The sequence below is a fragment of the Artemia sp. Qi Xiang Cuo genome, chromosome 7, assembly GCF_049724085.1.
Source record: "Artemia sp. Qi Xiang Cuo chromosome 7, ASM4972408v1, whole genome shotgun sequence".
In the NCBI taxonomy this organism is placed as follows: Eukaryota; Metazoa; Arthropoda; class Branchiopoda; order Anostraca; family Artemiidae; genus Artemia; species Artemia sp. Qi Xiang Cuo.
Genome location: NC_142800.1, coordinates 62030508 through 62161393, shown reverse-complemented (window position 1 = coordinate 62161393; position 130886 = coordinate 62030508). Strand labels below are relative to the sequence as shown.

The 130886-nt window shown below is 35.5% G+C and overlaps 2 protein-coding genes, 1 non-coding gene and 1 pseudogene across 5 annotated transcripts; 3 read left to right on the top strand and 1 right to left on the bottom strand.

The window, feature by feature from the left end:
- Positions 1-1565: 1565 nt before the first annotated feature.
- On the top strand, positions 1566-1753 carry LOC148950544 (U2 spliceosomal RNA). Its single transcript, XR_016142017.1, has one exon. It is a non-coding gene; the product is annotated as a U2 spliceosomal RNA (small nuclear RNA).
- A 1240-nt stretch (positions 1754-2993) lies between these two features.
- On the top strand, positions 2994-3110 carry LOC148950543 (U5 spliceosomal RNA; annotated as a pseudogene).
- Positions 3111-31457: 28347 nt separating this feature from the next.
- LOC148950542 (uncharacterized) lies at positions 31458-47002 on the top strand. 3 transcript variants are annotated; one of them, XM_089092469.1, is made up of 4 exons: positions 31458-31630; positions 42943-43074; positions 44120-44369; positions 46818-47002. In XM_089092469.1, the coding sequence occupies exons 1-4, from the start codon at positions 31478-31480 to the stop codon at positions 46910-46912; spliced, it is 630 nt and encodes a 209-aa protein (XP_088948595.1). In that variant the 5' UTR covers positions 31458-31477; the 3' UTR covers positions 46913-47002. The 3 variants fall into 3 exon arrangements, with proteins under 3 accessions (XP_088948595.1, XP_088948594.1, XP_088948596.1); XM_089092468.1 differs by lacking the exon at positions 31458-31630 and adding an exon at positions 32914-33081; XM_089092470.1 differs by lacking the exon at positions 31458-31630 and adding an exon at positions 39956-40123.
- A 1749-nt stretch (positions 47003-48751) lies between these two features.
- Positions 48752-125334, bottom strand: LOC148950541 (uncharacterized). Its single transcript, XM_089091896.1, has 4 exons — positions 125272-125334; positions 110555-110672; positions 79079-79197; positions 48752-49257 (listed from the first exon to the last, which is right to left on the bottom strand). Exons 1-4 carry the CDS (start codon positions 125332-125334, stop codon positions 48949-48951), a joined length of 609 nt encoding a protein of 202 aa, XP_088948022.1. The 3' UTR covers positions 48752-48948.
- Positions 125335-130886: the final 5552 nt, after the last annotated feature.

The window sequence follows — 130886 nt, the reverse complement described above, 5'->3', positions numbered from 1 at the left end:
GGGTGACTTTGAGAAAAAAATGAGCGTGGAGGGGGCCTAGTTGCCCTTTATTTTTTTGGTCACTTAAAAAGGGCATTAGAACTTTTAATTTTCGTTCCAAGGAGCCCTCATACGATATTGTAGGACCACTGGGTCAATACGATTACCCCTGGGAAAAAAAAACAAATAAACACGCATCTGTCATCTTTCTTCTGGCAAAAAATACAAAATTTCACATTTTTGAAGATAGGAGCTTGAAACCTCTACAGTAGGGTTCTCTGATACGCTGAATCTGATGGTGTGATTTCATTAAGGTTCTATGACTTTTAGGGGTTCTTTCTACCTTTTTTCGAAAATCAGCCAAATTTTCTCAGGCGCTTAACTTTTGATGGTTAATATTAAACTTGATGAAACTTATATATTTGAAATCAGAATTAAAATCTGATTCTTTTTATGTATCTATTGGTACCAAAATTCCGTTTTTTAGAGTTTTGGTTACCATTGAGCCGGGTCGCTCCTTACTTACAGTTCGTTACCACGAACTGTTTGATTACCCGCTTTGCAGGTCTCCATCCTAAATTGCTATAGAGCCTATAGCGGTGTTTAGCATTAAGTAAAACAGTACCGAATTTACTATGATTTATTTTCGAAAAGCTAAATGTGGTCTCAGCCGACTAGGACGTTTTTATCAGAAAGAAAGCATGACATTACTATCTAAATAAATAATCTTAAACTTTGATATGTTAATATGAAAATGTTTCGCAACATTTGGATTTATAAAATCATACGGTGATTGTGCATTATGTTTTACACACCGCTATATACTGTAACGGGTATTTGCAATTGAGAAATGGATTGTAAGGCATGGTTTCTCAATGCGTTTACAATATCTAAGCTATCGTTTTTGGGGGGTTTAGGGAGGGAGGTACCTAGATTATGTTAGGTTACGTATTTAATTTATGCTAAGCTTTACCTCCCCCTCCCCCTAATGGGAAAATATATAGCCCAAATTAGTTTCTAAACTATTATATTTACATCCTATTTTATTTTAATTCACTAGCATTAACCGAACTTGATTTCTTTCGTGTGTAAGATATAATGCACAAGTACCAATCCTACTTATTTGGCTTTTGAGCTGCCTTGATCATGAAGCAGGCGCTCCAGGGGTGCAATTTGCTATGAGGCAGGGGGGCTGTCCCCTAGAGACCCAAGCTTGGCCCCTTTTTAGACCTCAGTTTGTCCCCCAAGCTGAAATTTAGTTTCTGCAAAATATCTTGTCAAACTTAGATAAGCCTGCATAATGCAAGGATCCAGATAAACAGGTAAGTTTTTTTAATATATCTGTCTGATTTCGGCATTTTAATTGACAATTTCGTCCAAGTCTTGATTGGAAAATTTTCCGTTTTCCATTATAATTTTGAGATAGACTTTGATATTACGGGAAATATTTTATGCTGTTTATAAAAATCTAAGAACAAAGTGATAAGTTAATTGAATGTTATTTGAGCATTGAAACCGAAATTAAATCTGTGATAAACTTTGTTACTTGTATAAAGTCTTCCATAATCCATGTCAAAAAATCGATTCTCGGGTCTCGGCCTTTTGGCTAAGATCAAAGTGTAGTATCTGTTCTTATCAGCTTAATATCTGATGCGGTCCCTACATGGGGCCCAGAATATTTAACTGATTTTTGGAAACCGGGGAATGTTGGGGCTTGCTGTCCCTTCACGCGTTGGCCCAGAATTGTAATACCTCCGGGATCGGCGCACCCTTTTCGAGGGAAAATCAAAGTCCATGAACTTAATCAATTATATGTATAATGCGCTTTTCATATTTTCTAGAAGCCACACCTGTAGTTTCCTCGCCCTTGAATATATTGAATATATATTTTTTTGCATCTGAAAAAAAACGAAAAACTGTTTATAATTTACCAAATTTAGTGGTGAAAAGCCAATGACCACTCGCCATAATTAAATTGAAGTCCCCAACCTGGATTGATGTCCCCATGCATCTTTTTCGAAAATAGTACGTAATTAATAATAGCTGAAATTTAAATTGATCCGAGATTCGAATAGAATTGTTGAATAGAAATAGAATTGTTTTTGGCTTCAGACGGCTTGGCTCTGTGGTGAGTTGTTAGTAGTAGATGTAATGAATAAAGCCCCCTTTTGGTTGTTAACGAGAAAATAATTGGCATAATCAGTAGAACGGCCCCTGGTTCTCAGAAATTAGCGTTCGCGCGGACCCCTGTCCACACACTGAAAACTTTCGTCGTTTGCGCCCTTTTATATGTCGTATATTTATTATTTGATAGAAAATAGTATACTATACAATTTGATGTTGTTAAGAAAATACTGAAACATGTAAAATAGATCATTCGGTCCTTTTGAAAAAATATTTTTTCTTCATAAACTTGCATGTTTCATATTTTACGGAAGAATTTTGCCTAAAATTCCAAGCATATGAGAGAGTTGAGCGTATACTGTCTAGATTCCTGATGCATTTTGTTTTCTGAAAACACCCTGTAATCATTAAATAAGTATTTTAAAATTGAACTAGAAATCGAATCAAATAGCAGAAATTTATATTAACTCACAAAGGCTAGTCTTAAAAAGTTAAATGCCCTTGGTCCACACACATTTCATCAAGTCAATTGTGTGGGTAACATATAAAACTGAAAATTCCTTCGTTACCGCGAAGCTTTATGGAAAATTTAAATGTAGGGGCCTTTGTCTACAGCAGCTGATCGACCAATCAGTTACATTGCAATTATTTTTGAGCTTGATTACTGAATATTTTTTTTATTTTATGCAGATGTACGTTTAGTACCATGTCATTAGAGTTGCCCATGAATTGCTGCTGATTGAATATGTTTCCTCATCATAGGATTTTTTTTGCCCGTATTTACTTGATTGAAAATTGAATTCTTTATCGCTTTCGAACCTTGTTAAGAAACCGATAAGGATTTACTAGGATTTATTCTTATATACTCAAGTCAACTCTAGGAATTATCATGGCTGTAGCCTCTCCTCATATCGAGTTAATCTTTCGGCTTTTACTAAAGATCACCGTGCGGAGGAGCAGTTGATGAGTCTTAACAAATATTTGAATGCCGAAAGGCAGACTAGTCTATATTCTTGTAGTATGTTCTAATATTCCAAGATTATGATTTGTTCCAGAGACTGGATGATTTTTCGAAGTTCAGACACAAACTGCATAAGTGACTCGTGTCGCTCGATTCACGTCAGCTCGCACATTCCCTTGAGCTTAGCTTTCAGAACCTTATTCAAGAAGTAATTTCTCATTGTCGATGCATTAAAAATGCAACAACTTCCCTTATAATGCCTATGGCATTTCTGATGCTCGAAACAGCTGAGCTTCTTGACAAGGAAAGGTTGAAGGAGGGGGGGGGGTTAAAGCAGAGACAACGAGACGTGTTTTTAGCTTTTTCTTGAATTTCAACTACAACACCACAGTGATTTGATACCATCATTGCAAACTAATCCGTCCTAATTCCAACACACTGAAGTAGGTTTAAGCCCATTTCTTCCATGAGGCTTATAACTAGCTGGCAAATTGCTTTTATGTTGACAGTCAGGTCTTTGTCTGCAGAAGGAATTTCAAAGGTGGCATAATTTCAAAGGTTGGAAAAAATAATAATAATAAAAGGAGAGTTGAGAAAAATTAAAGGGTTTACGGGTTTAAGGTTTTTACATTTGTATGATTTTTGTTTTTTCATTTTGTGGTAAGGATCTAGGTAGAAGATTAGAAAAAGGAGTTTTTAATTTTGGTATAAAAAATAAAAGAAAGATGGAATATATATTTATGGAATAAGATTAGATTTTAAGTTAAATATTCTAACTTTTAATAAAGTGTTTGATTTTAGAGTTTGATTAGAATTTTAAGATTATAATAGTTAGCTTCAGGATTTGTTCAGTATTTTTAAGTTTATATATTAGGTAAGATTTAAATTTAATTGAATAGTTAGGATGTATGGGGTTTATGATTGAATATAGTTTTATGGAAAATAGAAATAATATAGGAGTTTGTATGATGTAAAAAAAAAAAAGTTTAGATTTGAAGTATTTGGGACTTAGATTGTCGGGTTTAGATTTGAGGTCTTATATTTGAAGTTAGATTTGAATTAATGGGGTTTATCTTATGAAAAAAAAGTTTGAGTAAATTTTTAGGGAATGTAGAAATAGTGTAGGATTTTATGAATTTTTAGATTATAGATTTTAGATTTGGTAATTTTTTTAATGACTGTTTGGAATTTATTTTTAATTAGTGGAATTTATTTTATATGTTGACGGGGATACGATTCACCTGGATTGTGAAATATTTGATTTTTGGGATTTTTTTTCAGATTATTGCAGCTACGTAACAACGCAAAGCCCAGCGAGAGTAGTGTGTTGAAATGTGATGTATAAAAAAATAATGGTGTTATATTTCTAATTTTTTCTTTTATTTATGTAAATATAGTGAAAAGTGTTTTAAAGTGTTATAAAGAAAAGTGGATGTATTTTAAACTACAAAAACGTATATGCATTGTAAATATGTATTTTAATGTTATATGTTATAGGCCTAATGAATGGGAGCAGCCCCTTGCCGCCGTGGGTAGCTAGAATGAGAATTTTGAAATTGTTGTATGGTAAATTAATGGATGGAGAATCGTATGAATGAAAAAAAAAGATTTTAGGAAAAGGGTAGATAAAATAGACTAGGAGTGAAAAAAATATGTATGTGAGGAATTATAAAAGTTGAAAGCTATGGAACGTCGAGTAAGAGGTAAGATAGATAGGTAGTAAAGTGAAGGAATAATAGAGAAATAGGGAAAAATTAGACTACAAATAAGCAAGGAGTCTTAGATAAAGAAAAAGAAGAAAGAGACAGGATTGATTTTTTTTTTCTTTCAGGAGTACGAAAAGGAAACAATAACCGGTTTGATTCTATCCATTACGTGAAGTATCACAAAAAAAAGAAAAAAAAGAAAAAAAAAGACAAATGCAATGCAAAGCGTGGTTTTCATTGCGTTTACGATATTTAAACTGTTGTTTTTTGGGTTTTGGAGGGGGGAAAGGTACGTAGGTTAAGTCACGTATTTAATATATGCTATGCTTTACCAACCACCAGCCCCCCCACCCCTAATGTGCAAATATATAGCCCAAATTTGTATATGAACTATTAAATATTCATCCTATTTTATTTTATTTCTTAGACATTAACCAAACTTGACTTTTTAGAAGTGACCATATAATGCACCAGTACCCAAAGTAGTAACTACTCTTTATGAACATAAGTGGTTCAAGCCCACGCGATACATCCATAATCAAAGCGATTATATACTGGGTGCGGGATAAGTAACACCCTATCTTTATGTTGAAAAATTAAATAAAAAAACAAGTTTTTATAACTGAAAGTAAGGAACGACGTTAAAACTTAAAACGAACAGAAATTATTCCGTATATGAAAGGGACTGTCCCCTCCTCAACGCCTCGCTCTTTAAGCTAAAGTTTTTTGTTGTTTAAAAAAATAGAGTTGTGAGAAAGTCAAACTTTAGCGTAAAGAGCGAGGCGTTGAGGAGGGGACAGTCCCTTTTATATACGGAATAATTTCTGTTCGTTTTAAGTTTTAACGTCGTTCCTTACTTTCAGTTGAAAAAAAACTTGTTTTTTTTATTTAATTTTTGAACGTTTTTGAATTAATGCAGGTTTTGATTTTGGCTCACCGTACATGAATAATTAAGAAAAAAATGAATATTAATTTTACTTTTATTTGGTTAAATGGCTTTCTCGAAACCTGTTTAATTTTATTTACGAACGTTTTTATTAGTAATAAATATACGTAACTTAAGAATTAACTTACGTAACGAACCTCTATATTCTTATATTTTTAATACGTATATTAGAGGGTTCGCCCCCTAGTAAATACCTTGCTCTTTAAGCTAAAGTTCGAATTTTGTTCCAATTCTTTAAAAATGGCCCCTTAATCACAAATGCCGTTAATTAGAATAAATAGCTCTTATGAAAGAACTAAAACATCTTTGGCTTAAAGAGCGAGGTATTGACTAGGAGATGAACCCAATCATATGCGTAATGTTTTCTGTCGTTTTAAGTTTTGATGTTGCTCCTTACTTTCAGTTAAAAAACTTGTTTTTTCATATATATATAATTTCGGATCTTTTTTTAAATAATGCTGGGGAATCCGGCGCCCCCTTCATAGCAATGTCCCTTCTCTCATGAAAACTTCCTTCATGGTAAGATCCTCCCACATAACCCCAACCCACTCCCCCCCACTACCAGAAAAAATTCACTCTGAAAACGTCTGTATACTTCCCAATAACCAAGACTATATGTTAACATTGGGTAAAGTTCATAACTTTCAGCTCTCCCCCTGGGGACGTTGGGGCATTAAGTCACCCTAAAATACATAGTTATCATATTTTCGACCGTGCTGAACAAAATGGCTGTCTCAAAATTTTGATCGGGTGACTTTGGGGAAAAAATGAGCGTGGGAGGGGGCCTAGTTTCCCTTCATTTTTTCGGTCACTTAAAAAGGGCACTAGAACTTTTAAGTTCCGTTCAAATGAGCCCTCCCACGATATTCTCTGACCACTGGGTCGATACGATCACCCCTGGGGGAAAAAACAAACAAACAAACAAACAAATAAACACGCATCCGTGATCTTTCTTCTGGCAAAAAATGCAAAATTCCACATTTTTGTAAATAAGAGCTAGAAACCTCCGCAGTAGGGTTTTCTGATACATTAAATACGATAGTGCGACGTTCATATAGGTTCTATAAATTTTACGGGGTGTTTTCCCCTTTTTTCGAAAATCAGCAAAATTTTCTCAGGCGTGTAACTTTTGATAGGTAGGACTAAACTTGATGAAACTTATATATTTGAAATCAGCATTAAAATCTGATTCTTTTGATGTATCTATTGGTATAAAAATTCCCGTTACCACGAACTGTTTGATAAAATTGGAGAATTTCAACTATATATTTTTTACGACTGCATTCAGCAGGCTAATAGATTTATGTGATGAATTCACACAATCAATAAATTCAATTCAATTTATTTATAACCTGTCAAGACAAAAAAGGGCGCAAGTCCCCTAAATGACAGAGTAGATAAGAGAAACAAAAGAAAAAAGACAAGAAAACTTATACACTGAACAAAAATAAGTAGTTTTTACAATCATAATAATCATAGAAATAATCACAAATCATATATAATAATCACAAGATAAGAAATAAATCAACATACATAGAGAAAAGCTCATAAAAACAAAGAGGACCAATCATGATTTAGTTTAATGGCGGAAGATTTAAAATCTTTTACTCTTTTATCAATAATTGTCGAAGGGATAATGAGCTTGAATTTTTGGGACCAAAAAGAGTTACTAGTCCAAGGGGGCATATGTAAAAGGAATTTAGCAAATTTAAAATAATTCCGATGAACAAGTTTTTTTTTTTGAAGCAGGAAAAAATTTCCAAATAGGAGACAGAGTAAGAAGATGAGGCACAGTTAGACTATTATAAAGTTTAGAAAGATGGAAACGACTAAGGTGTGTAACGTTAGAGACAAGTGACGTATAAGCTAACCTTGTCTTTTTTTCAAGATTTTGAATGGCAAGCTTAATACGCTAGTTTCCTTAATTGAATTTCAAATGGGCATTCCCAGGTAAATAAGACTTTTAGAGAGGGGGATACAAGTTTCAGTAAGTTGGAGGGATTTATCAGAGTATCCTTTGAGGTTGAAACCGACAGCTACAGTTTTATCCACATTAAAACTTAAACCAATCTGCTGATATTCTAGTTTTAACTTCGGAAAAGTACTCTCACAACCAGAGAAAGTACGACTCAGATTTAGGATACCACCAGCATACATAAGTAAAGAGACATCTAAACCCCCGTAAATACAGGTGGGCTCAATAGAACTTTGGGCTGGAATGACTGAATTATTAAAAAGCGCGGGGGAAGCGAGACCTCCTTGTCTAACGCCCTTTAGCACACTAAAAAGATCTGAACCGCGCTTCATTTTGGCACGAAGATGTTTATACATAAAAGTACTTAAAAGTACTTGTACATAAAAGTTTATACATAAAAAGTGCTTGTATGATAAACGCCCTACCGCTCAAGTTGTTCATTCATTGACGCATTATAGAAGCCGTTTTTTTTTCGTTGGCTTCTTTCAGCTTAGCGTGAGACAAAACAAAGAGAAAAGACAGAAAAGACGGAAAATATATAGTTTAGGCTATATATTTGCACATTAGGGGTGGGCTTGTGGTGGTAAAGTATTTGGACAGTGTGAAGTTAGAAAACAATTCTTACTGCCTATTATGCAGAATAGTTGTACCTAACACATTAGACATACATACCCGCTATACTTTACCCAGGGGCGAATATCCAGCATTTTATTGGGAGGGGGGGCAAGAGGGCTCCATATCTGGATAGTCAAAGGGCATGGGATATATAATAATTTTTTTTTCTTTACATTATTGAGGGGGCAACTGCCCCCCTGCCAGCCCCAAACGACGCCCCTGACTTTACCCCACGACCATGAGAAAATTTGCCTTATTTTCGAGATTCAGCGTATCAGGGAACCCTGCTGTAAAAGTTTCAAGCTCCTTTCTGCAAAAATGTGGAATTTTGTATTTTTTTGCCAGAAGAAAGATCACGGATGCGTTTTTATTTTTTTATTATTTTTTTTTTTTTTTTTGTTCTGGTTTTTTTCCAGGGACTTGACTTGACTTGACTTTATTTGACAAAAACATATACATAAATTTTGTACAAAGGAGAAGAGAGGAATCTCGTAATGTCTCCTTTATCAAACAATAGGGAAAAAAAATTACACATCCCGCTATCAGGTGATCGTATCGATCCTGTAGTCCTAGAATATCGCGAGAGGGTTCATTCGAACAGATATTAAAAGCTCTAGTGCCCTTTTCAAGTGACCAAAAAAATTGGAGGGCAACTTTGCCCCCTCCTACGCTCATTTTTCTCCCGAAGTCACCCAATCAAAGTCTTGAGATTGCCATTTTGTTCAGCATAGTCAAAAAGATAATAAATATATCTTTGAGGATAACTTAATGCCCCCCAGTTCCCGGGGGATGGGTTGCAAGTTATGAACTTTGCCCATTGTTTACATATAGTATTGGTTAATGGGAAGTATACTGACGATTTCCGGAGGGATTTTTATGGTGGGGGGGGGTCTTAGGAGGGGTTTATGGGGTAGGATCTTTCCATGGAGGATGTTTCCTTGGGAGAAGGGATATTTCTATGAAGGGGGCACCGGATTTCCCAGCATTATTTAAAAAACGATTAGAAATTAAATAAAAAAACAAGTTTTTTACAACTGAAAGTAAGGAGCAACATTAAAACTTAAAACGAACAGAATATATGAGGGGGTTCACCCCATAGTCAATACCTCGCTCTTTACGCTAAAGTGTTTTTAGTACTTTCAAAAGAGTTATCTTTTCTAATTAACCGGCCTTTGTGATCAGGGGTTTGTGATTTGGACAAAATTTGAACTTTAGTGTAAAGAATGAAGTATTAACTAGGGGGGGGGGGGCCGAACTCCCTAATATACGTAATAAAAACATACGAATATAGAAGTTCGTTACCTAAGTTAATTTGTAAGTTACGTCAGAACAAAATTTCGAGAAAGCCATTTAGCCACAAAAGCGTAAAAATTGAAATGCAAATTTCGTTTTAATTATTCATATAGGGTGAGTCAAAATCAAAGCTGCATTAATTCAAAAACGTTCAAAAATTAAATAAAAAACTAGTTTTTTTAACTGAAAGTAAGGAGCGACATTAAAACTTAAAACGAACAGAAATTATTCCGTATATGAAAGGGACTGTCCCCTCCTCAACGCCTCGCTATTTACGCTAAAGTTTTACTCTGTCTCACAACTTTTTTTTTTTAAACAATAAAAAACTTTAGCGTAAAGAGCGAGGCATTGAGGAGGGGACCGCCCCTTTCATATACAGAATAATTTCTGTTTTTTTTTTTAAGCTTTAATCCTGCTTCTTACTTTAAGTTAAAAAAAAACTTGTTTTTTATTGAATATTTCATTAGGATTGAGTGTCAGAGAAACTTATTTAAACTAAGGTGCTCAAAATGTTCGCCTTCAAGTTTCTTTCAATTTCAAACTCTATCGGCAATTATTTTATATACTTTTAACGTATTCAATTTTTACTACCTAATTTGCAGATTGTACCTAATTGTACCTAACATATTTGGTATGCGGACCTGCTACACTTTACCCCCCCCCCCCCTCCACTCCCTAATTTGCAAATATATAGCCCAAATTTGTTTTTAAAGTATTATACTTTTATCTTACTTTGGTATATTTCATTAGGATTGAGTGTCAGAGAAACATATTAGAAGAATTTTAGGTAGGGTTTATCATACAAGTATCCAATAAAATGATAACTGGGGTCAATACTACTACTAATACTAACAACTCACCGCAGCACCAAGCCAATTGAGGTCAACACAGCTAAGCACGTTCCTCCTCCATCCTAATCTATTCAAAGCCCCCCTCTTTACACCCTCCAAGGAAGTTCCCATTTCCTGTAAATCTTCCTTTATGACATCCTCCCACCCCAGACGAGGACGACCTGCTTTACGTTTAGCCCTGGACGGTTGGCCAACAAGGACAATCTTTGGCAATCTGTCATTCTTCATCCGCAGAACGTTCCCTAGCCATCTCAACCTCATTATAGCCCTAGAAAGCGGGATTGAACCACATTTTTCATACAACCTACTGTTTGAAACACGGTTATTCAGCCGGGTACCCAGAACAATCCATAGACAATTTCTCTGGAAAACATTTAGTAAATCTTCATCAACTTTTCGGAGCGCCCATGCTCCAGAGCCATATTTGACTATATATTGGAAGGTACATATTTGTCATCACTGTAATATTCTAATTTCTGTAATATCCTTCCAATATTCTAATAATTGGGGTCAATAATGGCTAACAAATATGAAATCAAACTAAATTAAAGGAGGAAGAAGAAATAAAAGCTACAGAAACCTCGGAACTTAGTAAACTAATTATTTAAACTAAGGTACTCAAACTGTTCGCCTTCAAGTTTCATACAATTTCAAACTCTAGGCAATTCTTTTATATACTTTTGACGTATTTAAAGTGTGAGTTCATGAAATTGTATGAGCTTGCATTCAGTTATTTTATTCGTAAAGTTATTCGTATAGGGTGTCATGCTTGATACTAAAGACCTGATCTTTCAATACATATCACAAAAATATTCGGTGGATGAGGTCCTGTGAGCATGGCGACCATTCAATAGGTCTTCTTCATTTTATCTTCAAAATTTAAAGAGGAACTTCTCAAATAAATGCTTTAATTTTATTCCACTTAAGCAAATGACCTTACTTATACCGCACCCTATACCTTTGTCCTCAAGAGGTGCATATCCGGATCCCATGGGAAGGCTTGCTAATAGCCCACAAGAGTGCACGAGAAAGATCGGGAGCTTCGGGTCGGGGTTCAATTAGATCACAAACATTACCTACGAGCCTTAGGAATTTCTCAGCAAGGGCTGACAGATGAAGTTTGAAACTACAGTTGGTAGAGGAGGAGGCATTTTCCACGTCAGGCAGCTTAGTGCTGCAAGTATTTGATAGTAGTTAGACTTATAGGTATTCTCGGCTTTCTTGGTTTTTATGTCTTCTAGGTAGTTATAACCTAAGTTTTACTTCTTTTTTTGTTTTTCAGTTTTTCAGGACAAAGGGAGTAAGATGCCAGTAGTAAGCTTGTATAAGATTTGACGGGTGCTTGCGTAATTTGTCTTATCTCTAGCATGTACATGAATATACAGTGTGGTTTCACGTGCGCATTGCAAAAAAGCTGGCAAACCTTTACCTATAAAGTGGTCAAACACGTTTTGAGAGTATAGTCAAGATTGTATAACACAACCAGACTGGTTTTTTTTGCTATTGATATCAATTGCACAAGAATATACACTTCAGTTTCACATGCACATTTTAAAAAAGCTGGCAAACCTATATAGTGGTCAAACATGTTTTGAGAGTATAGTCGAGATTATATAACACAACCAGAGTGGTTTTTTTGCTATTGATATCAATTTCACAAGAATATGCATGTTCCTTCCACGTGCACATTGCAAAAAGTGAGCAGTAAGAACAGGAAGCCCCTACTGGTTCCTGAAGTGTAGCTTGTTAGACAAGTTTACTTCAACTCCACGTTTTCATGGATGCTACAATCAGAATTGTTTGATTGACATTTGCAAAAAGGGATAAGCGACTCGCGAATTGGACTGTACGAACGATAATATTTGAATAATAGGGAAAAAAAGAGAGCTAGATAACATTTGCAAACTGGATCGTATGACGATGGAGAAAAAGGGTTAAAGTGATTAGCAGTTAAGGTAACCTCAATGGAGTTTGAACAGTGTTGTCAGTTTCAAATAGAGTCTAACTTTAGAGTATACTAGAAAGTTGATACTAAGAGAGATGTAGATGGTAAGAAAAGAATTTTAATAATGGATAGCTTTACTTGTTCGATGTGTTCTGTATAATACACAAGTGGTGTTTGAACAGTATTGTCAGTTTAAAATAGAGTCTAACGCTATAGTATACTAAAAAGTTGATACTAAGAGAGATGTAGATGGCAAGAAAATAATTTTAATAATGAAATTCAGAACAAACCTTAGAAATCCTTGCAAATCAAGTAGTAAGGTGTATGAGAGTACAAACCATCAAGGATCATAAGCACCAATGACCCTAACCAGCAGACACCAACCCTCCAAAGGTCCCCTATCCCCAAACTCGAAGGGCGACCCCCTCCCCTCCAACTTTTTGGCCCCCTCCCCCCATTTTTTCTGATTTTTTTTTTCGATTTTTTTTTTAATTATTTTTTCATTATTTCCTTTTTTTAACATGATATATTTTTTCAACTTTCTATATTTTTGGGGGGATTGGTCGATGGCAGAAGGATCTCTTAGAGTACTTATAGTGTGATAGTGGAGGGGAGAGTTGCTAACGGAAAACCCGTGTGGATGACTTGAAATAAAAAATTTTAACAAGAAATCTCTGAAAAAATATTTTCGGGGGGATTGGTTGATGGCAGAAGGAGCTCTTAGAGTAGTTATAGTGTGATAGTGGGGGGCGAGTTGCTAGCGAAAAACCCGTGTGGATGACTTGAAATAAAATTTTTTAAACAACAAATCTCTGAAAAAATATTTTTTGGGGGATGGGGGGCAGAAGGATCTCTTAGAGTAGTTATAGTGTGATAGTGGGGGGGCAAGTTGCTAGCGAAAAACCCGTGTGGATGACTTGAAATAAATATTTTTAACAAGAAATCTCTGAAAAAATATTTTTGGGCGGATGGGTTGACGGCACAAGGATATCTTAGAGTAGTTATAGCGTGATAGTGGAGGGAGAGTTGCTAGCGAAAAACCCGTGTGGATGACTTGAAATAAATTTTTTTAACAAGAAATCTCTGAAATTTTTTTTTTTTGGGGGGGGGGTGTGTTGATGACAGAAGGATCTCTAAGAGTAGTTACAGTGTGATAGTGGGGGGGGGCGAATTGCTAGCCTAAAATCTGGGCTAATAAGGGTGTTTGACCGTAAACTCTAGTTTTTTGTAAGAAAATTATGGAAAATAAATTCTCTGGTTCAAATGTGAAGCTTAAGTCTATTTTTGGATCGAAAAATATAACAATTTCCGTAAAATTTAAGATAATAAGGGTTATTGACCGTAAACTCTAGTTTCCTGTAGGAAAATTATGGAAAATACAATTCTCTGGTTCAAATGTGAAACTTAAGTCTATTTTTGGATTGAAAAATAAAACTATTTCCGTAAAATCTGAGCTAATAAGGGTTTTTGACCGTAAACTCTAGTTTTTTGTAAGAAAATTATAGAAAATACAATTCGTTGGCTCATAGGTGAAAGTTAAGTCCAGTTATGGATCGAAAAATAAACTACTTCTGTAAAATCTGAGCTAATAAGGGTTTTTGACCGTAAACTCTAGTTTTTTGTAAGAAATTTATGGAAAATACAATTCTCTGGTTCTGTGAAACTTAAGTCTATTTTGGATCGAAAAATATAACTATTTCTGTAAAATTTGCGCTAATAAGGGTTTTTGACCGTAAACTATAGTTTCATGTAAGAAAACTATGGAAAATACCATTATTTCGTTCAAATGTGAAACTTAGGTCCTTTTTGGATCGAAAAATAAAAATATTTCCGTAAAATCTAAGCTAATAAGAGTTTTGACCGTAAACTGCAGTTTCCTGTAAGAAAATTATGGAAAATACAATTCTCTAGTTCAAATGTGAAACTTAGGTCCATTTTGGATCGAAAAATAAAACTATTTCCGTAAAATCTTAGCTAATATTGGTTTTTGACCGTAAACTCTAGTTTTTTGTAAGAAAATTATGGAAATTACAATTCTGTGGTACAAATGTGAAACTTAAGTTCATTTTTGGATCGAAAAATAAGATTATTTCCGTAAAATCTGAGCTAATAAGAGTTTTTGACCGTAAACTCTACTTTCTTGTAAGAAAATTATGGAAAATACAATTCTCTAGTTCAAATATGAAACTTAAGTCCAGTTTTGGATACTCAAAATGACGAGGACTGATGGTTCTAATTCAATATTTTATCATAAAAACAAACTTTTTTTTAAACTTCGAAATTATTTATCTTTATTTATTTATTAATTTTTTGTACGGATCTTAAAATGACAAAATATGCTTACGGCTCTAACAATTGTACTCTATGATTGCTCAGAGACACGATGTGGCTTTCCCACTGGTATTCTATGTCCGGTTATCGACACTACCTAGTCTATTGCATGTATTAAATCAGTATTTTTTACGCAGTGGAACGATAAACACATAAGTCATATCTTAAAAAAAAGTGAAGATGGAGCATTTTAGTAATGTGTGTTCACATGACAATTTTATTGTAGCATTGAATGCCGACAAGGAGATGTATTTAAACCATGAAACAAGTACAAGTGGTATCACTATTGGAAATATCTGCATGCATTGTCATGACAGTAAGGAATTCAATTTCTTTGGAATACCGAAAAACTTTAACTCTTATGTTTGTGTTTATGCGATATTAATATCTTCAGAGATGATTGCACTCAAAGAGAATGCCAACATAAAAATAATCGTTGATGATAGAGGACAACTCCATGCTACTGTTGCAGGTAACACATTACCTACTGATGCAGCCAATCGTCATTTTTCGGGTATTAGCATTCAACGCAAGGTCAATAAAAGAAAGGCCTACTCTTCTACTAATATCGTAAAACATATCTTGTCTACGTGCCGAAACGGTTACCTGTGTAAAAATAATGTGATAATAGACAGTGAAATTGCCAGAAAAATAAAAAGGGCATTGTCAGAAAATATCACTATGGAATATAAAGATGAATCGATGAAAAACAAAGCACCAGCAAACGTTACTGGCATTGATCAAACAGTCAATGAACCAAATAATACCAAAGACGAAAAGCATATTGAGCCTATTGATGAGACACCAGTAAAAATTGTGTATGACTCTAAATGGAATAATGATTCTTCTACTGATTATTTTGCTGATATAGAATTTACTCACTCTGATACTTAGATTTTGTCAATTTTATCCGAGATATCCGATAAAGGATGTTGTTAAAGCATTTATTCATTCTGAAATTTAGATTTTGTCAATTTTAATTGAAGTATCTGACAAAGGATGTTGATAAAAAAATTATTCACTCTGACTCTTAGATTCTGTCACTTTTATCAGATGTATCTGGCATACGATGTTGATAAATAAAATTTATTCACTCTAACAGTTAGATTTTGTCAACGTTTTCCTATGTATCCGAGAAACGGATGTTGATATAGAATTTAATCACTCTTATACCTAGATTTTGTGAAAATGCTGTATTGTCTGTCTAGAAAGCAACTTCAATCGATAATGAACATTAATAAAGAATTTGTTCAATTTTTTTCATAATTTCCTAAATTAAATTTCTGTATTGTGTATCCAAAAGGTGAATTCAATAAAGAGTTTGTTATTTACTTACTTACTTGCTTACAATTTTTTCATAATGACATAATGACATATTCAACAACTGATGTTGATATAGAATTTATTCATTCTAATACCTAGATTTTGTCAATGTTATCCCATGTACCTGAGAAATGGATGTTGATATAGAATTTAATCAATCTGATACTTAGATTTTGTCAATTTTATCAGATATTTTATCCCATGTATCCGAGAAAAGGATGTTGATATAGAATTTACTCACTCTGATACTTAGATTTGGTCAATTTTATCCGACGTATACGATAAAGGATGTTGTTAAAGCATTTATTCATTCTGAAATTTAGATTTTGTCAATTTTATTTGATGTATCTGACAAAGGATGTAGATAAAAAAAAATATTCACTCTGACACTTAGATTCTGTCAATTTTATCTGATGTATCTGACAAAAGATGTTAATAATTAAAATTTATTCACTCTAACACTTAGGTTTTGTCAACTTTTTCCTATGTATCCGAGAAATGGATGTTGATGTAGAATTTAATCACTCTTATACTTAGATTTAGTGAAATTGCTGTAATGTCTGTCTAGGAAGCGACTTCAATCGATAATGAATGTTAATACAGAAATTGTTCAATTTTTTTTTCATACTTTCCTGAATTAAAGTTCTGCATTGTGTATCCAAGAGGTAAATTCAAGAAAGAGTTTGTTACTTACTTACTTACAATTTTTTCATAATGACATAATGACATATCCAACAACGAATGTTGATAAAGAATTTATTCATTCTGATACCTAGATTTTGTCAATGTTATCCCATGTATCTGACAATAGATGTATGCAAATTCCTTTTCTTACATCTCCGATGTTTTAATAGACATTCTAAACGTTTGATATGCTAGCTCACTCTAAAAATAATGAACACATAACAATGTACTGCATAATATATTTTTAATGAAATAATGCTTTGTAGAATATTAATACAAAAATATATTATGATACATTATTAATATCAATGATTAACTTTGGGCATTTTGAATCTGTTCCATAAAATAGTTCACCATGTTCTCTCTTGATATTGTAGCTATTGTCTTCTCTTAGTTAGTAGAATAATCATTATTCCATTTAGAGTCATACACAATTTTTACTGGTGTCTCATCAATAGGCTCAATATGCTTTTCGTCTTTGGTAGTATTTGGTTCATTGACTGTTTGATCAATGGCAGTAACGTTTGCTTGTGCTTTGTTTTTCATCGATTCATCTTAAATTTCCAAAGTGATATTTTCTGACAATGCCCTTTTTATTTTTCTGGCAATTTCACTGTCTATTATCACATTATTTTTACACAGGTAACAGTTTCGGCACGTACCCAAGATATGGTTTATGATATAAGTAGAAGAGTAGGCCTTTCTTTTATTGACCTTCCGTTGAATGCTAATACCCGAAAGCTGACAATTGGTTGTATCAGTAGGTAATGTGTTACCTGCAACAGTAGCATGGAGTTTTCCTCTATCATCAACAATTATTTTTATGTTAGCATTCTTTTTGAGTGCAATCATCTCTGGAGATCTCAATTTTACATATCCACAAGGTTATGGGTTGAATTATTTCGGTATACAAAAGAATTTTAAGTTCCTGCTACCAAGACACTGCATGCACTCATTTCAAACAGTGATAAGACTTATTATCGTTTCGTAGTTTAAATATTTCTTCTTGTTGACAATCAATGCTACAATAACATTGTCAGGTGAACACACTTTGTTAAAATGCTCCATCTTCACTTTTTTTAAAGATATGACTTATGTGTTTATCGTTCCACTGCGTAAAAAATATTGACTTAATACATGCAATAACAAGGTAGTGTCAATAACCGGACAAAGAATACCAGTGGGAAAGCCACATCGTGTCTCTGAGCAATCATAGAGTACAATTGTTAGAGCCGTAAGCATATTTTGTCATTTTAAAATACGTTGATAAATAAAGTTGAACGAAGTTTTTAAAAAAAAGTTTGTTTTTATGAAGATAATATTGAATTAGAACCATCAGTCCTCATCATTATGAGTATCCAAAACTGGACTTAAGTTTTACATTTGAACTAGAGAATTGTATTTTACATAATTTTCTTACAAGAAAGTAGTTTACGGTCAAAAACCCTTATTAGCTCAGATTTTACGGAAATAGTTTTATTTTTCGATCCAAAAAATGGACTTAAGTTTCACATTTGAACCAGAGAATTGTATTTTCCATAATTTTCTTACAACAAACTAGAGTTTACGGTCAAAAACCTTTATTAGCTCAGGTTTTACGGAAATAGTTTGATTTTCGATTTATAACTAAAATCCTCTATCACATTTTAACTTTGTTAATGCAATGCCCTAAATTATCTTACAAAAAACTTTCGTTTACGACCAATAACCCTTATTAGTTCTAATTTTATAGTTTCGGTTAATTTTTCATTCCATACATGAGCTTTGGTACCTCCTTAGAGCCAGCGATTTATATTTTCCATAATTTTCTTACAAAAAACTAGAGTTCACGGCCAAAAACCATTATTAGCTCAGATTTTGCAGAAATAGTCTATTTTTCGATCCATAACTGGACTTAAGTTTCACCTATGAGTCAACGAATTGTATTTTCCATTATGTTCTTACAAAAAACTAGAGTTTACGGTCAAAAACCCTAATGAACTCAGATTTTATAGAAATAGTTTATTTTTCGATCCATAACTGGACTTAAGTTTCACCTATGAGCCAACGAATTGCATTTTCCATTATTTTCTTACAAAAAACTAGAGTTTACGTTCAAAAACCCTTATTAGCTTAGATTTTACGGAAATATTTTTTTATTTCGATCCAAAATGGACCTAAGTTTCATATTAGAACCAGAGAATTGTATTTTCCACAATTTTCTTACAAAAAGCTAGAGTTTACGGTCAAAAACCCTTATTAACTCAGATTTTACGGAAATAGTTTTATTTTTCGATCTGAAAATGGACTAAAGTTTCACATTTGAACCAGAGAATTGTATTTTACATAATTTTCTTACAAAAAAATAGAGTTTACGGCCAAAACCCCTTATTAGCTCAGATTTTACGGAAATAGTTTTATTTTTCGATCCAAAAATAGAATTAAGTTTCACATTTGAACCAGAGAATTATATTTTCCATAATTTCTTACAAAAAACTAGATTTTACGGCCATAAACCCTTATTAGCTCAGATTTTACAGATTTAGTTTATTTTTCGATCCATAACTGGACTTAAGTTTCACCCATGAGCCAACGAATTGTATTTTCCATCATTTTCTTACAAAAAACTAGAGTTTACGGTCAAAAACCCTTATTAAGTTAGATTTTACGGAAATATTTTTATTTTTCGATCCAAAATGGACCTAAGTTACACCATTGAACGGGTGATTTGTATTTTCCATATTTTTCTTACATTAAACTAGAGTTTACGGTCAAAACCCTTATTAGCTCAGATTTTATAGGAATTGTTTTATTTTTCAATCCAAAAATGGACTTAACTTTCAAATTTGAACCAGAGAATTGTATTTTCCATAATTGCCTTACAACAAAACTAGAGTTTACGGTCAAAAACCCTTATTAGCTCGGATTTTACCGAAATAGTTTTATTTTTCGATTCAAAAATATAATTAAGTTTCACATTTGAACCAGATAATGGTATTTTCCATAATTTTCTTACAAAAAACTAGATTTTACTGTCAAAAACCCTTATTAGCTTCGATTTTACAGAAATAGTTCCATAACTAGACTGAAGTTTCATCCATGAGCCAAGGAATTGTATTTTCCATAATGTCCTTACAAAAAACTAGTTTTTACGGTCAAAAACCCTTTATTGGTCATATTTGACGGAAATAGTTTTATTTTTCGATCCAAAATAGACTTAAGTTTCATATTTGAACTGGTGAATTGTATTTTCAATAATTTTCTTACAGGAAACTAGAGTTTACGGTCAAAACCCTTATTAGCTTAGATTTTACGGAAATATTATTATTTTTCGATCCAAAATTGACCTAAGTTTCACATTTGAACGGGAGAATTGTATTTTCCATAATTTTCTTACAGGAAACAAGAGTTTACGGTCAAAAACCCTTATTAGCTCAGATTTTACGTAAATAGTTTTATTTTTGGATCCAAAACTGGACTTAAGTTTCACCGAACCAGCGAATTGTATTTTCCATAATTTTCTTACAAAAAACTAGAATTGACGGCCAAAAACCCTTATTAGCTCAGATTTTACAGAAATAGTTTATTTTTCGATCCATAACTAGACTTAAGTTTCACCTATGAGCCAACGAATTGTATTTTCTATTATTTTCTAACAAAAAACTAGAGTTTAAGGTCAAAAACCCCTAATAGCTTAGATTTTTACAGAAATAGTTTTATTTTTCGAACCAAAAGTAGACTTAAGTTTCACATTTGAACCAGAGCATTGTAATTTACATAATTTTCTTACAAAAAACTAGAGTTTACGGTCAAACACCCTTATTAGCTCAGATTTTAGGCTAGCAATTCGCCCCCCCACTATCACACTGTAACTACTCTAAGAGATCCTTCTACCATCAACCCGACCCCCCCCCCCCAAAAAAAAAAAATTTTTCAGAGATCTCTTGTTAAAATTTTTTATTTCAAGTCATCCACACGGGTTTTTCGCTAGCAACTCTCCCTCCACTATCACACTATAACTACTCTAAGAGATCCTTGTGCCGTCAACCCATCCGCCCAAAAATACATTTTCAGAGATTTCTTGTTAAAATTTTTTATTTCAAGTCATCCACACGGGTTTTTCGCTAGCAACTTGCCCCCCCCCCACTATCACACTATAACTACTCTAAGAGATCCTTCTGCCCCCCCATCCCCCAAAAAATATTTTTTCAGAGATTTATTGTTAAAAATTTTTTATTTCAAGTCATCCACACGGGTTTTTCGCTAGCAACTCGCCCCCCACTATCACACTAAAACTACTCTAAGAGTTCCTTCTGCCATCAACCAATCCCCCCGAAAATATTTTTTCAGAGATCTCTTGTTAAAATTTTTTATTTCAAGTCATCCACACGGGTTTTTCGTTAGCAACTCTCCCCTCCACTATCACACTATCAGTACTCTAAGAGATCCTTCTGCCATCGACCAATCCCCCCTAAAATATAAAAAGTTGAAAAAATATATTATTTTAAAAAAAGAAAATAATGAAAAAAAAAATTAAAAAAAAATCGAAAAAAAAAAATAAAAAAAATGGGGGGAGGGGGCCAAAAAGTTGGAGGGGGGGGGGGGGGTTGCCCTTCGAGTTTGGGGATAGGGGACCTTTGGGGGGTTGGTGTCTGCTGGTTAGGGTCATTGGTGCTTATGATTCTTGATGGTTCGTACTCACATACACCTTACTACTTGATTTGCAAAGATTTCTAAGGTTTGTTCTGAATTTCATTATTAAAATTATTTTCTTGCCATCTATATCTCCCTTAGTATCAACTTTTTAGTATACTATAACGTTAGACTCTATTTTAAACTGACAACACTGTTCAAACGCCACTTGTGTATTATACAGTACACATCAAACAAGTAAAGCTATCAATTATTAAAATTCTTTTCTTACCATCTACATCTCTCTTAGTATCAACTTTCTAGTATAATATAAAGTTAGACTCTATTTTAAACTGACAACACTGTTCAGACGCCATTGAGGTTACCTTAACTGCTAATCCCTTTAACCCTTTTTCTCCATCGTCAAAAAATCCAACTCGCAAATATTATTTAGCTCTGTTTTTCTCCTATTATTCAAATAAGATCGTTCTTATAGTCCAATAAGCGAATCCCTTATCCCTTTTTGCAAATGTCAATCAAACAATTATGATTGTAGCATCCATGATAACGTGGAGTTGAAGCAAACTTGTCTAACAAGCTAGACTTCAGGAACCAGTGGGGAATACCCGCTCGTACTGCTCGCTTTTTGCAATGTACACGTGGAAGGAAACATGCTTATTCTTGCGAAATTGATAGTAATAGCAAAAAACCAGTCTGATTGTCTTATACAACCTTGACTATACTCTCAAAGCTTTTTTTAAATGTGCATGTGAAACCGAAGTGTATATTCTTGTGCAATTGATATCAATAGCAAAAAAACCAGTCTGGTTGGGTTATACAATCTCGACTATACTCTGAAAACGTGTTTGACCACTTTATAGGTAAAGGTTTGCCAGCTTTTTTGCAATGTGGACGTGAAACCACACTGTATATTCATGTACATTCTAGAGATTACGCAAGAGATTACGCATTCTAGAGATTAAGACAAAATTACGCAAGCACCCGTCAAATCTTATACAAGCTTACTACTGATGCCATCGGTCCTTCTTGGCTTTCTTCTCTATTTCTTGATCCCTTTTAATCAAACAGTTCGTGGTAACGAACCGTAAGTAAGGAGCGACCCGGCTCAATAGTAACCGAAATTCTAAAAACGGAATTTTGATACTAATATGTATATCAAAAGAATTGGCTTTTTATGCTGATTTCAAATATATAAATTGCATTAAGTTTAATCTTGCCGATCAAAGGTTATGAGCCTGAGAAAAGTTTCCTGATTTTCGAAAAAAGAGGGAAATACCCCCTAAAAGTCAAGTGAGTTTAATGAAAATCATACCAACAGATTCAGCGATCAGCATGTCAGAAGAAAGATCATGGATGCGTGTTTATTTGCTTGTTTGTTTGTTTTCCCCAGGGGTGATCGTATCGGCCCAGTGGTCCTATAATATCAGGAGAGGGCTCATTCGAACGAAAATTAAAAGTTTTAGTGTCCTTTTTAAGTGGCCAAAATAATTGGAGAGCAACTAGGACCCATCCCCGCCCCTTTTTTCCCCAAAACCGTCCGATCCAAATTTTGAGTTAGCCATTTTGTTCATCATAGTTGAAAGGCCCAATAACTATGGCTATAATATGAGCCCCCCCCCCATAGCCCCAGAGTAAAGGTCTTTAAGTTAGAAAATTTGCCCATTGTTTACACATAGTATTTGTTATTGGGGTGTAGGCATATGTTTTCGGGTGGGGGGGGGCACATTTTCTTGCTGGGTTCTTCCTGACAGGGTACTTTTTTAGGGGGAGGGAAGCTCAAAGGGACTGGACTTGCCAGGGGAAATTACACAATGAGAGAACTTGACATGAATCTTATTGAAGGATCTTTTTATATGTTTTATTTTTTTTTTTCCGCGTCAATTTTACGTACAGAGTGATTAAGAGTAATTGTCCGGGGTTTATTGTCACCGGGATTGAATTGTCTAGGGGATATTTCCGTGGGCAGGGGGTTTCTCCGTGGAGGTGGGACCAGATCTTCTGGTATTATTTAAAAAAAAATCAGAAACTAAATAAAAAAACAAGTTTTTCAACTGAAAGTAAAGAGCAACATTAAAACTTAAAATGAACAGAAATTCTTACGTATATAAAGGGGGTTGCCCCCTCCTCATACCTCGCTCTTTACGCTAAATTTTGAATTTTGCCCTAATTCTTTAAGAATGACTCGTGAAACATAAGGGGCATTTAATTAGAACAACAAGATGCTTTTTTAAAAGTACTAAAAAATTCAAAAAAATATCATAGAGATTTACTATCAAATATCATTGTTCAAAAATCTATAGCAGACAATGAATGGTTGCACACTTTGACCAGAAGAAAATTATCATTTCTATGACTGATAAGATTCTTTATTGACATCCCAAGTCTTAAATTTACTAAACGGAGACATTAACAAGAAAAATATCGCTTTTTATACCACCAATTTGACAGAAACTGATCTCTTAAACAAACAAATCTAGGGAAAAAATTCATATTAAATAAAAACTCAATTCCATCATTTACTAGAAAAGCTACTGTGAAAAGCCCAGCAAGCTGCAGCCGGGATTTATTTTCAGGATGTTTCAACTCATTTTGGGAAGTCAAACTTAGCAAGAGGTATTTTAAATAGTCGCTGTGCGATCGTTTATTGCCCCTACTTCAGCTGTCATCATTGAGATCCCGCAAAACCACCTTTATTATCATTTCTGGGTCTTTTGTATTTGATTTGTTATTGAAGAAGAACTTTTTTTTTAGACTCGGCTAACATCTACTGCTCGCCGATCAAACTGGTTTGCAAAACATTCCGACTAGTCTAAAGGCTCCTTGCTGGTAGCAGGATAAACTATAAAACCCTCTGATTTTTTTTTTATCCTAGCAATTATTTCGTAAAATGACAGATGCTTAGGGATTTGATAGTACATCAGTCACACTATAGGAAAATAGGCTCTGCGAAGTAGAGACCCTATTTCTTACTTTTGGTTTAAATCTCTTGTCGTGTTTAGGACTTGCATAAACCTCCAAAGATCCCCCGATCTTGGTCTCTTCCTTAAAGGTCTTTTCGTTTTATGTTGTTTTTTTTTTTTTTTTTTTTTTTTTTTTTTTTTTTATCCAGGGGCTCTTATATCAGCTAGGGACCATGAAGTTTTTAACAACCATGAAAACCAATTAGTTCCATTATCACACCAACATGATAGGTCAATTTGGTAGTAGTAAGGGTGGACGCGGACAGCTTGCAAAATACTCCAGATTCTAAGCAGTGAATAAGCTTCCGTGCGGAGGGCCCTGAAACTGCAACACATGATTGCCACACTTAGTAAAAAAAATTTAATTTAGTAAAAACAGATCTGAGTTAGTAAATTTAGTAAATCGAGGTAAAATTTAGCATATTTTTGAAACATTTTTAAATTTAGTAAGTCTTTTAGTAAATTTACCAGAAATATGAAAAAAAATGTTAAATTATTTTTGTGCCAAGTTTAATTCTGTGCAAAAAATTTTTAACATATTTCTCTGTCTGAATTGATATGTTTTTATTCTATGGCTTCAGTTTCAACCCTTCCCACCTTAACACAATTTAAATAAACCTTAAATAATTTTAATACACCTTAAATACAGTTTTGGTACACCTTAAATACAATAATAGGTATGTTCGGTGCTCAAGGGTGCATGGTCAGTTTTTGCTCAAAAGTGGTGAAAAACAGGACAAAAAAGGATGTACAGCACCCACTGAGGTGGTAATTCTTCACAGGGGAGGACAAACTGACCCATGAAGGTTTTTTTCTAATGTATGGACAGAAACCACAAACAATTGAGTCCTCCGAAATCTTTTGATTGGTTTTTCCTAATGGTTGTTTCCTCCCAACGTAGGTAAAACACACACTAGGCCTGTTGTTGTGCTTTGCGTGGAAATATAATTCAAACATAGAGAATCATGCTAGCTTATAGTCCATGTGCCAATAGACAAAAGGATGCTTATTTTCAGGTGGTCTCTTGTCATGATACATGTGTCCTATGCAATCTGAAAGCAGTTTTCAGTCATATTGAACCTGTTGATTGCAAACTAATAGACATTGAAAAACATTCCTGCTATTTCACTACTTTCTGATGATAGTTTCCAAAAAAAGTTTGAAAATCAACCAAAATTATGTTAACTAGTAGCTGAAGCCGGACTTCGCCTCTCTGCATGGATGGCTTAGGAAGAGGTCTCGGTTAGGAAGAGTGAAACTTTGATTCCGTTAAGGAATGTATGCTTTCCTAACTCTACAGTTGCTAAAAAATTGCAAATTTCTCCAACTAAAATCACGGGGGTCATAAAGAATTTTCTGGGAGACTATGAGCTGGAGGAGCTAACGACAAGCTTAGGAAAACAAAATTCTCTCCGATCGTTAACGAATCGACCGACCACTCAAGACAAAAATGTTTAGTAGTGAATGTGAAGTACAACAGGCACAATATTGTCTGGGGAGAGTTCCTTCCTCTGTTAGAGGTTACAGATGCGACTGGCAGTGGGCTGAAAGAGTTGACAGTGTCCTTCCTCAATGACCATGACATTCTTCTTGAGAATATTATCGGTATTGCCTATGAAAATTTTGCAGTCAATACTGAAGACAGAAGAGGTCTTGGTGCACTACTCAAAGAACAGGTGCCTCACCTGTTTACCTTAGGCTGTTCTAGGCGCTCCTTGGCACTGTGCTCTTCTCTCACTTTAAGACTCTTACCAGATAGTGCAGAAGACTTTATTAGAAACCCAGTCAACTATATTGGTTTTAGTCCAAAACGGGTTAAGGAGCATGAACAGTTTCAAGAGTTTACAAATGTTGTCAAACACTGGATGCTGTCCATCAGTGCAACACATTGGGTGTCTCATGTAGCAGCGGTTTACAGGATTTTAGAAAAGTGGGGTGCCTTGATTCTGTTCCTGGGTGATCAATCTAACAACGCTGACACTGACAGGGCTATTCGGGAGAAGGCAAGGCCGATTTACCGTTAGATGAGCGATCCCTTCTGCAAAGCATATCTGTTTTTTCTGTCTTTCACGCTGACGAAGATCACTGTGCTAAATCTGAAGTTTCATAGCAGAGAAGTTTGTGTTTGCAGTATTCTAAGTAGCACCGTAGCTACATTTAGCTCGTTATTGAAGTGCTTTGTGAAGCCCAGTGTGATAAAGGGCTGCACAGGAGGAAGTTTTGAAACTCTCCCTGGAGGATCAGACACTCCAGAGTTTAATTCTTCCTCTGAGTAAATTAAACCTCGGGACAAACAACCGGGTGTCATGTGCTATTGTCGAAAACTGACGCCAACAATTCTAGCAGTCATGCAAATTTTCTGCTGAAGCTTGCAGAATTACAAAAAACTTCAGGTCATATTTTGTAGAGCTCTGTAGGCAGGTCGCCAAGAGGTTCGACAGCGAAGAGAAAGCGCTCAAGAGCCTCGAGTGCATCGATCCTGCCGTTGCTTTGAGCGGTTAAGTCAGAACACTAGTACCACTCATGGTTTGACTTCCAAATTTTTTGGAGAATGCTGATAGGGAAAAAGAGACATCCTTGATGTGCAGTGGTTAGAATTGGAGTCTAGGAAAGACTTTGTGAAAAATAGACTTAGTGACGTAATTGAACCTGATATGTTCTGAAAAATTTGCGTTCGGGGAAAGATGGAAGAGGGAATCTATATTTGATGATCCTTATAAATTTATGTTGCAGCTCTGCTGTCTCCCCCATTTGTCTGCTGAATCAGAACCACATTTTTCAGTTTTATCAAACCTAAAGACAAAGCTTCGGAATAGGCTAAAGATGGAAACTCTGCTGCGATGATGCACACAAAACAAATGGTGTGCAGAGAAAATGAAAATGGGGGAGTAGTGACTTGATCGATACCGCCACAGTTAGTATTAAGAATCTCAAAGTGGAGACCAAGAGAATCTTCTTTAACTGTTAGGAGGAGGTTATAAATTTTGTGAACATTGAGGAACAGTTCAGGTTGTTTTTTATCCTCTGATCGTTTCTTGGAGCACTTACAAAGTTAACAACCTTGTTGAAATACTGAATGCCAATAAAAGTTTGTCCAGGCATGCTACTGGATGTAAGGTTGTTGACCACTTTTCCATTCGAGGGTGGTTTGGATACCAGAAAATAGTTGCCACATTTGCTGCTTTGCCCCTGCTTGCATTGCGTGTCTGGATGCGCGTATGTTATATCACCGGGGAGGTTGGAATTTTGTTCGTCTTCATGGAAGCTAGTGGATGGGACATGTCTTTCGTTTTTTTTTCTTATCCTGTATTTGAAGATTTTCATATGTTTGCTAAAGTTGATTTGTGATTTGATTTGTAGTAAAGTTGATTTGTTATGTGAGAAGATAATAATTTTAATAAATAAAGTTCCTGTAAGGATGGTAATCTCTAGGTAGTAAAGGGACATGTCTTTCGTTTTTTTTTATCCTTTATTCAAAAGTTTTCATATGTTTACTGGAGTTGATTTGTTATAAAGTTGATTTGTGATTTGAGAAGATAATCATTTTAATAAATGAAGTTCCTGTAAGGATGATAATGTCTAGGTAGTAAAATAAATAGTTTTATGTCGATAGTTCATCATCAAAAAGAAGTGATCGGCTTAAAACAATACTAGAATCATCTGAAGTTTTCTCTTGACGGCAGTTTCTTGTTTCTCGGGCGTAAATAACTACCAAAAGCAGTAAACTGTAGTCTACTCAGACAGTAAATTACTGTGTAATATATGGAGCTGCACAAAGCAACAGAAGGATAGATGCATTCGAGGTTCTTGAGTGCTTCATCGGTGCCAGGACAGCATCCTGTAAGGAGATGGCAGGAAAAAGCCATCAAGTACAGACAGGGCTTACTAGGCAGGGTGTCGCTTGCAATATGTTTCTGGTAGAATCCTTTCTCTCAGTAAGATACTGTAGGAGTGGTGAGACAACTTTTGCCCTTTTGAATCCACTTCTTCCAGGCATAAAAGGACAACTGTTGTCTGACTCGGTCAAGTCGGCAAGTTGTGATTTGAACCAAGAGTACAGTAGTTCGCGGAGTGGTAAAAATTCGCAGCAGGTTGTTGTTTCTCTTTCTCCAACTGTCATGACCGACCCCCAGGGCACGAAAATAGTCTAGTAACACCGTTAGAGACCCTTGAAGGTGGATATGGCTTCTGTACTACGCAAGCCTACTCCTGCCCTCAGCCAATCAGAAGTAGCTTCACGCTTTTTAGGGAAAAGAAATATTTCCCTTCTCATAACTCAAACGAATCGATGTTTTCAGCCTAAACAGTAACATCTGTAGTTTTAATAATAAAAAAAATGAATAAAATTTGAGTGACAAGCGACAGCGGTAGATTTATTTGAAGGAAAACGAAAGAAAAGAGGAGAATACAGAGAAAAGAGGAAAAAAAAAAAAAAAGTGAAAATCTTATTGATTATCCTCATATAATAAAATCAATGCCTGATGATGCGCGTGCGGCGTAGCCGCACCCGCAAAAATTGTTTTTGGAGCATTTAATAAAAACACTTATGATTTAGTAATTTTTTTCCTGTCAGATTTTGTTAATTCTTCCAGGCCAGTGTGGGAAATCTGCTGCAACAGACACATATTAGTACTGGAATGAGATTTCACCCACTTAAAGCAGATTAGTAGTGATTATGATTAGGTTTCCACTAAGTATTTCCTAATAGATGTGGTTTGAAAATATTCCTATTACCATTAAGATGTTCCACCTACTAAGGACCCAAAACCATGAACCTAGGTCTCTTTAAACTATTTTTGTATCAAACAGTTCGTGGTAATGAACTGTAAGTAAAGTGTGATTCCGCCCAATAGTAACCGAATCTCTAAAAAGCGGAATTTTGATAAAATTAGATACATAAATGTAATTGGCTGCTGATTCTAGATATATAAAATTCATTAAATTTATTGTTACCCATCAAAAGCTACGAGGCTGAAAAAATCTGCCTGATTTTTTTAAAAAGGTGGGAAACACCCCCAAAAAGTTACAGGATCTTAATGAAAATCATACCATCATATTCAGCGTATCAGAGAACTCTACTGTAGTGGTTTCAAACTCCCATCTGAAAAACCAGGGAATTTGAAATTTTTGCCAGAAGAAAGATCACGGATGAGTGTTTATTTTTATTATTTTTTTGTTTTTTTTTGTCTTCTTATGGGTGATCGTATCGAATCAATGGTCCTAGAAGATTGAGATAGGGCTCAGTTGGACGGAAATTAAAAATTCTAGTGGCCTTTTAAGTGATCAAAAAATTGGAGGGCAAATAGTCACCCTCACACGCCCTCCCCTCCCCCACAAAGTCGTCAGATTCAAATTTTGAGATAGCCATCTTGTTTAGCATAGCTGAAAGACCCAATAAATATGGCTTTGGAAATGAAATGACCCCGCACAGCCTCCGCAGAAAGGGCTGCAAGTTATGAAACTCGCCCATTGTTTACACATAGCCTAATAGCCTATTTGTTATTGGGGAGTATACAGACATTTTTCAGGGGGAGGGGGGGCTCTATTGGGTGTTTTTTAGGGGGAGAACTTATTGGTGGGGGGAGAGAGTTACCGGGGGTGAGCTTTCCGGGGAAAAGTTTAATGCGGGGAAATTTCTTAGTATTCAAATACGAAATTCGTTTTATTTATCCTACTTTCTTTTTCGTGACTTAATTTTACATGTGGAGATGTTCTGGAGCAATTATCCAGGGAAAAATTTTAGTGGGGTTAGAATTGTCTTGACAATTTTTGTGTGGATAGGGGGCGGGGGTTCCACGGAAGAAATTCTACACGAGGGAATTATCACCAGGAATTCTCCACGAGGAAACTTCCGCGGGAGAAAACTTCCATTTGTGGTGGCGGATTTGCGAGGTAAATGTTCCACATAGGGAGATTTCTGACAGACTTGAAAAAAAAAGATCAGAATTAATATAAATAACCGGTCTTCAAAAAAAAGTATGCTAAATTGAATTTTCCAGGCGGAATTGTTTAGAAAAAAATTTTATGGGGGGAATTTGTAGCGAGGATGGAATTGCCTCGGGGTATTTTCTGGGGGGGGGGGAGGATTTTCCGCAGGAGGAACTTTCCATGGAGGAATTTTTGCGGGGTAAGCAGAAATTTTCCTTCCAGAGGGAGCTAGATTTCCCGGTAATAATTGAAAAACGATAACAAATTATAGTTTTTTTCAAATGACAAAGTTAAACAAAGTTGAAGTTTCAAAGAAACATAAATTATTGCTTATATGAAAGGGGCTGCCTCATACTCAGCATTGTGCTCTTTACACTAAGGTTTCACTTTATGTCCCAATTCTTTAAGAGTGACTCCTGCAACACAAGGGTCGTTTAATAACGTATGTAAAAAATATATTTTGGGTAGGTAGGGGACTTGATTGGTAAGATTCCATTATCAACGAAAAACTGTCCTCTTTTACATTCCAAAGACCGATCTCCGCTAAAACTATCAAACAAACTCTAAGAGGGTCTGAAAATCTTCTTAGCATATCTTCGACCACCCTAGCCGGCATAGCCTGTGACTACAGTCCTATCGAACACCGTGAGTCTCCATCTGAGGGGCAGACCTTAATCTATGTAGAAAGACAGCCTCAAAAATGTTTGGCCATGGCTGATATCACTATGACAAGAGGACAGTGCGTCGTTCCGATTGGAAGAGTGACCAGAGTTCTTTTCATCATCGGCAAACTAACAAGAGCCACAAATTCCATAAGTGCATCTTTAACATGATAAAAGGTTTGAGAATCAGACAACCATTTTGACAATGAGAGAGTAACCCTATTGGGTGTGTATGTGCCTGGTTTCAATGAAACAAGTGATAATCTTGAATTCAAAGAAGCTAATTGTATTTCTAATACTCAATAAAAAAAAGAACTAGGAATTACATAGCGTTGGTTACGCTTGCATCTAAGAAAATTCCAGAAACTAAATGCTAAATGGTTCAACGCAACTTTTATTAGATGATTACCAATAAAAGTATATTACTCAGTTAAAGTACGAGTATTGCACCATAAAAAAATTGAATTTTTTTTATTGCCCCGCTTTATCTCCGGCCTTTCACTATAAAGCAGAAAAATAAATATCTTTAAGGCAGTCCTAATTAAAAAAGGTAGTGAATGCAATGAACAACTATTTAGTTTTATTGCTCGTGCTTCCATCCGTGCTTGGACATGGTTTTATGTTAATGCCACCACAACGGTCTTCAATGTGGAGAGTTGGTTTCGCTACTCCAGCACATTACAATGATATGGAACTTTTTTGTGGGGGATTCCATGTACGTTTAAAAGTTTGATTGACCTCACTGTCAAGCGAAAATTTATCCATTATTATTAATAAGTTTAGATTATAACTGATCATTTATTTATTAATTACGAACAAGTAATATCTAGATTTCCTTAAAATGTTTATGAAACATTGGATCTTTAGAAGAAAATTCTTTTTTTTTAGAAGAAAAATGTTGTATCAGCAAAAATGATGATATACCAATATTATTGAGGAATGTAATTCCTTTCAAAAAGGTTATAAGTCCTCTTAAAGGAAACGGCCTTCTGAAGACAACCTCTACTGGGAGCTCATTTCGTGTGTCACCGGAAGTTGAAGCACTTCTGAAGCGAAAAAGGCTGTTTCGCACCGTAATGATTGGTCGGTGGCGTATCTAGAATTTCTGGAAGGGAGAATGGGCTAGGAAACGGAGGACAATAAAAAAGGGGGAGGAAAAAGAAAGAATTGGTTAGGAAACGGGGTTGAATTATAAAAAAAAAAATCTAGATTTGAAAATCTACCATGTACGAAATGTGTCTTTGTGTCATTGATGTGACATTCTTTTTTTGGATACTGGATCAATTCAAATAATTTTGACTACAAATCGCAAGTAAGTCAACTACAACTGCACCATTTAAGAGATGCCCTCTCCTATACTCTTTCTGGATGTCCCACTGCTTGCATTTCAATTTCACAGGCCCTCGAGTGAGCATGAAGCAATATGAGACTTTGAATTCTCACAAAGACAGAACAAGCATGCTTAATTATCGGCCTAATGCAGAAAGTGTACAATTGTAGAAAATATAAATTTTGGCAATGCCTGACAGCGTCTAGTCTTGAAAAAGATAAACTAACCCTACTCAGACGACTAAACTCTGCAAAACTGGTAGAAGACGAATTAAAAGGACGTACTAAGAATGTCTTAATCCTGAGACCTTTTTACACGTTTAGAAAAATTTCACTTTAATTGCGTCTTTTTTTTTAATTTACGAGCCAAATACCAGGCTCATATGTTCCTTAAAACTAATTATCTCCTCAAGCACTTCAAGAGTACTCTCGATGCATTAGACTAAGCTGTTTTGTAATCTTCATAATGCCCGGCTTCTAAGAAAATTCCCAGAAACAGTAGAATGGTTTATCATGGATTTTAATTAACGCAAACAAATAAATACGTGGTTTAAAGGTAAATCTTGACTAGGATTTAATAAAATTATTTTTCAATAAGCCCTCTTTATCTCATTTCTTTCACTATAAAAAAGAAGAAAACAAAGATTACCAAAACAGTTATAACTAAGCGATACACGAAATATAATGAATACTTTTGCATTATTATTACTGGTAGCACCATCTGTACTCGGGCATGGTTATATGTTAATGCCACCCCATCGATCTTCAATGTGGAGGGCTGGTTTTACAACGCCAGCGAATTACAATGACATGGCTCAATTTTGCGGAGGATTCTATGTAAGTTTCAACATTATGAAATTATTTTCGTGTATACTATAAAGAATAAAGATGGGCGTGTATAAAATACTAAATAAGGAATCGCAATATCCTTTTGTAAACGATAAAATAATTTTATTGGCATTTTTAAAAGTGTCCAGTTAGTCTAGTACTTTATTTTATTTAAGTGTGCTATCACCGCGGTGGAACGTAACGGCACACCGTTAGGAGGAAAAATGTAGCGTCAACAATCAGACAGCAGCCATTTTTGCTCAGACTCTATAATCCGTGTCTTCTGTTGTTTAAAATTGTGTTGTAAATGACGCCAGAGGGTGGGAGACTCCAAACAATAATCTTTACAAACAGGCAGATATATATGCAAAATATTTTCAGGGGGTAAGGTAAATTTAGGGAAGGCTTACAAAATTGTCTAGATTTCGGAGGGGCCAGGGGCGAAGATACCTAAGGACAATTAAATTCAAGAATAGGCCAAATATAAAGCAATAACCTTTCTTTAATTAAGGACAGCAACGCTAACTTTTCTGTCGAAACAATCGTTAAAAATAAAACTGTTGGCATCATAGACTACAATGGTCAGTAATTTTGTTTCCTTTGCATGTCTTTACAACCTATTTGGTTCATTTGAGGATATTGAATCTAAATGAAAAAGAAAAAAAAAGTTCAGTTGTGCTTAGTTTGTTAGTTACTGATGAATTGGAATAAACGCCCATTATTTCTACTAGAACATTTATAGTGTTTTAAATGTAAGGGATGAAATATTACAAACTTGATCAAAGAGTTATTCGAAGTTTGCAATTAAATGTACAGAATACAGAGATTTTGCTGTTATACTTTTTCTGATGTTTCCTTAGTATTTTTTCTTAACGAATTAACCAACAAATTCGCGTGTGCAGCTCGTACTCTGATTGAAGCATATGTCTCTATTGTGATTTTTCTTAAAGAGCGTCAATTTGGTAGGTGCTGTAAAATACTGGTTTCAGACATTGGTGCCAATTCACCAATATAAAGAGGGAAGAAATTCTAAAACTGTGGCTTGACAAATCTATAAAAGGCAACCCCCCCCCCCCCTTTAAATTGACATCCTTGCTTCCAGATCCTTTTGAAGGTTGTCACAAGTTATAAACACATGGTCATTGGCCGCTCCTAATCTTATGGAGAAATTTCGTCTCGGGGGGATCTATATCAGCCCTAGGGAGTTACAGTCCATAGAGCTGATATAATTATATTAGTAAGATAATATATTTAAGCGCGTAAAAAAAGAAGAAAAAAAGTGAAATAAAGATATAATATAAACAAAGGAAAAGGATATATCTGAAATACTTGCATAAATAATTTTTGTAAATTAGAAGGTGTGATTTAAACAATACAAAAGCCCTCTTGAAGATTGTAGGAAAAAACGCCTGTTTACACGCAGTGGCGTAGCAAGGTCTTGTGACACCGGGGTGGAATTTCAACTTGTCACTCCCCCCAACAAACATTTAAACATTGTTGAGTCATATTTGTTTATGGTGTTTCGGTTTCAGCGGTAGTTTTTGTCCACGTTTTACTTTGAGTTTTATGCATCAGAAATAACAAATTAATATAACTATAATAGAAAAACAGTGAAATAGAAGAAAAGAAGGATGAACTTTTTTTTAAAATACATCGTCAGCCATTTTCAGAGCAAAAACAATCACAGTAAAAAACCGATTCTCAACTGGATCTGTAAATAATAATCTTCTCTTGGTATAAAAAAAAGCTTTATGGTCATTTTTTTTTTTTTTGCTTTACCGTTTCACATTTTACTTCACCTACTCCTTTTCTTTGGCTTTTATATCAGACTGTCATTGCGAAAAATGGGGATATTTCTGATTTGCCTTTTGTCGCGTGTGAAAAAATGATAAAATGACGTTTTTCAGTTGATATGTAAACATTTTAACGTAAATAACTTACATAAATTTAAGCAAAATACAACATTTTTATATTTATTAACATTATTATTACAATATCAAACAAGACCATTTTGATTCGTAGCTTACATTAAGTAAGGCTAAAATGGGCAGGGGCTTTTATTATAAACGTTTAAAGAGTTTAAAGAAGAAATACAAGAATATATATATATATATATATATATATATATATATATATATATATATATATATATATATATATATATATATATATATATATATATATATATATATATATATATATATATATATATATATATATATATATATATATATATATATATATATATATATATATATATATATATATATATATATATATATATATATATATATATATATATATATATATATATATATATATATATATATATATATATATATATATATATATATATATTATCTGCACGAATTTAACAAAATGTACTGTATTTAAAACCCATGTTTTCATTCAGAACCTCTTCTTTTTAACTTTGTTTTCTGCAAACTTAGAAATAGCCTCATCAAAATCTATATTTTTTGCTTCACTGTTTTCAATAGATAGCATGGCTAAGCTTGATAGTCGAGCATGGCTCATAGTAGATATGAAATAACATTTAATAAGCTTGAGTTTAGAAAAACTCCTCTTGCAAGAAGCAAAAGAGACACATAATGTCAGGTAAAACCTTAACGCTAAAGTTAGATTAGGAATAGAGTATGGAAGCTCATTTTCAACTATAAACTGCAGTAGTCTCAAAGAAGTCTACTTCAGAGCCACTTTTTCAGGAACGTTTGCCACTTGTAAAAACCTCCTCAGACATGGGATTTCATTTGGCATGTCTCCTTAAGATATTTCTTCGTCATTCTCAACTAAACACCCCACTAAGTTTAGCACTTCAGTTTCTGAACTCTTTAGCAAGCTCCTGGTCTCCAAGATAGCAAACAGAAGTGATATTCCTTCCATGCCTTGGCAACGCGGGTTGATTTCTTGTTGAAGCGTCTCAATGCACTCTAACATCGATATTTTTAATTCTTCTCTGAAAGTTAGAGGCTCGTCTGCAGCTTTTTCTCCGGGCATCAGTTTCTTTCTTTTAATATTTCTTCATTTGGCTAGGGAAATGCCCATCTCATCACCAATAGCTTTTGCAAATTCCATTGCCTTTTCCACAAGACCATCTCTATTATCATTCAAAAAGGCCTTTAAACTCCTCATTTTGATGAGGCACTTTTCGAAACTTATTTCAACAATTTGCAGGTTTTTTTTGGTGTTGTTGACTTCTTCAAGGTTACTATTCCATAAGCAGAAAAAAAAACACAAAAATAAGAAATCCCACATTGAATTCAACAAAGTTTGAGCTGCTCCTCTAGTGTCGAGAGTTTCTTAAGAGTCATAAATTTTTTCAATGATATCGACAATCTTCTTAAAGCATTTAAACGCTGGCTTAACAACTTTATAGTGAGCACTCAACCTGGATTCTACAATTCGTTTGACTGTAACTTCAACATTTGCAAAGAGGACATTCCGTCTGTGTTTTGAGCATGAGAAGAAAACATACAACCTTTCCAAAGTACCAAAAAACGTCAGACAGGAAGGAACTGTAGCAAGAGTGCACTCCACAAAGATTTAGTGAATGGTTGGCACAAGGTACAAACAATGCTTTAGGATTAAGCTCCCGAATCCTAGCTTGTACTCCTGAATGTACTCCAGCCATTGTTGGAGCGTTGTCGTAGCCCTGCCCTCGGCAAATTGCTGTATCCAGACCATCTTGTTCAGTTGCATTTAAAATATCTTGTGTAATTTCCCCGGCTCCTCAATGTGCACGTAACGGATTAACTTCACTCATTTGATCAATGTGCGAGGCATCAGGTGTGCTGTCAAACATTATACTAAAATATTTATATATATATATATATATATATATATATATATATATATATATATATATATATATATATATATATATATATATATATATATATAAATGTATATATATATATATGTATATATATATATATATATAAATGGTATCTTCAGACAAAATCGTCCAACAAATTTGAAAACTGCCAAGTAGCATTGCTGCTTTGCTACCCCACTTTTTGCACGGTGGGCCCTAATCAGTCATAAGCCCTTTTAGACCAATTTTTGTCACCCCTACAGGGCTGGCACCCGGGGCAGTACGCTTTTAAAATCTGTTTGAATTGAAGATATAAAACTACTCGATTCTGATTCACTCACAGGTCTTCAGGTTCAGTTCTTTAGCCTACCTCGGTGGAATGTAGTTTTAAACACTTTATGTATAACCATTACTTTCTTTGATATTAAATAATTTTTATCTCAACCAAGAATAATGCTGTCTTAAATTTTAACTCGATAAAACATAGAGCAAATGCAAAACCTTGGTATTGACCCCTTCCTACGCTACTATTTACACGCTTTTAAAATCTGTTTGAATTGAAGATATAAAACTACTCCACTCTGATTCACTCACAGCTCTTCAGGTTCAGTTCTTTAGCCTACCTCGGTGAAACGTAGTCTTAAATACTTTATGTACAACCATTACTTTCTTGGATGTTAAATAATTTTTCACGCAACCAAGAATAATGCTGTGTTAAATTTTAACTCGATGGAACATAGAGCAAATGCAAAACCTTGGTGTTGATTTGATTAAAACGTTAAATATCAATTGGCCCTTGCATGATATTAAAAATATAATGTTATATATAAAGTCTTAAAGGATATTCCAAGATCTTGGTCAAATTAATTCTTTTTTTCTAAAAAATCTGATATTCTTGAAATACAAAATAAACTTAGTTTCTGTTTTCCAATTACGGGTAAAATAATTTTTCGCTCAAACTCCTACAGGGCTTCTTACTTTCACTAAGGTCGTTATCTTAAATCTGTTTAGGCCTTATCAGTTCTTCCATTATCCGTATATAGGTCAATTAGATTTAAAGCAATTATCTCGGTTTAACTCAATAATCAAAGATTTATTATCTTGTGTGACAATATGCTTCTTACGTGGACAGATTCAAAGGAGACGCTTCACCTAATGACAGGAAGAAAAAGTTGCTATTATATTTAGTTTTATTCATAAAACACGTGAAATTTAATTCATATTACCCCAAATTTAACGAAAGGAGAAACAGAATACTTTAAACGTACGAAAAAGCAATTCCTAAAAAAATAGATGGTGCTAAGGTAGAGTAGATAAATGTTTTGATATTTGTAAATACTTAATAAATATGGTTCTCTTTAGGTGGAGTAGCTAAACTTTGAAACACCAAATCGTGATTCTTTATTGAAGATGATGAGCATTGGTATCTTTATTAATATATATATTACTATTCTGGGTCGAGTATTCCCCTAGAAAGTGGAATTGAACCAAATTTTTCGTGCAGCTTACTCTTTGAGATACGGTCAGTCAGTCGGGTACCTAAAACAATCTGTGGAAAATTTCTTTGGAAAATACCTAGCAACTCCTTCTCTTCCGTTTTTCGAAGTGCCCACACTTCACAACCATACATGACCACAGTCATTACTGTATCTTCCAATATTTTATTCTTTGTTTGTAGATTTATCTTCCTTTTCTTCCAGACTTTTTTCGACCATGAAAAAACACTCTGGGCCTTTGCTTTTCTACTTTTTACATTTTCACTGCACCTACTGTCTTTATTAATAATACTACTTAGGTAAGTGAAGCTGTCCACTTGATCGAAATCTCGTTACCCCATATCACCTCTTCAACTTCACTTATTCCTAGTCTTAGCGACTTAGTCTTCTTGACATTAATTTTCAAGCCAATTCTTGCACCCTCAGCTCCCAAAACCTCTAAAAGTTCATTTATTTTTCTAACATTTTCATCTAGGATGCTTAAATTATCAGCATAATCTAAGTCTAGGAAAATTTTACTTCCCCAATTGATTTCGTGTTCTCCTATTGCCTTTGCTGTGCTCCTCAGGACAAATTCCATCAAAATGGTACATTTAAATGAGGATGCAAACGGCATGGTCAAGTTTCACCCCAGGTAATTCAAAAAGTCTTATTCTAAAAGGCAACGATTTGCCATGAGACTGAAAAAAGAAAACAATCTTAGGTTTAGACTATAACAGATAGGCTTTATCGCGGCTATTAAGTAATACAGTTAGGTTTTCCTTTTCACCAGTGGCGTAATTTCGTCAAAATCCTGGGGGGAGGGAGGGCAAAGTTGGAACCAATTTTCCCATACCAAGTGAAAGTGACAGTGAGAACTGAAAAATGAGCCATATAGTACCACAAAGGTAAGGATATATACTAAAAAAAAACTGACCCGTTTTTTGGATGCTTGAATTATGCAGACTTATCTTAGTTTTGACAAGATTTCTGAAGAAACTAAATTTCAGTTGGGGGAAGGGGGGACTGGGATCTAGGGGGTCAAACCGAGGTCTGGGAAGGGCGATTGCTCCTCCCATTCACTTAATGTTGGCACAAGCTGCTCAGGGAATGACCACGATAAGCAACTGCAGGGCTGACTCTAAGAGAAAGGGTACAATTGGACAGGTTTTAATTATGGAGGAAGGGTAAAAGTGGACCCTATCCCAATTGCGAGGTCTTACACCAAATATTTTTTTTTTAGTTGCCCTTCAGACCGATCTTAGAGGAAGGCATCCACCAATACCTTTTGTATGGAGAAATATATTCCCATACATCTGAACAATACGGGGTTAATTGTATTTACTACATAGAATGGACATAAAAATACAGAATTATGATTTTTATAGCCATATGTGGAGTTCACCAGCATTTTTCTCACAAAAGGCAAACAGTTCACTCTTATCTTTGTTTGCGACAAGTGTCAAGTCAGATTATGAGTCTTAACTATGCAAAAACAATTTAATACTATTTTCACTATCAAGAAATGATAAAAAAGAATGCATAAATAAAGTACCAAAGAGTGAATTAATCAGTTATCCTGTGTCAAACAATGTTGAAAATACTTTATATTGCTGCCATTGTACCAGCAGTATTTGGCCACGGTTTCATGTTAGAGCCACCACAGAGGTCTTCAATGTGGAGGTACGGCTTTGACACTCCAGAGAACTATAACGATAGGGAGCTATTTTGTGGAGGATTTTGTGTAAGATTCCGTGCTATATTTTGTTACCTACGCTAAGGAACCGATTGCAAGAAGTAACTTAAAATTATAAGTGTAAAGGTTCATCTGCAATATTAAGCCGAAACCTTGTGTGGTATTTTTGGCTGAACTAAACTACATGCTTGTATGCTAAGTTAAAACTTCTATAAATCCAACTCTAAACTTAAAAATGAATAGAGCAAACAAAACTTACCGAATTTATACGAAATTGATTACATAAGACAATTATCTAACGAAGAAATACAGATTTTTGCCCTGCCTTTTGAATTTCCTTAACTGATATGTCATTTTTTTCCTTTGATAATCTTTCCCTACTTTTATGCATGAAGCTCTTTCTGATTAATTTATTATGGTTGCACGATTACTCACAAAAAAAATATATGTTTTAAATATACTTTAGTCTAGATCACACTTTTAATGTTCTGCTGGAGCAAGGCAAATGCATGGTTTTAGAAGTTCGAGCTTTTTTTCTTAATATCTTCCTACAAAATTTTCATCTAACCCTACTCATAATCAAAGATTTTATTAGAGAGTGAAAGCCAAATTTTTGTCAATTTTCCTTTAAATCATTTTGTACTGATGTTTTTGACTTCTCAGTTTTTGACGAATTAATTTGACCACTATTGACCAAAAAATCAGTTTTTGTCTACTCGCGTCTACAAGTAGATCAAATCGTACAAGGACCTACAATCATTGGATAAATATCCATTTTCAAAATTTCTTAGGAAATTGCTTAGTTTACTTAATTTGATTTCAATTTTATACCACACCAACAATAGGTACTTGAGCACTTAATGATGCTCAAAACCTGAAAAACAAAACAAGATCCAGTGTCTCCGTTTTATCCTGGCCCCCTCAGACAAAAAATTATTGTTTTCTTTTTTGCCTTTCCTTAAGAGAAATTAGAGTGTTGTCTCTCTTAACGTATTTAAGTATCAAGTATTATATTCCAGACGTACGCGTATTAAGGTAGTTACTTAGTTTTACGCATATGACTTGATTTCTCACTAAAATCAGGTCTTCCGTACCCGGAGCCGAGGCTTATGGAAACTAAAATCGGGGTAACAGTCTACTAATTTCGGAACCCGAAAAATCTAAGGCCGTGATCCAAGAATAAAATAAAATTCTAATTCAGATAACCTTGGAATCCAATAAACTGGATATTGGTTCTGATTTTATTTTTGGTAGGTGGGGGGGGGGGAGGGGTTCGAGGACTAAGGCGAAATATTTGCCTCCATATTCCTCGGTTAGGACAACCGCAGATACTTTGTAGCACACATAAATGTTTTATTCTTAGAGCTTTAGATTTCTGTCTCTTGGAGGGATAGAGGGGGGGGGATTTACCATCTAAATAAATATTTGTTCCTTTTATCTTCGATCTATGTTGGCTTATGTTTCCCAGCAAAACGATCCAACATCGTTGTTTGTTTTACAAGCAATGATCCAATAGGTATCCATCGTATCTACTATGTGTTATCTATATTGCTTTATTGATTTTTCTTAGCACTGAGAATAGAAATCAACACCTCAATTTTTGATAACTTCAAATTTCTTGGGTACAAAAATTAGCAAGCTGTTGCTCCGACTGTAAATTCATTGAGGTCTGACCCCAGCAACGATTTCAGTTTCGCCACCTGCCTTTGAGTCCACTAGTATTTGAAGTATATGTTTTTAACTCAAATATATTGCTTATTAAGTCTGTTCAGTAGGAATGACACGCTGGTAAGCAGGAATTGAAGTTGGACACGTGAGGAACAATAAAAAAAGTTGCTTCCATGGTATTTTTACTTTATATTGGTTGAATATTTTGATTTATTTTCTAGCATTTCCACCCTGTCAGCATTTACCACATCTTTTTCTCGCAACAAATATGCTTTACATTCTTCCTTTCACACATTTCGCTTTCCTAAACAAGAAACAAAACTAAAGAAAGATCTTTATATAAAAGACTGGACAAAACAAGTAATATCACTAGCCATTTCCTTTTAGTGAATGCTGGATAAAACTTAATTTTTTACAAAAATTACATAAGGTGTTTTTTTTTATCTCCAGAAAATAAGACCCCCTGAAATTGAAAGTAAACCTAGAGACAGAATTGTTAACATTTTTCGTATTCATTAAGATTTAGAAAAATATTTGCTGCGTGAACTATTTGCAGAACTGGGATGATTTACAAGATTGATGTGATATTTGCAGTAAAACTGAAAAGATTGGCGTTCAGTTCCGTACTATATTGCAATGAAATAACAGACGGGATTTTATAATAAATTGAAGCAACATGGTATTGCCTACGATATAACTGTATTTTTTTTCTTATTCATTTAAACTGAACTTTGTGCTTACCTATAAAACGGTTGCCACCTAGACTCATGAACGTGGTGAATTTGAAATATTGAGGCTCATTTATTACATTGATTATAAATAAATAAAAAAACAATAATGGTTATGTGACCTTTAATTTTCTTGAAAACTCATCAGAATTGTTCATTAGCATATCACTCAGCTTTCCTGGCTTGCGAATGTTCCTAACACGGTAATTGTTCCTCTACCACCCTTGCCTCCTCCTAAGACATGATATCCTTCTTTTTCGTTCTTTTTCTGAAACATAGTAACCGATTTAAATCTCTTAGGTGTTTCACGAACAAACTTGTTGCGGCCATTTTACGCAACTTTCATTCCCTGCAAACTTATAAAACCCCTACTATGATACTACCCAGAGTAAATCTGACCAATTCCGTATAAAATATGTTCCTGAAATCAAATTATCTACAAACATAACTAATTCCGTTACATCATTTCAGCATCAATGGGAAATAAACGGTGGTAAATGCGGTGAATGTGGTGACGCTTGGGACCTTCCTCAGCCCAGACCCAATGAGGAAGGTGGCACATATGGAACCGGTACTATTGGACAAAACTACACAATGAATGAGGTAAAGTTATTTATTACGTATGTTTTAAGCTTATATAAGCTTATAAAAGCTTAAAACATATATATATATATATATATATATATATATATATATATATATATATATATATATATATATATATATATATATATATATATATATAAGCTTATGTGAGCTTATGACAGGATTAGATTTATGATGGGTCAAGTCATAAAGGCAATGAAGTCCAAAAACCTAACTTTCGAATTACGAGCAGTTTAGAGGCTAAGCAATTCTACATGGACTTTCTCAATTATCTAAGATTTTTGTCATAAAACTAGGTTGAGTTCGATCCAGAAAATTAGATTTGGGCAATTGAGCAACTCAAAATAAGAGTTAAAACCCTGAAATGGCAAAACATATGTCGTACATTAAATGATAAACAACGTTTTTGTAGCAGCAAATCTAGCTGAGTAATATTAAAATATATTTAACACACTCTCTAAAGCCTACTCAGATATAAACCGAAAAGATAAGGAAATCTAGAACATTTTTCTACCAGACGATTGATCAGCAAGATTAAAAGGAGAAGCATGACACCAGCAACATAATTAGTTTGTTACTTTTCTTTGTTTTATGGACTTTTTCGTTCGGCAAGTGAGCCACCCACGTAGGCTGCCAAAGTAATGTGAATAAAATTGGCTTGCTAGCTGCCTGTTATAAGTTTATAGACTAGTGCCAACAGTTAGCCTACATTCCAAGGAGATTAATAGAAGTCTATAACAAAAGTTGTGAATTACCAATGTAAAAATATTCGTCGTCGTCAATTTGGTTCACTGTTGCTGTTCCATACAATCTGATCTTTTAAGAGGTAGTAACACGACAAGGACAAATAAAATTTGAATTAGGGTCATTCACAAAAACTTGATTGATCAGGGCAATTTGCTTACTTCTGCTTGAAAAAAATTTACCGTCAAAGTTTATTACATTACACGGATTAGACTGGAGGAATGAATCATGTAACTTTTCGCATAGGCAATATTTTCTTTGTTTCTGAAATGCAACTTAACGATAGTAATCATTACAGGTTATTACTATTCAAGTTAATCTTACTGCCAGTCACATGGGGTATTTTGAGTTCAGGATATGCGAACGTAATACAGTGGATGAGCTTACAACTCAAGAGTGTCTTGATAATCACTTATTGGAAATGGCCGATGGAACTGGAACTCAATACATGATCCCAACTTTTGATGCCATGACCCATTTCATTGATGTGAAATTACCTCAAAACTTAACATGCGAATACTGCACTCTCCAGTGGCATTATTATACAGGTAACAGCGTTTAAAGATATTTAATGTGCAGTGAATTTTGCAAAGTATCTTTTCTACGAACGATATGTCACAAAATCTAAGGAACGGTCTAAGGAGAGGTTCAGTGTCAACAATAAACTTGAAATTGATCTGATTTTCTACCAGATCAGTAATTTATTTAAATAGGCATAGTTTTTTTTATCTATGTTCAAAGAATAAAGATAACTGCAAATAAATTATAATTTTAATTTACTTACTTCTTCTGAAAAAAAGCAACGACAAAATATTCGTGTAGAGGTGCGGCAAGTTACAAATATATGATCTTTGTAGCTGAAAAGTAACGGTCCGTATGAGAACTGAACGAGAAGAGACCTGTAAACTATCGGAACATTGACTTAGATTCACACATATTCCGTAATATATTAAATTATCGTTTTATATTATATGCAACTTATGGATTATATGCAACTTAAATGATTATGTTTCACGATCCAAGCTTATTTCCTTAAATTACAAATTTTTAAAATCACAGAGGTTGAACTAAAAAACAGAACTAAGTATTAATTTTCCAAAATAAATAATTTCACTTTATGGACAAAACATGCGGGCAATTCTATTTCGTTATTTTCTGCGGAATCCGTTTCACGACTAACTACATCTTAAAACTATGGAGTTTAAAATAAATCACAAGCCATAAGCTTGTCAGTTATAGAACAGTTACGACTTCAACCTCGAGGAAAGCAAAACATGCGTCCCATTGATTTCTAGTTCTTTTATTACACGATTTATTAATCCTGAAAAAGAAAAATTTGACCGACAATAACTTTAAAATGGTAAAAAACAAACATGTACACCTTTAACTCCATGGATTGCAATACAAGCGTGACGTTAGGTTATAGTTCTTATATTTTATTTTCCGTGCGATTCAAAAGTATTGGTTACTAGTTTTAACTAAAATGCTGGTAGATTAGTTTGATTTCTGTGGTTTTAAGTTTTAATGTTGCTCCTTGCTTTCAGTTCGTAAAACTTGTTTTTATTTAATTTCTGATAGTTTTTCAAATTAGCCCGAGAAATCTCCCTCGTATTCCATGGAACCCCCCCCCCCCTCAAAAGAAAATCTGTATATTTCCAGATTATAAATACTATATGGAAACAATGAGCAAATTCGAAAAATTAAAGCCCTTCCCCCAGGACTTGTGGGGGATATGTCATACCAAAGGGCATAGTTATTAGACCACTCAACTATGCTGGAAAAAGAACTATATAAAAATTGCGATCGAATTGCTTGGGGTAAAAAAGCTTTTTTTTACCCCAAAACCTTTATGGTGACATAAAAGGGGCACTAAAACTTTTACTTTTGGTTTGAATGAGCGATCTCCCAACATTCTAGGACTCTAGGCTCGATACACTCATCTCTTGGGAAAAAAAGAAAGAAAAAAAAGAAACAACAACAAGAACAAATAAACACGTATTCGTCATCTTTCTTCTAGCAAAAAAATATGCCATTCCACATTTTTGTACATAGGAGCTTGAAATCTTTACAGTAGTTCTCTCTGATGTACTGAATCTGATGGTGCGATTTTCATTAAGGTCCCTCGCATTTTTGAGGGTGTTCTCTCCCTTTCTCAAAATCAGGCAAATTTTTTTCAGGCTCCGAGCTTTTGATAGGTAGCATTAAACTTAATGAATTCTATAGATTTAAATTAACCTAAAAATTAATTCTTTTGATGTACTAATTCTTATCAAAATTTCTTTTTTTTTTAGAGTTCCCGTTACTATAGGGTCAAGTCGCTCCCTACTTACAATTCGTTACTACGAACTCGCTGATCGATGTCTAGGTAGCCATAATCATTTTAATCCAATCACAATCTGCTTTCTCATTTAAAATTACTCCTGATTGTCTTCAAAGATGTTATATGTCTAGATAAAAATGTCTAGCTAACCACAAGTATGATCAAGGCCTTTGGTAATATAAAGCATTTGAGGCTGTTTTTAAGTAGATGTCAAAATTAGAAAAAAATACAGCTTAAGTCCAAATCCCCTCCCCCCCCCCCCCTATTACTGATTAATAAGTATTTTTACTCACTCAACAAGTTAACTGATTTTTATTTTCTATATTAAAGCTTCATAGACATAATGAAATAAAGATTCGAAAAAAGTTTCTTCAGTTCTTCTATTCCCGTTAATTTTCATCCTCCTTCTTGATTTAACAAACTAGACAATATGTTAGTTGACACTTTCGAAAATATTTATAAAAATTTTTTTTAAACATTTGACGGCTAGGAAGTTTAGGAAGACTAGATCAGCTTGGAGGACTAGGCGGCTTAACTTAATAATATTGAGGAATGGTTGTACCTAGCTCTTTTTCAAGCACCTCTAATTTTCTAACAACAATGATAACTTGTTTACATAGCCTTTAAATGCAAAATTGCGTTTCTGTCAAGTTGTAATGGCTAGCATTTCTTTCAGGAAATTCTTGGGGCGAGTGTGAAGATGGCACAACTGGCATGGGGTGTGGCCCCCAGGAAACTTTCCGCAATTGTGCAGACATTGGTATTTACTGACATCTAACATTGTGATTTAGATGAAATTGTGGCACTATTTTTGGCATATGCGTTTTTATATTTTGCGTAATAAAGATGTGTTTCTTTAAACATTTTTTTTTATTCAGTAAATAAACGATTTAAACACATAAAAAATAAAAAAAAAACAACAGTTGCATGTCAAGATGGTATGATACGATATTAGTTTGTGATAGTGACTTTCACGCAGATTTTTCCAGACCTTCCTGACATACTTCATGACAGCAGGCCGAATATCGATATTTTTGACATATATATTATTATGTTTGGATGTATTTTCTTAAATCATTTTTTTTCTTTTGTTTTGAGTTCAGTATTTCCTTGCCATGACACCGAAAACGCTGAAATATTTGTATTAAGATAACTTTACCAATTTTATGCTGATATTAAAAGTTACAAAATCTATTTACAGATTGACTAATAAATTGAACAAAAACGTTGCACGAAAGTAAATTCAGACGAAAAATGTGGAAAAAAAATATGATTTTGTTGGTCATAGTTGTGAAACTGTTCCTATTTGGTTGTCTAAATTTCGTCTTCACATTAGGTTCGTACCTCAAAACGTTGTGTGATAGCCCCCCCCCCCTCAGTTGCAAGCATAATCAAATATTAGGCCAAGAAACAATTACAGGCTATGAAATCAGCGACACCAATTGGAGGGGGCACAATACCCCTGCCATAGATGAACATAATCTTTTTTGGTAATTTCACTAAAAAACACGAAATTATCCCCTCCCCCTCAAAATGCATTTTGTATTCCTCTTCTTTTTTGTAAATTGGCACCCCTGTGGGGATCCCAGCCCGCAATAGGGTATGAGCTAAGGAATGACCCGGACTCAACTGAGAAAAAATATATTGAACTCTAGCACAAGTGAAAGCGTCTCCTTGTTGCGGCTTCAAAGGTAAAAGGGGAAAGAATCAACCGAAGATGAGTTTAAAAACGTAAGTCGTCTTATCAGGTTTTTTTGAAAACTACTGGCGGTTACGAAATACACACGCAACTTTTTGTTTTGCTATAAAGGAATTCACATTTTCAAATTTATTAATCTTTTTCCAAATCCACACCTTTTAAGTCCACAGCACACAACTCCCCAGCAGAAAAAAACTCTAGTAGCTACTACCCATGCCACAATTTATCACTCCTTAATTCCCAGTCACAAAACTTTATGCATGAACATTTCTCCACCAAAATTTCGTCTAGAAAAAATTCTCCCCCTTGAACAAATTCGAAGGGCTCCCTTGTTCTACTTTGTTAATTATTCAACAATGAGATTTATTATTTTCATTATTTTTTTAGGAAGCTTGAACGATAAAGATTATTCTCTGCTTTCCATGGCTCTATGCCGCAGTTCCCTTCTTTGTTTTTAAAAATGATAATCAAGAATAGAAATTGAGAAAATTAATTTACTGCAAAGCCCTTCATAAAGTGACATCATTATATGCATGATCTAATTTTCGACATACATTGGTTGAGATGTTTATTTCATTAAAAAAAAAAATGTATCGAGTAGTGTATTCATCTTGTCTGAAGATTAGTAATGGAATCACTAAAGACAACCTTAACTTTTATAAGCCTCCTTTCCTCCAAACGTCTCCCTCCGGGGGAGGGGTGAAAATATACACACACACTCACCATAGAAAAACTTCGACAGACTCCCATGTTCTAATCCTGTGTTAATTATCCGACATTGAGTTTTTTTTTATTTCATTTTTTTTTTAGGAAGCTTAAACTTTCAAGATTCTTCTCTGCTTTTCCATGACTTTAAACTGTGGTTCAGTTTTTGTTTTTAAAAATAGTAACCAAAATCAGACATTGAGAAAATTAGTTTATTGCAAAGCCCTTCATAGTGACATCAATATATGCATGATCTAATTTTCGACATAGATAGGTCAAATGAGCTTGAGAATTAAAATTAATATGGCACACAAAAAAAGGAATCAAGAACGAAATCGATGGGCAAAAACAAAAATCCAAGAGAGAAAAAGCCTTAATCACTGTGTATATACATAATTGGATTCTAGTCCTCCTTCATCCTCTTTGGGATGTTCTCATCTACTTCGTTTGATTCTGGTGGGGATATATTCGCTCTTCCATTTTGTCCAACAGGAATATTCAAAACCATACCATCTGCAACCGTTGCTTCGCCAATAGGTTCGGGTCTGAGTGTCCCTTCTTCGACAACTTCGTTTGAACTGGTAGCAACCATTTTATGATCGGATTCTTCACCTGTCGGTTCTGGTCTTTTATCTGTGAAATTCGACCTTTCATTCATGTCTTCAGCCCCAAGAGGACTTGCTCTTTCTCCTAATTCAGCTCTACCACTTTCCTGAAAAAGTTAATTGTCCCTGAGCAAAATATAAGAAGTACTATAATCCAATAAGTATAATAAGTACTAAAACAACCATACGGTCGTGTTATAGACAGACTAAGAAAAAAAAGAGGAAAAATCAGATCAGAATTATAAAGCTTGAGCGTGTTCGTAGCAAATTTAGTTCTTCGTAAAGATCATAGCATATTGTAGTATCGGTGTGTGTGTGTGTGGGGGGGGGCTGATGAATTCCTCATAGGACATAAACAGATTTGCTCTCATAATAAAGAGAGATTTTATGAGAGTAAATGGACTTACTCTTATAAAAACAACGTTTGATCTTCGTACCAGCGTCGGGCCAATTTGGATCTCAGATCAGGGTAGTAGCTTGCTAATTTCGACACCCAGAAAACTTAGGGGTATCTATAATGATTACACCAATTGCTAATTTGATTGCAGAGAAAATTATTAAAATAATTTAGACCACATGATTGTTCCACCGTGCAGGAAGGGTACCCACGGGACCCTTATTTGCTAAAACCTTTACACTAGAAAAACAGAAGGCAACAGTATGTATAGAAGATAATAGGAGATACATCTATATCTTTGTCCCGAGAAATTGATAAAGAAAAATAAATAAATAAAGCAGAGTGTCGTTTTAATAAAGGAGTGATTTCCCAAGTAAATTCAACAAAGAAAATAACAATTTTGGGAAAAGTTTTGGCCTTAATTCTAGGACATAAAATATTTCTAGGATTAAAATATACACGTTTCTCAAAATCATAATGGGGAGAGGGATGCGAGTACTATTAGGAAATACTGTTGAAATCTGAGTATAACTGTATTAGGTTTACAATTATAGAGAAATACAATCATGGGCGTAGGGAAGGAAGGGGGGCAGCTTGGCAGCTGCCCCCCTAGAACTTCAAATTTACACCAGATATTAACGAAAACTTGTCGTATGTTGGAATTTTTCTGTTGGATGTTCACTGTTAGATGGTTGAAAAAGCTGGAGATAAACAAAAATTTCCAAATTTTGTTTCCGATATCGATATTCAATATCGCCCAACTTTAACACTTAACTGGCAGGGAAAAGTTACACTAGCTGCAAAGTTGGGTCTGCAGGACCCCAGTTTTTTTAAAAATTCGATAGAATACTGTTTCAAATTTATCGATAATTTCGCTTACAAAATATTAAGATATATCAGTTAGAAATACTAAAACACGAAAATCATTCCACTATTCGCATTTGGGGCAGAGGAACTTGGCATATTCCATACATACATTTTTTTGGCACGAACTGCAGGTACAATTGGATTTTCTGTCCTTGCTTAGGGGGCAAATGATGCAACGATCTTTTTGGTAATTGAAACCTAAGGAACACACATGGGGGACATTCTCAGCTGAAAATCATGTATGGTTCTTGATCAAATTACGCAGATCTCGTGGGATCCTTTGGAGGGTTGCTCTGATGCTAAGTTACGGGTCGATGAGGGATCGTCCAAGCTCTATCAGCATTTTCCTTCAGGTCAAGTCTTGTCTTGGAGTGTTGAGTAGCTCAGAATGACATTGGCATTGACTCCACCAGTGTCCATGATCAAATGCCACACCTCCTTGGACCATCTTTTCGTGCGGTGGCTAATCGTGTAGATCTCGGTCGTTCTTTTTCGTCGTGTTTACGTCTGCCATTTTTAAGGCTCTGATCATTTCAATGAGATCTATGGACGTGAACTAGTTACCGGCTGTGACGATAGTGTTCCAGCTCTTCAAAGAGATCGACAAGGGTCATGTTCATGTTGGAACTAAAGCATTGTGGATTTCAACTATTGGTGTTTTCTTTCCAGTGAAGACAAAGACATTAGATAGATAAAATGTCTTCAATGACCTCTAGACATTAAATCTTGAATCAAAACTTGTTCGGTTATGAACAAATTTACTTCTTGAATTTGCACCGTCCTCTAAATGCAACTAGCATTTTTATCGATCGTCGAGTACTCGCCTGGTGAGTAATTTGCTTTGCGGTTTGCGATTAAGAGATCAAAAACTTCTTTGATGGGAGTTAAAGGTCCACCTCTTTCGTGAAACGTGTGCCTATCATCGAACTGAAGACAGTTTTCCAGATACTAGAATCGCTTCAGGCTCATCGTAGCGTGGAAAATGTCCGGCCCAGTTCCTTCAGCTGCAAAGAGACCTTCACAATCTTCACTGTCTGACTTGAATACTCTAGAGAGATACAGAAGGTCTAGAGAGGATCGAACCTCTATGACGTCGACTGGTTTCAAGTACGTTTGCTTATCTACAAAACAAAAGTTATAATGCAGGTGGTACTTGTCAGTCTTGGCATTGGTGTGAAGGACGGTCTTCTCAAGAATCTCGGCTGTGACGAAAAGGCCCCATGCATTTTCAGGGGGGTTTAGGTTGTCCTCTGAGACCTGAAAAGTGTAAAACAAGATTACAGGCTCCCGTGTCTCCTCTGTAAAAAGTATCTGGATTGTTCATAGCATTGCTCCAGATTGTCAGTTGTTTCATACAAGACCATATTCTAGCTATAATGATAATTTACAGCTCTAAAAATCAAAGAAAATTTGAATTACCCAAAGAAATAAACTAAAAAGGGTCCAGCAAAAACGAAAATCTTTTCCTCTCGAATGCAGGACGTAAATGTAGGATGTAGGACGTAACTAAGTAGGAATGTAAATGTGGGAATTTAGGATGAACGTAGGATGTAGATAAGTTGAAATCAAATTAATTGTTCTCTGAAAAGGTCGTAAAAACTAATATTGATTTCTCTGCTAGGCCGAAAAAACGTTACACAAACTGCAGGGTGGGATCTGCCGGACCCCAGAGCTCAATATCTACGCACCTGTAAGTGATTTCGAGATGTTCTTTTACCGAGGTTTTTGCACTCAACTGGTCCGAAGAATACATGAGATATCAGCCTTCTAGCATAACCCAATAGTACGAAATTGACAAAAACTTGGTCTGAGAGACCTCACCCTGCCAGTTAAGGGTTAAACTTTTGAATTGAATTCTTAGAATATGAAGCTGTTATGTAACCGTAATGTGATTTGGGATTTTGAGAAAAGGCAGATGAACTAACAAAACACACGGGCCGCCTTTTTGCCGTAGTTGTTCGAAAGATTGATGCAAAGTTTGATATATCCAGAACCACTTTTTTGCCGTGTTCATTTCAAACGATTTGCGCTAAGTTTGAAATGACCAGGCATAAAATATTAAAATATTAAGCTATTAATAATCCAAGTACAATTAAACGGTCTTGAGCGTGTTATGGCGCAAGCCGCGACATGGGAATTTTTTTTTTACTGTAGCACCGGAAATCGCTGTGCAGCATGCAAAATTGGGCAATTTTAGCACTTTGGGAACTGACCTTGTGGGCGACCCTGTACACAACACTACCTCATGGTATTTCAAATAAGTTTAATGAAAAGAACCAAGAGATATTACTTATATAACTTCATCCCTTGTCCATTACCGAATCGGCTGCCCCCCCCCCCTAGACAAGATGTTGCCTACATCCATGAATACAATAAAAGCAAACTCTTGATTATCTGCACGTAGATATTCTCTTTGCGGATTATCGAAGGTCTTCAAAGGAACCGAATTGTTTGAATAATGCAGGTTATGAACATACACGACAACAATAGTTTCCACTACGTGGCGAAAATGCATTACGATATACCGATTGTAAGATTCGTAAAAAATAAAAACAATAAGGTTAAAAAAGTTCGCGATAGTGGCGATAACAAAAACACTATAATGTAATAATCTAATATAAGTAAAAACTTGCAAAAAATAGTTTTGCGTTGATGTATTTCGGCTGTATTTCGTACTATCATCGGAATTTGCTTATCCACGGTAGCCAAGGCCCTCTAATTTTGCAGATAATAGAGAGTTTACTTATTCTAATTAAAAAATTGAAAGATTAGTTATACAATTTAAAGACAGTGAGCTTTTTTTTTAGTAGCGTAGGCTGGTTTCAGTAACTGTGTTGTTAACCTATGACATTTCTCTTCTTTTTTTTCATTTCCTAGTATACCGCATGACTTCAAAGATCATTTAGGCGGAACAATCACTCTATCTTTATCTAAAACAAACTAAAGTCTATTGACCGATTTAAGCCTATTGTGAAAATCGTCAAGCTTGATACTGATAAGCATTTCAACCTCTTAGAAATGATTTGGTCACTCATATACGATGTAAGTTAAGTCATAAGAAGTAAGAATCATAAATAGTAACCAAAATCAGAAATTGAGAAAATTAATTTATTGTAAAGCCCTTTATAAAGTGACATCAACATATGCATAATCTGATTTTCGACATACATAGGTTACATGAGCTTGAATAATAAAATTAATATAGCATGCAAAAAAGGAATCAAGAACTAAATGGATGCGCAAAAATAAAAATCAAAGAGAGAAAGAGCATCAATTGCTGTGTAAATATAATTGGATTCTAGCCCCCCTTCATCCTCTTTGGGATGTTCTCATTTACTTCGTTTGATTCTGGTGAGGAGATAATCACTCTTCCATTATGTCTAATCACTCTATCATCTCTCTTTATCTAAGACAAACTAAAGTATATTGACCGATCGAAACCTATTGTGAAAATCCTCGACCTTGGGACTGACAATAGTACAGTCAATATAAGGTTTGACCGCAAACAAATTGCAACAGAAATGATTTTTACACCATCTTGTAGAGAAAAAAAAACTGTACAACATATCATGGGTCGAAAAACCTAGCGGGGTGCAAATTTTGAGTTTTTTAGCGTTTTGCGTTTTATTTTTCGTGTTTAAGCCTAAATTTTCGATTTTCTCAAGGCTTAGAGTTTACTTCATGGGAAACACATTTCTGATGTAGTTTTATGTGCTGAACTTGAATATTACATCAGATTTAAGATACGGTGAACCAAAAGTGTTTCACATTCATCACCATTCACGAAGTTCGCGATTCTATTATAACATAGTCGTTTGACCACATTTCTTGAGTAGTTTTATGCGATGAACTCGAATATCACATCAGATCAAGGATATGTTCAACTGAAAGTGTTTCACATTCATCACCAAAAGGTTTCTTCAAAATAATCAATCATCTCTTAATGTATTAATTGACTAAAATCACAGGTAACAAAAATCACATTGGTAAAAGGCAGGCAACTTTTCAAATGACTTGCAACATTAATCACTGGCAGTGTAGTTTGAAACTTCGTCGTCGAGATCGTCGATGAGATCTTCTGATTTGGGAGAATTATCACATTCTGCTCCCTGACAAGTTTTGCACGCGAGAGTGCAAGACATGCCGTTTCTGACACAAGTGCACCGAGCAGAGGTGCAGTTTGAACGGCAGGAACACTTAACAATCTTAAGAAGTTGGGGAGGTGCTGGGGGTAGGTCCGTCATCACAGGGTATAATGTACCATTTCGCTCCTTCCAGCCCCACTCTTGAAGGTTCAATTCTAGATTACGGTCGTCATTCCAGGCGTGTACCTGAAAGTAAACTCTATAGCTGTGAAATGCTGCAGAGTTGGATGTGGGAGGTAGCTGCTCTGGGTGAACAAAAGCCGTTGCTGCGACGAGCTTTCTTTCGAAGAGCTGCTTTCGAAGCTCGTTCAGATTTCCCCCCTTCTTTCCACCATATATTATAAGAAGTGCGTCTTCTCCGGCTTCCTTGACTTCGATTTTTGTTGCCGCCTTCTTCATAAAGACCTTGGCAGATGCTCGAAAACTTTCGTCTTCTATCCCTTTTTTCAGGGTAAGACCTTTTCCGATGTTGTGGACACGTGATGTAGAATCACACCCAAGGAATGCATGGGCAAAGAGGATCAGACCACATACTTCTTGGCCTAATCTTTTTTTCATTTCATGAACATCCCAGCACCTTCGCTCTTTATTTTTCTTTGGCTCTGGGGCGAAGTACACCTTGTTAGTGGAGACATCACAGTGGTAGCAAAGAAGGACCAGAAGATCCGTATCTTCTCCAATAACGGCAGTTACCTTCTGTTTAGCTGATTCGATAGCAGCTTTTAGAATAGGCACGTCTGCATCACTGGGGGCTTGAACTACAAAATAGCCTTTTTGCCGGAGATGAACTACAAGCGCACTAATGAATCTTGACTTGTTTTTCTTGTTCCCGAGAAATTCTTCAGTCTTAACTTTCAGACGCATGTCATTCGTGAAGAAAACCTCGCGACCAATCGTTCGATTACGATACGAATGGGCCATATCTTTGATGGAAGGTCCACTATCATACCCATCGAAAACAACAGTTGCGCCAGGGTACTTCCACGAAATATACAGAGAGTAGCTCTGTATGATACCCGCATACGTGTCATTTTTTATCCATGGGACTCGGTGCAATAGAGATCCGCCGTCAAGTACGTAGTGTGTCCCGTCGTTCAGCACACACGGAATTTCTTCGAGTTTGCATGCAAGTGCAATGGCCTTGGCGAATTCGGCCTTGTTCGGCACTCTCGGCATAAATGAGCTGTCAAACTGAGCAGCGGGATACGAACAAAGTTCATACTGGAAGCACTCTGATTCAGGAAGTGTTGTCCTTTTGGCTAACGCAATGAAACGTTGGAATAGCAAAGCCGGATCCAGTCGCTTGTAATCTACTCCAGCTGTTTGCGTTGTTTTTATCTGGACTGCCTGTTCCTTTCATCAGCAGAAAAAATCCTTCGCCACCTTTCCGGTCATAGCATCAAGGATTTTTAGCCCGACAGCCTTCGCAAAGTCAACGTTTGCAGATTCATATGCAGTAAAACCGGCAGCAATGCTTCTAAGCTGGGTATCCCCTCCGAATGGTGAGCCATTTTCAAAGTACGTGACCATTGCCTGCGTATCCTTGAAGTCTCGTTCTTGTCTGGGGTCTGCGTTCTCCTTGTGCTGCTCGCTTGTCCCATAGAGAATTTGCGTCAGATCTTCCATTAGGAGGTTAACAGCAGAGCAGGTTGGGCGTGCTAAAACCTACAGCGACCTCTGGGTTTCGGTCATGCCCGTACCCCTAGTCAGTCCGCCTGCTGTTTTCAACGAGCGCATAAGCTCTTGTTCAATAACTAGATCCGTCGACAAGCCAGACCAATAGCGATCAGATCGTCTGACGACGTGCATTCCTTGTTGGAATGAACTATGAACAGTAGGATGGGTTTCTTCAAGCTTCACCATCTTCTGAAGGTATATTTGGCACGATTTTGCATAGTTGTTGTGACCACAGGCCGCAAGAAAATGTAGCATTTCAGACACAGACTTTAGGTGTAAGTCCCAAAGCCCCATCCGCTCAGCTTTGATGAAATAACGAAGTATCCCAACCATATTCATAAGCTGAAACCACAGCTTTGAAGTTCTGTGCTGAGACAGATCAAGTATCTTCTGGTTGACGAAACCTTTGATCTGCTTGAGTGCAGGATTTTCTTCAACCTCCGTCATTGTTGCCTCTCCATTCATTAGCTTGCTGTATAGTGTTTTAAGGTCTGCAACTTCTTTGGTGTCTAACTTTGTTTCAGGTTCTGAACAGGGATCATCGTCAAATAACTCGGAGAGCAGCACGGCATGTAGAGCACTATCAACTAGAAAGAGACCTCGAACAGCTCGTGAAATAGCCTTTCCACTTAGGAGATGGGGAACAGTGTTTGGGGCATATGCAAGTTCCAGGACTTCGCGGAGACCGGATCCTTCCATTGTGTATCCTATGCATCCAATAAAGCTTATGGTTTTGTGAAACCCACCGAGTTTCAGAAGTACTGCTGAGAGCTCACTTCCTGGTTCAGAAGCCTCAACCATTTTCATAGCTTTCCACCACAATGGCTGATCGAAGGTCACGACTGGGGCGAATCCATGGCGTTTAGCTTGGTGTGCGATGAACATCAAGGTAGAGTACACACAGGTGTCATCACTGGCAGAGAAAAAAGGGAAATATGGCCACGAAATACGAATTTCTTGTTTGGTGATGAATGTGAAACACTAACAGTGGGACATAACTTGAATCTGATGTGATATTCGAATTCAGCACACAAAACTAGTTCAGAAACATGTCTCCCATGAAGTAAATGCTAAGCTCTAGGATAACGGAAAATTTCCGCTAAAAACAACAAAAAACAAACGGAAAACGCTTAAAAAACAGTTATTTTGCACCCCGTTGGGTTTCTCAACTTTTGATATGTTGTACAGTTTTTTTTTCTCTACAAGATGGTGTAAAAATAATTTCTGTTGCAATTTGTTTGCGGTCGAGTCCTATTTGACGCTAGATTGACTGTACTACAAGTATTTCAACTTCTCTTAGAAACGATTTGGTCACTCATATACGATGTAATTCAAATTATAAGAAGTTCGTAGTAATGTGAACAATCATTTGGATCAGAACGGAAAAGTCGTTTAGGGTTTTCCCACAGTAGTGGAAAACTAGACTAATGAAAAACTTGTTAAAATATCTAAGAAAAGATTAAAATGGATTCAAACATACCTGCAAAAAGGTGAAAATAACCCCCGAGTTTGGTCCATAGGTTTTCCCCCTCGAAAAATTGAAAGACAAGCGTAAAATACCCCCTTTTCACAATTTCATTGAACTCCAAGAAAAATTACCGAAACCCTGCCCAAGGGTCAGGGTCAGATAAATAAGGCTAATATACAGTGACGTTTGGACTATCCCATAATATCCTGTCTGTTATATAATGTCAATATAAAACAACAGGGCCGTATCCAGTTTTTTTTTTTTGGGGGGGGGGAGGGTACAAAAACTTAAAAAAACGCATCAAAAGTTCGTTTATATACATTTTTGTTACGTTTTTACGAGTCGGAAAAGCATTTCAGGGGTGGGGGTCAAATCAACTCTCCCCTTGGATGTGGCCTTGTAAGACAATAAAGCAGCTACAAATTTCTAGAACAAGTCTTTTGACCCTAAATAAGCATAGGTCAAACCCTTCATTTTACCCAAACGGAGATTTTGTTTCTGGAAGTGACAATGCTTACTCTTATGCATGAAAGAAATTCTCAATAGGAGATAATTTTAGAGAAAATGATTTATAAGAAGGTTATAATAACTGATAAGAATAAATAACAATTTATAATAATAATTTAGAGATCTTAACCAATTTACAATTTGAGATAGTCAGGTTAATTACAATGTAGAGAATGATAATTTATAAATACTGTAATTATGCATAATAACTTATAATAACAAATTAGAGATTGTAGCCACATTACAATTTAACGTAATGGGTTAATTACTATTAGAAAAAAATTAAGAGATTCACAAAATAATAATTTATCATTACTATAATTATAAATGAGATTTATAACAACAACTTAGCAAATAATTTAAGAAAAGGTACTTGTATGATATAGCCCCCTACCTAATATTCTTCTAATATGTTTCTCTGACGCTCAATCCTAATGAAATATACCTAAGTATAATAAAAATATAGTACTTTAGAAACAAGTTTGGGCTACATATTTGCACATTAGGAGGGGGTAAAGTACAGCGGGTCTGCATGCCTAATGTGTTAGGTACAATTATTATGCATATTATAAAGTAAGAATTGTTTTCTAACTTTACACTGTCCAAATACTTTACCCCCAACCCTCCCCCCTAATTTTCAAACATATAGCCCAAATTATGTATTTTCCATCTATTCAGTCACTTCTATTTGTCTTGTCTCACGCTAAGTTGAGAGAAACTAAGGAAAAAAACCGATTCTATAATGTGTCAATGAATGAACAACTTGAGCGATAGGGGCTATATCATACAAGTACCTAAAAGAATAATAGTGTATAATTAAATCATTTTAAAAGGTTATAATAATTATTGAGGAAATTATATCTTAGTAAACGATACAGCAGTGCAAACCAAACTAATGTATCTTTAAATATGTATTGGATGTATTAAATGTGTCTCTAAGTTGAAAAGCCCAGAACAAATTAGAACTTTAAGGAATTCCTATATTATTCTAGACAAACCCCATATGTGTTTTTAACGGCAACGCTAGGAGTACGCATACCTCAAATCCTAATAAAAATCTATTCGAATCAACTATATAACAAACAGTGGAGTCGTTTGGGGGTGGCAGTTGCCCCCCACCAATAAAATAGAAAAAAGCTATTACATATCCCATGCCCCTTGACTCTCTGGCTGCGGAACTTTTTTGTCCCCTCAATAAAAATGCTGGAGCTACGCCCCTGATAACAAACGTTATTAAAAAGGTCTTGACATATTAAAATAGTGTCAATCTTTCTTTTGGCCAGAGTGCTTATTCTGACTCACATTAGGCAGCATGTGTGCTGAAAACGTGGACAGTGTAAAGCCTCTGTGACATCCGTGTACTTAAACTCCTTGTAGATAAAAGGCTGCCTCAAAGAGTAATTTTAAAAGACTGGTGTCACTGAATAACACACCAAGTCCGTAATACATTAAGTAAATCAATATGTATGATCTTACGAGCAGTTTTTCACAACTTAACTCAATAGGTATTTTTGAAATAGGTCATTACAGAAAATACAAAAAACAAATACATTTCTCGGATTCAAACGCACACCATTCAATCAGGGAAGCGTAGTTTTGATTAAAAAAAAATGAGCCATTTCCATGAAAACTTCATAAAATAGCTCTTAACAGAACTTTTCACTGGAAAAACCTATTTTTTTGCAACAAAATTATATAAAACTCACCCACAAAAAAAAATATTTCTCTAATTCAAATATGTAGCCTACTCTTGAACCAGGAAAACGTATTTTGGTTCTCTCTATAGACAACGTTGAGAAAAAAAAAAAATCAGCTTTGTCAATGAAAAGTTCACAAAAATAACTCTTAGTAGAACTTTTAACTGTGAACTCCAATTTTATGTAACAAAATTATAGAAAATATGCACGAAACAGAAAATAAAAAATAATGGCTTCAAAATAAACATCAAGATTTCGAGTTGAAATAAATACGTTATTTTCGGTTGTATTAATAAAAAAAAGCCTTCCCAGAACTTTAAACATACTCGTCAGCTCAAATTAGGGTCATAAAAGGAGCCTGGCGGCTAATATTTACTCAATATGCTTGGATACTAGAATATCCTGCGTCTGCACAATTTCTAAATTTTAATTTTACAACCTCTAAGAACACAAATACCGAACATCAGTAGAAGTGACCCTAAAGCTCCGAACGGGAGTCCTTATATGGGCATAGAATACGGACGGGGCTCCATATATGGGCAAAGAGTCATTAGGGAGAACACGTGGTTAATGGGGTCAATGAACTCTTTTTCCAAGGTCGATTTATTTGATGTTTCTATGTGTAATAACTCCGGAACGAAGGTTGCACATGCGCATTGAATTCTAACGGGAACAATGTTATTGATCTAGGACTCGAGGGGGAAGTGAATTTCCGAGAACGTGATTGCGTAATCAAAGTGTGTCAACAACAACAACATCGACCATGACATTCGCTGAGAGCGTGCACTTACAACAACAACAACATCGACCTTGGAACACCTGTGCTGTCGACCTCAATTCACCTATCGTGAATCAATAATTCCCCTTAGAAACAACAAATTAATTCCCCTTTCTTGACAGATCAATCAACCAATGACATCATCTGTCAGACTTTAAAAATTTTCGCCTAGAAACGATTCTCCAGGAATAGATCCAAGTCATTAATGTCATTGCCTCGGAAACAACTCTTTTGATCGAACTCCAAAGGATATTAATAGCCAAAGGCCATGGAAACAATTCTCCAAGAAACATCTTAGCGATGAATTGTTTTAGCGCGGGAATCAGGTTTCTTATTAATTTGAAATGCATTAGCGCAGAGATGCCAAAAACAAAAGGAACACGCTGAAATTACGTTTAGGGATTATTTGGGCGAAACTGTTTTAGACAGGTTATGGAACTATTTCGGCGAAACAGTTAGAGACATTTTAAAAGATGATTTTTGAAGAGATTTTAGAAGAGAATTTAATGGTGAAACTCTGTGGTCGTTATAATACACAAGTTTCATTTGAACAGTGTTGTGAGGTCCTCTAACCCAACCCAAAGGGTTCCAATCCTCCTACCCCAACCCCGAAGGAAGCCCCCGGGCCGCAAAGGCCCCCCAAGCTCCCACAGGGCCACCGGCGCCCCCCAAAGGCACACCCAGACCCCCAAAGGCCATCCCCGGGCCCCCCAAAGGCCCATCGAGCTCCCAAAGGACCAACGGGGTCCCAAAGGACCAACGGGGTCCCAAAGGCCCTCCACCGGTCCCCAAATGTCCCCCAGGCCCCCAACTGCCCCCCCCCGGACCCCCAAAGGCCCTCCCTGTGCCCCAAACGCCCTCCTCAGACCCCCAAAGGCCCTCCCCTGGTCCTCAAAGGTCCCCCGGGCTCCCAAAGGCACTCCCCCGGTCCCCAAAGGTCCCCGGACCCCCAAACGCCCTCCCAGGGCCCCCAAGGCCCTCCCCCGGTCCCCATACATGCACCCAAAAACTTAAACACACACAAAAACTTACACACACACACAAAAACTTACACCCACACCCAAAAACATACACACACACACACGAAAACTTACACACACACCCAAAACATAAACAAACACACACACAAAAAATTACACACACACACACACACACAAAATTACACACACACACACACACACACACACACGAAAACACACACACACACGCCAAAACTCACACACACAAAAACTTACACACACACAAAAACTGACACACACTCACAAAAACTTACACACACACACAAAAACTTACACACACACACACACACGAAAACTTACACACACACGCCAAAACTTACACACACACACACAAAAAAACTTACACACACACACACACACACACACAAAAACTTACACATGCACACGAAAACTTACATGCACACACAAACTTATACACACACACAAACACACAAAACATAAAAACACAAACACTCACACACACACACACACACACACACAAAAACTTACACACACACACACAAAAAACTTACATCCACACACAAAAGCTTAGACACACAAAAACTAACACACACACACACAAAAACTTAGACCCACACTCAAAAACTTACATGCACACAAAAACTTACATGCACACAAAAACTTACACACACACAAAAACTTACAAACACGCACAAAAACTTACACATACATGCAAAAACTTACACACACACACACACATTAAAACTTACACACAAACGCCAAAACTTACAAACACACACACGCCAAAACTTACACACACACACACACACAAAAACTTACACACACAAACACACACAAAAACTAACACAATCACACTAAAAATAAGATTAACACAAAAACTAACATTAACACATAAACTTACACACAAACGCACACACAAAACTTACACACACACACACACCAAAACTCACACACACACGCCAAAACTTACACACACACAAAAACTTACACACACACACACACACAAACACACACATACACACAAAAACTTACACATGAACACAAAAAACTCACACACATACGCACAAAAACTTACACACACACACACACACAAAACTTACACACACACACACGAAAACATACACACACACCCAAAAACTTACACACACACACAAAAACTTACACACAAACACACACACACACACAAAAACTTACACATGAACACAAAAAAAACTCACAAAAACACGCACAAAAACTTACACACACACACACACACACAAAACATACACACACACACACTAAAACACACACAGACATATCAAAACTTACACACACACACACACACAAAAACTTACACATTAACGAGAACACTATAATGCACACAAAAACATACATGCACACAAAAACATACACACACACACACACACACAAAACTTACACACACAAACACACGACCACTCACAAACCCGCGCCAAAACTTACACACACACACAAACTTACACACACACACATACACACAAACACACACACACACACAAAAACTTACAAACACACACACACAAAAAACTAACACGCACACACACGAAAACTTACACACACACTACAAAACTTACACACACAGAAACTTACACACACACACACACACACACACACACACATACACAAACTTACACACACACACACACAAAAAAAAAACTTACACACACAAAAAAACTTACACACACACACACACACACACACAAAAAAAAACTTACACATGCACACGAAAACTTACATGCACACAAAAACTTACACACACACACACGCACAAAAGTTAGAAAAAATACAAAATGTTCCTGTATTATCTCTGCAATACGGCTAAAAATGAAGAATTCATACAGATCTTCAACTAGCTAAAGGGTAAAAGTTTTAAATATGAGCCATTCTATTGCGTAAACACACAAAAGATAGAAAAAATGCAAAATATTCCTTTATTAACTCTGCAATACGGCTAAAAATGAAGAATTCATACACATTTTCATCTAGCTAAGGGTGAGTGTTTTAAATATGAGCCATTCTGTTGCGAAAACACACAAAAGTTAGAAAAAATACAAAATATTCCTTTATTACCTCTGCAAAACGGCTAAAAATGAAGAAGTCATACACATTTTCAACTAGCTAAGGGTAAGTGTTTTAAATATGAGCCAGTCTATTGCGAAAACACACAAAACTTAGAAAAAATGCAAAATGATCATTTATTACCTCTTCAATACAGATAAAAATGAAGAATTCATACAAATTATCAACTAGCTAAGGGTAAGTGTTTTAAATATGAGCCATTCTATTGCGAAAACACACAAAAGTTAGAAAAAATGCAAAATATTCCTTTATTACCTCTGCAAAACGGGTAAAAATGAAGAATTCGTACACATTTTCAACTAGCTAAGTGTAAGTGTTTTAAATATGAGCCATTCTGTTGCGAAACACACAAAAGTTATAAACAATACAAAATATTCCTTTATTACCTCTGCAAAACGGCTAAAAATGAAGAATTCATACACATTTTCAACTAGCTAAGGGTAAGTGTTTTAAATATGAGCCATTCTGTTCACAAAACACACAAAAGTTAGAAAAAATGCCAAATATTCCTTTATTACCTCAGCAAAACGTCTATACATTAATAATTCTTAAAATATTTCATAGATATAATGTTTTGTGTATTATTTATGAGAAATTCTGTTGCGTTAACACAAAAGTTTGAAAAACTGAAAAATTTTCCTGTATTACCTATTCTTTACGGCTAAAAATGAAAGATTCATAAAGATTTTCAACTAGCTATGGGTTAATTGTTTTAAATATGAGCCATTCTATTGCTAAAACACACAAAAGTTAGAAAAAATGCAAAATGTTCCTTTATTACCTCTGCAATACGGCTAAAAATAAAGAATTCATACACATTTTCAACTAGCTAAGGGTAAATGTTTTAAATATGAGCCATTCTGTTGCGAAAACACACAAAAGTTAGAAAAAATACAAAATATTCCTATATTACCTCTGCAAAACGGCTAAAAATGAATAATTAATAAAAAATTTCAAATATCTAATTTTGAGTGTATTTTTAATTATACATACATTTGATAAATAACACAAAATTTCTAAAAATTAACAAATAGTAAAATATTAACTCTTCAATTAGTATAAATATGAATTATTAATACACATTTTCAAATAGCTAAGGGTAAATGTTTTAAATATGAGCCATTCTATTGCGAAAACACACAAAAGTTAGAAAAAATGCAAAATGTTCCTTTATTACCTCTGCAATACGGCTAAAAATGAAGAATTCATACACATTTTCAACTAGCTAAGGGTAAGTGTTTTAAATATGAGCCATTCTGTTGCGAAAACACACAAAAGTTAGAAAAAATACAAAATATTCCTTTATTACCTCAGCAAAACGGCTAAAAATGAAGAATTCATACACATTTTCAACTAGCTAAGGGTAAGTGTTTTAAATATGAGCCATTCTATTGCGAAAACACACAAAAGTAAGAAAAAATGCGAAATAATCCTTTATTACCTCTGCAATACTGGTAAAAATGAATAATTCATACACATTTTCAACTAGCTAAGGGTAAGTGTTTTAAATATGAACCATTCTGTTGCGAAAACATACAAAAGTTATAAAAAATACAAAATATTCATTTATTACCTCTGCAATACGGCTAAAAATGAAGAATTCATATACATTTTCAACTAGCTAAGGGTAAGTGTTTTAAATATGAGCCATTCTATTGCGAAAACACACAAAAGTTAGAAAAAATGCAACATGTTAATGTTGGATCTATGAAATTTTTCATAAAATTTAGGATTCATAAAGATCTTAAACTATATAAAGGTTATATGATTTAAATAAGAGCCAGTCGATTGTATAAACACACAAAAGTCTGAAAAAATGCCAACTCGTCCTTTTTTGCCAAAGCAATACTGCAATACATTTAGAATACATACAAATTTTCAAATAAATAAGGGTAAAAATTATTTTTATTTGACATTATATAGCATAAACACACAAAAGTTTTACAATCAGAACAAAGTTCCTTTATTACCTCTGCAAAACGGCTAAAAATGAAGAATTCATACACATTTTCAACTAGCTAAGGGTAAGTGTTTTAAATATGAGCCATTCTGTTGCAAAAAAACACAAAAGTTAGAAAAAAATACAAAACATTCCTGTATTACCTCTGCAATACTGCTAAAAATGAATAATTCATACACATTTTCAACTAGATAAGGGTAAGTGTTTTAAATATGAGCCATTCTGTTACGAAAAAACACAAAAGTTATAAAAAAAAAAAAATATACATTTATTACATCTTAAAGACGTATAAAAATGAATAATTCATTCACATTTTCAACTAGATAATGGTTTGTGTTTTTAATATGAGCCTTTATGTTGGGTAAACACACAAATGTTAGAAAAAATGCAAAATGTTCCCTTATTACCTCTGCAATACGGCTAAAAATGAAGAATTCATACACATTTTCAACTAGCTAAGGGTAAGTGTTTTAAATATGAGCCATTCTGTTGCGAAAACACACAAAAGTTAGAAAAAATACAAAATATTCCTTTATTACCTCTGCAATACGGCTAAAAATGAAGAATTCATACACATTTTCAACTAGCTAAGGGTAAGTGTTTTAAATATGAGCCATTCTGTTGCGAAAACACACAAAAGTTAGATAAAACACAAAATATTCCTTTATTACCTCTGCAAAACGGCTAAAAATGAAGAATTCATACACATTTTCATTACCAAGTCCTGACCCCCCTAATTGAAGGATATGAATTAGAACCATGGGAACGTAATTTCGTCGTATTTTGCTTATTTTCGTTAGAAAAAACACTGAAAAACCATATTAAGAGCTATATTTATAAGTCTTTCACTGAAAATTCCTTTTTCATACCAAGTCCTGACCCCCTAATTGAAGGATATGAATTAGAACCATGGGAACATAATTACATCATATTTTGCATTTCCCACAAGAGGACACTTTTCGAGTAAAAGTAAAGAGCTACCAGACTAAACCAAAGATATGATTAAATAATAACGAATAATTGTTCAAACTTAAATTTTCTGTATTACGGGAATAGTTTATTTTCGAACCAATATATCTACCAAAGGTTCAATACCTGAGTTAAACTAAGAGGTTTCAATATCAGGAAAAAATTGCCATATTTTGCTTATTTTCGTTGGAAAACACACTGAAAAGACATATTATTGAACTCACATCAAACATTGCCGGGCTTGCATTTGAAGAACCTTCCATTATTTTCTATCTTGTCCTCTATTTCAACATATACTGACTTTTAAAGCCTTTCAATGCTCTTAAATATACTAACCTAACGGTTATTTATTTACGAAATTGTGCAAACTGTTGATTTAGAACAATAATTACCTTTCTGTATATCAATTAACACTCACTAGAATTGCCACTTTTCACTCGCGGAGAATGGTTTCAAAACAATACTTCTTACATCGCATAGACTAAATGTGTCAAACGAGACATCTTCAATGCAGATTAATTAATTGTTACGTTCGATTTTGTTTTGGACATAGGAGAGCATCAATGGGAAGTGAGAATTTCTGTAAAACTATCAAAGATTGATCAACTCTATGATTTCACATTTCTTGTGTAATCAGAAAGAAAAAAGAAGAAAAATTGATAAAAGATATTTTGAAATATGCCCCAAAATCAGAGCTATTACAACTTAAATGACGCGAGGGGAGGGGGAATCAGGTTTAAGAATATCCTGGATATATCATTTTATATTTTCTAACTACTCACAGAAGGACTCGTCACAGAAACATTGAAAAGGACTCATTTGATTGGGAATTAAAGTGACTAGCACTCAATTCACAGGAGGGGGCGTGAAAATTTCTAGGAACGTATTTTCAACATATTTAAATATTTACCTACGTACGCATCACTTCGGTTAGATTAGATTAGGTTAGAGACAGCCAAAAAGTTAGGTGTATGGTTAGGCTAGGTTAGATTATGTTAGGCTAGGTTAATTTAGGGTAGACTAGCTTAGCCTACGTACGAGAAAGAAAAGTTCTTAGGTGTGGAGCTCCCCCACCGCCTCAACCATCGCTCTTGAAATCCCGTGAATTAGGTTAGAGACAGACAAAAAGTTAGGTGTATGGTTAGGTTAGGTTAGATTATGTTAGGTTAGGTTAATTTAGGTTAGACTAGCTTAGCCTACGTAGCCCACCCTCCCCCACCGCCTCAACCATCGCTCTTGAAATCCCATTGAATTAGGTTAGAGACAGAAAAAAAGTTAGGTGTATGGTTTGGTTAGGTTAGATTATGTTAGGTTAGGTTAATTAACGGCAGCCTCTTTTGTTAAGGTTTTTTATTTGGGGGGGGGGGCTCCCACCCCCCCCATCAAAAAGTTAGGTGTTTGGTTAGGTTAGGTTAGATTATGGTAGGTTAGGTTAATTTAGGTTAGACTAGCTTAGCCGACGTATGCCCCCCCCCACCCCCGGGGGCCACGGGGACTGAAAGCCTACCACGGGTGGGACCCCCACCACCAAGGTTAGTTTACCTAAAATTTCAAGGTGACCCCCCCCCCAACCCCACACCCCTGGGGCCACGGGGCCGACAGCCTGCCCCGGGTAGGACCCTCACCACCAAGGTCAGGTTAGATTAGATTAATTTACATAACATTTCTAGGTTAACTTACATCAGGTTAAATGGCGCGCCACTTAACCTGATGTAAGTTAACCTAGAAATGTTAGGTAACTTAACCTAACCTAACCTGACCGTGGTGGTGAGGGTCCTACCCGTGTCTGGCTTTCGGTCCCGTGGCCCCGGGGTTGGGGGTGGGGGGGTCACCATGAAATATGAGGTAACCTAACCTTGGTGGTGGGGGTCCCACCCGTGGGTGGCTTTCAGGCCCTGTGGCCCCCGGGTATGGGGGGGGGGCCGTACGTAGGCTCAGCTAGTCTAACCTAAATTAAACTAACCTAACAGAATCTAACCTAACGTAACCATCCCCATAAATTTTTGTTGTGAGGGGCGGGAGCCCCCCCCCCCCAAATAAAAAACCTTAACAAAAGAGGCTGCCGTTAATTAACCTAACCTGACATAATCTTACCTAACCTAACCCTACACCTAACTTTTTGTCTGTCTCTAACCTAATTCAATGGGATTTCAAGAGCGATGGTTGAGGCGGTGGGGGAGGGTGGGCTACGTAGGCTAAGCTAGTCTAACCTAAATTAACCTAACCTAACATAATCTAACCTAACCTAACCATACACCTAACTTTTTGTCTGCCTCTAACCTAATTCAAGGGATTTCAAGAGCGATGGTTGAGGTGGTGGGGGAGCTCCACACCTAAGAACTTTTCTTTCTCGTACGTAGGCTAAGCTAGTCTACCCTAAATTAACCTAGCCTAACATAATCTAACCTAGCCTAACCATACACCTAACTTTTTGGCTGTCTCTAACCTAATCTAATCTAACCTAAGTGATGCGTACGTAGGTAAATATTTAAATATGTTGAAAATACGTTCCTAGAAATTTTCACGGCCCCTCCTGTGAATTGAGTGCTAGTCACTTTAATTCCCAATCAAATGAGTCCTTTTCAATGTTTCTGTGACGAGTCCTTCTGTGAGTAGTTAGAAAATATAAAATGATATATCCAGGATATTCTTAAACCTGATTCCCCCTCCCTCGCGTCATTTAAGTTGTAAGAGCTCTGATTTTGGGGCATATTTCAAAATATCTTTTATGAATTTTTCTTCTTTTTTCTTTCTGATTACACAAGAAATGTGAAATCATAGAGTTGATCAATCTTTGATAGTTTTACAAAAATTCTCACTTCCCATTGATGCTCTCCTATGTCCAAAACAAAATCGAACGTAACAATTAATTAATCTGCATTGAAGATGTCTCGTTTGACACAATTAGTCTATGCGATGTAAGAAGTATTGTTTTGAAACCATTCTCCGAGAGTGAAAAGTGGCAATTCTAGTGAGTGTTAATTGATATACAGAAAGGTAATTATTGTTCTAAATCAACAGTTTGCACGATTTCGTAAATAAATAACCGTTAGGTTAGTATATTTAAGAGCTTTGAAAAGCTTTAAAAGTCAATATATGCTGAAATAGAGGACAAGATAGAAAATAATGGAAGGTTCTTCAAATGCAAGCCCGGCAATGTTTGATGTGAGTTCAATAATATGTCTTTTCAGTGTGTTTTCCATCGAAAATAAGCAAAATATGACAATTTTTTCCTGAAATTGAAACCTCTTAGTTTAACTCAGGTATTGAACCTTTGGTAGATATAATGGTTCGAAAATAAACTATTCCCTTAATACAGAAAAATTAAGTTTGAACAATTATTAGTTATTATTTAATCATATCTTTGGTTTAGTCTGGTAGCTCTTTACTTTTACTCGAAAAGTGTCCTCTTGTGGGAAATGCAAAATACGATGTAATTACGTTCCCATGGTTCTAATTCATATCCTTCAATTAGGGGGGTCAGGACTTGGTATGAAAAAGGAATTTTAAGTGAAACACTCATAAATATATCTCTTAATATGGTTTTTCATTGTTTTTTCTAACGAAAATAATCAAAATACGAGGAAATTACGTTCCCATGGTTCTAATTCATATCCTTCAATTAGGGGGTCAGGACTTGGTACTGAAAATGAGTATGAATTCTTCATTTTTAGCCGTTTTGCAGAGGTAATAAAGGAATATTTTGTATTTTTTCTAACTTTTGTGTGTTTTTGCAACAGAATGGCTCATATTTAAAACACTCACCCTTAGCTAGTTGAAAATGTGTATGAATTCTTCATTTTTAGCCGTATTGCAGAGGTAATAAAGGAATATTTTGTATTTTTTCTAACTTTTGTGTGTTTTCGCAACAGAAAGGCTCATATTTAAAACACTTACCCTTAGCTAGTTGAAAATGTGTATGAATTCTTCAGTTTTACCCGTATTGCAGAGGTAATAAAGGAATATTTTGTATTTTTTCTAACTTTTGTGTGTTTTCGCAACAGAATGGCTCATATTTAAACCACTTACACCTAGCTAGTTGACAATGTGTATGAATTCTTAAATTTTACCCGTAATTCTTTTTTACTAAATTTATATTATTTAATTTTTCTTACTTTTGTTTGAGAACTCATCAGATTGGATCATATATAAAACACTTACCATTAGCTAGTTGAAAATGTGTATGAATTTTTCATTTTTAGCCGTTTTTCAGAGGTAATAAAGGAATATTTTGTATTTTTTCTAACTTTGTGTGTTTTCGCAACAGAATGGCTCATATTTAAAACACTTACCCTTAGCTAGTTGAAAATGTGTATGAATTCTTCATTTTTAGCCGTTTTGCAGAGGTAATAAAGTAACATTTTTCTATTCTTCAAAGTATTGTGTGTTTTTGCAATAGAATGTATCAGAAATAAAACATTTAACATTAGCTATTTTAAAATGCGAATTAATTCTAAAATTATTGCAGTAATGCTTTGGCAAAAAAGGGAGAGATTGCATTTTTTCAAACTGTTGTGTGTTTACGCACTCGACTGGCTCTTATTTAGAACATATAACCTTTAGATAGTTTAAGCTCTGTCTTTATTCTAAATTTTTATAAGAATTTAAGAGATCAAACATTAACCGTGTCCAGGTTTTCAAAATTTTGTGTGTTTTTACGATAGAAAAGCTAATATTTAAAACATTTATACTTAGCTAGTTGGAAATGTGTATTAATTCCTAATTGTTAGACATAATTCATTGGTAAAAAAGGAACATTTTGCATTTTTTCTAAATTTTGTGTGTTTTCGAAATAGAATGGCTCATATTTAAAACACTTACCCTTAGCTAGTTGAAAATGTGTATGAATTCTTCATTTTTACCCGTATTAAAGAGGTAATAAAGGAATCTTTTGTATTTTTTCTAACTTTTGTGTGTTTTCCCAACAGAATGGCTCATATTTAAAACACTTATCCTTAGCTAGTTGAAAATGTGTATGAATTCTTCATTTTTAGCCGTTTTGCAGAGGTAATAAAGGAATATTTTGTATTTTTTCTAACTTTGTGTGTTTTCGCAACAGCATGGCTCATATTTAAAACACTTACCCTTAGCTAGTTGAAAATGTGTATGAATTCTTCATTTTTAGCCGTATTGCAGAGGTAATAACGGAATATTTTGTATTTTTTCTAACTTTTGTGTGTTTTCGCAACAGAATGGCTCATATTTAAAACACTTACCCTTAGCTAGTTGAAAATGTGTATGAATTCTTCATTTTAACCCTTATTGCAGAGGTAATAAAAGAATATTTTGTATTTTTTCTAACTTTTGTGTGTTTTCGCAACAGAATGGCTCATATTTAAAACACATACCCTTAGCTAGTTGAAAATGTGTATGAATTCTTCATTTTTAGCCGTTTTGCAGAGGTAATAAAGGAATATTTTGTATTTTTTCTAACTTTTGTGGGTTTTCGCAACAGAATTGTTCATATTTAAAACACTTACCCTTAGCTAGTTGAAAATGTGTATGAATTCTTCATTTTTAGCCGTTTTGCAGAGGTAATAAAGGAACATTTTGAATTTTTTCTAACTTTTGTGTGTTTTCGCAACAGAATGGCTCATATTTAAACCAATTACCCATAGCTAGTTGAAGATCAGTATGAATCCTTCATTTTTAGCCGTATTGCAGAGGTAATAAAGGAAAATTTTGCTGTTTTTCTAACTTTTGTGTGTTTTCGGAAAAGACTGGCTCATGCTTAAAACATTTACCCTTAGCTAGTTGAAAATGTGTATAAATTCTTAATTTTTAGCCGTTTTGCAGAGGTAATAAAGGATTATTTTGTATTTTTTCTAACTTTTGTGTGTTTTCGCAACAGAATGGCTCACATTTAAAACACTTACCCTTAGCTAGTTGAAAATGTGTATGAATTCTTCATTTTTAGCCGTTTTGCAGAGGTAATAAAGGAATATTTTGTATTTTTTCTAACTTTTGTGTGTTTTTGCAACAGGATGGCTCATATTTAAAACACTTACCCTTAGCTAGTTGAAAATGTGTATGAATTCTTAATTTTTACCCGTTTTGCAGAGGTAATAAATGAATATTTTGTATTTTCTCTAACTTTTGTGTGTTTTCGCAACAGAATGGCTCATATTTAAAACACTTACCCTTAGCTAGTTGAAACTGTGTATGAATTCTTCATTTTTAGCCGTTTTTCAGAGGTAATAAAGGAATATTTTGCATTTTTTATAACTTTTGTGTGTTTTCGCAACAGAATTGATAATATTTAAATCACTTACACTTAGCTATAATAAAATTTTAATTAATATTCTTATTTAGCCGTATTTCTTTTTAAATATATTATTATTTGTATTTTTTATAAGTTTTGTGTGTTTTTGAAGCAGAATGTCTCATATTTAAAACACTTACCATTAGCTAGTTGAAAATGTTTATGAATTCTTCCTTTTTAGTCGTATTGCAGAGACAATAAAGGAAAATTCTGCATTTTTTCTAACTTTTGTGTGTTTTTGCAACAGAATGGCTCATATTTAAAACACTTACCCTTAGCTAGTTGAAAATGTGTATGAATTCTTCATTTTTAGCCGTTTTGCAGAGGTAATAAAGGAATATTTTGTATTTTTTCTAACTTTTGTGCGTGTGTGTGTGTAAGTTTTTGTGTGCATGTAAGTTTTCGTGTGCATGTGTAAGTTTTTGTGTGTGTGTGTGTGTGTGTGTGTGTGTAAGTTTTTTTGTGTGTGTAAGTTTTTGTTTTGTGTGTGTGTGTGTGTAAGTTTGTGTTTGTGTATGTGTGTGTGTGTGTGTGTGTGTGTAAGTTTTTGTGTGTGTAAGATTTGGCGTGTGTTTGTAAGTATTAGTGTGTGTGCGTGAAAGTTTTGTGTGTGTGTGTGTGTGTAAGTTTTTGTGTGTGTGTGTGAGTGTGTGTGTGTGAGTAAGTTTTTGTGTGTGTGTAAGTTTTGGAGTGTGTGTGTGAGTTTTCGTGTGTTTGTGTGTGTTAGTTTTGTGTGTGTGTGTGTGTGTAAGTTTTTGTGTGAATGTAAGTTTTTGTGTGCATGTAAGTTTTCGTCTGCATGTGTAAGTTTTTGTGTGTGTGTGTGTGTGTGTGTGTGTTCTTTTTTGGGTGTGTGTGTAATTTTTCTTGAGTGTGTTTGTAATTTTTGTGTTTGTGTCTGTGTTTGTGTGAGTTATTGTTTTTGTGTGTGTGAGTTTTTTTTGTGTTCATGTTTTAGTTTTTGTGTTTGTGTGTGTGTGTAAGTTTTTGTGTGTGTGTGTAAGTTTTGGCGTGTGTGTGTGTGTGTGTGTGTGTATGTTTTGTGTGTGTGTGTGTGTGTGTGTTAGTTTTTGTGTGTGTGTGTTTGAGTTTTTTTTGTGTTCATGTGTATTTTTTTTTGTATATTTTTCTGTGTGTGTGTGTGTGTGTGTGTAAGTTTTTGTGTCTGTGTAAGTTTTGACGTGTGTGTGTGAGTTTTCGTGTGTGTGTGTGTGTAAGTTTTGTGTGTGTGTGTGTGTGTAAGTTTTTGTGTGCATGTAATTTTTTGTCTGCATGTAAGTTTTCGTGTGCATGTGTAAGTTTTTGTGTGTGTATGTTTGTGTGTGTAAGTTTGTGTGTGTGTGTGTGTCAGTAAGTTTTTGCGTGTGTGTGTGTAAGTTTTTGCATGTGTGTGTAAGTTTTCCTGTGTGTGTGTTGGTTATTTTTTGCGTGTATGTTTAAGTTTTTTTTCTTTTTTGTAAGTTTTTGTGTGTGTGTAATTTTTTTTTTGATGTTTATTTTTTTTGTTCATGTAAGTTTTTGATTGTGGGTATAATTTTTTGTGTGTGTGTGTGTAAGTTTTTGTGTGTCTAAGCTTTTGTGTGTGGATGTAAGTTTTTTGTGTGTGTGTGTGTGTAAGTTTGTGTGTGTGTGTGTGTGTGTGTAAGTTTTTGTGTGTGTAAGTTTTTTGTGTGTGTGTGTGTATAAGTTTGTGTGTGCGTGTAAGTTTTCGTGTGCACGTGTAAGTTTTTGTGTGTGTGTATGTGTGTGTGTGTAAGTTTTTGTGTGTGTGTGTAAGTTTTGGAGTGTGTTTGTATGTTTTCGTGTGTGTGTGTGTGTGTGTAAGTTTTTGTGTGTGTGTGTAAGTTTTTGTGCGTGTGTGTAAGTTTTTGTGTGTGTGTAAGTTTTTGTGTGTGTGTAAGTTTTGGAGTGTGTGTGTGTGTGTGTGTGTGTCAGTTTTGTGTGTGTGTGTGTGTGTGTAAGTTTTTGTGTGTGTGTGTGTGTTTGTTTTGGGTGTGTGTGTAAGTTTTAGTGTGTGTGTGTGTAAGTTTTCGTGTGTGTGTGTAAGTTTTTGTGTGTGTGTGTAAGTTTTTGTGTGTGTGTAAGTTTTGTGTGCATGTATGCGGACCGGGGGCGGGCCTTGGGGGCCCTGGGTGGGCGTTTGGGGGTCCGGGGACCTTTGGGGACCGGGGGAGTGCCTTTGGGAGCCCGGGGGACCTTTGAGGACCAGGGGAGGGCCTTTGGGGGTCTGAGGAGGGCGTTTGGGGCACAGGGCGGGCCTTGGGGGGCCGGGGGGGGCAGTTGGGGGCCTGGGGGACATTTGGGGACCGGTGGAGGGCCTTTGGGACCCCGTTGGTCCTTTGGGAGCTCGATGGGCCTGTGGGGGGCCCGGGGATGGCCTTTGGGGGTCTGGGTGTGCCTTTGGGGGGCGCCGGGGGCCCTTTGGGAGCTGGGGGGGCCGTGGAGGACCGGGGGCTTCCTTCGGGGTTGGGGTAGGAGGATTGGAACCCTTTGAGTTGGGTTAGAGGACCTCACAACACTGTTAAAATGAAACTTGTGTATTATAACGACCACAGAGTTTCACCATTAAATTCTCTTCTAAAATCTCTTCAAAAATCATCTTTTAAAATGTCTCTAACTGTTTCGCCAAAATAGTTCCATAACCTGTCTAAAACGGTTTCGTTCAAATAATCCCTAAACGTAATTTCAGCGTGTTCCTTTTGTTTTTGGCATCTCTGCGCTAATACATTTCAAATTAATAAGAAACCTGATTCCCGCGCTAAAACAATTCATCGCTAAGATGTTTCTTGGAGAATTGTTTCCATGGCCTTTGGCTATTAATATCCTTTGGAGTTCGATCAAAAGAGTTGTTTCCGAGGCAATGACATTAATGACTTGGATCTATTCCTGGAGAATCGTTTCTAGGCGAAAATTTTTAAAGTCTGGCAGATGATGTCATTGATTGATTGATCTGTCAAGAAAGGGGGAATTAATTTGTTGTTTCTAAGGGGAATTATTGATTCACGATAGGTGAATTGAGTTCGACAGCACAGGTGTTCCAAGGTTGATGTTGTTGTTGTTGTAAGTGCATACTCTCAGCGAATGTCAAGGTCGATGTTGTTGTTGTTGACACACTTTGATTACGCAATCAAGTTCTCGGAAATTCACTTCCCCCCCGAGTCCTAGATCAATAACATTGTTCCCGTTAGAATTCAATGCGCATGTGCAACCTTCGTTCTGGAGCTATTACACATAGAAACATCATATAAATCGACCTTGGAAAAAGAGGTCATTGACCCCATTAACCACGTGTTCTCCCTAATGACTCTATGCCTATATATGGAGCCCCGTCCGTATTCTTTGCCCATATATGGACTCCCGTTCGGAGCTTTAGGGTCACTTCTACTAACATCATTCATTTCAGATACTATTTAAAAAAAAAAAAAAAAGTTTTTTCAGCTGAAATTAAGGAGCAACCTTAGAACTCAAAACGAATAGAAATTATTCTGTATATGAATAGGTTCCCCACCCCCCTTCTCGAAAACTTGCTCTTTACGAAGTTTTTAGCACTTTTATAACAGCATCGTACTCTAATCAAACGGCCCTTGTGTTTCATGAGTTGTTCTAAGGATTTGGGACAATTTTTTCAAACTTTAGCGTAAAGAGCAAGGTGTTGAGGAGGGGGCAACCCCTTTATATACAGAATAATTTCTGTTCGTTTGAGGTTTAATGTTTTCCTGACTTTCAGTTGAAAAAACTTGTTTTTTATTTAATTAATTTCTGATCGTTTTTTCAAATAATGCCTGTAAATATGGCTCCCTCCATTGAATAATCCCTCCCCTCACGGGTTACTCCTCTATGGAAAAATTCCTCCCACCTAAAATTACTCTTCACTCGTAAAACTCCCCCCGGACAATTCCATCCTCACCGAAAATTCCCGCTCCCCCTCCATAAAATTTCTTGCAGAACATTCAGCCTGAAAAAAAACTCCTTAGCATATTTACATTTGAAAAAGACTAAACTCTAGTCATTTTCCCAATCACTCTAGAAATCCCCCCTTCTGTGGAAAGTATTTCCCGGAAATTCAAACACACTGAAAATTTCCCCCGGACAATTCCCCCGGAACATTTCAACATTTGAAATTGAGTAGGCAAAGAGAAAGTAAGACAGATAAAAAAAATTTCGAAAAAGAATTCTGTCAAATCCCATCAATGTTAAATTCCCAATGGAAAGTTCACCCCCAAAATTTCTCTCTGCACGGAAAATTATCCCCATGGAAACCCACCCGAAGCAAAAATCTCCACCCCCCCCCCTCGAAAAATGTCAGTATACTTTCCAGTAGAAAATACTATACGTAAACAAGGGTCAAATTTTATAACTTAAAGACCTATCCCCAGGGGCTGGGAGGGGGGCATGTTGTCTCCAAAGTATAGTTTTTGGACTTTTCAACTTTGTTAAACAAAATGGCTCTCTCAATAATTTGATCAGACAATTTTGGAAAAAAGGGGGCGTGAGAGGGGGGCTGTTTGTCCAACATTCTTTTTGGTCACTTAAAAAGGGCACTAGAACTTTAAATTTCTGTTCAAATGAGCCCTCTCTCGATGTTCTAGGACCATAGGTTCGATCCACATTCCATATTTTTAAAAATAGGAGCTTGAAGCCTCTAGAATAGGGTTCTCTGATACGCTGAATCTGATTTATATTATATATTTTTGGTTCTCTGATACGCTGAATCTGATTTATATTATATTGATTTATATTATTTATATTATAGGTTTTTACTAACCTCTCGGAGTATTTCCTTATATAATAGGTTTATATTTCCCTATATAATAGGCTATAATAGGTTTTTATTGCCTTGTTTAGAATAAGGCAATTTTTCTCAGGCTCAAAGCCTTTTATGGGTAAGACTAAGCTTAATGAATTTTATATATTTAGAATTAGCATAGTAAGTCGATTCTTTTGATACATTGATTGATATCAAATTTCCACTTTTTAGAGTTTCGGTTACTATTGAGCCGTGTCTCTCCTTACTTACAGTTCGTTACCACGAACCGTTTGAAAACCCATTGAAAGGGGAAATAATGAGTGTATTTACTCATTCTTAGTTTTCGTGGCGATTATCACAACGCGTCGAATAGATTTTTCACAATTATAATTAAATTAACGGATTTAATGCAGAACCACATATCTATAACATCAAGTGCTAAGAATTACCAAATGAATAGCAAAGCTCGAAAATTTGGCAATATGCCATTCAGAACTAATAGAAAGGTAAGTGTAGCAACTGGGAAATTTTGGGAAATATGAAAAGAACTGGAATAAATCCTTAACCCAAAAATGTTTGAATATATCTAGTAAAAGTTCTTGGTACTTTTAATGGTACGTCTAAAATAAATGGGCGCTCGAAAAATAGGATTAAGTTTTTGAATTTCAGATAAAAAGCTGCATTAGAAGCTAATCACAAATAATGAAACCTTTGTTCTCTTCCCTCGAATTGTCAAGGCGTTTATGATAATATTGTACATTATGAATATGCATTATTTTAGCATTTCTTTTAAATTCGTAACTGCTCCTGAAGCGTCGTGCTGATGATATTTTTTTGGCAATGCTGTTTTTTTTGTGTATATGGTGTTCTTATTTTAGTTTACACATTTCAAAAAAAGTGCAAAGCATTATTTGCAGAAGTTCTTTAAAAGAAAATTGTTGAATGCGTATATCTTCTAGCGATTTTTTCTGTACCTTTCATTGGCGTCAATGCAGAAAAATATGGCCAATTGGTGGTCCAGGTACTTTTTCTTTTTCCTTACATGTGTTTACCAAAAAAAGTATTTTTCAAAATCTAGGTGATGGCATCCTTTTTTTATTATATTCTTTAATACCAAGTAAAAAAAAAATTCAAAATCTAGAGACCTCCCACCAATTGGTGGCAACAACACCTTTTCTTTTTCCTAATAACAATTTTGAATTATCGTTCCCCATCTTTTACAATTTTTTTATTTTCATATCATAATTCGCCAGTATTTTCGTTCTAGTTGTCTAATTTCGCTACCCCTCCACCTCCTCTCGCCCAAAGATAAACCCGTGAGAATAAAAATGCTTTTATTTAAGGCACCTTTGATAAGACAAGTGTCTTTACTCTCACCTCTTCAGCTGTAGTGAAACTATGTGGTATATTTCTTTCCGAACTCCATTCGTCTTCTTTTTCAGCGAGCCGCTCCTTTGCCAGATTATAATACTTGATGAGACTTTCCTCCTCTGCTCCTACAATATTTACACAATAGTTGGGTCTCCCTCAAAAAACATTTTGTATTAATATTGACAAAAAAAACGTTACCTTTCCAGCAAACAGCATATACAAAGGAAAAAATATTTGAAATAGGGATTCTCAAGACAATGGGCTGAAGCTAAGGCAATACTAAATTAAAACTCAACATTTTGCTTGTCTAAGTCGTGACATTTATCAGTAAATCATAGAATAAAAACATACAGTTTTGCAGGCTAGAAAATTTCTTCACTAAGAGATAAAACATCCTTAACTCAGAAAAATTTTACTTTTTCTCAACGTTCTTAGACTGACTACGTTTTAGGACATAAACTTAACTAAATGTTGCCAATGAGAAAACTACTAGAAACATCTAATGATAAATAAAACATTTACACAAACACCAAAATATTGATTTGCCATTTCGACGGTTAATCAGTACATCAATGACAATATGGGTGTTTAAAATAATTATTATAACTAGGTTTATGTTATTACCCATTCATATCCAAATGACAAACAGTGGAGTAAAACATTGAGAAAACAATAAAAACAAGCGGGAATGTACATACACAAGAAAAAAATCCTACAAAAAAAAACATAAAAAGAAGATATAAATTATCTTATTTCTTCGATTTTAATAACCAAACGGAAAAATTAAAAAGAAAGTAAAAAAAGGATTTTTTTTATATAAAATCAGCGCTGCGTTGTGAGAATTTGGAAATTGTATACCCGCTTTCCACATTCTTTGTTATCTCTTTGACACGGTAAGGATGCTTTTAAGCTTCGACAAAGATAGCAAAGAGGACGAATCTATGGAAACAATACCATAGCATGCAGTCTCCTCGTTACGCAGCCTACTACACATACTCAATATAAGAATAATAAAAACCGAGGCAGAGATGTTACTACCAACGCTGAAGCAACAAGTAAGAAAAGGCACAAAAACATTAGAAGTGAAATGGCGGCAGAGGAAAACTTTTAACCAATCAAAGAATACCAAATATGTTCCACTGAAGCAGTGGCAAATGATAAAGTGTCTAAAGGGTGTGTATTCTTATCAGTATCAAGTAAGACAAAGACCACATACGAGACATTAAATTATTGGCATGGAATATTCAAGAACTAAATCAAGGGTGTGTCCCTTAAGAATAATAATAATGGCCATTTCAACTCTGACATTATTGGTTTTGTACACATAATTAGGACTGAATGATAATTTTTTTTTATCCGGGTTACGAAATGTCCAGAATTGATAGGAGAATCTTAAGAAAGTTTCATAATTATGAAATTCTGGTAGTATAAGTGAAAGAATAATGGCTGAGCAGGGGTGGATACAGGATCGTTTTTAGGGGGGGGGGGCGCAAAATAGGTTGATCCGAAATTTTTTTTTAGGGGGGGGGGCAAAATAGGTTAATCCGATAAACTTGCGTTAGGAGCAAGTTTAATTAACACAAACTTGAGTTAATTAAGTAAATTACACGACTTTGGACGACGCTAGGGGCGGGGGCACCCCCTGGATCCGCCACTGGGGCTGAGAATAATGTGTGTGTTAAACTTAATGTAGATTATCAAATAATTCCTATTTTAGGTAAACTTTATATTTACCCAAGGCAGTTCAAATAAGTCTGAGGATATTCAACAGCTAGTGCTGCAGAACGACATTCTATGGAAAGGAAATATATTCTATTGGATTTCCAATAGTATGGATTTTGTTGGTTAAATAAAGAACAAAAAAAATACTGATATGTCATCTACAGAAGTCCCAAACCTGGGTAAAGCAGGTGCATTTACCGACACAGCAGTCGGTAAACGCAGTAGTTTTATCGACTCGTGCAGTGATTTTAAGATGGCAATACTAATATAACATCTAATGAAATTTCAGTCTAGTTTGGTAATTGCAGCGGTTTTACTGACTTGTGCCGTGACTTTACGGACGGTGCCAATTTTTTTTTCATTCGGTTAAATAAAGAACATCAAAATACTGACATGACATGTACCGTAATCTCCATTTCGCTCGGTAAATGTAACTGTTGTACCAATTCTTGCAGCGATTTTCCGGACTGCACCACTGTTTTCTATTCAGTTAAATAAAGAACATGAAAATAATGAAACGACATCAACAAAATCTCAATCTAATACTGACATAACGTCTACCGTAATCTCCATCTCGGTCGGTAAGTGTAGCGGTTGTACCGACTCGTGTTGTGATTTTCCGGACTGCCCCACTATTTTCTATTCAGTTAAATAAAAAACATGAAAATAATGACATGACATCTACAATATCTCAATTTTGATCGGTAAATGCAGCGGTTTTACCAACGCATGCCCTTATTTTACTGATGGCGCCACAATTTTCTCTGGGTTAAATGAAAAACACGAAAATAGTGACATGACATCTTCCAAAATTCCGATCACAGTCAGTAAATGGACCGCTTTTACTAACTTGGAAGAATGGGCAAAAACCTCATCCGGAAGAAATTATTACCAGTTACTTGCAAGGCGTTGAGGTCGCAGTCACGTTTTATAACAGGTTAGATGGTTAGTAGATAAAGAGATGTGGGTGATAAAGAAAATAACGCTCATCCAAGGTAACCAAACGTCTCAAGTTTTGTATTCGATGCGAGCTACTGTGCTCTCAAGTCTCGCATTCGAAACGGACAGTATTCTAACTATTGATAAAAAAAAACAGTCAGTTTTTTGTCAGAAGAAAGATCATGGATGCGTGTTTATTTTATTTTTTTTTTCCAGGGGTAATCGTAACGAGCCAGTGGTCCTAAAATATCGTGGGAGGACTCATTGGAACGGAAATTAAAAGTTCTAGTGCCCTTTTTAAGTGACCAAAAAAATGGAGGGCAACTAGAGTAGAATGGCCTTATTGACTCCCACGAGGACAATACCCCTTCGAATCCCGATCCGGACACTTTTTTTTAAAACTCCCACGAGGACCACGTGGTTTATGGTTTTCTTCCTTCAAGGTCGATTTATTTGCTGTTGTTTGTCCAGGTGTAATGACATTGGAATGATTTACATAATCGATGGGGGAATTATTGGTTCACGAAGGGGGGGAATTAAGAAACAAACATGGCTTCATTGTTGTTTGGCTAGCCTAACCTGAGAAATTGATTTACATAATCGCTAGGGGAAATTATTGATTCACGAAGGGGAAATTAAGAAACACTATGGCTTCTTTAATCTTAGGTCTGAGGGATTAACGTTCTTTAGGTCAGAGAGAAAAATTAATATTCTATTTTTAAATAGGGCTTCATTGATCTATAGTGTCAGGAATCATAAATGACATCACTTGTTATCTTGGAATTATGTGGGAGTCTAAAGAGATAGAAATTCTATTTTTAAATTCGGCTTCACGGAGCTTTAAGTCGGAGAGATAAATTGATATTCTAACGAAACCTTAATAGTTTAGCTAGGAACATTTATGAGATGAAGAGATTAACGTAGGAAAGGGTTTCCTAGAAATTTGAAATGTGAAAGCACAGAGATGCCAAACAAAAGGAACACGCTGAAATTACTTTTAGGGATTATTTGGGCGAAACGGTTTTAGACAGCATATGGAATTATTTCGGCGAAACAGTTAGAGACATTTTAAAAGATGATTTAAAAGATGGTTTTAGAAGATGTTTTGAGTGTGGTCGTTATAATACACAAGTTCCATTTGAACAGTGTTGTGAGGTCCTCTACCCCAACCCCAAAGGGTTCCGATCGCCATACCCCAATCCCAAAGAATTCCAATCCCTCTACCCCAATCCAGAAGGAACCCCCCGGTCCCCAAAGACCCCCGAGCCCCCAAAGACCCCCCCAAACCCCCAAAGGCCATCCCCGGGCCCCCAAAGGCCCATCGAGCTCCCAAAAGACCACCGGGGTTCCAAAGGCCTTCACCCGGTCTCAAAATGTCCCCCAGGCTCCCAACTGGCCCTCCAGGACCCCCAAAGGCCCTCCACCGGTCCCCAAAGGTCCCCCAGGCTCCCAAAGGGACCCCCTCCCCTCCCTCTCCATCCCTCTCCTCACCGTCAACTCCCCCTCCCCCTCCTCCCAATCCCCTCCCCCTCCCCTCCTCCCCTCCCCTCCCCCCCCATTTTTTTAATATTTTTTATGCATTGAGACACAGAAGGGCACCCTCCCCCCGGTCCTCAAAGGTTCACAGGGCTCCCACCCGGCCCCCCGCCCCAGACCCCCAAAGGCCCTCCCCGGGCCCCGTCTTTCGTTGATGTATGTTGTCTGAAACCTATAGTTTGGGATGAGTAGTTTGCTATTTTTGACTTTTCTGAGCTAGATTTCTTAGCCTTTCATAGGTGTGTGTTGTCAGAAACCTATGATTTGGGATGGGTGGTTTGCTATTTTTGACTTTTCTGAGCTGGATTTCTTAGCCTTTCATAGGTGTGTGTTGTCAGAAAAGTATGATTTGGGATGTGTAGTTTGCTATTTGAACTTTTCAGAGCTGGATTTCTTAGCCTTTCATAGGTGTTTGTTGTCTGAAACCTCTAGTTTGGGATGAGTTGTTTGCTATTTCGGACTTCTATGAGCTAGGCTTTCCTAGTATATCGTAGGTGAATGTTGTCAGAAAATTATGATTTGGGATATTTAAATTACTATTTCTGACTTTTATGAGCTAGATTTCTTAGTCCATCATAGGTGTTTGTTGTCTGAAACCTATCGTTTGTGATGAGTAGATTGCGATTTTAGTATTTTCAGATATATTTTTATTAGACTTTCATAGTTGTGTGTTGTCAGAAAATTATGATTTGGGATATGTAAATTACTATTTTTGACTTTTCTGAGCTAGATTTCTTAGCCTTTCATAGGTGTTTGCTGTCTGAAGCCTATAGTTTGGGATGAGTAGTTTGCTTTTGGACTTTTCAGAGCTGGATTTCTTAGCCTTTTGTGGGTGTGTGTTGACTGAAACTTATGATTTGGGATATGTAAATTACTATTTCGGGCTTTTCTAAGCTAGATTTCTTAGTCATTAGTTTGTGTGTGTTGTCTGAAACCTGTGATTTGGGATTTGTAGTTTTGCTTTTTGGAATTTTCAGAGCTAGGATTCTTAGTCCCTCATAGGTGTTTGTCGTCTGAAACCTATAGTTTGGGATGAGTAGTTTGCTATTTCAGGCTTTTATGAGCTAAGGTTTCTTAGTATTTCGTAGGTGTGTGTTGTCTGAAACTTATGACTTGAGGTGTCTAATTTGCTATTTCAGGCCTTTCTGAGCTAAGGTTTCATAGTATTTCGTAGGTGAATGTTGTCTGAAACTTATGATTTGGGATCTGTAAATTACTATTTCGGGCTTTTCTAAGTTAGATTTCATAGTCTTTCGTTGGTGTGTGTTGACTGAAACCTATGATTTGGGATATAAGGTTCTTAGTCTTTCGTTGGTGTGTGTTGTCTGAAACCTATGATTTGGGATTTGTAGTTTGCTTTTTGGACTTTTCAGAGCTAGGATTCAGAGTCCCTCATAGATGTTTGTTGTCTGAAACCTATAGTTTGGGATGAGTAGTTTGCTATTTCAGGCATTTATGAGCTAAGGTTTCATAGTATTTCGTAGGTGTGTGTTGTCTGAAACTTATGATTTGAGGTGTGTAATTTGCTATTTCAGGCTTTTCTGAGCTAAGATTTCATAGTATTTCGTAGGTGAATGTTGTCTGAAACTTATGATTTGGGATATGTAAATTACTATTTCGGGCTTTTCTAAGCTAGATTTCTTAGTCTTCCGTTGATGTGTGTTGTCTAAAACCAATGATTTGGGATGGGTGGGTTGCTATTTTAGACTTTTCTGAGATGGATTTCTTAGCCTTTCATAGGTATGTGTTGTCTGAAACCTATGATCTGGGATGGTTAATTTGCTACTTTGAGTTTTCTGAGCTAGGTTTCTTAGCCTTTCATAGGTGTGTGCTGACACAAAACTATGATTTGGGATTTGTAGTTTGCTTTTTAGACTTTTCAGAGCTAGGATTCCTAGTGCATCATAGATGTTTGTTGTCTGAAACCTATAGTTTGGAATGAATAGTTTGCTATTTAAAGCTTTTCTGAACTAAGGTTTCTTAGTTTTTCATAGGTGTGTGTTGTCTGAAACTTATGATTTGGGGTATGCAATTTGCTATTTCCGACTTTTCATAACCAGATTTCTTAGTCTTTCGTAGGTGTGGGGTGTCTGAAACCTATGATTTGGGATGTATGGGTTGCTATTTTTTGACTTTTCTGAGCTGAATTTCTTAGCCTTTCGTAGGTGTGTGTTGACTGAAACCTATGATTTGGGAATAAATGGTTTGCTATTTTTGACTTTTCTGAGCTAGATTTCTTAGCATTTCATAGGTGTGTGCTTTCAGAAAATTATGATTTGGGAGGTGTAGTTTTCCACTTAAGTTCTTTATTTCACAAAGACATAAATAAATTTAAAGTTCAATTCTAAATTTTTCGGTGGAAGATAGAAAAAGTAATACCATACTTGTGAATATTTTCTCGAAGAGATGAAAAATTTAAAATACTGTTCCAAATTTTTCACAGAAGATAAAAAAGTTCAAGTTCTCTTCGGAATTTTACCAATGAACATAATTCAAGTCTAATTTCTCCAGTGAAAACAAAAATCTTCCAATTCAGTTCTTTATTTCACAAAGACATAAAGAAATTTAGAGTTAAATTCTAAATTTTTCGTTGGAAGATAGAAAAAGTAATTCCATACTTGTGAATATTTTCCCGGGAGATAAAAAGTTCTAGTTCATTTTAAAATTTTCTCAACAAAGTCAAGGAAAGTACAAGTTCTCTTCTGAATTTTCTCAATGAAAAAGAAATTAGTCATTGATCATTTCTATTTTTCCAAATAATATAAAAATTTTCCACTTTAGTTCAGATCTGTCTCGAAGAGATGAAAAATTTAAAATACTATTCCAAATTTTTCACAGAAGATAAAAAAGTTCAAGTTCTCTTCGGAATTTTACCAAAGAACACAATTCAATTCTAATTTCTCCAGAGAAAACATAAATCTTTCACTTCAGTTCATTATTTCACAAAGACATAAAGAAATTTAGAGTTCATTTCTAAATTTTTCGGTGGAGGATAGAAAAAGTAATGCCATACTTGTGAGTATTTTCACGGAAGATAAAAAGTTCTAGTTCAATTTTAAATTTCCTCAACGAACCGAAGAAAAGTTCAAGTTCTCTACTGAATTTTATCAAAGAACGCAGTTCAATTCTAATTTGTCCAGAGAAAATAAAAATCATCCATTTAAGTTCTTTATTTCACAAACACATAAAGAAATTTAAATTTCAATTCTAAATTTTTCAGTGGAAGATAGAAAAAGTAATACGATACTTGTGAATATTTTCACGGAAGATAAAAAGTTCTAGTTCAATTTAAAATTTTATCAAAGAAGTGAATAATACTTCAATTTATCTTATGAATTTTACAAAAGAACACAATTCAATTATAATTTCACCATAGAAAATAAAAATCTTCCACTTAAGTTCTTTATTTCACAAAGACATAAAGAAATTTAAAGTTCAATTCTAAATTTTTCGGTGGAAGATAGAAAAAGTAATACCATACTTGTGAATATTTTCTCGAAGAGATGAAAAATTTAAAATACTGTTCCAAATTTTTCACAGAAGATAAAAGTTCAAGTTCTCTTTGGAATTTTACCAAAGAACATAATTCAATTCTAATTTCTCCAGAGAAAACAAAAATCTTACACTTCATTTCTTTATTTCACAAAGACATAAAGAAATCTATAGTTCAATTCTAAAATTTTCGGTGGAAGATAGAAAAAGTAATACCATACATGTGAATATTTTCCCAGAAGATAAAAAGTTCTAGTTCAATTTAAAATTTTCTCAACGAAGTGAAGAAAAATTCAAGTTCTCTTCTGAATTTTACCAAAGAACACAATTCAATTATAATTTCACCAGTGAAAATCAAAATCTTCCACTTAAGTTCTTTATTTCACAAAGACATAAATAAATTTAAAGTTTAATTCAAAATTTTTTGGTGGAAACAAGAAAAAGTAATAGAATACTTGTGAATATTTTCCCGGAAGATGAAAATTTCTAGTTTAATTTAAAATTTTCTCAACGAAGTGAAAAAAAATTCAAGTTCTCTTCTGAATTTTACCAAAGAATAAAATTCAATTCTAATTTCACCAGAGAAAATAAAAATCTTCCACTTCAGTTCTATATTTCACAAAGACACAAAGAAATTTAAAGTTCAATTCTAAATTTTTCGGCGGAAGATAGAAAAAGTAATTCCCTACCTGTGAATATTTTCTCGAAAAGAGGAAAAATTTTAAATACTGTCCCAATTTTTTCACAGGAGATAAAAAAGTTCAAGTTCTCTTCGGAATTTTACGAAAGAACACAATTCAATTCTATTTTCTCCAGAGAAAATAAAAATCTTCCACTTAAGTTCTTTATTTCACAAAGACATAAAGAAATTTAAATTTCAATTCTAAATTTTTCGGTGGAAGGTAGAAAAAGTAATACCATAATTGTGAATATCTTCCCGGACGACGAAAAGTTCTAGTTAAATTTAAAATTATCTCAATGAAATAAAGAAAAGTTCAAGTTCGCCTCTGAACTTTACTAAATAACACAATTCAATTCTAATTTCTCCAGAGAAAATAAAAATCTTCCACTTCAGTTTTAAGTTCCACAATGAAATAAACAAATTTAAAGTTCCATCCTAATTTTTTAGATGAAATAAAAAAAAAGTAATGCTAGGATTGTGATTATTATCCATGAAGATCAGAATTTTCACTTTATTTATAATTTTTCTTAAATTTAGTTCTGATTTTTCTCAAAGAAATGAAAAATTTAGAGTTCTGTTCCAAATTTTTCATAGAAGATGGAAAAATTTATACATTAACTGTTAATATTCCACATGAAGATAAGAAACTCCACTTTAATTCAGAACTTTATCAAAGAAGTGCTAAATGTTCAAGTTCTCTTCTGAATTTTCTAAAAGAAGAGAAAAAAGTTTGATCAATTCTGAATTTTACCATTGAAAATGAAAAAACCTCCCACTTCAACTCATAATATCTCAAAGACATAAGAAATTTAAAGTTCAGTTCTAGATTTTTCTATAGAAGATAGCAAAAGTTATACTATGATTGTGATTATTTTCAAGTGAAGATAAAAAGTTTCACTTTAATTCTAGTTTTCTTAAATTCAGTTCCGATTTTTTGGAAAGATATGAAAAATTTAAAGTTCTGTTCCAAATTTTTCATAGAAGATAGAAAAAGTTATACATTGATTTTGAATCTTCGACACGAAGATAAGGTGCATCAATTTAATTCTGAGTTTTCTCGAAGAAGTGCAAAATGTTCAAGTTCTCTTCTGAATTTTCTTAAAGAAGATAAAAAAGTTAGCTCAATTCTGAATTTTTCCAATGAAAATGAAAAAAGCTTCCACTTCAGTTCTTACTTTCTCAAAGACATAAAAAATTCAAAGTTCTCTTCTAATTTTTCCAAGAAAATAAAAAGGTTCCACATCAGTTATGGTTTTTTCTCAAAGAGATGAAAAATCTAAAGTTCTTTTCAAATTTTAAATTAAATTTTAGCTCCTTTGTCTTATGGATTTACCCCTCAAATTTTTTAATTAAAAAATGAGTGACTCGTCCTATTATTAAAGACAATCGTTCAAACTCGTTCATCTAACCTCCAAAACAATAGGTGAGGTTAGGTATAAATAAATATTAATAAATAAATAGAAACATTTCTACATGTTTAAGTTAGGTTAGGTTAGGTTAACTTATCATGAGCGCTCATGATAAGTTAACCTAACCTTTTCTGGCGAGTATGGGTAGGTTAGGTTATGCTAGATTAAGTTAGTTTAGATTAGGTTAGGTTAAGTTAGGTTAGGTTAGCCTACGTACGCTTCACTTAGGTTAGCTTAGGTTAGGTGAGAGACAGGCAAAAAGTTAGGTGTATGATTAGGTTAGGTTAGATTAAGTTAGGTTAGGTTAAGTTAGGTTAGGCTAGGTTAGCCTACGTACGCCATGAGCGCTCATGATAAGTTAACCTAACCTTTTCTGGCGAGTATGGCTAGGTTAGGTTAGGCTAGATTAAGTTAGGTTAGATCAGGTTAGGTTAAGTTAGGTTAGGTTAGCCTACGTACGCTTCACTTAGGTTAGCTTAGGTTAGGTGAGAGACAGGCAAAAAGTTAGGTGTATGATTAGGTTAGGTTAGGTTAGATTAAGTTAGGTTAGGTTAGGCTAGGTTAGCCTACGTACGCCCGCGTACGTAGGCTATCCTAGCCTAACCTAACTTAACCTAACCTAACTTAATCTAACCTAACCTAACCTAATCATACACCTAACTTTTTGCCTGTCTCTCACCTAACTTAAGCTAACCTAAGTGAAGCGTACGTAGGCTAACCTAACCTAACTTAACCTAACCTAATCTAACCTAACTTAATCTAGCCTAACCTAACCTAGCCATACTCGCCAGAAAAGGTTAGGTTAACTTATCATGAGCACTCATGGCGTACGTAGGCTAACCTAGCCTAACCTAACTTAACCTAACCTAACTTAATCTAACCTAACCTAACCTAATCATACACCTAACTTTTTGCCTGTCTCTCACCTAACCTAAGCTAACCTAAGTGAAGCGTACGTAGGCTAACCTAACCTAACTTAACCTAACCTAATCTAACCTAACTTAATCTAGCCTAACCTAACCTGGCCATACTCGCCAGAATAGGTTAGGTTAACTTATCATGAGCGCTCATGATAAGTTAACCTAACCTAACCTAACTTAAACATGTAGAAATGTTTCTATTTATTTATTAATATTTATTTATACCTAACCTAACCTATTGTTTTGGAGGTTAGATGAACGAGTTTGAACGATTGTATTTAATAATAGGACGAGTCACTCATTTTTTAATTAAAAAATTTGAGGGTTAAATCCATAAGACAAAGGATCTAAAATTTAATTTAAAATTAGAAAAGAACTTAAGATTTTTCATCTCTTTGAGAAAAAAACAGAGCTGATGTGGAACCTTTTTATTTTCTTGGAAAAATTAGAATAGAATTTTGAATTTTTATGTCTTTGTGAAATTAAGAACTGAAGTGGAAGCTTTTTTCATTTTCATTGGAAAAATTCAGAATTGAGCTAATTTTTTTATATTCTTTAAAAAAATTTAGAAGATAACATGAACATTTTGTACTTCTTCGAGAAAACTCAGAATTAAATTGATGCACCTTATCTTCGTGTCGAAGATTCAAAATCAATGTATAACTTTTTCTATCTTCTATGAAAAATTTGGAACAGAACTTTAAATTTTTCATGTCTTTACAAAAAATCTGAACTGAATTTAAGAAAACTATAATTAAAGTGAAACTTTTTATCTTCACTGTAAAATAATCACAATCATAGTATAACTTTTCCTATCTTTTACAGAAAAATTTAGAACTGAACTTTAAATTTTTTATGTCTTTGAGATATTATGAACTGAACTGGAAGGTTTTTTCATTTTCATTGGTAAAATTCAGAATTAAGCTAACTTTTTTCTCTTCTTTAAGAAAATTCAGAAGAGAACTTGAACATTTTGCACTTCTTTGAGAAAGCTCTGAATTAAAGTGGAGTTCCTTATTTTCATGTTGAATATTCACAATCAATGTATAACTTTTTCTATCTTCTATGAAAAATTTGGAACAGAACTTTAAATTTTTCATTTCTTTGAGAAAAATCAGAACTGAATTTAAGAAAAATTATAAATAAAGTAAAACTTTTGATCTTCAGGGAAAATAATCACAATCTTAGTATTACTTTTTCTTTATTTCATCTAAAAATTTATAATAGAACTTTAAATTTCTTTATTTCATTTTGGAACTTAAAAATGAAGTTGAAGATTTTTATTTTCTCTGGAGAAATTAGAATTGAAGTGTGATCTTTGGTAAAGTTCAGAAGAGAACTTGAACTTTTCTTCACTTCGTTGAGTAAATTTTAAATTGAACTAGAACTTTTTATCTTCCGTGAAAATATTCACAAGTATGGTATTACTTTTTCTATCTTCCACCGAAAAATTTAGAATTGAACTTTAAATTTCCGTATGTCCTTGTGAAATAAAGAACTGAAGTTGAAGATTTTTATTTTATCTGGTGAAATTAGAATTGAATTTTACTCTTTAGTAAAATTCAGAAGAGAACTTGAACTTTTCTTCACTTCGTTGAGGAAATTGTAAATTGAACTAGAACTTTTTATTTTCCGGGAAAATATTCACAAGTATGGTATTACTTTTTCTATCTTCCACCGAAAAATTTAGAATTGAACTTTAAATTTATTTTTGTATTTGTGAAATAAAGAACTCAAGTGGAAGATTTTTATTTTCTCTGGATAAATTAGAATTTAATTGTGTTCTTTGGTAAAATTCCGAAGAGAACTTGAACTTTTTTATCTTCTGTGAAAAATTTGGAACAATATTTTAAATTTTTCATCTCTTCGAGAAAATATTCACAGGTATGGTATTACTTTTTATATCTTCTGCCGAAAAATTAAGAATTGAACTTTAAATTTCTTTGTGTCTTTGTGAAATATAGAACTGAAGCGGGAGATTTTTATTGTCTCTTGTGAAATTAGAATTGAATTGTTTTCTTTCGTAAAATTCAGAAGAGAACTTGAATTTTTCTTCACTTTGTTGAGAAAATTTTAAATTGAACTAGAACTTTTTATCTTCCGGGAAAATATTCACAAGTATGGTATTACTTTTTCTTGTTTCCACCGAAAAATTTAGAATTGAACTTTAAATTTCTTTGTATCTTTGTGAAATTAAGAACTGAAGTGGAAGATTTTGATCTTCTCTGGTGAAATTAGAATTAAATTGTGTTCTATGGTAAAATTCAGAAGAGAACTTGAATTTTTCTTCACTTCGTTCAGAAAATTTTAAATTGAACTAGAACTTTTTATATTCTGGTAAAATATTCACATGTATAGTCTTACTTTTTCTATCTTCCACCGAAAAATTTAGAATTGAACTATAAATTTGTATATGTCTTTGTAAAATAAAGAAATGAAGTGGAAGATTTTTGTTTTCAATGGAGAAATTAGAATTGAATTATGTTCTTTGGTCAAATTCCGAAGAGAACTTGAACTTTTTTATCTTCTGTGAAAAATTTGGAACAGTATTTTAAATTTTTCATCTCGTCGAGAAAATATTCACAAGTATGGTGTTACTTTTTCTATCTTCCACCAAAAAATTTAGAATTGAACTTTATATTTCTTAATGTCTTTGTGAAATATAGAACTTAAGTCGAAGATTTTTATTATCTCTGGTGAAATTAGAATTGAATTTTGTTCTTTGGTAGATTTCAGAAGAGAACTTGAATTTTTCTTCACTTCGTTGAGAAAATTTTAAATTGAACTAGAAATGTTTATCTTCCGTGAAAATATTCACAAGTATGGTATTACTTTTTCGATCTTCCACTGAAAAATTTAGAATTGAACTTTAAATTTCTTTATGTCTTTCTGAAATAAAGAACTTAAATGTAAGATTTTTATTTTCTCTGGATAAATTAGAATTGAACTGTGTTCTTTGATAAAATTCAGTAGAGAACTTGAATTTTTCTTCACTTCGTTGAGAAAATTTAAAATTGAACTAGAACTTTTTATCTTCCGTGAAAATACTCACAAGTATGGAATTACTTTTTCTATCCTCCACCGAAAAATTTCGAATTGAACTCTAAATTTCTTTATGTCTTTGTGAAATACAGAACTGAAGTGGAAGATTTTTGTTTTCTCTGGAGAAATTAGAATTCAATTGTGTTCTTTGGTAAAATTCCGAAGAGAACTTGAACTTTTTTATCTTCTGTGAAAAATTTGGAACAGTAATTTAGATTTTTCATCTCTTCGAGACAGATCTGAACTAAAGTGGAAATTTTTATATTATTTGGAAAAATAGAAATGATCAATGACTAATTTCTTTTTCATTGAGAAAATTCAGAAGAGAACTTGTACTTTCCTTGACTTCGTTGAGAAAATTTTGAATTGAACTAGAACTTTTTATCTTCCGGGAAAATATTCACAAGTATGGTATTACTTTTTCTATCTTCCACCGAAAAATTTAGAATTGAACTCTAAATTTCTTTATGTCTTTGTGAAATAAAGAACTGATTTGGAAGATTTTTGTTTTCTCTGGAGAAATTAGAATTGAATTATGTTCATTGGTAAAATTCCGAAGAGAACTTGAACTTTTTTATCTTCTGTGAAAAATTTGGAACAGTATTTTAAATTTTTCATCTCTTCGAGAAAATATTCACAAGTATGGTATTACTTTTTCTATCTTCCACCGAAAAATTTAGAATTGAACTTTAAATTTCTTTATGTCTTTGAGAAATAAAGAACTTAAGTGGAAAACTACACCTCCCAAATCATAATTTTCTGAAAGCACACACCTATGAAATGCTAAGAAATCTAGGTCAGAAAAGTCAAAAATAGCAAGCCACTCATTCCCAAATCATAGGTTTCAGTCAACACACACCTATGAAAGGCTAAGAAATCCAGCTCAGAAAAGTCAAAAAATAGCAACCCACACATCCCAAATCATAGGTTTCAGACACCACACACCTACGAAAGACTAAGAAATCTGGTTATGAAGATTCGGAAATAGCAAATTGCATACCCCAAATCATAAGTTTCAGACAACACACACCTATGAAATACTAAGAAACCTTAGTTCATAAAAGCTTGAAATAGCAAACTATTCATCCCAAACTATAGGTTTCAGACAACAAACACCTATGAGGGACTAAGAATCCTAGCTCTGAAAAGTCTAAAAAGCAAACTACAAATCCCAAATCATAGTTTTCTGACAGCACACACCTATGGAAGGCTAAGAAACCTAGCTCAGAAAAGTCAAAGTAGCAAATTAACCATCCCAGATCATAGTTTTCAGCCAACAAATACGTATGAAAGGCTAAGAAATCCATCTCAGAAAAGTTTAAAATAACAACCCACCTATCCCAAATCACTGTTTTCAGACACCACACATCAACGAAACACTATGAAATCTAGCTCAGAAAAGCCAGAAATAGTAATTTACATATTCCAAATCATAAGTTTCAGACAACATTCACCTACGAAATACTATGAAAACTTAGCTCAGAAAAACCTGAAATAGCAAATTACACACCTCAAATCATAAGTTTCAGACAACACACACCTACGAAATACTAGGAAACCTTAGCTCAGAAAAGCCTGAAATAGCAAACTACTCATCCCAAACTATAGGTTTCAGACAACAAACATCTATGAGGGACTATGAATCTTAGCTCTGAAAAGTCCAAAAAGCAAACTACAAATCCCAAATCATAGGTTTCAGACAACACACACCAACGAAAGACTAAGAACCTTATATCCCAGATCATAGGTTTCAGTCAACACACACCAACGAAAGACTAAGAAATCTAACTTAGAAAAGCCCTAAATAGTAATTTACATATCCCAAATCATAAGTTTCAGACAACATTCACCTACGAAATACTATGAAACCTTAGCTCAGAAAAGCCTGAAATAGAAAATTAGACACCTCAAGTCATAAGTTTCAGACAACACACACCTACGAAATACTAAGAAGCTTTAGCTCAGAAAAGCCTGAAATAGTAAACTACTCATCCCAAACTATAGGTTTCAGACAACAAACACCTATGAGGTACTAAGAATCATAGCTCTGAAAAGTCCAAAAAGCAAAACTACAAATCCCAAATCATAGGTTTCAGACAACACACACAAACGAATGACTAAGAAATCTAGCTTAGAAAAGCCCAAATAGTAATTTACATATCCCAAATCATAAGTTTCAGTCAACACACACCCACGAAAGGCTAAGAAATCCAGCTCTGAAAAGTCCAAAAAGCAAACTACTCATCCCAAACTATAGGCTTCAGACAACAAACACCTATGAAAGGCTAAGAAATCTAGCTCAGAAAAGTCAAAAATAGTAATTTACATATCCCAAATCATAAGTTTCTGACAACACACACCTATCTAAGGCTAAGAAACCTAGCTCAGAAAAGTCAAAAATAGCAAACTGCTCATCCCAAACTATAGGTTTGAGACAACAAACACCTATGAGGGACTAAGAAATCTAGCTCAGAAAAGCCCGAAATCGTAATTTACATATCCCAAATCATAATTTTCTGACAACATTCACCTACGATACACTAGGAAAGCCTAGCTCATAGAAGTCTTAAATAGCAAACTACTCATCCCAAACTATAAGTTTCAGACAACAAACACCTACGAAAGGCTAAGAAATCCAGCTCTGAAAAGTCCAAATAGCAAACCACCCATCCCAAATCATAATTTTAAGACAACACAGACCTATGAGAGGCTAAGAAATCTAGCTCAGAAAAGTCAAAAATAGCAAACCACCCATCCCAAATCATAGGTTTCAGACAACCCATACCTATGAAAGGCTAAGAAACATAGTTGAGAAAAGTCAAAAATAGCAAACTGCTCATCCCAAACTATAGGTTTCAGACAACATACATCAACGAAAGACGGGGCCCGGGGAGGGCCTTTGGGGGTCTGGGGGGGCCGGGTGGGAGCCCTGTGAACCTTTGGGGACCGGGGGGAGGGGGCCCTTCTGTGTCTCAATGCATAAAAAATATTAAAAAAATGGGGAGGGGAGGAGGGGAAGGGGAGGGGAGGGGAGGAGGGGAGGGGGAGGGGGATTGGGAGGAGGGGGAGGGGACGGTGAGGAGGGGGGGAGTAGAGGGATGAAGAGGGAGGGGAGGGGGTCCCTTTGGGAGCCTGGGGGACCTTTGGAGACCGGTGGAGGGCCTTTGGGGGTCCTGGAGGGCCAGTTGGGAGTCTGGGGGACATTTGGAGACAGGGTGAAGGCCTTTGGGACCCCGGTGGTCTTTTGGGAGCTCGATGGGCCTTTGGGGGCCCGGGGATGGCCTTTGGGGGTTTGGGGGGGTCTTTGGGGGCTCGGGGGTCTTTGGGGACCGGGGGGTTCCTTCTGGATTGGGGTAGAGGGATTGGAACCCTTTGGTATTGGGGTATGGCGATCGGAACCCTTTGGGGTTGGGGTAGAGGACCTCACAACACTGTTCAAATGGAACTTGTGTATTATAACGACCACACTCAAAACCTCTTCTAAAACCATCTTTTAAATCATCTTTTAAAATGTCTCTAACTGTTTCGCCGAAATAATTCCATAAGCTGTCTAAAACCGTTTCGCCCAAATAATCCCTAAAAGTAATTTCAGCGTGTTCCTTTTGTTTGGCATCTCTTTGCTTTCACATTTCAAATTTCTAGGAAGCCCTTTCCTACGTTAATCTCTTCATCTCATAAATGTTACTAGCTAAACTATTAAGGTTTCGTTAGAATATCAATTTATCTCTCCGACTTAAAGCTCCGTGAAGCCGTATTTAAAAATAGAATTTCTATCTCTTTAGACTCCCACATAATTCCAAGATAACAAGTGATGTCATTTATGATTCCTGACACTATAGATCAATGAAGCCCTATTTAAAAATAGAATATTAATTTTTCTCTCTGACCTAAAGAACGTTTATCCCTCAGACCTAAGATTAAAGAAGCCATAGCGTTTCTTAATTTCCCCTTCGTGAATCAATAATTTCCCCTAGCGATTATGTAAATCAATTTCTCAGGTTAGGCTAGCCAAACAACAATGAAGCCATGTTTGTTTCTTAATTCCCCCTTCGTGAACCAATAATTCCCCCATCGATTATGTAAATCATTCCAATGTCATTACACCTGGACAAACAACAGCAAATAAATCGACCTTGAAGGAAGAAAACCATAAACCACGTGGTCCTCGTGGGAGTTTTAAAAAAAAGTGTCCGGATTGGGATTCGAAGGGGTATTGTCCTCGTGGGAGTCAATAAGGCCATTCTACTAACTAGGCCCCCTCCCACACTAATTTTTTCCCCAAAATCACCTAATCAAAATTTTGAGATAGCCATTTTGTTCAGCATGGTTGAAAATAAAAGAGCTATGTCCTTTAGGGTGACTTAATCCTCCGAAGTCCCCGGGGGGGAGGGCTGAAAGTAATCAACTTTACCAAATGTTAACATATAGTATTGGTTATTAGAAAGTATATAGACGTTTTCAGGGGGGATTTTTTCTGGTAGAAGGGGGGTGGGTGGGTCGGGGGTTATGTGGGAGGATCTTTCCATGAAGGAAGTTTTCATGCGGGAAGGGACATTGTTTTGAAGGGGGTGCCGGATTTCCCAGCATTACTTAAAAAAAAGATCAGAAATTAAATATAAAAAAAAACAAGTTTTCCAACTGAAAATAAGGAGTAACATCAAAACTTAAAACGAACAGAAAATATTACGTTTATGATTGAGTTCACCCCCTAGTCAATACCTCGCTCTTTAAGCCAAATATTTTTTATTAATTTCGTAAGAGATATTTATTATAAGTAACGGACTTTGTGATTATGATGTAATTTTTAAATAATTGTAACAAAATTCGAACTTTAGCTTAAAGAGCGAGGTATTGACTAGGGGGCGAGCCCCCTTATATACGTAATAAAAATATACGAATATAGAAGTTCGTTACGTAAGTTACGTACATTTATTACTAATAAAAACGTTCGTAAATAAAATTAAACAAGTTTCGAGAAAGCCATTTAACCAAATAAATGTAAAATTAATATGCAAATTTTGATTTAATTATTCATGTACGGTGAGCCAAAATCAAAACCTGCATTAATTCCAAAACGTTCAAAAATCAAATAAAAAAAACAAGTTTTTTTTAGCTGAAAGTAAGGAACGGCGTTAAAACTTAAAACGAACAGAAATTATTCCGTATATGAAAGGGGCTGTTTCCTCCTCAACGCCACGCTCTTTACGCTAAAGTTTTACTTTCTCACAACTCTTATTTTTTTAAACAATAAAAAACTTTAGCGTAAAGAGCGAGGCGTTGAGGAGGGGACAACCCCTTTCATATACGGAATAATTTCTGTTCGTTTTAAAATGACCAGCTGGTACTCGTCAGCAGATTGTATACTGCTTGTAAGATCCTCAGGCGCCACCAAAATGAAAAAAAAAAATATAATCAATGGTGAAAGGAAATTATTGAGCTTTATGGTTTTAGTGGATTAATGATTGACAATAGTCGTTTTGGTTTTTATTCGAACACCTTTAATTATTGGTATACCCTTAACTTATACCTTAGCTTCTCCTGGTCCGCTTGAGGCAGCTAGGGGGTCGGCTAGTATTTCCATCGCATCAACGCATCAACGAGAGCATCAACGAGAGGTGTGGTGAGTGTACACTACATGTTTAAGCAGAAAAAAAACTTAGCATTATTGATTATCTGTTACCTGATAAAAGACTCCACCTGAAGATTTGAACACGGAGGCACTTCATATGACCATTTACAATTAGTTTGAAGCTTAAAAGTTTTAAGCCAATAGTAGGGCATATAGTCGAATATAGCCAAGTCATGGCATATAAACGGAGGACAATAAGGTTAGATTCTGCTTTGAGAATGAATATCTCCTAGAATCCTAGACATACATCGAACAGATCGAGTTTCAAACGTCGAGATTCAAATAATGATCAACCAGCAACTTGTGCGGGATATCGCCATCATCGATGGAAATATCTAGGCTATATTTTGAGACTGGGGACACTAGAACTCCTTATACCAACTTCGACTGGCTACCTGCAGGATAAAAAAAGATAGGTCGTCTTAAGAACAGCCTACGGCGCATATACCAGTCAAATCTCCGTAGTCCTAATGTGTTTCTACAAAACGAGTGGGAAAACGACTCGGAAATACTAGCCGACCTCCTAGCTGACTCAAGCGGACCAGGAGAAGCTAAGGTCTAAGGTAAGGGTATACCAATAATTAAATGTGTTCGAATAAAAACCATTGCAAGTCCAATTTAAGTCCAGATAGTTCGTTTTAGACTTCAAAAATGAGTGGTCTTTGCAAAAGGCCTGGCGTTTCAAGAGGACTCTTCCGTGCGGTATTAAGACGAACAATTGACGAAATGCTGTAGCAGGATCAAGTAGTAGCTCAAAAGATAAAATTACATCGAAATTTATCTCATAAAATTTAAATTTATTTTACAGAGAAATTTACCATTTGATTTTGGCTCCTTATCAGCGAATATCTATTATTCCTTTCGACGCTGAAGTACGAACTTTTAAGATAGCCACTGAATTTACTACTAGAATAACTACAGTTAGAGAGATGTGAAGAATTATAGATACTTCATTTACAGAGATATATCATAGATAGCAACATTGACATAAAAATGGGAAAAGAAAACTATCAATTATAAAAAAACTCTCCATTTTTCAAAGCCAGGACACACAGGAATTTTGGAGTTTTATAAAAATATGACATTGACTATAAAATTAATAAACAGCAAAACTATCACATTTTAAGGGACTTGATAGTAATTTTTGACCCTTACAGTGGCCAAATATAACCCTTGAAATGGACACAGAACTGGAAGGTTAGATTACACATAATCTTCCTTAGAGAAAGAAGATCAAGAGCTTTTCTCAATAATATTAAAAGAGGAGGTAGAGGGGGGAGGGGGATAAATAATTCTCGCGGATATTCACACCCTGAGCTATATTGGTGTACCCGCCACAATATACACTAATTAAGACACTAAAAAGAGTCATGATTCATTCCTCGAACAAGTAACACTTTAGGCGCTCTATGCCGTGAGGTAATTATAGCTAAAAATTATAGTGAGGTAATTATAGTGAAATAGCTTGTGTGATTAAAGTTTTGAATTGATGACAGAGAATTTTTTGTAGTGTGATTATTGCTTTGGACAGGAGAATTGTATGGAGTAATTGAGGATTACGACATTGAAGACGACGAAGCCTGTGTAATCTGGGATAAATGATTTTAGTCATTACCAACCAGCAGAGCCTATTGACTAGCGTCATTGGAAAAGGTGTTTACCGTGCCAAACAGCTAAAAGCACTGCACGCTAGCAACATCGCGAATAAAAAATCGTTGCCAGCTGAGGTAAGACTTATTTATTTGTCCATTTTTTCTTACTGCTTATTCATAGGACAAAATAAAAGAAACAGTTAAGAAGTCTCATTCGAAGAGGATTAAAATGATTATTCGTCATCTTCACCTAAGGATGGAGAGACTTTGTCAATTTCTACGCTGGCTCGGAGCTTTTCTTAAATTCTAACTATAGCGAAAGACAGTGGAAAAAAGCTTGACGGTATCACGGACCAGTTCAAATCACTGGAATCCCGTGTCAAATCGCTCGAAGAGCTCTATCTGGCTAATCGCAACAATTTTCGGTGATCCGGACACATGTGGCGGCTACTGAGAGTGAAATAATAAATGTGAAATAACTGATTAGTGTTGTTACATCTGAGTCAATGTTTCTTCGTGAAGGAAATAATCAGTTGAAGAATCGGTTAATACATTGCGAGTATAGAATGAATAAGAAAAATATAGTGGTTTGGAATGTACCTTGCGATGATAAAGAGGAAGCTAAAGCGATTTTCAAAACTGTTTGTGAAGAAGGAGTAGGTGTAAACGAGACCCCAGAATTTGTTGTTACACAAGTGAAAAAAGAGCGTAGATATTTTAAAGTTACTGCTCGGTCTAAAAAAGAAAAATAATGATTCTGAAACAGAGTAAAAAACTTAAAGGAAAGACTGTTTGTGGTCATAAAGATATTTATCTTAGTGATGATGCTCCGACGGCAGTGAGAGATGTTAGAAAACGGCTGCTTGAAAAAAGGTCAAAGCTCGTTGATTGTGGTATTCAAGCATGGGTAACAAAATCGGTCCCACCTCTCCTTTGTATTGATCAGCCTAACGGCCTGTGTGTTTCTTTTTCCGTGAATGACGTGATTCCGGAATTGCCAATGCCGATAAATCCTCGTGTTGTGCCTATACGATACTAAGCTTCATCTTAATTATTTTAGTTTAATATGAGTTTTAAGCTCTTGTGAGTTATTATCCTGTTGGTTTTTTTTTTTTTTTTTTGTATTTTGTGGTATTGATATGAATTAATGTCGTCTCGTGTTTTTATTTTTTTTTTTAAAAGGATGTTGTTGATGAAAAAAAAAGTATATATAATGATAAAAAAGCAATAACGGTGTATAATTTGTTGTGCGATGCGTGCCGATTTGTGTTTCGAGTTCTTATGAATTGGTCTTGGCTTTCAATGATACTAGGCCTGGGAACAGGAGTAGCGTTTTTTGGATTTTATGAAGATATTTATGCTTCTTTTTTCTGTTTAGGTTTGAAGTGTAGAAGCGATGATACCACCTCAGCAAATGATGAAAATAATAAATGTAAGTTAACAGACCCTTTTCTTTCTCATATCCGTCACAAAATGATTTTTGATAATGGTTAATTTAGAGTGGAATATGTTGAAGGGAATGGAGAATGATTCACTCAGGATTGAAGATATTGGGAATGGGGGTGCTCCATCGTGAATTTGATAGCAATGGTGTTGGTGAGGAATATTCGAAAGCCCGTTATAAGTTCCTTCAGGATTTGAATAATGATTATGACCCGAGTGATTTTTCGGGTTTTCATTTAAATTTCCAAGGTATTAGTACTTCATTTCAGTACCTGGAGGAAGTTCAACAGACTCAAGGTTTTAAAGGTTTTGACCCTGACTGAGACATGGTTTAAGCCTCATTCGTCATCACTATTACATGTTCCAAATTACCAACTGGTTTTAAAAAACAGGGAATTGCACCAACAAAGAGGTTTAGCGGCATATATCAAGGGTGATCTTAATGTCTTGCCGATGCCTTCCCTTACTAAACATAAGGAACAAGTGTTTGAGTTGATGGTTGTGCAAGTATCTAAGCTTAATTTTAAATGTGTTCTTGCTATTATTTATCGACCTCCGTCTAGTAGCCTCGTTGAATATCTGAGTCTGTTAGAAGAGCAACTGGAAAGGTTGAGTGGAACAAGACAGCCGTGTTTTGTGTGTGGTGACTTGAACATTGATTTGAAAAGTCTACATTCTAGTCAGAGAGTTAAGAAGTTTCTGAATATGATGCTTAGCTACGGGCTGAAGCCTACTATAAACATCTGTACAAGAGCCACTGAGAATTATGCGTCAATATTGGAAAACACATTTGTGAATACTGAATATAAGTCACCTGCTTTTGTGGTAAATAGTGTGTCAGATCATTTTAAAGTAATGATAACAGTGAACAAGGGACATCGAATAAGGGACATCGTTGTAACGTAATTAGGCCTATTATTGATTCTGAGGTTGTTGCCCGTTTTAAATTGGAAGTTGATAAGACTGAATTCAATTTTCTACAAGTGGAATATGATATCTGTCGGAAATTTGATAAATGGTACGGGACGTTAACAGGTTTACTTCAGAAGTGTTAAACCTAGAAAACTATACAGGTATCAATCAGCAAAGAAGCCACGGATTACTAAGAGTCTACTCTTAAGTATGAGAAGGCGAAACCATTTATATAAGGATTTGATCCAAAATAAAGGGGTAACTACTAAGGATGATTATAAAGCATATAATAACATGCTAAACTGTCTTCATCGGAAAGCTAAAGCGGATTATTTTGCTTTCAAGTTTCAAGAAGCAGAGGGAAATCCAGGCAAGACTTGGAAAATTATCAAGTCTGTAACGAACCCTAGTCGGCCTCTCTCGGAGCTTCCAGATAGCGTGAATTACAATTCAGTTTGTGAGCATTTTTCAAATGTGGGCCATAAGGTAGGATCCAGTATCCCAGTCCTGGCTGAAGATGACGATTTTACACGATTCCTGCCTGATAAGAGCCAAGTGTCTGCTTATTTAAAGCCGGTTAAATTAAATGAGTTGTGCGAAATGGTTAAAAATATGAAAAACAGTGCAGCAGGATCGGATCTTATGACTGCGAAAGTTTTCCGTGCTATTTATCCTGTTGTTTCTAGTCAGTTGGTAATGCTAATGACTGAGTGTTTAAGTCAGGTATTTTCTCCGATTGTCTGAAGATTGCGAAAGTGAAACTGCTTTCTGAAGGGGATGATAGTGGGAATTTAGATAGTTATAAGCCTATTTCACTTCTTCCTGTTATTTCTAGAATAATAGAGAGACTGATAAATGCAAGAATGGTCAAATTCCTAGAATCACAGTCTTTTTTTCGGTCTAGCAAGTTCAAATTAGGAAAGGAATGTCAACTGAGCAAGCAGTGATCTTCTTGACGACATTTGTGAATGATCATTTACATCGTGGTCTTAAAGTAATATCCGTTTTCCTTGACATAATGAAAGCACTTGATTGTGTGGATTATAAAATGTTAGTAAAGAAGTTAGATTATTGTGGTATCCGTGGAAAATTTTGGAACTTATTAAATCATTCCTGAGTGAACGTATGCAGATTGTGCAAATTAAAAGTGAGACCTCTAGCCCGCAGAGAGTGAAGGCTGGCGTTCCTCAAGGATCAGTTTTGGGACTTTTTTGATTTTTGATTTATATCAATATTTACCGGTGCATTGAAGATATAACGATTTCGGATAAAGAGGATCGCGGTCTCAGAACTATAATTCCTAGATTTACTGACGATACACATTTTACAGTTGCTGCGAGGATGGAAAGTGAACTTCTACTAGTTCTGAAAAAGGGAATGGAACAAATAGAAAAATGGATGAGAGTTAATAAACTTGAATTAGACCATAATAAAAGTCAATTTGTCATTTACGGGAGAAGCGTAAATTACCAGCCCCGGATTGAGAAACTAGAAGTTGATGGGAATGCTATAGAACGTGTTAGAGCAGTGAAGTTTCTTGGAGTGATAGTCGATGAGTGCTTGAGTTTCAAAGACCATATTAATCAAATCGCAACTAAGGTAGATAGATAGATAGATAGATCGTGTATTTCAAAAAGCCCAAGAGCCATATACACACAAAAAATATGAAAATAGAAAAATTACAACAGAGCAAATTACAAACACACATTAACATGAATACATAGCGAAAAATACCTTCTGGTAAAATACAAAAAAAAAAAAAAACTTTAATTCCATATAATTAATAATAATTAATTTTAAAAATATTTCCTTCTTTTTAATCCCTTCTCTATGTACGCACCAATACGAAATATTGTGGTTGGATTACTACTTTGTAATATATTTGGAAGCAGCAAAACAATCCCATGTAAGTAATTTTCCCTTAAATCAGAGAGCACCGGGCACTTTCGGAGAAAATGGTCCAAATCTTCGTCCTCATCCCTACAAAGAGGACACACATACCGACCATCAGGATGTACTATCCCTCTGTCGAACACCATTTGTCTACTCTGGATTGGAAGGCGATTCGCCCTAAGCTGAATCCATCGACATAAAATCATAGCCGGTAAATTGAATTTAAAATAAATTTCCTCTCCAAAACTAGGTTTAACCTGATTATAATGATTCAATGTAGCAGAATTTAAAACCAGCCCTGCCAATACTGAATTTCTTGACCCTCTAAGATAAATCGTACCTGGCTTACTAAATTTGTCGGTAGATCAGGGGAACCAAGACCGTCACTCCATAAGTAAGCCATTCCCACACTTTCTAGTAATGACCTAATTTGGGATGGCCACGACCTTTTCGAATCATAGCTCAACATCTGATAATAAGCAGCAGTTACTAGTCTGTCTTCATTGCACCTAATGATCTTCAACCAAAATCTAAGCATCAAAATAGACCTACGTAGTTTTAACGAAAACAGGCCCATATCACCTTTCAGAACCTGTGAATGAGTTGTCTGATGTAATCCAAATAGTCTTTTATAATACTGGAGCTGGAGGGACTCCAACTTCTGTGCCGCTTCTCCGCCCCAAATATCCGCTCCATACTCTAATACTGGTAAAATTTTTGTATTAAATATTCTTTTGTGCATTTTTAGGTTTTTAATTCCCATTATCGTCGGATTTCTAAAAATTGCAGACATGGCCACTTTGCCTCTATTAATTAGTTCATCAACATGACTCTTTAAACTTCCATTTTCCGATAAAACAAATCCTAAATATTTTATTCTTTTACTTACTTTAAGTTCCTCATTATTAAATTTAAATTTATAATTATCTTCGCCGCTTGTTTTCCTTTTTTAAAAATAACAACTTCACTCTTTTCAACATTCAGCCTTAGTTTTTTCATCTGCAAATAATCATCTATAAGACTCAAAAGCGTCTGCAGATCTTGCGGTGTGCTAGCCACCAAGGCAATATCATCTGCAAATAATAGTAGTGATAGTTTATGGGTCCCTAGACTAACATTCGGAGCCCATCTATTCTCTAGATAATCAACAACATCATTTATAAAAATGTTAAACAATTTAGGAGAAAGAGTGCTGCCTTGTTTTACACCCAGCTTAATATTAAAAAACCTAGAAAGGTTACCCGAAATTTGGGAATTATAAGGAAGCTAAAGCGTACTTTCCCAAGACCGGTTCTCAGAATGCTTTATTTCTCCCTTATTCATCCGTATTTGATTTATTGTATATCGGGTTGTTCTTCAACGTTTGTGGGTCATCTATCGCAGGTTAGAGTATTACAGTATAAAGCTGTAAGCAGGGTTGCCACCGGTGACACTTTAGTGTCACTTTTGAACTTTTTTTTTAAATGGCACTTTTCGGGACACCTTTTTTTTCCTAAGTAGCACTATTTTACAAAAAGAGAATTTTTTCGGAAAAAAAACTGGAAGGAAAACTGTCAATGTAGATATGCATCGATGTCCCTTTTCTGTCAGTTAAGATTCTTATCTTAACTCCGCGCTTGGCACTTATTGGATGCAAGAATAGGGTTGCCACCCTGATCTGGAAGAATTTACTAAATCTGAGAGGAAAAGTTTACTAAATCGAATTTTTTTAAACTAACTGCTGAAAAAAAAATTTTTGTCCGTGCGGCTACCGCCGCACGCGCACCATCAAGCATCGATTTTTGCTATAAGGGGACAATCAGTAGAATTTCCACACTTACTTTTCTTTTTTTCTTCTTTTTTTCTCTTTTCCTCTTTTCTTTCGTGCTCATAGTATGAATGAAAATTCCGGAAATCTATAAGTTCAAAAACCCTCTTTTTTTATTTGGATGTACTACTGGATAGGCTTCATATTCCAGATGCGGTTTATCGAAGACGGCAAACAAATGTCTGGAATCTTAGATTCTGGAAATCCTGCTGGTTCACCAGCCCGGCTTTAAATTTATCAATGGTCTTCAGGTCATAAAATTCAGATATATCGAAGACGGCAAACAAATGTCTGGAATCTTAGATTCTGGAAATCCTGCTGGTTCACCAGCCCGGCTTTAAATTTATCAATGGTCTTCAGGTCATAAAATTCAGATATATTGAAAAATTAAAAAACAATCAACGAAGAAAAACTGCTAAAACTCATATTCACAAAGCAATTCAGACGATGAAGTGCTTAGAATCTGAGGTGTGTTTGAAACTGACAGATTTTGAAATATGTCCCCCAGTTTCCGTTTTTAGGTTTTAAATCTAAACCCTTCAAATTTGCATTTTTAAGAGGAAATTTTCCACTTTTAAAACACTAATTGGGCTGGTCTTTAAATAAGGGTTAAGCCGCTTACAAAGATTTCTGGCAAATTTTCAAGCAATCAATTTAGGATTTTTTTTAACTGATTTTTTCTGGTTTCTCTCTCGTTTATATTCAAGGGAATCAAAAACCAATACAATCTATGTCACTTCAAAACGGAAATGATGTAGTCGGCTACCGGTTTAGTTAAAAAATGTAAATTAAAAAGTGCACCTAAAATTGGACTAGGGCTGCCAATAAAAAGAAAACTTATGTAACATACTATAATTAGTTTGAAAAAAATAACATTGTGTAAATATTCTTCAGGTCAGGCAAATTATACAAATTGAAAAGTAAGAAGAAAAATATGTAGTTACATTTAAAAAAAAAGCCACACTTAAAAGGCTTTAATCATCCTCGGCCTCATCCGAATTTAAAGTATCCATTAGTGTCGAATTTTGACTGAAAGGATCTACTCTTTGTCCATTTCTTGATAGCCCGAGTCAAATTGCTGGGGATCACCCAGTCATGTACTCCACTTGAAGACCTGAGAACAAGTTGCTTCGTTTTCATAAGGGACGAAACACTCGAGACATTTAGCCTATTCTGGTTTTTAGCCTATTCCGACAAAATCAAGAACTGTATCTCTGCTCCAGCACTTGAATGGGGCAAGCTGCAAAGAGTCAGAAAGTATTTGGGCAAGTATGGAAAACGTTCTTTTCCAGCAGCGTCTTTAAAAAGGGACAAGGCTAACTAACAAACGTGACAGCTGTTATGAGAGTCTGGGAAAATTATCTGAAAACAAATTAAGCCGGCATGCCAGTCCTGGTTTTAAATAGTTTGCCTTTCAAAGCGAGTATCAAGAAGAGCCGAGAGAAACGTAGATTTTTAAACGCTAAGGTTGACGCGAAATCGCAAAAATGAGAGTAATAGTAGCCATAATATCTAACGTAATTGAAATCACATTTTTTTAATGAAGGGACCCTAGTTTTGTTTCCCTGAATTCATGGAAAATAGTAAAAGTTTTGTTAACTACAAATCATGACTTTTAACTAGATTTCAGGAAATTTACTAGATCCTCTAAATTTACCAGTTTGTTTTTACCAGATCTAGTAAAATCCTACTGACGGTGGCAACCCTGTGCAAGAATCTTTCTGTGCGGTGAAAAACGTAAACGTGTTTGTATCTATCTGTGTGTGAGAAATTTTTATATTCTTATTCTTACCACTGATAAGCGAAGATCACCCAGTGATTTTCGGTACGAAATACTTGGCAATGAATAGGACAGAGACAGACATTTAACTGAAATGTGTTGTAGAAGCCTTCAATTTTTTTCAGCTGTTTAGTTCAACTATTTTGTGTTGTTGCAATAATTTGTAGGCTCATAGACGATAAGTCAGTCAAGCGGTTTGCAATTCTCGAATTAAATTTTTATGTTCTATTAATTGAGGGTTGACTTCAATTCAAAGAAGAAAAGAGAAATAAAAGCTAAGAGTGTATTTTTGCACCACTATGTTAATAGCTGTTACTATGTTAACCAGTCACTGGGCCAGTGAGTGCTTAACTTTACGCGTCTTTTCATTGATTTACGTGACTGGAGCTCTTGAAGCCTAGTGACTGAAAATCTCACTGGTGACATCACACAACGACTCAGCAACGCAAAAACATCCACTAAGCTCACTGGTGTCCCACAAGAATGTCTAGTGACCTCCTCAGTGACTGGGCCAGTGACGCAAAATGACCAGTGACTGAACCAGTGATGCGCTCTAACATTTCTGTTCATATTTTTCATATTTTTTCTTTGAACTCTTGGCAATGGACAAATGAAAAGTCATACATAACCCTCATACTAAAAACGAAATTGATACCAAAACTTCCATTATCTTAAATCCTATGCAATCATTAGCAATATCACAATCTAATTTCACTTTTTTTTTCCTTACTTAAATTTATGTTACATCATTAGATAAATTGAATTTGGACGCACTTCCTCATTTTAGTTATTTCATTCCCACTAATTTTTGATTGTAAATGTGCTTTCACGCTGATACTCTAAATGCTCTTGTTTTATTATAAAGGTGCTTTCATATTGATACGTACTTAAAATGCTAGTTGACTGTTCCTATGCCCTTGTCTTTGGAGACATCTTATAGAAAAATTTACTGGGAGTGGCGAGAGTTCTCGTGAAACTTATTCAATTCAGGTTGTGATAAACAGATTAGATGATATAGCTGTTTTATTGCTTTTCCACTAGTTTTTGCCAAATAAATTATTTGAAAAAGTTAGTGTCTGAACAACTATTAGTTGTGTTTATCTTAGGGTCATCAATAGCTACGATCTATTTCCGTGGCAATCTCTTCGGCATTTTCGGAGAAAAGAAAATTTTCAAGCGCTTGAATGCACTGTAATAATCCAGGTAATCCATTTTATGAAAAAAGGATGAAAAACTTTCAATGTAGACGAGTATTGCTGTCTCTTTTTTCTTTTTCTAAAAAAAACTGAAGGTTTTTCCTCTTTTCTTTTTCCGTTCATTTTTCACGCTATCAACAAAGACTTCTCAGAAAAAAAGAGAAGAAAGTACTCTGTGGAACGAGTTCCCATTTTAAACAGTAAGCACCATTTGCGTTTTAGCGGGTTTTTAGGAGGGGGGCTGAAAGGTTGGCAAGAGTGGAAGTGCTGCACAAATCCGTAAATCAGCACCGATTAAGTAAAATCAAAATTTCTTTTTTACAGTTGATAGATGGCATTAAATCCGACTTTTCCTGGACGTGGGATACCACGCGGGGGGGATCTCAAGTTGATTGGCCGATATTTTCATTTTGACAAGCTTATCGATTCGAGCGCGAGTGACACGAAGTGTCACGAGCGGCAAATTTTCAGAAAATGACACTTTTTATACAAAATTGACACTATTTTGCTAACCAAAGTGGCACCAAAAAAACCGGCTGAGTGGCAACCCTGGCTGTAAGAGTACTTACTGGAGATGATAAGCATTCCTCGGTTAGAGCAAGGTATGCTGAACTACATATTGTTCGATTTTTCAAATTGATACAGTTTTATAATGATCGTCTTATGTTTAAACATCAGAATAAAATGCTACCAATTTGCTTTCAAGATTTTTTTATGCCTGTTTCTAGTGTACATTCTTATAGTTTAAGACTTTGGAATGAATTTAGACCACCTAAGCCTGTGACAACTAGGTCAATGCTTTGTATCCACCATGTTAGCCCTCGTGCTTGGAATAGTCTGCCAGATGATTGACGGATTTTTCTGAATTTAGAAGTCTGTTAAAAGAACGATGGATTGAGAAGGACAAGGTTAAATATGTGGAATGTTGAGAATTGAGTTGATTTTTAGTAGGGGAGGGGGTATAGTCGCTTATTAGTGATTTTTATATGATAGTTTGTTGTTTTTTAAAAGGCTTAGTTGGGGTAGTGATCTCCTTTACAAGCTAAGCTTCTGGATTTTTTATTTTTGGTTGATGAATAAACCCTAGTTTACATATATATAAAAAATAATAATAATTTGAAGGACAGTTCTTTGCCAACTGAAGAATATCTAATTCAAGGTTCAAAGGTTTACTTTTCAGCAGTTTATTCTTTCTTTTTCTTATTTCTTTTTTTATTAATACGGGTCTAGAGGAAACTAGATATAAGGAATAAAATAGGTTCTCAGTTATTTATGCACTTTTTTTGCAATAAGAGTATTTCTGTATCTACATACGAGTAACTTCTTAATCAGGAGTATTTGAACAGCTTTGTAAAGCCCTATACAAAGTCTTACCGGAAGATCCAAAAGTATATTTTCTTTTTTATTCATTTATTAAGATAAAAGAGTATCAAATAATACGTCATCTTATAACCGGAAATATCAAATTTTTTAATCAAATCTACTCACTTTCCGTGTCACTACTGTCACTAGAGGGATCGCTTGAGTCTCCTACCGGGAAATAGCAGGTCAGGTACTGCTGGTAAAATTCCTGTTCTATGAAAACACAGAAAACAATTTGGTCAAACTAAAAAACAAGAAATATTATTCAGAAAAATAGAAGGCAAAAAACTTTTCATATAGGTTTTGGTCCTCTGAGGAATTATAGCCTACATAACATAGAATCGCACTGAACGCTTATTTGTTACTGTTTTAACTCGGGTAATATCAGCTAAAACTAACTCAAACTAATATAAACAGTAAGAACAAAATTTGCAGTTTGCTGAAAAAAAATAAATGTTTTTACTTTTATAACTTTAATAAATCAAATAATATTAACATTTTGATTACTAAATATCAGTATATGTATACTAAACTAAGAATGCACATTCATTTGTATTTTTTCAGTAAAGTGCAAATTATGTTCTTGCCTTGGGAACGCATAGGGATTTTGAGCCCTACTCAAGTTAATTTCTGCTCGTTTTGAGTTTGACTCGGTTATTTATTGTAATTTATGTTCGTTCTGGATATCATTTATTTATCGATGCTGATTTGTGGTAGTTTCAAGCTTGGTAGATTATTTGATTTTATTTTTGCTCATTTTTGGTTTAATGGAGTTCTTTACTTTTCTTTGAAAAACTATTTTTGTGGAAAACGTCTACTTAAATTAATTTCTGTTCGTTTTATTTTGACATTGTCTTTTCAGGGAAACAGAAAATAATACTTGAAATCTGTTCGTTTTTTTAAGACTTTATAGTTTGACCTGCTATTTATATAGTGGAGAAAATTTTTCAACAATTTTTAACAACATACACCCTTTTAAAAATCTGGACACAAATAGTAGTGTTTAATTTAGTTTCATACCTCCTCTAGTTGACCTGAAATAGAAAACTTGATACCATTCGAAAAAAAATCTGTTTGCTTTCTTTGATAGCTTGGATACACCTACGCTATTTTTATTTGGATAAATTCTAAGAGCAGAAGTAGTCCCAAAAGTTTGAACATAATGCCCTCAATCGTTCTTGGGATACTGCTGAGATGCCTTATTGGGAATTAGCCTTAACACAGTGCATTTTGATTTAATCTTAAGGCAACATATAGTTTTTATACAAAATAGGCTAATGGGAGGGTGGGCGTGGGAGGGGGACTAGTTGCCTTCCAATCACTTTCGACTATTAAAAGGGCATTAGCTCTTTCTATTCAAATCAATTTCTGTTCGTTTTATTTTGACATAATCTTTTCAGGGAAACAGAAAATAATACTTTAAATCTGTTCGTTTCTTTTAAGACTTTATAGTTTGGCCTGCTATTTGCATAGTAGAGAAAAATTTTCAACAATTTTTAACAACATGCACCCTTATAAGAATCTAGACACAAATAGTAGTGTTTAACTTAGTTTCATGCCTCCTCTAGTTGACCTGAAATAGATAAAATGATACCATTCGCAAAAAAATCTGCTTGCTTTCTGTGATAACTTGGATACACTTACGCTATTTTGATTTGGTTAAATTTTAAGAGCAGAAGTAGTAATAGAAGTAGCCCTGAAAGTTTGAACATAATACCAATCAGTCGTTTTTGGGATGCCTTATTGGGAATAAGCATTAACACAGTGCATTTTGATTTAATCTTAATTCAACATATAGTTTTTAAACATAATAGGCTAATGGGAGGGTGGGCGTAGGAGGGGGACTAGTTGCCCTCCAATCACTTTCGACAATTAAAAAGGCATTAACCCTTTCTATTTTAAATTGAATGAGCCCTTTTCGAAGTTCCTAAGACCACTCCTTCGATAGGAAGTGCCCTGGTCTAAACAAAAAAAGAAGAAAAAATAATAATATATTGTACCCACATCGATCTTTACTATAAAAATGTCAAGCCTTCCAATCACTTTCGATTATTAAAAGGGGCACTAGCCCTTTCAATGTCCAATGAAATGAGCCCTTTTTGAGTTTCTAAGACGCTCTCTATAAACACCTTATACGCCCCCAGGGCATACGTCACAACTCTTGCCCTGAGGGCTGTGAGGGGGTAGTGATCCTCAAAGACCTAATTTCCAGAACTTTCAACGTTAAACAAAATTGCTATCTCAAAATTTTGATTGGATGCATTTGGGGAAATCGTGGGTGGCGTGAGAGGGGTGTTAGTTTCTCTCCAGTCCTTTCAATTTCCAATCGAATGAGCGCTTTTGAAGTTTCTACGACAAGGCTTTCAATAAAAACTTTACATGCCCCAGGGCAAAGCTTACAACCCTTAACCTGAGGGCTGTGAGGGGATTGTCATCCTCAAAGACATAATTTCCGGACCTTTCAACTACGTTGAAGAAAATTGCTATCTCAAACTTTTGATTGGATGTGTTATGGGAAATAGTGGGCATGAGAGGGGGGCTAGTTGCCCTCCAATTGCTTCCGACTATTAAAAAGGACACTAGTCCTTTCAATTTCCAATCGAATGAGGCCTTTTTGAAGTTTCTGAGACAATGCTTTCTATAAAAGCTTTATATACCCCAGGGCATAACTTACAACCCTTGACTTGAGGGCTGTAAGGGGGTTCAGACCTTTCAAATAGGTTGAACAAAATGGATATCTCAAAAGTTTAAATCCATCTGTTTGGGGAAATGGTGGACATGAGAGGGGGTTACTTACCCTCTAATCACTTTCGACTATTAAATGGGGCTGTAGACGATTCAATTTCTAATCGAATGATTCATTTTCAAAGTTTCTACGACAACGCTTTCTATAAAAAAAACCTTATATTCCCCCCGGGCACAACTTCAACCTTTGCCCTGAAGGATGTGGGGGGAGTGTCATCCTTAAAAAAAATTTCCAGATTTTTTAACTACGTCGAACAAAATGACTATCTCAAAATTTTGATTGGATGTGTTGGGGAAATGATGGTTTTGAGAGGTGTGTTATTCTACTACAAATACGTTCTACTATTGAAATGAGCACAAACAATTCCATTTTTCAGTTGAATTAGCCCTTTTTGAAGTTTCTACAACATCACTATCTATAAAAACCTTATATGCACCCAGGGCATAACTAATAACCCTTTCCCCAAGGACTCTGAGGTTCGGTTAGATGTATTTGGGAAAAAGGTAGGCGTGAGAGAGGGGTTAGTTGCCCTCAAATCATTTCGACCTTTAAACAGGGCAATAGCCCTTTGAATTTCCAACTGAATAACCCCTTTTTCAAGTTTCTACGACAAATCTTTCGATAAGAACATTAAATGCCCCCAGGGCATAATTTATAACCCTTGCCCTTATAGCCGTGGGGGGAGTATCATCCTCTTAGATATAATTTCCGGACCGTTCAACTACTTTGAACAAAATGGCTATCTCAAAATGTTGATTGGATGTGTTTGGATAAATGGTGGGCGGGGAAGGGGTATTAGTTGCCTTCCAATCACTTTCGACTATTAAAAATGGCACTAGCCGTTTACATTTCCAATCAAATGAGCCCTTTTTGAATTTTCTAAAACAAAGCTTTCTATAAAAGAATCTTTTATTATTATTATTATTATTCATTTATTGCCCGTCAAAAAAAGGTACAAAAGGTACAGTAGACGGAGTAATCACTAAAGAAAACAAAAAGAAAAAAGAAGAAAAGAAGGACACTAATACACATTGAAAATTCAAATACATGACAAAAAAAACTCTTTATTACATTAATACGAACAATGATGTTAACGAAAGGATGATAAAAGTTTCTTTTAAAACGAGAGATAGATTTATTAATACTAACATTATTATTATTATTATTATTATTCATTTATTACAAGTAAGAAAAAGGTACATATACGGAATAATCACTAAAATAACAAAAAATAGAGAAAGAAAAAAAATTCCTTACACACATTACATTAATACAAAAAAACTATTGTGAACAAATTGGTGACCATGGATGATGAAACTTACTTTGAAAACGGGATAGAGATTTATTGATGCTAATATTAGGGTCAGCTAGCTTATACAAATGAATAATCTTACGGTTTCTTGTCCAAGGGGGCAAATGTAGAAGATATTTAGCAAATATGAAGAAGATTGATCGTAGGTGCTTTTTATCTGTAACTGTAAAGAATTTTCAGAAAGGGGCAATTTAAAGCAGATGTGGAAGGGCTGCGGCGTTGTAAATGGATGCTAGAAGGTAACGGTTGAAACGTAGTTTGCTTTTTACGATGACAGCGTAAGAAATGCTAATTTTACGCTCAACGTGAGAAATCAGCAAACGACGCTTGTGGCCTATAGATGTGCCAATTAGAAGGCCCCGGTATGTAATATGGTCTGCGGGTTTAACAAGAGAACCGTCCAGATTTAGAGGAGAAGTAGAGGGATTTCGCCAATTGAAAAGGATAACTTCGGATTTCTCAGGATTAAAAGACCAGGGCATAACTTACAACCCTTACCCTGAGGGCTGTGGGAAGTTGTCATCCTCAAAGACCTAATTTCCAGAACTTCCAACTGCGGTGAACAAAATGACTATCTAAAAATTTGGATTGGATGTGTATGGGGAAAAAGTGGGCGTGAGAGGGGGGTTAGTTGCCCTCAAATCACTTTCGACTATTAAAAAGGGCACAAGCCACTCCAATTTCCAATCGAATGAACCCTTTTCAAAGTTTCTACGACAACTCCTTCGATACGAAGTGCCCTGGTCGAATACCAAGAAAAAAAAATACCAAATAATACATTATGCCAACATCGTTCTTTACTTAGGCAGCACTATTGCACTGCCTATGATTACTTTTTTTTCCGGAGGCACTTTCTATGGAAGGGGTCGTCATATAAACTTTAAAGGGGGCTCAATCGATTGGAAATCTAGAGTTCTAGTGCCTTTTTTAAGGGTCAAAAGTGATTGGAAGGCAACTAATACCTCTTCCTACGCCCACCATTTTCCCAAACACATCCAATCCAAACTTTAAGAAAGCCAGTTTGTTCTACGTAGTTGATTTCCAAATAGAAATTATGTTTTTGAGGACCACACTCCCCCCACAGCCCTCAGGGCAAGGATTGTAAGTTATGCCCTTGGGGCATATAAGCTTTTTATAGAATGTTTTGTCGTGGAGACTTCAAAAAGGGCTCAGTCAATTAGAAATTGAAAGGGCTAGTGCCCTTTTTAATAGTCGAAAGTGATTGGAAGGCAACTAATCCCCCTCTCACGCTCACCTTTTCCCCAAACACATCCAATCAAAATTTTTCTATGTAGTTAAAAATTCTGGAAATTAGGTCTTTGAGGATGAACCCCATCCCACAGCCCTCAGGGCAAGGGTTGTAAGTTATGCCCTGGGGGCATATAATCTTTTTATAAAAAGTGTTGTCGTAGAAACTTCAAAAAGGGCTCATTCGATTCGAAATTTAAATAGCTAGTGTCCTTTTTAATAGTCGAAGGTGGTTGGAAGGCAACTAACACCCCTTCCACGACCCCCATTTTCCCAAAACATCCAATAAAAATTTTGAGATAGCCATTTTGTTCAACGTAGTTGAAAGTTCTAGAAATTTTATCTTTGAGCAGGACACTCCCCCCACAGTCTTTATGGCAATGGTTTTAAATTATGCCCTGGGGGCATATATGGTTCTTATGGAAGGAATGTTCCTATAAACTTCAAAGACGGCTCATTTGATTAAAAATTGAAAGTTCTAGTTCACTTTTTATGCGTCAAAAGATATCGGAGGGTAACCAGCCCACCCCCGCACCCTTTTTCACAAACACACCCGACAAAAATTTTGAGATAGCTATTTTGTTAAAAATAGTTCAAAGATCATATAACAAAACTCTGGTGTCGACAAAACCCCCCGGGGAAGGCGTTTTAAGTTATGCCCTGAGGGTATATATGGTGGCTATGAAAGGGATGCTCGTATAAAATTCAGAGAGGGCTCATTTGATTCAAAATTTAGAGTTCCAGTTCACTCCTTAAAAGTCAAAAGAGATCTGAGGGCAACTAGCCCCCCTCCCACGCCTTCTTTTTCTAAACCCATCTGATGAAAATTTTAAGATAGACATTTTCTTAAAAAAAATAGTTCAAAGGTCGAATAAGAAAAACTCCGGTGTCAATACAACCCCTCAGGGCCCGGGGGAAGGCGTTCTAAGTTATGCCCTAAAGGTATGTATGGTTCTTATGAAAGTGATGCTCGTAAAAACTTCATAGAGGGCTCATTTGATTTGAAATTGAAAGTTCTAGTTCTTTTTTTAAGAGTCAAGAGCTTTAAGGGCAACTAGCCCCCTCCTCATGCCCTTTTCACCCAAACCCATCCGTAACAAATTTTGAGATAGCCAGTTTTTCAAAATTGTTCAAAAATTAGATAGCAGAAACTCTGGCCCAGGGGGTAGGCGTGTTAAGTGTTTTCCTGGGGGCTTATATGATTCTTATGAAAGGGATGCTCATATAAACTTCAGAGAGAGCTCATTTTATTATAAATTGGAGGCTTTATTTAACTTTTAAAGATTCAAAAGAAATCTGAGGGCAACTAGCCCCCCCCCCCCCAAACGCTTTTTCCCCTAGCCTATGCGATTGAATTTTAAAATAGCCATTTCATTAAAAATAGTTCAAAGATAAGATAAGAAAAACTCCTGTGTCAACGCAACCCCCCAAGGCCCGGAGGCAGGCGTTGTAAGTAATGCTCTGGGGGCACATATGGTTTTAATAGAAGGGATGCTCGTATAAACTCCGGAGAGGGTTCATTTGATCTGAAATTGAAAGCTATTGCTCACTTCTTAAGAGTCAAAAGAGACCGGAGGGCAATTAACCCCCCCCCCCGCCCCGCCCTAAATGTACCAGATAAAAATTTTGAGATAGACATACTGTTAAAACTAGTTGAAAGTTCAAATAACTAAAACTCTGGTGTCGACACAGTGTCCCAGGGCCCAAGGGTAGGCGTTGTGAGTTATTTCCTGTGGACATATATGGTTGTTATGGAAGGGACGATCGTATAAACTTCATAGAGGGCTCATTTGATTGGAAATTGAAAGTTGTAATACACTTTTTAAGAGTAGAAAGTGATCGGAGGGCAGCTAGCCCACACTCCATTTATTTTTTCCCAGAGGCACTTCATATAGAAGGGGTCGTTGTATAAACTTCAAAGGGGGCTCATTCGATTGGAAACTGAGAGTTCTAGTGCCCTTTTTAAGAGTCAAAATTGATCGGAGAGCAACCAGCCACCCCAAGCCCTTTTTCCACAAATATATCTGATAGAAAATTTGAGGTAGCCATTGCATCAGATAAATTTTTTTAGATAGCTATTTTGTTAAAAATAGTTCAAACGTCAGGTAAAAAAACTATGATGTCGACACAACCCCCCAGGGCCCAGAGAAAGGCGTTGCAAGTTATGCCCTGGGGGCATATAAGGTTTTTATGGCAGGGATGCTCGTATAAACGTTCAAAGAGGGGTCATTTGATTGGAAATTGAAAATTGTATTCACTTTTTATAAATCAAAAGTGATCGGAGGGCAGCTAGCCCCCCGCTCTTATTCCCCAAATGTATCAGATAAAAATTTTGAGAATGGCTATCTCAAACTTTGGAGGGGCTCATTAAATTGGCAATAATAATTTCTAGTGCCCTTTTCAGGAGTCAAATGTAATTTGAGGGCACCAAGCCCCCCCCCCCCCTCTTCACGCCCTCTTTCCCCCAAATACAGCCAATCCAAATTTTGAGATAGCCATTATGTGAAAAGTAGTCAAAAGGTGAAGTAATTAAAATAATTATGTCTCGGCGGTTGACAAAACCTCCCGCTGCACCATGGGCAAGGGCTATAAGTTATGCAAGCTGTCCATTGTTCGTATATAAGGTTTTTATCAAAGAGGTAATGGTTTAGACTTTGGAAAAGGCTCCTTCGATTGGAATCGAAAGTTCTAGCTCCGTTTTTAAAAGTCAAGAATAATTGGACAGTAAGCAACACCCCCCAAGCCATTTTTTTCTAAATGCTTCCGATCAAAATTTGGAGCTAACCATTCTGTTTATGATAGTCCAAATGTCCAACAGCTCCGGGTTTGAATCCCCCCAGCCCTCGGAGAAAGGGCTATAAGTTATATTAGCAGGCCATCGTTAACATATAAAGCTTCTATGGAAAACTCTTGCGCATACACGTTCAAGGAAGTTCATTCAACCTGAAAACGAAATGCCCCTTTTCAGAATAAAAAGTCCAGTGTTTGTCTTTGTTGGTTTGTATGTCTAAAGTGCCTGTCTTTCTCTGTTTGTATGTCTGAATCTATTTGTTTGTATGTCTGGGTTGGTGTTTGCAAGTCCAAATGTTTGCCTTTGTTGGTTTGTATGTCTAAAGTGCCTGTCTTTCTCTGTGTGTATGTCAGAATCTATTTGTTTGTATGTCTTGGTTGGTGTTTGCAAGTCCAATTGTTTGTATTTGTTAGTTTGTATGTCTTAAGTGCCTGTCTTTCTCTGTTTGTATGTCTGAATCTATTTATTTGTATATCTGGTTGGTGTTTGCAAGTCCAAGTGTTTGTCTTCGTTGGTTTGTATGTCTAAAATGCCTGTCTTTCTCTGCTTGTATGTCTGAATCTATTTGTTTGTATGTTTGGCTTGGTGTTTGCAAGTCCAAAGGTTTGCCTTTGTTGGTTTGTATGTCTAAAGTGCCTGTCTTTCTCTGTGTGTATGTCTGAATCTATTTGTTTGTATGTCTGGGTTGGTGTTTGCAAGTGTAAAGTTCCAGTTTGTTTCTGTTTCTATGTTTGAAACCATTTATTTTTATGTCTTGGTTGGTGTTTGCAAGTCCATAGTTGGATTTTATATCTAAAGATCCTGTCTTTTTCTGTATTTTTGTCCGAATCTATTTGTTTGTGTATATGTGTTGGTTTTTACAAGTCCAAGTTTTTGTATTTGTTAGTTTGTATGTCAAAAGTGCCTGTCTTTCTCTGTTTGTATGTGTTTCACACAAAAAAAGTTGAAAAAAATAATATTATAAAAAATGATATAAAAAAAGTTAAAAAAACTTAAAAAAAAAGTGTAAAAAGTGTGGCAAAACCTTTGGGCGGAGGGGGGCCTTGGGGGTTCGGGTAGGGGACCATACAACACTGTTCAAATAGAACTTGTGTATTATAACGACCACAAAGCTTCACCCAAAATCATCCTCTAAATGTCTCAAACTGTTTCACCCAAAAAAATCCATAAAATGTTGATTAATTTGTTTTGCTCAAATAGTCCCCTAAAAGTAATTTCTGCGTGTTCCTTTTGTTTCGACATCCTTTTGCGATGTCACATTTAAAATTCCCAAGAAACCATTTCCCGCGTAAAATAGATTCAATCTGTCTTTATCTCGTTTGAATTTCTGAAAAAATCTAAGGTGTTCCTAGTTACACTATTAAGGCTTGTGTAGAATATTAATTTATCTCTCAGACCTAAAGACCAGAGAAACCATATGGTTTCTTAATTCCCCTTGTGTTACATTAGAATTCCCCGTCAGATTATACAAATCAATTTTCCAGAAATCCTGTCCCTTTAGTGAATCAATACACTTAGAAACATCCCCAGATTGACCTTGAAAAAGGTGTCATTGACCCGTTAGAATCGATAATCCAGCATTTGTTGTTGAACTTATGTTGACATCCAAGAAACATCCAACAATTGTTGTTGGACTTATGTCTACATCCAAGAAATATCCAGCAATTGTTGTTGGACTTATGTCCACATCCAAGAAACAACCAGCAATTGTTGTTGCACTTATGTCTACATCCAAAAAACGTCCAGCAATTGTTGTTGAACTTATGTCTACATCCAAGTTGTTGTTGAACTTACGTCTACATCCAGCAATTGTTGTTGAACTTATGTCTACATCCAAGAGACATCCAGCAATTGTTGTTGAACTTATTTCTACATCCAAGAAACATCCAGCAATTGCTGTTTGACTTATGTCTACATCCAAGAAACATCCAGCAATTGTTGTTGGACTTATGTCTACATCCAAGTTGTTGTTGAACTTATTTCTACATCCAAGTCGTTGAACTTATGTCTGCATCCAAAAAGACAACAAACAAATTGACCAACACTCATAATCATCAAACAATCATCAACAAACACAACAGAAACAACATCAAATAACCATGAAAAAATATCAAATAACCATCAAACAGAACAAAACCATCAAATAACAATCAACAAAGAGACCAAAAAACATGCATAGTTATATCCCCCCCCTGGACTCATTAGGTCCCTCCTACTCTTAAAACGACTGAAACTTCAATGGAATATGCAAATCAAGCTTGAGACGAACAAAAATAACTATAAACAAGAGTTTGGATATGGGCTTCCTTCTCTCAGTGTATAAGTCTAAAACCTACTGCGCCATTGGTGCTTTACTGAAAACCAATTTTATTACAAATAGTGTCTTTTGTACTTAATATTGAAAATAAACATTAAAATTATAGTAAAATTTTGAACCGATCATCTTTCAGCAATTGATATCATTATACATCAAATATTCAGTTTAATTTATTAGTTCTGTCTAAAGTTGTTCAAAAAAAATATAGTTTCACTACAAACAAGAGTTTGGGTACTGCTTCCTTCCTTAACTGTAAATAAAAACCAAAAGCCTACTGCGTCATTGGGACTTCACTGAAAACTAATTGTATTACAAATATTTTCTTTTGTCCTTGATATTGAAAATAAACATTAAAATTACAGTAGAATTTTGAACTGATGAGCTTTCAGCAATTAATATCATTATACATAGAATATTCTTTCTTACTAAAATTTTTCAACACCCTTAAAATTGTCCCCTTTCTTAACTGTAAAAATCTAAAGCCTACTCCGTCATTGGCGCTTTACTGAAAACGAATTATATTTTCTTTTCCAGTTCTTACAGCATTGAAAATGAAAATAAAATTACAGTGCAATAACATTTTGAACTGATGGATCTTTAAACAATTAATATATCATATATTAAATATTCAATTTGATTTTGTTTAAGACTGTTCAAGACATATATAGTTTTTAGTAAAGCGCAATGACGCAGTAGGTTTTAGACTTTTACAGTGAGAGAAGGAGGCGATACCCAAACTCTTGTTGGTAGTGATGTTTGTTCGTATCAAGCTTGATTTGCATATTTAATTTAAGTTTCATTCGTTTTAAGAATTATATATTCATTTACATTAATATCTATTGTATGTTTGTTTACATTGATTGTTTATTTAATTCCTGTTCGTTTTAAGTTTCATTTATACTTCAATAGCAAAATGTTTTTTTTTCGTTTTCAGCTTGATTTTATATTCAATCTAAGAATTACTCGCTTTAACATCTATTTATTCATTTATATTATCTCTTGTTGTATGTTTTTTTCTATGATTGTTTATTTAATTTTTGCTGGTTTTGGGTTTAATTTATTCTTTAATAGTAATTTCTGGTCGTTTTGAGTTTGAATTTTAGCAGGTATTTTTATCTGCTGAGCTTAAGTTTAAAATGGCGTTCTCTTTTCTTTGAAAAACTTGTTTTTCGGAATGTTTTTTTAATCAATCATAACAAACTTAACGTTTCATGTGTTTTGAAGTAAAACTTTCAAAATTTATGTCACCAACCGCGAGACGTGAACTTCGTCCAATCTGAGCTTGATTCAACACATCATTCCCACGTATAGATTCCACCACGATGATGTAAATAAGAAATTGTGGCACCGGTTATTTTTTACAAACTTAGGCACCAAAATCTTTTATACCGTCTACTGGACATTCCTATGCTAGTCGTATAGCTGGAATATTATTGCTAAACAAGGCCTAAGCAGATAAGTGATTGATACATAACTACAATATTTCAGCATTGAGGTATAAGTAATTTTGCGACAAGCCAATACCTGCAACTTGCATAAAAACAACCAGATTCAAGATTTATTTATTTACTAATGATTACAGAATTAACTGTATATACACGCGACAGCCCGGGAAAGCCTCAAAAAGCCTGTCTTGTTGAAAACAAGACACATACATCACTGGATCTATTAGTCTCAGGTCTAGCCATTCATCAGAGAGTCAGAAAGTTATTGAAGTGGTTTCTTATCCCGAAAATGACTCAGTTGCTACATTTTGTAGCTGCATTATGGTACATTTATAGTTTTTGTGGTTTCTTTCTATGAGCACTCTATAGGTTGATAATGATAGGACATAAATTCGATTTTTTTTTTCCCAGTATGTAGATCGTGAAACGGAGGTGAAAGGAATGTCTAAAGTCGGCAAAATTTTCAGTTTTTCAAAAAAAGATCATTTATATCTTAGGACAACTAATAGTATGAAAAAAACTGGCCTACCTCCGTTCTTCGGGGTCATGTAATGTCAGAAAAATTAACAGCATAAAATTACCTGATGAGGCCTCTACCATTGAACAAGGCTGTAAGTTCTATGTTCTGTAACCCCACTTTCTGTACAAACCATTGAGGTTAAACCCATACCGTTTAATCATAATAAGCCCAAAAAAGTGGCAAAGGAGAAAAAACAAAAGAAAAAAAGAAAAAAAAACAACAACACACACACAACAGAACAGGACAAAACCAAAATGTAAGTGTTAGTCCCAAAACATTCAAAACTGGTAAATTTTGGCTTATAAACCTGTTCATTGTTTTGTGAAAGGGGGAACTTTTGCCACCAATGTCATCTTATTAAGAGAAAGGGGCGTTATTCTAACCTCTACACTTTTCAGGGAAAATATGGATCTCTGGCCTCGTTGTTGAATAAGATAATAAATTTTGCAGAGCCTTAGAATTCTTGTCTGGGGTCAAAAAAACATGTTTCCGCATGCCCTGGAGTCAGAGCCGACAGCATGAGAGCTGAACTGAAGTTTTATAGTTGCTGTGAAAATGGAGTATTTAAAGTTATTTTATTAAGTTTAAAATTTTTCAAGCCATGTTTCTGCTCTCCCGTAGAAAACTCCATTTGAACAGAAAAGGTAGTAGACATATGTTTAATTAAAGCGAGACAAGAATTCAAAAGTGTTCGAGTTTTGAGACGAATCTCTTTCCCCATCACCAATTCTTTTTTTTACAATAAATATGAAAACGTACAGATCCATAAAAGGAGCCTTTCTGGAGGATCCAAAAGTGCTGTCATCTCCATTTACAAGCCATTTTTGTTGGTAATTATACCCTCCTCTCATTGCTGAAGAGATCGCAGGTTTCCCTTGGCTTCTCTGTCATTGTACATTTATTGTATGCGACGGGTTTTCAACATATTATTATTATTATTATTATTAAAGTGATATAAAAAAGTTGACACAAGGAAAATAAAATTAGTTTCCTAATTTTGTTCCTTTTAGGACTAATACTACTTGAAGAGCTGACGAGCTCGTGTCACACCAGTAAATCTTTTTACAAAAACTGGTCCTTGAAACATACTAGTGTGAAGATTTCAAAGAGCGCACAATTGCTTTGTTATGGCGCACACTGGAAACATAACATTGAAAGATTATATTCAAAATCAATTTGGGACTTGATTTGTTGCAAAAACATGCTAAGGACAAACAGTGGGCCCTTGACCCCTCCGTCATCCAGACCTATGCTAATTGGAAGAAATGTAGGTAAGTGGCACTTTTTCGCACCAGAATAACGGAGGGCTTTTTCAATGTGTAGGACTGAAGAACCAAATGAGCCAGTTGCTCAACATAAAATACGCTTCCCATCCCTCACACTGTCAATTTTTTAACCAGAATTAAGCATATTTCATTTTATTTGAACCGAAATCATGAGAGGATCTCTGATCTGCATCAGCGGAGGATCAAAGAGGGACCATTCCCCTCCAAAGAAAAAATCACTCCCCTCTCCATCACCTCTTTTGTAGAAAGATAGACAAGTTGCTCCTTGTTTGAGTCAGAATCATGCAACCATTTAAAAACCTGAATGATTGTAGGCTAAACGTGGGGCTATGGACCTCCCAGCAGCCCCCTTCCCCGGCCTTCCTGCTAATTGTTTTGCAAGAAGGTAGGTATAGTGCAAGTTGTTTAAAGCTGAATACCACGAAGATTTTTCTCCACTCTTCAAACCACCACCATCAATCTTCATCATTGGAAAACCAAAGTAGATATACTCCTCTATAGCAACACTCCCTCCACCCTTCCACCATGTTTTTAGTTGAAAATTGGTTTATGTCGCACTTCATTTGAGACATAATTATACAAAATTTTTAAAACCGGTATGATTGTAGACAAGATTTGAGGCCATGAACGCTTCATCACCTGATCTCTCTCTCCCTACAATTTTTTTAGGAAGTCCTGCATGTTGCACGTTGTTTAAAGCGGAATCCTGTAACGATTTTTAATAGATAGATAAAATAGGTCCATCGTCAATCCGATTTCCCCCTGCACTTTCGGACGCCAAGTTTTTATCAGAAAGGTAGGGATATTGCATCTAGAATAAACTAGAATAGCGAAAAGCATTTCAAATGGCATGATGGAGAAACAGAGAAGGCCTTAGCTCATCCAATACCCAAGCCAAACTTATAGCAAACAAGTAGGTCTTTTGCATTCTTTTTTACCCGACCAATTTTAAATGTTCATAACTTGAAGAAAAAGTGGGCCCAGGGCTTCTCCAATACTCCCTGTTCCTCCCATCTTGAAATTTTTAGAGAAAGTTAGGTATGTTACTCCTTGGCAGAAGCAAAGTCAAGCAACGATTTTCAGTCTGTGTTATCGATCCTCACTCTTTGCAGTGCTAACTTTTGAGCTGAATGTCAGGCATGTTACAATTTGTATATTCAAATAGCAAAAAGACTTACAATGTCTATAATTAGTGAACCCCAGCGGCAGAGGGGCACCATGAATGCCCCTTCTTTCCCCATCTTTAATTTTTAAGAGGAAGAAAGGTATGTTGCACCTTGTTTAAATCAAAAACGTATAAGCTACATAATTCGTGTCTTAAAAAGGACCCATTGCCTCTCAGGCACCACTCCTCCTCTCATCACCAGATGTTTAGTAGGAAGCTAGGCAAGTTTTCCCATTCGAAACAGTCATCCAAGAATTTCCGATCAGTACACCAGGAGGCACAAAGTAAGCACTTGCCCCCCAAGACCCCCGAGACCACATCAGATATATTATAGATGTATACCCATTCTTCTACCTTCAATAAGCTTGAAACTAATAGGGCAAACAACTTAAGCCAAGGGTGCAGAGCCGATTGAGGCGTCCATCACTTCACCTACCTTCTGCCTAATGCATCCGCATCCACATAAAATTTGGCAGGAAGATATCTACAGCTAAGAAGAATTGGACCAATGAATTTCAGACCTGTAAACTTTACAGTCCAGAGGCTAAAAGACTTCAAAGTTTAGGGTGTTCTTCTTTATCACTGTAAGGAGGCCTTATTTTTGTGTAAATTTGGTAACTCAATTTCAGTAAAATTTGGAATTCGCTTTGCTTCAATAGATCAGAAATAAAGCGACAATTTTAAATCAGCTTGAATTTGAAAATAACTTCGCTTTGCGTAACTAGTCATAAATATTGTAGTGAGACTTCTTTATTCAAGAATCGAACTACTTTTGAACCCGTGATAATTATTTGAAGACCTAATTTAGACAAGTTTCTGGTATAAAACAAAGAGGAACGCAAGGCCTTGAAATACTGGTAAAAACTACTTTTTAACAAAAAGTTGTTGATTGGCTGAAAGAACAGGGGAAGGTCACTAAGCGAATCAAGTAGCAAAGGAATAAAACATACGGGGGATAGAAAATAGAGGTTATCTTGTGAGGAGGGGGACTAGAAAGGAACTCTTGGTAACTCTTATATATATAAGAAGATTGGAACTAGAGGATGACACAATATTCCTCCCTTGGTGCATTCTCGGACGTTATACGAAAGGGGGAATCTATTCCTCTTTTTAGCCACTTTTGCATTTCTCAACCCGTGCTAATATTATATAGAGGCGGCCCTGATGTTTTATCAAAAGCTATCAAAGCTATCAAAGAGCTACCAAAACATCGGAATGGGGATGAATTCAGTAGTAATACTGAAGAGGAGATTGCTTCTGTGAGAGGGAACAAGCCTGGGTACAGGGATAGATGCTTGACCTCTGGGTCTATCCATGGCAAACTGGATGAGGTAAAAGTAAAGGGCAGTACACTCGCGTGTGTTACTGACAGCAGGTCAATTCTAGAGGGGAGTGAAATGGAATCATGTAAAGGAAAAGTTCTGGCTGTGGAACTTGCGAAAACCGGATCTATTGAAGGAGTTACTGGCACCATGAGTAATTGGGTTGGGAGTAGAGATGCTCGTCTGGATTCTATGGGGCCCCCGTACCAAACAGGTTTTTCTGGTAGAACCTTATACTTTGTGTACGCCCCCGTACCAAACAGGTTTTTCTGGTAGGTATTCTATTCTACAGGGCATTACACCTTTGCCAAGAGATTTACGCAATTTAAGGACAAGTTTTTCTGACGTAGATTTCTAGTTCATGATATACAAGTTTTTTTTTAGCTTAAATCCATGGTCATTCATCTGTAAGTTGATTAGTAGGTTTTTTTTTTAAACATGGCTAATAGGTTTTTAAACCTATTACTACGAAAGCTACATGCATTCCATTTTTGGAACTTGGAGTGAGATTGTGTGATGCTATCAGACTGGTTTCGTTTCATGGGTTCATTAATAGAAGGACGAATGTTTTTGAAAAGGGTAATTACGTCTTGAGTTTACGTGATTTGCGAATTTTTTGCGAAAAGGTATTTACGTAAAGGTATTGCGATGGTTAAGAATGCCTCACGGGTAATTAAAGAATGGGATGGTTGCATCAACAATACAAAGAATATGCTCAGATACTTAATAGATTTGACGCCTACAAGAGACATTGGTAGAAGGTATTCAATAGCTTAATTGAAAAGTAACGATAGAATGACATTGTGACTTGACCTAGCTTTACCTCACCGATATGGTCTGTATAATACACAAGTGATGATTTGTACAGTGTTGTCAATTTTAAATAGTTTAGAAATAAAAAAAATAAACAAGAAATGGCTGAAAAGTGTTTTGAGGGAGTTGAGTTGCACGAGGGTTCAGTTACATGCGGATTCAGTTACACGGGGATTAGTTAAATGGGGTCGAGTAGCACGGAGGTTTAGTTGTACAGGGTTTCGGTTATACAGGGGTTCAGTTACATGGGGGGTTCTGTTGTCGGGGGTTTCGGTTATACAGGGGTTCAGTTACATGGGGGGTTCAGTTATTTTTTCTGATTTTGTGTGTTTTCGCAAGAAAATAACTAGTCTTTTAGCAAACTTAGCCATAGCTACCTGAAACTCTGCATAAATATCTTCATTTTTAATCTAATTGCATAGCTACTAAAGGAACATTGAACATTTTTTCTGATTTTGTGTGACTACCCGGCACCCCAAAGACTCCTGAGCCTCCATTATAATACTTTTTAAGGCTTTATTATATCTTTTCAGAACAAATTATTATTTTAGGGAATTATTTCTGTGAAACAGTTAGAGACATTTGAACGGTGTTGTGAGGTCCCGCACCACAACCCCAAAGGGCTCCGATCCCCCCAACCCAACCCCAAAGGAAGCCCCCGGACACCAAAGGTTCTCTGGACCCTCAAAGGACCCCCGGCGCCCCGATGCCTCCTGAGTCCCCCATTATAATACTTTTTAAGGCTTTATTATATCTTTTCAGAACAAATTATTATTTTAGGGAATTATTTCGGTGAAACAGTTAGAGACATTTTAAGAGATGATTTTAGAAAAGGACTTGAGGGTGAAACTCTGTGGTCGTTATAATACACAAGTTCCATTTGAACGGTGTTGTGAGGTCCCTTACCAAAACCCCAATGGGCTCCGATCCCCCCACCCCAACCCCGAAGGAAGCCCCCGGACAGCAAAGGTTCTCTGGACCCCCAAAGGACCCCCGGCACCCCCGATGCCTCCTGAGTCCCCCATTATAATACTTTTTAAGGCTTTATTATATCTTTTCAGAACAAATTATTATTTTAGGGAATTATTTCGGTGAAACAGTTAGAGACATTTTAAGAGGGTTGTGAGGTCCCTTACCACAACCCCGAAGGGCTCCGATCCCCCCCCCCCCACCCCGAAGGAAGCCCCCGGACAGCAAAGGTTCTCTGGACCCCCAAAGGACCCCCGGCGCCCCGATGCCTCCTGAGTCCCCCATTATAATACTTTTTAAGGCTTTATTATATCTTTTCAGAACAAATTATTATTTTAGTAAATTATTTCTGTGAAACAGTTAGAGACATTTTAAGAGATGATTTTAGAAAAGGACTTGAGGGTGAAACTCTGTGGTCGTTATAATACACAAGTTCCATTTGAACGGTGTTGTGAGGTCCCTTACCAGAACCCCAAAGGGTTTCGCTGCCCCCACCCCACCCCCCACCGCACCCCCCGCCCACCCCAGGTGGGCGGGCCCCCCAAAGGACCCCCCGCACCCTGATGCCTCCAGAGTCCCCCATTATAATACTTTTTAAGGCTTTATTATATCTTTTCAGAACAAATTATTATTTTAGACAATTATTTCGGTGAAACAGTTAGAGACATTTTAAGAGATGATTTTAGAAAAGGACTTGAGGGTGAAACTCTGTGGTCGTTATAATACACAAGTTCCATTTGAACGGTGTTGTGAGGTCCCTTACCAGAACCCCAAAGGGCTCCGATCCCCCCACCCCCACCCCGAAGGGAGCCCCCGGACTGCAAAGGTTCTCTGGACCCCCAAAGGACCCCCGGCGCCCCGATGCCTCCTGAGTCCCCCATTATAATACTTTTTAAGGCTTTATTATATCTTTTCAGAACAAATTATTATTTTAGGGAATTATTTCGGTGAAACTCTGTGGTCGTTATAATACACAAGTTCCATTTGAACGGTATTGTGAGGTCCCTTACCACAACCCCAAAGGGCTCCGATCCCCCCACCCCAACCCCGAAGTAAGCCCCCGGACAGCAAAGTTTCTCTGGACCCCCAAAGGACCCCCGGCGCCCCGATGCCTCCTGAGTCCCCCATTATAATACTTTTTAAGGCTTTATTATATCTTTTCAGAACAAATTATTATTTTAGGGAATTATTTCGGTGAAACAGTTAGAGACATTTTAAGAGATGATTTTAGAAGAGGACTTGAGGGTGAAACTCTGTGGTCGTTATAATACACAAGTTCCATTTGAACAGTGTTGTGAGGTCCCCTTACCGCAACCCCAAAGGACTCCGATCCCCCACCCCAACCCGGAAGGAGCCCCCCGGTCCTCAAAGGTTCTCTAGGCTCCCAAAGGGGCCCCCCGGGCCCCAAAGACTCCCGAGCCTCCATTATAATACTTTTTAAGGCTTTATTATATCTTTTCAGAACAAATTATTATTTTAGGGAATTATTTCGGTGAAACAGGCCCTCATAGGTGTTTGTTGTCTGCAACCTATAGTTTGGGATGAATACTTTGCTATTTCAAGCTTTTCTGAGCTAAGGTTTCTTAGTATTTCATAGGTGTGTGTTGTCTGAAACTTATGATTTGAGGTATGAAATTTGCTATTTACTACTTTTCATAACCAGATTTATTAGTATTTCGTAGGTATGTGGTGTCTGAAACCTATGATTTGGGATGTGTGGGTTGCTATTTTTTGACTTTTCTGAGCTGGATTTCTTAGTCTTTCGTAGGTGTGTGTTGACTGAAACCTATTATTTGGGAATGAGTGGTTTGCTATTTTTGACTTTTCTGAGCTAGATTTCTTAGCATTTCATAGGTGTTTGCTTTCAGAAAATTATGGTTTGGGAGGTGTAGTTTGCTTTTTGGACTTTTCAGAGCTAGGATTCTTAGTCCCTCATAGGTGTTTGTTGTCTGAAACTTCTAGTTTGGGATGAGTAGTTGGATATTTCAGACTTTTCTGAGCTAAGGTTTCTTAGTATTTCGTAGGTGAAGCTTCAACGTCAGTTTTAAGTTCACCAAGACATAAAAAATTTAAAGTTCAGTTCTAATTTTTCCATAGAAGATAGGAAAAGTTATACTATTATTGTGATTATTTTCTATGAAGATAGAAAGTTTCACTTTAATTCTAAATTTTCTTAAATTCAGTTCCGACTTTTCTCAAAGAGATGAGACAATTTAAAGTTCAATTCAAAATTTTCTCAACGAAGTGAAGGAAATTTCAAGTTCCCTACTGAATTTTACCAAAGAACACAATTCAATTCTAATTTATCAAGAGAAAATAAAAATCTTCCACTTAAGTTCTTTATTTCAAAAAGACATAAATAAATTTAAAGTGCATTTCTAAATTTTTCAGTGGAAGATAGAAAAAGTAATACCATACTTGTGAATATTTTTCCAGAAGATAAAAAGTTCTAGTTCAATTTAAAATTTTCTCAACGAAGTGAAGAAGAATTCAAGTTCTCTTCTGAATTCTAACAAAGAACACA

What these genes read in the sequence shown, in the direction of transcription:
- LOC148950542 (XM_089092469.1), top strand. Translation starts at nt 31,478, where the DNA reads ATGAACAACTATTTAGTTTTATTGCTCGTGCTTCCATCCGTGCTTGGA. An exon ending in TTTTTTGTGGGGGATTCCAT is followed by an intron (nt 31,631 to 42,942) that starts GTACGTTTAAAA and finishes ACATCATTTCAG; the next exon opens with CATCAATGGGAAATAAACGG. An exon ending in CCAGTGGCATTATTATACAG is followed by an intron (nt 44,370 to 46,817) that starts GTAACAGCGTTT and finishes CATTTCTTTCAG; the next exon opens with GAAATTCTTGGGGCGAGTGT.
- LOC148950541 (XM_089091896.1), bottom strand. Translation starts at nt 125,334, where the DNA reads ATGGGGAAAGAAGGGGCATTCATGGTGCCCCTCTGCCGCTGGGGTTCA. An exon ending in TGACAGTAGTGACACGGAAA is followed by an intron (nt 79,198 to 110,554) that starts GTGAGTAGATTT and finishes TAAATATTGTAG; the next exon opens with GAGCAGAGGAGGAAAGTCTC. An exon ending in GTTTCACTACAGCTGAAGAG is followed by an intron (nt 49,258 to 79,078) that starts GTGAGAGTAAAG and finishes TAACTTTTTCAG; the next exon opens with GAAAGTGGTAGAGCTGAATT.